At 36.7% G+C, this 144,179-nt stretch overlaps 8 protein-coding genes and 3 long non-coding RNA genes across 21 annotated transcripts; 7 read left to right on the top strand and 4 right to left on the bottom strand.

Annotated features, from left to right (window-relative positions):
• Window positions 1–44,774: 44,774 nt before the first annotated feature.
• Window positions 44,775–47,670, top strand: LOC113700921 (scarecrow-like protein 14). The gene is made up of 2 exons (XM_027221351.2): window positions 44,775–44,907; window positions 45,108–47,670. The coding sequence occupies exon 2, from the start codon at window positions 45,132–45,134 to the stop codon at window positions 47,379–47,381; it is 2,250 nt and encodes a 749-aa protein (XP_027077152.1). The 5' UTR covers window positions 44,775–44,907; window positions 45,108–45,131; the 3' UTR covers window positions 47,382–47,670.
• A 1,745-nt stretch (window positions 47,671–49,415) lies between these two features.
• On the bottom strand, window positions 49,416–53,499 carry LOC140008654 (uncharacterized). Of its 3 annotated transcripts, none has more exons than XR_011816123.1 (3): window positions 53,084–53,499; window positions 51,213–52,583; window positions 49,416–49,690 (listed from the first exon to the last, which is right to left on the bottom strand). It is a non-coding gene; the product is annotated as an uncharacterized lncRNA (long non-coding RNA). The 3 variants fall into 3 exon arrangements; XR_011816122.1 differs by having other exon boundaries at window positions 51,131–52,583; XR_011816121.1 differs by lacking the exon at window positions 49,416–49,690 and having other exon boundaries at window positions 50,924–52,583.
• A 234-nt stretch (window positions 53,500–53,733) lies between these two features.
• LOC113691766 (replication protein A 70 kDa DNA-binding subunit B) lies at window positions 53,734–67,693 on the bottom strand. Of its 2 annotated transcripts, XM_072053504.1 has the most exons (14): window positions 67,139–67,693; window positions 66,844–67,007; window positions 66,700–66,743; window positions 65,024–65,158; window positions 64,390–64,456; window positions 58,115–58,270; window positions 57,031–57,301; window positions 56,840–56,927; window positions 56,622–56,746; window positions 56,415–56,493; window positions 56,197–56,329; window positions 55,937–56,094; window positions 55,744–55,864; window positions 53,734–54,441 (listed from the first exon to the last, which is right to left on the bottom strand). In XM_072053504.1, the coding sequence occupies exons 6-14, from the start codon at window positions 58,262–58,264 to the stop codon at window positions 53,986–53,988; spliced, it is 1,581 nt and encodes a 526-aa protein (XP_071909605.1). In that variant the 5' UTR covers window positions 58,265–58,270; window positions 64,390–64,456; window positions 65,024–65,158; window positions 66,700–66,743; window positions 66,844–67,007; window positions 67,139–67,693; the 3' UTR covers window positions 53,734–53,985. The 2 variants fall into 2 exon arrangements, with proteins under 2 accessions (XP_071909605.1, XP_027065865.2); XM_027210064.2 differs by lacking the exon at window positions 65,024–65,158.
• Window positions 58,367–59,443, bottom strand: LOC113691776 (uncharacterized). Its single transcript, XM_027210076.1, has 2 exons — window positions 58,951–59,443; window positions 58,367–58,884 (listed from the first exon to the last, which is right to left on the bottom strand). Exons 1-2 carry the CDS (start codon window positions 59,441–59,443, stop codon window positions 58,367–58,369), a joined length of 1,011 nt encoding a protein of 336 aa, XP_027065877.1.
• Window positions 59,630–61,702, bottom strand: LOC113691786 (uncharacterized). Its single transcript, XM_027210086.1, has one exon. The coding sequence runs from the start codon at window positions 61,700–61,702 to the stop codon at window positions 59,630–59,632; it is 2,073 nt and encodes a 690-aa protein (XP_027065887.1).
• A 163-nt stretch (window positions 67,694–67,856) lies between the features above and the next one.
• LOC113700933 (scarecrow-like protein 14) lies at window positions 67,857–72,992 on the top strand. Of its 3 annotated transcripts, XR_011816124.1 has the most exons (3): window positions 67,857–68,633; window positions 71,712–71,827; window positions 71,964–72,992. XR_011816124.1 is itself a non-coding variant. In XM_027221365.2 (2 exons), the coding sequence occupies exon 2, from the start codon at window positions 69,128–69,130 to the stop codon at window positions 71,345–71,347; it is 2,220 nt and encodes a 739-aa protein (XP_027077166.1). In that variant the 5' UTR covers window positions 67,962–68,633; window positions 69,107–69,127; the 3' UTR covers window positions 71,348–71,634. The 3 variants fall into 3 exon arrangements, 2 of the variants coding, with proteins under 2 accessions (XP_027077166.1, XP_027077175.1); XM_027221365.2 differs by lacking the exons at window positions 71,712–71,827; window positions 71,964–72,992 and adding an exon at window positions 69,107–71,634 and having other exon boundaries at window positions 67,962–68,633; XM_027221374.2 differs by lacking the exons at window positions 71,712–71,827; window positions 71,964–72,992 and adding an exon at window positions 69,224–71,634 and having other exon boundaries at window positions 67,964–68,633.
• A 4,077-nt stretch (window positions 72,993–77,069) lies between these two features.
• On the top strand, window positions 77,070–80,813 carry LOC113700951 (scarecrow-like protein 14). 2 transcript variants are annotated; one of them, XM_027221382.2, is made up of 2 exons: window positions 77,070–77,308; window positions 77,709–80,813. In XM_027221382.2, the coding sequence occupies exons 1-2, from the start codon at window positions 77,296–77,298 to the stop codon at window positions 79,964–79,966; spliced, it is 2,271 nt and encodes a 756-aa protein (XP_027077183.1). In that variant the 5' UTR covers window positions 77,070–77,295; the 3' UTR covers window positions 79,967–80,813. The 2 variants fall into 2 exon arrangements, with proteins under 2 accessions (XP_027077183.1, XP_027077196.1); XM_027221395.2 differs by having other exon boundaries at window positions 77,726–80,813.
• Window positions 80,814–85,044: 4,231 nt separating this feature from the next.
• Window positions 85,045–90,748, top strand: LOC140008673 (uncharacterized). 2 transcript variants are annotated; one of them, XR_011816126.1, is made up of 2 exons: window positions 85,045–89,012; window positions 90,474–90,748. It is a non-coding gene; the product is annotated as an uncharacterized lncRNA (long non-coding RNA). The 2 variants fall into 2 exon arrangements; XR_011816127.1 differs by having other exon boundaries at window positions 85,045–88,930.
• An 11,316-nt stretch (window positions 90,749–102,064) lies between these two features.
• Window positions 102,065–103,416, top strand: LOC113691804 (uncharacterized). Its single transcript, XM_027210107.1, has 3 exons — window positions 102,065–102,128; window positions 102,713–102,799; window positions 102,953–103,416. The coding sequence occupies exons 1-3, from the start codon at window positions 102,065–102,067 to the stop codon at window positions 103,414–103,416; spliced, it is 615 nt and encodes a 204-aa protein (XP_027065908.1).
• Window positions 103,417–106,019: 2,603 nt separating this feature from the next.
• Window positions 106,020–111,044, top strand: LOC113700972 (scarecrow-like protein 30). 4 transcript variants are annotated; one of them, XM_072053525.1, is made up of 4 exons: window positions 106,020–106,124; window positions 106,343–106,459; window positions 108,862–109,026; window positions 109,374–111,044. In XM_072053525.1, exons 3-4 carry the CDS (start codon window positions 108,930–108,932, stop codon window positions 110,834–110,836), a joined length of 1,560 nt encoding a protein of 519 aa, XP_071909626.1. In that variant the 5' UTR covers window positions 106,020–106,124; window positions 106,343–106,459; window positions 108,862–108,929; the 3' UTR covers window positions 110,837–111,044. The 4 variants fall into 4 exon arrangements, with proteins under 4 accessions (XP_071909626.1, XP_071909629.1, XP_071909622.1 ...); XM_072053528.1 differs by lacking the exon at window positions 106,343–106,459; XM_072053521.1 differs by lacking the exon at window positions 106,020–106,124 and having other exon boundaries at window positions 106,164–106,459.
• A 5,862-nt stretch (window positions 111,045–116,906) lies between these two features.
• LOC113688888 (uncharacterized) lies at window positions 116,907–119,491 on the top strand. The gene is made up of 3 exons (XR_003448139.2): window positions 116,907–117,120; window positions 119,057–119,181; window positions 119,264–119,491. It is a non-coding gene; the product is annotated as an uncharacterized lncRNA (long non-coding RNA).
• Window positions 119,492–144,179: the final 24,688 nt, after the last annotated feature.

Here is a 144,179-nt window from a genome sequence, read left to right on the forward strand (position 1 = left end):
GATTGGTGGACGGAGATCGACGTTTAGTGGTGATCTACGGACATTATAATTCCATGTTTGACAGAGAGTCAACGGACCCTGAACAAGCTACCATAGAACCTGATCCTGCGAGCAGACTATATCCTTTAAAATGAATGTGTTTCTTATCATACACTATTGCATGATCTATCTGGTTATCTGCTTTACTATACATTAGGTCATGATCTATTCGGCTTTGACTTGTTGTTTTTTTTATTCCCTGTGAATAGTGCCATGGCTGCCAATTTACTTGTCTGTTTACTTTGAACCTCATTGGGCTTCTAACTCATTCCATGAAATTTGTTTTCCTTACAGGGGTAAGAACGTGAGAGTGAGACCCGGAGAAAACATAGACTTTGTCTAACGTTTCGCTTCCTTTTGTCCTTTCTTACCATAGAGTAGTCCATTTTTTGTCTACTCGTATGTAGACTTGAACAAAAGGACAACAATGAAAATTCGAGATTGGAATTCTAGTACTCTACATTGACAACCAAAAGATACATTAAAGTAGAGGAAAAGTTCAATGCACTGTAGCAATAAAACCCAGAAGGGTCACAACCACCAAAAAAAAAAATTTAAGGCACTTCCAGATCACAGGATTTACATTTATTGAGGCGCGTAATGAAGTTTAAATTATATTTGCTTATTAGGGCTTTGAAACCTAACCAACAGCAAATATCCAACTCTGGCTTCCTTAATTCCATGACAAGATTTATTTTCATTCTTGCAGAAGAAACAAAACTGTAATTAAAGTTCAATATGATGCAATAGAATAAGAAAACATGTAAGTTATTAAACTTACAAAGCCAGGGAGACTACCTTACTTACCTTCATCATAGCTAATACCAAGGTTTGAAATATTTATACTTTGTAATAGGAACTAAATTTTTAATAGTCAAAGTTCAATGCACTGCACAAATTAGATTTTAATTTCAATCAATAGAACATTATGAGGATTGCTGTCATCTGTTTGTCATGCCAGATATTGCTGAATATAAAGTCAATATTGCCATTAACTAATAACTTTTAGTTTCAATTATGGAATTCAATCTATCTATGGAAATTTTTACATGCTGAAAGACCTTTTGCAGGATATAATTCCCACGATCGCATTAGATATTGAACATTTTTTAGATTTAAAGACAGGAAAAAATAGAGTTAACAGGTACACACCTGAACTTGTGCAGCTGGCAATCCTAAATCTTTCCACTTAAAAGGACCTGAAAGTCAAGCCTATTATCCATGACTTTGTCCTACAGCACAGAATGGAAAATAATAAATTATCATTTAAAATTGCAGCCTTTGAAGATGAGGACCTCAAAACACCCATTACAGTTCTTTATAATCACAAAAACCCAATCCCTTTCTCATAAATTTCAATAAATATGAAGATGTCCAAGATCTGCATATGCCACCTTAATTCAAGAACTAAAGGAAAAATGAGCTTTTATTTTGTTATTAAGAAAAAGGAGACATCTAATAAATAGTATATAAGCAAATTTATTTGCCTAGAAGATTCTTCTAAATAAGAAAAAAATTATTATTTACCTATCCAAAGATGAATAATGCTAAAAGCTCAGACCAATTGGAGAAACCTAATTCTCTTGGCTGCCTGTCTACACAAAATGAGAGTATGGAGAAAAAATTAGGAATAGTATAAGCAAAATTTTTTTGTGTTAAGCAAAAGAAAATTTTGGGAAAAATACCCGAAATAAATATCAAAGGAGACAAAAATCAAGAGGCAGCAAAGAACTGGAATATTCTGGAGATAGATTCTTCAAACTTTCTTGCATTTATATTTAATTCTTTCAACTTTCTTATACTCTTTGTCAGTGGAGGGAGGAGGGGTTGAAACGGTGAGAGATATGAGTTAAAGTCTATAATCAAATTAATAATTTATTTACTGTTTCAAGCCAATGGTTAAAATCTAATTGAGACTTCCTTTGACCACCTATAAACACAAAAAATCATTTATGATTGCTACCATAACCAAGAAAAAAAATGCAGAAAGTACTTGGGTCATTTATCCACTTGAGATTTAATATATAAAGAGTCAAAAGATTTTACCAAGAGACTTACAATTCTGAACTATAAGAATATACATTAACAAATAGCCATAAAAAAAATAGCATCACAAAATACCTTTTGTAACTCAAAGTTTTGGCCCATGATGAACTACACATGTGAGTCCATGATTTCCAAAAAAAAATACATGAAAATTGTATATGGTTAGCAAAAGATATGCAAACATGAACTACAATAGAGATGCAAGTATGCACTATTACTCTAACTTAGTCAAGCAAATTGATTAAAATACCAAAAATTCAAAAAATGCCAACTAAGAAACCAGAAAAATGGAAAAGAAAAACAAATTCAGATTTTTTTATCAAAGAAAACCATCAAATTTAACATATGATCAACTCCAACCTGGTAAATCTCATCTTTCTTTTGCAATGGAAAACATAAAGAAATACCAAGATTACAACCCGAAACGTTAAATTCCCCCAACAATCAAATTATATAATGTTGATGCATGTTTTTTTTTATTTATTTTTTTTATATATAATGTTGATGCATGTTGAATACATATACTGAAGCAAATAATATGATTTTTTGCAGGCAAAAATTTACTTCCTCTAGGCAAATCATGTCCATTTCACGTTTGTGCTATTACCATAATAAAAAATTCTTCCATATAATCATAAAGTACACAAATTTCCAAAAAAAAATACAAAGTAAATCTTGATGAATATATCTATATAAATAAGTGTTTTTTTTTACATCTCGCAGTCATCAAGACAATTAGAAAAGGCTTATTTTTAAAGCCAAATGACATGAAATTGACCATATCTAGGAGTAGTAGAGGGGAAAGTACAAAAAAAAAGAAGAGTAATTTACATATATACAAAAAGTTCAGACACAAAAAGGAGAAAGCAAGTTTGCAAAAAGTGAATATAAAATATCACTAAGGATCTTATTTTTTTTTTATTTTTTTTTTGACAAACGATAACTTCATATATATATATATATATATCTATCACCCCTTGAAAATTCAAGAGTTAATTACAAAAAGGGGTAACTACCCCCATATCTTTCCTAACTAGACTTGAGAGCCAAACTGGGAAAGAACCTTCCCATTCAAAATCTCTAGTTGCCTTAACTGCAAACTGTGCTAATGCATGGCTACATTGATTCACCATTCTAGGTACAAAAGTGAACGTGCAGCTTTCAAAGTTTCCTTTCTGAACGTCAATGTCATCCAGGATTGTTTGGAGACTACAATCCTGTCCATTGTCCATGTTAATGAGGCTCACTACATGCTTGCAGTCAGATTGGACTTCTATAGTTGTCCATCCTGCAATCTGAGCCATTTCAAGCGCCCCCCTGATTGCTAGAGCTTCTTCAGTGGCTGCAATTCCTTTCCTCCTCGCAGTAATTCCTTTTGCTCTCACTACTTCTCCGCGCCAGTTCCTTGCAATGATTCCAAGACCTGATCTGACCATTTTAGCCGAGATGGCAGCGTCCGTATTGATCCTTATAGTTCCTTCCTTTGGAGGTTCCCAACGCTGCTGGATTAGTGTTGCCTTTTCTAAATCAGGATTTGAACCCCTGTCTGACTCCATTGCTGCCTCATACTCGATCCATTCCTGTTGTGCCTTTTCAACAATATTTTTTGCATCAGTTATCTCCTGCTGGAAAGTAACCTTGTTTCTTGCTTTCCAGATTTGCCATAATATGTTTGCTGTAAGTTGGATTCTGCCCACACCTTCAGACTTTTTTGCTGCTTGCAACACCGCCTCCCACCATCTCCACAGGTTGCCTTGAAGATTAGCTAGCCCTTCCCACCGAACAGGTGCAATCTTCCATATTACTTGCGCTGTTGGGCAGGTAAAGAAGATATGCTCGATAGTTTCCATGTCCTCCCCACAACATTGACAAACTTTGTTCCCTATGCCAAACCTTTTATAGAGAGCATCTTTAGTGGCCAAACCATTTTGTAGACATCTCCATAGGAAATGTTTCAATTTCAGCTTAATGTTTAGGCTCCACAAGGTTTTCCAAACTGTATGCTTTCTTATTTCCCAACTGGTTTCCGGATCAGGTGCTGGCCTTTGATTTGTTACCTCCATTTCCTCCTTGGCAATCACATATCCAGTCTTCACCGTGTAGATTCCAGACTTACTGTGTTTCCAGAATAATCTATCCTTCCTGTTATACAAACTAAGAGGGATATTAGAAATCTGGTTTACTACATCATCATTAAACCAAAGCTGCAAACGACCAATGTTCCACTTCCCTCCCTCTATAAGCTCATTAACAAACTCTAGATGACAACCTACTGGTCTAGCCGTGGGAACTCTTCCATCCACCAACCCAGGTATCCACTTATCCTGCCAAATCCTCACTGACCTCCCATCCCCCACCCTTTTCCATAACCCCTTTTGAAGCAATTCCCCCCCCTTAAGCATACTTTTCCAGCACCATGAAGCATTATTAGGGGGTTGCTGTCCTAACCACTCCTCCTCCTTCATGTACCTGGCCTTCAGGACTTTGCTTACTAACAAATTTGGATTAATCACAATTCTCCAAATTTGTTTTGCAAGCATAGCCAAATTAGAAGCTTCCAGGTCTCTAAACCCCATACCCCCTTTCCCTTTCACCTCAGACAACTTACTCCATCTAACCCAATGCACCTTATTTTCCTGTTCCCCACCACCCCACCAGAAACTCGCAATCTTAGCACTAACAGCCTTACACAGACCCTTGGGTAATTTGAAGCAGGACATAATGTACGTTGGCATAGCCATGATAACTGCTTTGATTAAAACTTCCTTACCCCCTTGACTGAGCAATTTCTGTTTCCAACTCTGGAGCTTACTGGTAATGTTGTTCATCAGGAAGCCAAAAACCTGGTTTTTATTTCTCCCAATTGTCATCGGAAGGCCTAGATATTTACCACTATTCGCCTCCTTCATATTATCCAGCACTTTACTGACTTCCCCTCTAATCCTCTTGGGAGAATTTCTACTGAAGAACATAGCAGATTTATCAAAATTAACAACCTGCCCGGATGCTTGTCCATATATCCTGAGAACCTCCTTAAGCTTTTGGGCTTCTTTTTTGCTTGCTTTGCAGCACAAAAGGGAGTCATCTGCAAAAAACAAATGAGATACCATAGGACTATCCCTGCAAATTTTGATTCCAGTTAGATGCTTGTTATCCACAGCTTTCTTGATCAGGTTTGAAAGCCCTTCCGTACAAATGATAAATAAGTAAGGAGATAAGGGATCTCCTTGTCTAATCCCTCTAGACGGTTTCACACTACCCACTTTCTGCCCATTTAAATTAAAAGAGTAAGCAACCGTGGAAATGCAGGTCATGATCCAACGAACAAAAGTGGGACAGAAACCCATTTGCATCATGATTCTACCAAGAAACTTCCACTCCACTCTATCATAGGCTTTAGACATATCAAGTTTTAGGGTCATGAAACCTACCCTACCAGCTCTCTTACTTTTAAGGAAATGCAAAAGTTCATGCGCAATAATAACATTGTCTAAGATTTGCCGGCCAGGAATGAAAGCAGACTGTGAAGGACTGATACAATGCTTAAGGACCCTTTTCAGTCTATCGGCCAAAATCTTGGAAATGATTTTATATAAGACATTACAAAGACTAATAGGCCTGAAATTAGCAAGCATCACAGGATTATCAACCTTTGGAATTAAGGAAATGATGGTCTCATTAATGGTCTTAAGCAAATTACCCGTATGAAAGAAAGTAGAAATGGCATGGACAATGTCAGCATTTATAATGTTCCAGTAAGATTGAAAAAAACACGGGGACATACCATCAACACCTGGAGCTTTGTTGGGGAACATAGAGAAAATGGCCTTTTTAATCTCCCCCTCGTCCACAGGTTTGATCAACTGAGCATTCATGAGATCGGAAATAGTGCACGGTATGCCTTGTAAAACCTCCTCAAATTCTGTGGGATTAGTGGACATGAAAAGTTCATTGTAGTGGTTACACATTTCCTCCTCAATTTCCTTGTCGCTCCTACACCAATTCCCATCAGATTTTTGGAGCACACTGATTCTGTTACGTTTCCTTTTAGCTAAAACACATTGATGGAAAAAAGCCGTATTTTTGTCTCCCTCCTTGAGCCATCTGTTTCTGGACTTCTGACTCCAATATAGCTCCTCTTCCTTGTAAGCTTTACTTAGTTGAAGTTTTAAAGTTGCAATGACTCCTTTGTTACACAGCTCACCTGCTTCTCTTGCAACCTTCAATTGTTCCTTAATTTCCTGGATTTTCAGCTTTGCGTTACCTTTTGTTGTTCTGTTCCACTCGATCAAGGCTACTCTACACTCCCTAATTTTTCTTGTAACTTTATACATCCTGGATCCCTCTTGTTCCTTTCCCCACGCTGTGCGAATCACAGGCACAGTTGCTTTGTCCTTTGCCCACCTTTGGTCGAAAAAGAAACGTCTCCTCCCAATCCTTTGTTGCGGTTTTGTGTCCACCATTAGTAGGCAGTGGTCTGAAGCCTCCATTCCAATATGCTCACAGGTTACCTTTTCATAGACTTGCACCCAACCCACACTCCCTAAACATCTATCCAACCTCTCCTTAACCTCCCCTTCCCCTTCCCATGTATTGCACCAAGTCCATGGAACCCCCACAAAACCAATATCTACTAGCTCGTTCTCAGAGATGAAACCTTTAAAGTCCTTAAGACTTCCCTCAGATCTTTCATTCCCACCCCATTTCTCTCCATTCGAACAAATGTCATTGAAATCTCCCATCACAGCCCATTTCTCACCCCATTCTCTTTTTTTCTCCTCAATGAAATCCCACTGATGTTTCCTAACTCTACCTTCCGTACTAGCATACACCCCTACAAACCACCAGCTGTCATTTGTTTCATTATCCACTACTTTCGCAGCAATATACCAATCCGAACCCTGCACTTCCAGTAACACCACTCCCTCCTTCCAGAAAAGAGCTAAACCACCAGCTCTGCCCTTAGAATTCACTATAAAGCTATGATCAAAATTTACTTTTTTTTGCATTTGTTTCATGAAAAACTCCTGGTTTTTTGTTTCACACAGGAATAAAATACTAGGAGAGTGGAGGTGAATTACCTCCTTCAGTTGGGGAATTGTCAAGGGGCCTCCTGCACCTCGACAATTCCATACCGCCATCTTCATTGCACTGGTGGAGGCATTGCGGGGCTAGCCTCCATTTCCCCTCCCTGTTGATCAGTGCTATCATCCCTTTTTGCCAGCTTCAAACGCGAACCTTCTTCCACATCTTCTTCCATGATATCCAGACCTTGATTATCCAGCATCCCTTTCCTTTTCTCTCCAGACGAGCGAGTTTGCTCTCTGCCAGTGATGTCCCGTAATGGAGCTCTCTTATTCCGTGAGCTTCTTCGCCATTTACCCTTCCCTTGGATGCTCTGGTTAACTGGTAGTCTGCTACCTTTACTTCCACTCTCATTTGTTTGACAAAATGTGCCCCCATATTCCAAACTGTCCAAAACCTCCTGCCCTGGCCCCAGCTCCATCATCAAATCCACTGGAGCAAGACCAGGTGTACTGCACTTCCTATTCCCCAAATCCACAACCACCTTACTGATTTCTATCTTTTCCTTCTCCACCAGCTCTGTTTTTTTTCCCGGATTTTCCCCTTTCCCCTCTACTTGCTCCACACTCTTGTCCAACTCCTTTTTATCACTCAAAAACTCCTTCCACTTCTTCTCCATAGCTTCCTTTTTCTGTTCTCTAATATTAATCTCCTTCTCAAATTGGTTAATGCTCGTCCCAGTTATACCCCTAACCCCCATCTCCCTCAAAGAATCTACATGGATCCCTGGGTCTTCGTTACTCGTAGCTACTACCATGCCTCTTTGTTTCACCTCAGTCTCGACCCCTCTGAAAGCTCTCAAAGGGGAGGTCATGATATTCCCTGCCCTCATCCACGCTCCATATTGACTTTCCCTACCTGACTGTCCTTCCTTCCCTCCTTCATTACAAGATTTGTCACCGTGACCAACTATCCCACAGTTATAACAGAAATCCGGACATCGCTCATATTTAAAATCCACCCATGTATTCACTCCCTCAAGTTTCACCAAGGTGCCCCTGAGGAGGGGTTTTTGCACATCCACCTCTACCAGAATCTTCATATGTCTACCCTCTTTTCCTCCCCCTGGCGGAACTATAACCTCCCTCACTGACTTAAAAAGTTTACCAACCTTTATCCCCACTGTCCTACACAGCCAGTGGACAGGAAGATTCCATACCTGTACCCATAAGTATGTATATCTAAAAAACTGGGGCTTTCTTTCACAACCCATTTCCCAATTTTTAATCACCAATACCTGATTATCCAAAACCCACGGGCCTCCCATCAACACTTTTTCCCGTTCCTCATCAACATCAAACTGGAATTGAAAAATGTTAGGGCCAAGTTCAGTTACCACTAAATTCCTGGGATAACCCCACGCATGATTGGTGAAATTTTTGACCCCCGTGTAATTTGCCACTTTTGTTCCTATCAACCTGCCTACCAGGCTCCTTCTGCAATCTTTGACTCCCTCGCTGACATCCTCCGAGCAAAGATCCACCCCCCCCAGTTCCGTTGAAGAGAGCTCAAACTTGCTGAATGCACGAGTTAGCTCCTCTTCCATCCTCTACAAACCAGTTGCTTGACACCACTGTGCACTATTTCCTTCCTTAGAAAACCCGTTGTTCAAACCTGCAAAACAGAGTAGAGAAACAGAGAGCAGAAAAAAGACGCCTAAAACAAGCTGAAAGACACAGAAACCTAACCAAATCCCCCTCTAACTATGTACACACTACCACGATCTAGACAGGCAGACCCCATCTCGCGTTCCTCGGATCATGACCTCGAACGCACCAGAACACAGACGTTGAATCGCAAAAGAGGTTAAGGTTTCTAGAAAGGGGGTTTGTAGTACAACAGAATGTGGAAGGTCACTGCGTCACAAAGCCAAACTCAGAGATCTTTCCTTCTGTTAGAGGTTGCCGAAACCTTTTGAAATTTTGAAAGCTCCTATTCTAGGAGGGAAGCTCTCAACGTAGAGAGAGAAGCTCTCAAAGTAGAGAGATCTTGTTTACCATATCACTAAGGATCTTATAGCTAAGAGATAAATGTTAAAAAAAGAACAATGTTCTAATTAGAAAAAAAAAATTAGAGCAGTACATACCTATGGAGAAGCAAAAGAATGGTGCTGATTTGTATCCACTCGAGCCTCAGCCTCACGAAAAATCAAATAAAAGATGGGTATTCTCTTTATATTTCTTTCTGCAAACTCAGATAAAAAAAAGAGAGGGAGGAAAAAAAAACACTTGATAGACAAATGAGAACAGGAAGAAAGATTAAAAGAATAAAGTTCCTATAAGAAGTAAAAAATGAAACAAAAAGGGAAAAAAAGGAGAAAACCTGGAGCAATAGAGACATCCTGAGAACGAGAAAGAAAAGAAAAAAAAAAGAGCAGATCTGTGATGTGGAAGTGTATATACTCCTATTTTTCAAAATACAAATAGAAGAGGAATGGAGGAAATGAGCTTGTCGGCGGTGAAATTGATGAGAGAGGAGATGGAGAGGAAACAATGATTGATGAAGGAGATGAGTGTTTAGTTGGAGCCCCATCACATCGGATAGAAAGCAGAGCAATTTACAAAGATAAAAGGCTAACATTAGGTAAAATGGGAAGGAAAAATAGACCCAAACACACAATAGAGAAGGGGAAAAAAATTAATAGTTAAAGGCAACTATCATTATTATGAGCATCATCACTTTCTTTTCTCGGTTATATGCAAACAAAACAGCCGTTGGCTCACCAATGCACATTTGTCAGGACACATCAATTAATTGTAAAGAGTTCGATTGATTTTTCCCCATTATTAGTACGTTGTCGTTTTGTTTCAAGTCAGTAGCGTTAGTAATTAGTAGGACGACGTCGCACTAAGCAGGAATAAGTAGCACGACATCGTGCTGAGTCCCTAACAGAATTAGTTGCTAGAATTCATATGTCGGTTATGCAATCCTATTTGTACAGCTCTGATTGGAGGGAAGGGTATCAGAAAACATAACAGAATTCTTTCACTCGTCGCTTTCTCTCTCTAGTTTCCCTCCTTCTCTCAATTCTCTCTTCTCTGTCTCTCGATTCCTCACCCCCAATTCTCTCAATCTTCCCCAAAACTCTGGATTATCTCACGAACTAGGAACTAAAATGGATCTAGAGGCCTGACAAGTGGTATCAGAGCAGGCTAAATCCTTGGAACGAGTTCAGGATCCATGGCAGAAAGTACCAGGTTCAAAACTTTGGAAGAACAAATCAAGAAGCAGGAAATCAGACTCCAAGAAGTAATGGAAGGTCTGCAGGCCTCGCGAGTACAACAACAGCAAATGCAGATGGAATTTCGCACAGGGTTGGAAGACAACAGTAAAAGAATGGAGAATTTGGTAGCTGAGATGAAGCAGGAACTTAGCGGCTTCATGAGAGCTGTAATAGGCAAGGAAAGAGCTGCCTCAGATGATGACAGGCAGAGAATGGATCAAGCACCTCTACTACCAACTCCACCACTGAATCAGAGACTACAGATTGGAACAGACAACAACAGAACTGCGAGGAGAGAAACAAGTAAGATTCCGGTACCAAATCCTCCTAGAATTGATTTACCTATGTTCAGTGGTGAGAATCCGAGAGAATGGATTCGGAAATGCAATAAATACTGTCTAAATTACCAAATTCCTGAGGATCAAAAAGTAGAAGTGATAGAAATGTATTTGGAGGGAAAGGCAGATAACTGGTTCCAGGGGATTAAGTTGGAGAAACCAGATCTGACTTGGAAAATGTTTGAAGAATGGTTGTATAGAAGATTTGATAATAGAAATGGAAGAGATGTGGTAGAGGAATTCAATAAACTTAGGCAATCAGACAAGGTGGAAGATTACCAGGAAAAGTTTGAGGAGCTAAAAACCATGATGATGATTAGAAATCCACATCTAAATGAGGAGTATTTTGTATCCAGTTTTATTAGTGAACTTAAGGATGAAATCAAAACTATGATCAGAATGTTAAAACCTACGAATCTGTCAGAAGCATTTGAACTAGCTGCACTGCAGGAAGAGGCACTTTGATACGAACGGCACCATCTAGCGCGGTTCTAGATTGATAAGTCAATTGAATACCTAAGATATAAATCTAAGATATTCAAGGTGCTTCAACGAACGGCACCATTTTGCGAGACCCCCGTACCGTCTCAGCGTAGGGACTAACTACGTGGCTCACTAAAGTGCTATTGGTCCTAAGGCCCACATGGCCTAGCCCCTTGCCCCAAGAACTAAAACGACTAAGGTCCAAACCACAAGCTAGTTTGACCTCTTTATTATACTCTACTAAACTAATAATGGCCCATGGCCCAGGCGAATCATGGGCAGCTAATCCTCATGGATGGCCGATAGTAGGACAACATCTCTAGCTTTGTTAAGGCCTTCAATGGCTCTTGGCTCTCCACTTGACTCACGGGCCGCATGAACCAATGTTTGTAGTATCTCATTCAACCTTTTCGCACGAGCTCGTGTCATAGGCTCCAATGGCACCTTCACTTGCTCCACTTGGATAGCTCCCTCGACCTCCTCATCACACTTAGACTTCAAACCAGGACCTTCAAGGAGGGGGAAAAAGCTGTCTTTGAGGATAGATTGGGAATTTCCAGGAATTCGTCCCCACACCAGATCCACAGCTCTCAATATAGGGTGCCTTCCACCAGTACCTTTAGAAATACCCCATTCAGAGGCAAACCAGTGTCCATGGCAGGATCTGAAACTAGGAAACTCTCAGTAGAAGAATTACAATACAGAAAGAACAATGGACTTTGTTTTAAGTGTGGAGAGAAGTTTGGACAGGGCCATCAGTGCAAGCCTGGCCACCTGAACCTTCTAATTACTGATGAAGAAGAGGAAAATGAGTTTGAGGATGCAGTGGGGGAGCAGGATGAGTCCACAGGGAATCCAGGGCAAGTCATGGAAATGTCCTTACATGCACTTTCAGAAGCTTTGAAAAGGAAAACAATCACATTAGTAGGAGAGTGGGATGGAGAGGAAATGCTTATACTAGTTGACACAGGGAGCTCAGATAGCTACATCAGCAGTGAGAAGGTGATTGCATTTGACATTCCCTATCAACTAGTGGAACCATTCTCTGTGATTGTGGGAAATGGAGCTTGTGTGACTAGTAAGGCTATCTGCCCCAGAGTGACTTGGGGAATTAACCAGTATAAATTCTGCTTTGATCTTAAGGTAATGGACTTAAGTGGCTGGAACATGATATTAGGGGTGGATTGGATGACTCACTTTAGTCCTATTATGTTTGACTTCCATCAGTTGACAATATCCCTGCATAATCAGGGAGAAGTATTGCAACTGAGGGGGCAGGCTGAAAACTGTGATCTGGATCTTATCAGGGGAAGTGATCTGAGAAACTTCATTGAATATAAGAAGCAAATGTGTTTAGCTCTAAGGATGGGACAGGATAAAGCTCCAGAGCAGTCTGAAATGCCCACTGAGGTACAGCAAGTCCTTGAAGACTTCACTGATGTGTTCCAGTCCCCCACTGAGTTACCTCCAACTAGGGAGATAGATCATGAGATCCCCTTGAAACAAGGATCCCAGGCCTTCAAGATGAGGCCGTATAGATATCCTTATTCTCAGAAAGGGGAGATTGAAAAGCAGGTAGAGGAGATGCTGCAACATGGAATAATCATTCACAGCAACAGTCCATTTGCCTCACCAGTGTTATTGGTTAAGAAAAATGAAGGAACCTGGCGCTTTTGTGTAGATTACAGGTGTCTGAATGAGATGACTATAAAGGACAGGTACCCCATTCCAAACATTGCTGAACTGATCAATGAGTTGGCAGGTTCCAAGTATAAAAGCAAGTTGGATCTCACCTCTGGTTATCACCAAATCAGGGTCAAACCCAAGGACACTCACAAGACTGTTTTTCAAACTCATTGTGGTCACTATGAGTTTCTGGTCATGCCATTTGGGCTGACTAATGCCCCTGCTACATTCCAGTCCCTTATGAACCAGATATTCCAACCATACTTAAGGAAATTTGTTTTGGTCTTTTTTGATGACATTTTGATTTACAGTGCTACACTTGAATTGCATCTGGAACATCTGAAAATAGTCCTATCTGTCTTGAGAAAACATAGGCTATTTGCGAAGAGATCCAAGTGCTCCTTTGCACAACAGAAGGTGGATTATCTGGGCCATACTATTACTGAAAAGGAGGTATCCATGGACCAGTCAAAGATAGAAAGCATCTTGAACTGGCCAACCCCCAAAGCTGTTAAGGAGTTAAGGGGTTTTTTAGGGCTAACTGGGTACTATAGGAGATTCATCAAACACTATGGAATCATATGCAGGCCACTTACAGAATTACTCAGAAAGGACAACTTTGTTTGGAATGAAGGTGCACAGCAGGCCTTTGATTCACTAAAACACATTATGTGTAAAGCTCCTGTACTTAGCCTACCAGATTTTCAGAAGACTTTCACTATTGAAACTGATGCTAGTGGAGGGGGGATAGGAGCAGTATTGATGCAGGAAGGCCACCCTATAGCTTTTCTCAATAAGGCTTTGTCACCTAGGAATCTGGGACTGTCAGCTTATGAAAAGGAGTTACTGGCATTGGTGATGGCAGTGACAAAGTGGAGACACTTTCTGTTAGGGTATCATTTTGTTATCAGAACAGATCATCAATCTCTAAAATACTTGTTAGACCAGAAACTCACTACCACATTGCAGCACAAATGGTTGGCTAAACTGTTGGGCTTAGATTATGAGATCCAGTATAAAAGAGGGGCAACAAACAAAGTGGCTGATGCACTATCTAGATTGTATAGCAAGAGCACAGAGGGAGTGACACAACAGGGACACTGCTTAGCCATTTCTTCGGTTACTCCCTTGTGGATTCAAGAACTCCAAGATAGCTATGAGGCTGATCCTCAGTGCCAGAGTATTATCTCCCAATTGTTGATAGATCCTACTACTCAGTCACAGTATGAGTGGGATCATGGCTTACTAAAATACAATGGCAAGCTATATGTGGGATCTAACAGTGGGTTAAGGAGTAAACTGATCCAGGCTCTCCATGCTTCTGCTATTGGGGGGCATTCTGGACAGAGAGGGTGCTGGCAGAGGTTAAAAGCTTTGTTCTACTGGCCTAATATGAAACAGGATGTCATCAGCTACATTCAAGCTTGTGACACATGTCAGAGGTTTAAGTCTGAGCATGTACCTTATCCTGGCCTGTTGCAGCCACTGCCTGTGCCTCGCTTGGCTTGGACTCACCTGACTATGGACTTCATAGAAAGCTTACCAGATTCTCAGGGGTTTGATACTGTGATGGTCATCATTGATAGGTTGACTAAGATAGGACATTTCCTGGTGTTAGCTCACCCCTTCACAGCCAAGCAGGTGGCTCAGCTTTTCCTGGATAATGTCTTCAAATTGCATGGCCTTCCAGAGTCTATTGTGACTGACAGGGACAGAATTTTTACTAGTACAATCTGGCAAGAACTCTTCAAGTTGTTGGGGACAGAGTTGAGGTATAGCTCAGCTTACCACCCTCAATCAGATGGGCAGAGTGAAAGGCTTAACCAGTGTGTGGAAACTTACCTCAGGTGCATGACTGGGGAATTCCCTCACAACTGGAGCAAGTGGCTACCCTTGGCAGAATGGTGGTACAACTCATCCTACCATTCCAGCTTGCAACCGACTCCCTTTGAAGCATTGTATGGCTACAAACCTCCTCCCTTGCCCCTTGGTCCTTATCTGGACACCATTATACCAGCAGCCTCTCAGCTCCTCCAGGAGAGATTGAGGATCTCCAGTAGCATCAAGAAGCATCTTGCCAAAGCTCAGCAAAGGATGAAGCATTTTGCTGATCAAAAACGCACAGAGAGATCCTTTGAAGTTGGGGATTGGGTTTTCTTAAAACTGCAACCTTATAGGCAGCAGTCAGTTGCCATAAGAAAATGCCTTAAGCTGTTTGCCAGATTTTATGGGCCTTTCCAGATAAAGGCTAAGATTGGACCTGTGGCTTATCGACTCAAATTGCCTGCTGGAGCGCGCATTCATCCAGTCTTCCATGTCTCGCTACTCAAAAAGAAAATAGGTCCCCTGCAGTCTGTTGCATCCACACTGCCTGAACCTGATCTGGATGATCAGTGTCCCTTACTGCCGGAATTAGTGTTGAAGAGGAGAGTGATCTTGAGGAATGGACAATCCGTGATTCAGTACCTGATCAAGTGGTGTCATCTTGGCGAGGAAGAAGCTTCGTGGGAAGACAAGGACTTTATCCAAGCTCAGTTTCCTCAGTTCAAGTCTTGAGGACAAGACTGTTGCAAAGGTGGTGGCAATGTCAGGACACAGCAATTAATTGTAAAGAGTTCAATTGATTTTTCCCCATTATTAGTACGTTGTCGTTTTGTTTCAAGTCAGTAGCGTTAGTAATTAGTAGGACGACGTCGCACTAAGCAGGAATAAGTAGCACGACGTCGTGCTGAGTCCCTAACAGAATTAGTTGCTAGAATTCATATGTCGGTTATGCAATCCTATTTGTACAGCTCTGATTGAAGGGAAGTGTATCAGAAAACATAATAGAATTCTTTCACTCGTCGCTTTCTCTCTCTAGTTTCCCTCATTCTCTCAATCTTCCCCAAAACTCTGGATTATCTCACGAACTGGGAACTAAAATGGATCTAGAGGCCTGACAACATTTCATCCCATTTTACAACCATAGCATCACGTGCTCAGCGCATGCAGGACGACAACTTTTCACCCTATCAAAGAGCGACACATCAGCAGAACCACACACCCTTTAGAGAGTTTCCTAAGCACTTAGTCTATATGTGGTTAATAAAAATTTTGGTGGCTTCAGACTCTTATCACTCTTACGGATCAACGTATGTGTCCGGACCATAAGTCGCTTATAGGATTCTTACTGATCGTCCATTAACACAATCCTCACATCAATAGTGAATTCGAATAGACGATTGTTTATGAGAAAGTGATCTGTTCTTACCAATTGAACATGACTACAGAATCTAATGTGATTTTGAATAAAAAAAAGGAAGTGTAGCAAAGATGATCCGATGGGATAGATGGAAATTGATTTGAAACTAGACAAATGGGAATAATTGTGTGACAGAATCATGTAATTGACGGTTCAGATAGGATTAATTTAAAATTTGATGAATAAGATTGATTGTAAGACATAATTATTGATGAGTGACAAAATTATTTATGTTTTTGCACCTTGTTGTCATGATTTTTTACATTAATTATTAAGATATCAAGGCACATTCAATATGCATGAATCTCATCAAGAACCATGATTAATTTTTGAAAGCGAATATAAAGATTCTAAGCAAAAGTCACTGACGCAACAGTGAGAAAATATAATTCATTGTAGTTTGTGATTGAACTTCAATATTTTTCAGTTGCAACTCATAATTCTCGTTGGACCTATGATTCTTCTATTATTTTATATCTTTACGAACTTAGATTGTTGACCACATAAGGAAAGTAAAGAATAGGACAAGTCAAAGAACATTTAATAAAAGCATGGTTTGCATCGCAGTATCAGTCAATCAAGGTTGTTTCACATCAATAGTGGCATGTTGATTACAAATATGGTATTACACACATTATAGTATATAAGACTTTCCAAAACTTTGAAAGAATTATTTTAAATAAAAACTACCACAATAAACACATCTATAGAATTAGATTTGCTGAATATCTATATTTAGTCATTGATATCACAACATTAAAAGCAAATAATTTTAGCGTCAAATACTTTTTGTATTCTTTTATGTGACATCAAAGTTCAAATATAAGAATGAAATCTTCACCTCCATAATAACACAACAAGAATCCCAGTACATGAAAGAAGTAATAGTTTTCAATTCAATACAACTAAAGAAATAAGTAATTATTAATTAATATTATAAACTAAAAAGGCATAATGAAAGAAGCATTTCTACCATATTTTGATCAACTCCACTTGTCATATGATTGATTTCAACTTCATAAAACCAAAAAAGACAAATTAAATACCATTTAAATAGTAAAATTTATAAAATATGTATAACTCTTAAACTCTAATAGGTATAATAAGTAAACATTTGTACTTTTTTACATACCTACTAATACCATAAAGTGCATCGTATTTTATTTCAACTACTCTTGAATTTTTTCTTTATTTTAGTTTTACTCCCCATAAAAATTGTATTTTACTTGATGAACTTTAAGAAAAGTGGAGAAAATTAGGAGGCACTTCGACTTAGCAGAAAATTACTTGTCTAAGTTGACCTTAATTATTTATTGTATTATAAAGTCCTACTTAAAGTTTTAATTATGCAATATTGACCCCATTATTTTCTTTAATACGGCAAAGATTCAAACTACTATATAACTATATATCAAAAGTTTAGTGGGGTCAATTGACTTTAAGTGGAAGGTCTAGAACACAAGGTCATCTACTTATAATTCCTCCTATCGTACCATCCAATCTAACCCTCTCCCTTGAAGCAACATAGCTCCACCCAATCTTGCTTACCTACTCATAGGTATCGATATTAGATTGAATAATACCATATTAACTATGCACTCTTGATATGCAATATACTTACAAATTATTTGATATCATAAATATTATATAGGGAATTAAAGTGCAAGCAATTGTCACTGATGATATTACTTCACTTGTTAATGGACTTTTACTACCATTCAAAAAATATTCAATCTTAAATGCATCAATCCATCTCAACTAGCACGCACAGGAGACTATCCATATTATTGGATAATCACTACCCAAACTATCATTGAAGAAATCAATGAACTTGAAGATCCAAAAATTCCATATTTTCGTCATCTAGATAGTTTTATTAATATCCAGGATCATGCAGACACTAAAGGATATATGAGCATTTTGATTATTATTTCACTTTTACCATATGGCTATTTTACTTACATTTCAACTTAAATCTAATCGTCAAATATCACAAAAATACTTGAAATAATTATATATGCTCTACAAATAAGAGAGATTCACATTCAAGAGTTGTGTATTCCAGCAAGAGACTACGTCATCAGCAATCAAGAGTAAGCATCTTGCCATACAAAAAAAAAAAAAAAGATAAATAGACATTTTATTTATGACAGAATAGTTGTCCATTAACCACCATATTTCCTTCTTCATATGAAACAAAGAAGTGATCATGACATTATACAATGAGTTCCAAACAATTAAAGGAGTACAAATCATACAAAGACAAGAACTATCTACTATCTTGGGCATAAGATTGAAAGCGACTACACAAAATTGTACTATTTAAAATTTTTACATATTCTTATTACATACTTGAATAAAATTTCATTCATAAAAACTATTTTCTCTATTGCACTATGTATAGATCTTTCTTTCACAGCATAATCATCATCTATCATTATAATTGAATCAGAGTTCAAGAAGCAGTTGAGCTGAACCACTTATGCAAAATAAAGCTAGCTTTCTGTTTTGATTATATAAGAATCAAATTGCCACTATATAAATGTGAAACATATCTAACAATAAAACTTATATTTAGTTTCATTACAATTTAGCATAGTTTGGTCAAATTATTCCTGATTGAACATCCACAAATACAAGAGCACTACTATCTCTAGTGTATAAACATGAACCATAATAATTTAGACAGTTCTACACCCAAGAGATTAGTAAGCCTTACACAACCTAATCTTTAAATTCATTACTAATTATGACTTAATCAATGACATCTAACCATACTGTGCAATGATAATAACAGAAATGAATAGCCTCGATTAAAGGATAGGTTGAAATAGAGTATAAATAATCAAAATTCTAGTATCAGCATGTCCTCATTGTCATGAGCCAAATGATTTCACAACAACTTGAGAAATGAAATGCCAATCTTGCCAAACAAGAATAAACCCCATCCCAAGACGAATTAAAATTATACTTCTAAGTTGATAAGTATAACAACTCCATTAATATATAGCACATGTATTATATTAAAAATTGAAATAATAATTAAAATCCACATAGTTCGCATTTCACTATGCATAATTGATCGCGATGGATGAATGAATGCTACTACTTTAGGACTAGAAGTAGAAAGTCTAATGTCTACCACTGAACACCAGCTTCAAGAAGCTGATAATAAGATATCTTTCATATTTCAATACACCATACCTATGGATGCTCCAATCTACTTATACTTTCTTACACCACTTAAACAACACATGAATCTGTTGTATCACATAACTCAAGTTGTTTAGGGAAAGACACTCTTCTGCCATGTGAAGAAATCATACTCACAAGTTAAAGTAATCAGAAAAGCAAGTCATGCTATAGTGACAAGTTATCCTGCTAAAGAGGTCACAAGTATCCATAATCCTTGAAATATATTTCCTACATATTGAAAACTACAGAAGTAAACAAAAGTGAACAAACCAAGTTGAAATGACAATCAATTTTAGCATTTCAAATAAACAGCCTCTTTTGTCAAATAGTTTAAGATTGTGATGCTTAATATGTTAAGTACTTCAATACCAATTATGGCTACAAGCTGTTCAACTAGCCATGCAATCAACTTCAGAAGATGTGTACTGCCTAAACACTACATATCACTTGACAATTTGACTTGTAATGAATTATTTAATTATGCTTATATACAGCTTTTAAATATGTATTGAACCGTATGCACTCATTTGATGGTTTATATTTTCAAACAAGTATGCATCAATATATAAACCTATATATTGTGGGCAATGGTGCCTTACACGGTTAGCACCATCTAGTTCTATTTATAAATTTCCATTCTTCTCATTTCTATATTCCTTGTTCTCCAACTTTTTTTGACACCATTTGTTTAACTATATTCCTTGTTCTTCAACTTTCGTTTGATAGCTTTTTTTTAGCGACCAAAGTCTGTGGTTAGTTTTCTAATACAAAAATATTATAGAATGGTTTTTAAATCATGGAAACTTTTGCTCAACTTATATCTCTTTGTCCTTCTTTTCCCTTTTTCCCCACTTCTGTCATATTCTATTATTGTTTCTTAATTTTATTTATTTTTATACGTGATAGTTTGTTTCTTTATCTATGTACTTTCCCTAGGAACAATTCTAGTTGTTCTTTTATGTATTTTTCTAGTAAGTGTTCGGTGAAAACTTGCAAATACTTCTAAATTATACCTAATTACTACGTGAATAGAAAATCTCTTCTTAACTAGAACCAACAACAGCCACTAACCTAACATTTTTTATGATAATTCCAATTTGATTAGTATTAGGATTTTAGTTAGACCTAAGAAAAAGTGAAGAGAGAGAAAGAGACGAGAGGTGGCTATTTAAATTTTGGATGAAAAAGATAACAAAAAAGAAGGGTGCGTTTGGTTCACAAATTGGATGAGAGGGGATTACTTATCTTTGGTCTACTTATCTTGAATTACGTCATTCTCAAATGAGTACTCTTCTTATCAATTGTTTTGTTAGTTTTGCATTAGATGGGATGTCCAATACATATATAAAAAGCACTTCACAGCTAACTTTTGGGAAAATTTCATCTGATATTTGGAGGGGTAAATATGGAAGAGGAAAAGTGTAATAGAAATGCTGAAGCGCAAAGTATAGCATGGTCATGCGTGCTTTAGAATATTGTTCCCATAGTGCCCTTTTAAATGTAGGTGCGGTAGATAGGGATGGCAATGGGGGCCACTCGCCCGCGGGGGGCTAATGGGGAGGGGGATAGGACTGGGCAGGGGGAATTTTTTCCCCCGGTTTAGAAACGGGGCGGGGGCGGGGGAGTATACCCCACTCCATCCCCCGCCCCGCCACCCACTAAAAATATATATTTATTTATGTATATAATTATATATATAATATTTAATTTAATTAGTTACAAACTTATGATAATAATATTATTAGTTATATGTATTATATAATGTATATTAGAATATGTAATATAATTGATATTATCAATTATACTAATAATTATATTATCAATTAATAATAATAATAATAATTATATATTATCAATTATTAATTAGTTATACTAAATTTACTATTACATTTATACTAAATTCCTAATTACACTTAATACAATAACACTTTTTTTCTTAAAAAAAAAAACACAAGCACAATAATGAATTAGTGATTGTATTTGTGCCTAAAGTGAAAATTTGACTACTTTAGTTGTATTTATTTCATCATGTTGGATTGTATTCAAATAACTTTTGTTTGATTGTTTTTATGAGTTTTAATTGTGAAATTATAATGAATAATAACTTGGTGATGTGTTGATCTTTTAGTATTTGATTATTTGCTAAAATTTAACTATAATAAAATTATACAACAAATTTTTATTAGTTTCGCGGGAGAAGTGGGGTGGGGCGGGGGGAACGGGGGGCGGGGCATGGGGAGGGGGTGGGGGGAATTAGGACCCCTCCCTCGCTCCCCGTCCCGCTGCCGTCCTTAGTGGTAGACTATTGGAGACTTGTCAGAAGAGAGTGTAATTAATACAAATAGAAAATTGCCATCGAGATAGAGCAAAAATGCTATTGACGGCTTAAATGCTGCTTATGTATAGGAAGTGATCAATTTACACTCTAAACTATCCATTATCCAAACAGAAAAGTTGTTTATCCGATTGCAAACTAGAGGAAACCTTAATTCAATTAAGTAATTGAGGCATGTTTGAGACGGTATTAATCTGTGAGACCTATTAAGTATTATTATCTTATGGAACTTACTCTATTGCCCATAAAGTTTTTTTTTTTACTATGATAATACTAATAGAGTTACTGGAAATTATTTTTCTGGTAGGAAGATTATATTGTATCTAGGCGTATTTGAGTATTGATATTGAAAAAGTTCGATTTGATAAGGCAAAAAATCCTGGTAGGAAGACAATTGATGGCTTAGGTTTGGGTGGATTACAAGCACTCTAGGATTAGCCTCACCATTTCCATGTCAGCAAATACAATTAAAGGACAGAAAGTGCTGATCAACTGGTACCCGGAATCATTAGCAAAATAAAGGATGATGATTTTTTTGTTGTTATGAAGGTTGTAAACAAGATAAATAGGGAATTGGTCTCTTTAGATTTATTGATAATACAAATATTCCTATTTATTACTACTTGTGATGAGTGGATTATCTCTTTTTATTTTCTTTTGCTTTGTTGCACTTTCTTCTCAATTAAATGTTCAAAATTGTTAAGCATTACTTCAATATCTCTTTCATGAGTGGATTACCCCCTTGTATACTCTTTTGTTTTGCTTTCTTCAACTTTCTTCTTAGAAATTTGTTAATTGCAACCTTAATAACTCTTTCACCATTTAGGTACTAACCACACAGGTACTAATTCCCGCGCATTGCGCGGAAGCTCCCCCTAGTATTATGAAATAACGTCCTCCTATGTTTGGTTAGAGATAAGATGAGATGAAATTATGTAATTATAGACCAAAATACCTTTTTATCAGACCAACAATTTGGAGTGTTAATTGGGTCTGATAAACCCAAACTCGCTTTGTTAAAAGTAGAAAGTTTGGATTTTGGGTTTCGGGCTAACACTATGAGTCCATACTTGGATCATAAATATATTGGGTTTTCAAGCTAAGTTCAGATTTGGACCAAACTCACAATTCTCAATTGATATATATAATCTTTTATGAACTAAATTTGACCAAGCAAATATGGTTTTGCATTTTGTAGAGGCAAATTGGTCTAAAATTTTTAGTAAGGGCAAATTAGTTAAAATATTATTAATAGTATGGGCAAATTAGTCCAAAATTTAGTTATTTCACTAACATCAGCAAATTAGTTCAAAACATAAATTTTTGATTAGTAGGAACATATTTATCCAAAATTTTAGTTATCTCATTAATTTTTTTTGTATAAATGGGAGGTTTCGAATTGCGGACCTTTCGCTTATATTTCCCTCCCTGTACCACCTAATCCATCCCTCCCCCAAGTTATTTCATTAATATGGACAAATGAATAAAAAAATAGTTTTGTTAATAGTATAGGCAAATCAGTCCAACATTAAGTTATTTTATTAATATGAGTAAATTAGTCCAAGATTTAATTTTTTATAAGTAGAGCAAATTTGTACAAAACTTATTATGTCATTAATAGGGACAAATTAGTCCAAAATTTAGATTATATTATAGCAAGGAAGTACGGTTATATAATTTTTAGAATAAAGTATTATGCTATTGGTAAGGATAAATAAGTCCAATTGCTATTGTCCTACCTCTTCTTCATCCTAGAATAAGTTATACCATCTCCCCACATGGGCTTATTTTATCCCCCATATGAGGGATTAATTTGGTTAAGTGGGATGTATTATCCCATACAAAAAAAAGCAACCAAATATCGGATGATACAGGATTAGTGATATCTCATGAACCAAATGGACCTGAAGAGTGAGTAGGGATGTATTTTTATTTCATGGTACATAGGCACCAAACGGCTAGAAAAATTTGCATTTCAACATTTTAGATAAAAAAAAATTGACTTTTTTTTTTGTTTAGGAAAACATTTTAACAATACTTGTTGTCAAAACTTAGTCGATAGAATCAATAAACAAATAAGACATTATCGAAAATAAAACTCCTTTGGAAATTGGAATTACATACTACTATATTCCTTTTTCTTCTTCTGTGTTTCAGGTTGATTTTATGTACAAGAAAGAAAGGAAAAAGGAAAGGATTATTATCACTTTATCTCTTTAAACTATATCACTACTATCATTTTACCTCATAACGTTATCTTTTAATCATTTCACCCTCATAAGTAATTCAATTCAGCATGTTAAAAAATTTTGGACAAAAATACCCTTTATTTTATAGCATTACTACATTATTATTATCATTTTATCCCTTTAAATTATAGTAATATAGTGGTTTACCCCATTGTTAACCTAACTAGTATGTTCAAAAAAATTTTAAAGTATTTGTAGACAATGAAATTTTAATTAAATTCTAAAAAATTACCATTGGTCCCTAAATTATTTTTGTGGCTTATTTCTATCCAATCGGGTATTGCCACATGTCATGTACACTTGGAGAAATTGGTTATTAAATGGCCAATTATGTTTCGCCACGTGTCAAGTTGAGGTGTTCCGAATCAATTCAAATTGCAGGGATATCTCCACCAGCCAAATCATATCGTGTCACATGTCTATTGGATAAATATCTAAATATTTATTTCTTATTAAAGGGATAATATTTAGAGTTATTTAATCCAAGTATATCTCTTATATACTGCAATAGCTTGGCCAGTCAAACGGCGCCACGTCACGCGTCCCCACGGGTTTGGCCAATCGAGGAATTGTTTATCTCTTTATTAATAAAAATAAAATGAAGAGATAATATTTGACTGGCACAGTCCTAATATGACTGCACGTCTTGCAAGACAAGTAAGGTAGTACACAGATTCTCAACCTCTACCTCTTGCTACAGCTATAAATAGGGGTCTCTCAACCAAATCAAGGGACACACGGACAGAGACACAGAGATATCAAGAGGCATCTCATACACTCAAGTATTGAAACTCCAAGCTACGAAGGTCTGGGTCTCAAAGCTCCTCAAGTCTTCCGCATATCAAAACTTGAGCCTTCAAATATTCTCAAGTTCTTCAAATCTTCCATATCAAGATTTGAAAGAATCGGTGGTTGATCCGAGAACAAGCTGCGAAGCCCTTGGATTGGGGTTCGAGGAGAAGAATCGAAGGAAACTCTCCATAAGTTCGAGAAACTTCCAGAGATTGTACCCACATATTTTTCTAAATTTATATATTACATATTTGTCGTGTATTTCTTTTTCTTGTCGTTTTGCAGACTTGAAATTTTTATCGCGTACAAATTTTTGGCACGCCCGGTGGGACCTTCTCTGCCTTCCATTTCTTCTCCTCGAATATTCAACTACGTATATCACCAATGGCACCCAAGAGCAACAAAATCGTGATTGCACGTTCCAAGGCTATTGATGCTAAGCCTGTTCAGGAAGCTGCACATGTTGCCACCAATACCGGCGCTATTGGTCCCGTGACAAGGAGTATGACGAGAGCCTCCACCCAAAGTAGCATGGAAGCTTCATCGGCGCTGACTCCCGTCTTCGGTTCAATATCACCAATGAACTATTCTTCCACGATGGGGATCCAAGACGTTCCTGCCTCGATTGAGAAGGCTCTTGCCATGCTCGAATTTGGATCCGAATCCAAGTTTTCTAAGTATGACGATGATTCATCAAGCACTGGATCAGCCTCTTCACACGAAACTCTTCATTCAAGATTTTCTATTGAAGATTCTGCTCCTTCTTCTGCTGCCATGATGACAAATACTTTAAATCTCGAAGAGCAAGTTTCGAACATGTCCAAGATGATGGAAACCATGATGAAACACATCAAGGACCAAGATGCTCTCATTGCTCAACTGCTCACCCAGAAAGATCACGCTCCTGAAGGAAGCCATGCGAACCAAGAGCGTGAAATTCCCTCATCTAAAGGCAAAGATAAGGTGAATGAAGTATATGTGACCGCCGATGGAACTATCCCCGTGGAACAACTGAAGGAACTTGTTGAAGGCGTGATCAAAGATAAAAAGGAGGGTGGTTCAAAGTCAAGCTTTACCTACTGCAAGCCTTACACTGCTAGAATCGACAATCTCGCAATGTCTGCTGGATATCAACCGCCAAAATTTCAACAGTTCGATGGGAAGGGTAGTCCAAAACAACATGTGGCCCATTTTGTCGAAACCTGCAATAACGCTGGAACCTATGGTGACCTGCTAGTCAAACAGTTCGTCCGATCCTTGAAGGGCAACGCGTTTGATTGGTACACTGATCTCACTCCGAGGTCCATCGACAGTTGGGAACAGTTGGAACAAGAGTTCTTGAATTGCTTCTACAGCACTAGAAGAACCGTCAGTATGCTGAAGTTGACTAACACTCGTCAATGGAAGGATGAACCTGTGGTCAACTACATTGATAGGTGGAGAAGTCTGAGTCTCAATTGCAAGGACAGACTGTCTGAACCCTTTGCCATAGAAATGTGCATTCGAGGAATGCATTGGAGCCTAAGCTACATTCTGCAGGGTATACGCCCAAACACATTTGAAGAATTAGCTACTCGTGCTCATGACATGGAGTTAAGCATCACGGCCAATGCAACTGATGGGCTTCCTATTCAAGTTCCGCGAGTGCAGCCGTCTCGTCAAAACAATGAAAGGCAAGAAAATAAAAAAGGGGGCAAGCCTCCTTCAAGACTCAGTAATAAGGAGTTCATGGCAATAAATACAGCCCCCATGAAAATTGCTACCAAAGTGAGCCAAAAGGTCACTGAGAAGTTGGATCCATCTCAAAATAGGTCAGTAAGAAGACTCACGTTAAAAGAGATGCAAGAAAAAGAATATACATTTCTTGAATCTGATTTACAAGGGATGTTTGATGACCTTTTCAAGGAGAAACTCCTTGAAATTCCCGAAATGAAGCGCCCAGAGGAAGCCGGTCAAGTCAATGATCCGAACTATTGCTGTTATGATCGCTTGATTGGCCACCCTCTCACCAAATGCTTTGTCTTTGAAGACAAAATTATGGAATTGGCCCGTCAAGGAAAAATCCTTCTCGAGGAAGATAAAGTATCGGCAAACTAAACGACAATAATGTTTGGGTCCATGTATTGTCCGATAGAAGTTTTATCTACATCAAGTAGTACTTTGTCTAAGGAGCTTGAAAAATCCTCAATTGAAAATATTATTGAAGATGACAACGAAAGATGGACTTTAGTCACTCGAAAGAGGACTTGCAAGCCAAAAATAAAGAAGTACATCCTTTCGAAAAGCATTCGTTCGACAAGGCTAAAGTGACAATGAAACAACGAAATGCAACAAAGAAACAAAAAGGAGTGGCCACAACGCCAATTCCTTCAGATTTTCAGCCCCTTCAAGAGGTTCGACAGCCCGTGACACTGAAAGAATTTATAGCCAATGGGTATTTAAGTGACAATGCTGATGATTTCACTTTTTGTAATGTCGTCAAATTTGAAAATCCTCAAATCACACAAATTGGCACTAAATTTGAGGAAAAACTCAAAATCGATGATAAGCCACCAGTGAATTGTGCAACGACTATTATTTTTGATGATGATGATTTAATTGTTGAGTTTAAAACCCACAATCGACCTTTGTTTGTTAGTGCGTATGTCCAAGAACAGAAGATGAATCGGATACTCATTGATGGGGGATCTGCTGTCAATATTATGTCCGTACGTGCTATGAAAGAACTAGGAATCTCAAGCGATGAACTCTCCCAGAGCCGCCTCATGATCCAAGGATTTAACCAAGGGGGGCAAAGAGCAGTTGGTCTCATAAGGCTTGAATTGCTCATTGGTGAGTTATCTTCAAGTGCGTTATTTCATATCATTGAAGCCAAAACCTCTTATAATATGCTCTTGGGACGACCCTAGATTCACGAGAATGAAATTATACTGTCAACTCTACATCAATGTTTCAAATATTATCGAAATGGTATAGTTAAAAAAGTTACTGCCGATGACAAACCTTTCACTGAGGCTGAAACTCACTTTGCGGACGCCAAATTTTACCTTCAGAAAGAAGCAAAAAGAAAAGAATCAGTGAAGGAAGAAAGTCAAGATTTCAAAGTACCCATTTTGTGATATATTTCAAGATCAAAGAGAGAAGAAGGTCAGTCCTATTTTATCAGGAATGATACATTAAATGTTCCGCTCATCAAAATAGAGCCTATTAAAAGTGAGAAAGTGAGCTTGCAAGAATTTGTTCGTCCCAAAGAAGAACCGGCAGTAGAACATTACTCACTACCAACTAATCGGACTCAAGAATGTTTTGATCCAAACACATACAGACTTCTTGCTAAGGTCGGTTATAACCCAAATGAGAAGCATGCATTGGGCAAACTCCCTCCTGAGGTGACTGGTGAGAAGACTCATGGATTAACACCTACGCAGAAAATGTTGAAAGAAAAAGGCTATAATGTTGAAAATTCATCGATGGGTCTTGGTTATCAACTGCCTTCTCCAGTGCGTATAATGACCAAAAGGGCAAGTTGTAACTACGTGAACGAGGAAATGGAGGTAACAAGCCGAAGGAGATCTGTGTTCGATAGGTTGGGAAATAAGTCAAAACGTACATCTATGTTTGACAGACTTTGCCCGTAGCCGAAATATTTGAAACCGCCCGTCTATGAAAGATTAGGCAATAAAAAACAAGAGTACCAAATTGGCCAAGAAAGAAAGTCTTACTCTAATAAAGAAGAACGGACCAAGAAAGCGAGTCTCCAATTTCTTCATGCACTATGGAGACTTATTCAATGTAAGAATTGAAACCATTTTTTAAGAACAGGGTCAAGAAAGTATGGGTTCCTATCACCATATTACGATCAGTGATCCCGAAAAAGAAGAAGAAGATGCGGATGACGCTCCCCCTGAACTTGAATAAGAGGTAAAAAATACAGTCGATGCGCTAAAAGAGATTAACCTTGGCACAAGTGACGATCCCCGCCCAATTTACGTAAACTCTTGTATGACTCCTGAAGAAGAGAAAGAATATGTTGATTTGCTGCTCGAGTTCAGGGACGTCTTTGCCTGAAATTACTCAGAAATACCTGGTTTGGATCCAAGGATCGCCGTTCATAATTTGCCTGTCAAGCGAGGAACAAAACCTGTCAAACAAGCTCAAAGGCGCTTTCGGCCCGAATTGATTCCTCTGATAGAAAATGAGATAAATAGATTGATTGAAGCTGGGTTCATACGGGAAGTGAAATATCCAACATGGATTTCAAGCATTGTCCTTGTAAGGAAAAAGAATGGGCAAATCCAGATTTGTGTTGATTTTCGAGATTTAAATGAGGCTTGCCCCAAAGATGATTTTCCACTCCCCATCACAGAATTGACGGTAGATGCTACAATCGGGCATAAAGCACTATCTTTTCTCGATAGATCGTCTGGTTACAATCAAATACGCATGGCGCCTGAGGATGAGGAGCTCACGGCCTTCCGCACCCCCAAGGGAATTTATTACTATAAAGTAATGCCATTTGGCTTAAAAAATGCTGGAGCGACATATTAAAGGGCAATGCAAAGAATATTTGATGATATGCTCCATAGAAATGTGGAGTGCTACGTTGATGACCTTGTGGTGAAATCAAAGAAGCGAGAGGATCATATTCAAGACCTTCGAAGAGTTTTTTAACGCCTTTGGAGATACCAACTGAAGATGAATCCTTTGAAGTGCGCATTCGGAGTCACTTCTGGTAAGTTTCTCGATTTCATCGTTCATCAACGGGGAATAGAGATCGATCGATCTAAAATTGATGCCATTGTGAACATGCCTGAATCGCGAAATATTCATGAATTGAAGAGCCTTCAAGGGAAGTTGGCATATATCCGGAGGTTTATCTCTAATTTGGTCGGACGATGCCAACCCTTTAGTCGACTGATGAAGAAAGGGGTACCCTTCGAGTGGGATGAATCGTGTAGGAATACTTTTACAAGCATCAAAGCGTACCTCATGAATCCCCCAGTGCTGGCTGCGCCCATTCCAGGAAAACCATTGATTCTCTATATTTTCGCTCAAGAACGGTCTGTTGGGGCCTTACTTGCTCAAGAAAATGATGAAAGTAAGGAGAATGCGCTGTATTACTTGAGTCGGATGATGACATCTAATGAGTTGAACTACTCACCCATCGAGAAGTTGTGTTTGGCACTTATATTTGTCATCCAGAAGTTGAAACATTACTTTCAATCACACACTATTCGACTCATATCTAAGTCTAATCCCATTAAATATGTCATGGCAAAACCTGTACTGTCTGATCGACTCGCGAGATGGTACCTCCAGTTTCAATAGTTTGAAATTATTTATGTACCTGCGAAGGCTATCAAAGGACAAATATTGGCGGACTTTTTAGCCGATCATCCCATACCTGCCGAGTGGGAGTTGACTGATGAACTCCCCGATGAGGAAGTGTTTATGATCGAATCCCCATGGTCGATGTATTTCGATGGAGCCGCGCACCGTGACGGAGCTGGTGCAGGAGTTATCTTTTATACTCCTGAAATAGATATATTGCCGTACTCTTTCACTTTAACACGCCGATGTTCGAACAATGTGGCCGAATATCAGGCATTAATTCTCGGTCTTGAAACGGCTGTAGACATGAAACAGTTACATCTTAGAGTCTCTGGTGATTCAAAATTGGTGGTAAATCAACTTCTTGGTGTTTATGATGTCAAGAAACCTGAATTGATCCCATATTACAAGTACGCAAGGCAACTCATAGGATATTTAGATAATGTCACTATAGAACATATCTCTAGAAATTTCAACCAACAAGCTGACTCTTTGGCAAGGGTGGCGTCCATGATCACTCTACCTTCTCATCGAAATCAAATTTCAATATGTCAAAATTGGGTCATACCTCCGATGTTTGATGAAGATGATGATAGTGAGAAAGAAAATATTTATCATATTTTTGTCCATGAGATCGAAAAGGAGGATTGGCGTCATCTCATCGTAGATTACCTTAATCATGGGAAGTTACCAGAAGATCCCAGGAAAAGAGTTGATATACGTCGTCGAGCGCCACGTTACATTTACTATAAAGGGACGCTTTACCGAAAATCATTCGATGGGGTGTTTCTACGATGTCTTGGAGAAGATGAGGCCATGCAAGCAATGGAGGAGGCTCACTCTGGGATATGTGGTGCTCACCAATTTGGCCCGAAATTACACTTTCGCATTAAAAGAATGGGATACTACTGGCCAACAATGGTGAAAGACTGTATTGATTTTGCTAGAAGATGTCAAGCTTGTTAATTCCATGGCAATTTCATCTGTCAACCTCCTGAACCGTTGCATCCAACTGTAGCTTCTTGGTCGTTCGATGCTTGGGGTTTGGATATAGTTGGACCGCTTCAAAAATCTTCTGGAGGGCACATTTTCATTTTGGCGGCAACAAATTATTTCTCAAAATGGGCCGAAACGGTTCCTCTAAGAGAGGTCAAAAAGGAGAATGTAGTAGATTTCATTCGCTCGCACATCATTTATCGATATGGGGTCCCGCGTTATATCATTACCGATAATGGTAAACCTTTTTGCAATGTAGCAATGAACAAGATTTGCGAAAAGTTTCATTTCAAACAATACAATTCGTCCATGTACTACGCTGCCGCAAATGGATTCGCGGAGGCATTCAACAAGACCTTATGTAATCTGTTGAAGAAAATCGTGAATAAATCGAAAAGGGATTGGCATCTTCGAATTGGAGAAGCACTTTGGGCATACCGAACTACTTTTCGAACTCCCACGCAAGCGACCCCATACGCGCTTGTTTACGGTGTTGAAGCTGTTCTTCCACTTGAGTGTCAAATACCTTCGCTAAGAATTGCAATTCAAAAAGAACTCAGTGAAGAAGATAATGTTCGTCTTCGCCTTGAGGAGTTAGAAGCACTCGACGAAAAGAGATTGGAAGCTCAGCAACGGATTGAGTGCTATCAGGCTCGCCTTTCGAAAGCATTCAATAAGCACGTTCGACCTTGCTCTTTCCAAATTGGAGAATTAGTGCTCGCCGTTAGGAAACCAATCATTCTCACTCATGGCGGACAAAGAAAGTTTACTCCTAAGTGGGATGGTCCATATATTGTTCGAAAAGTGTATACAAATGGTTCATACAAGTTGGTTGCTGAGGATGGATTAAGGGTTGGCCCCATCAATGGCAAGTACCTAAAAAGATACTATGTATAATCGGAACCACGGGATGCTCTTGGCCCGCATGATCTAAAACTGTGGATGGCAACCAGCAATAGTGTAGTATGTGGTTAAACTGCTGAAACACTCCACCAAATCTAAGGTGGTAAACAAATAGATACTCCTGACCCGCATGAGGTTAAAGTGCGAATGGCAGGAACTACGTGTGACTTGATTCCCTTGTTGGGATACGTAAGCAGTTTGAAGGGCAACTTCTAAGTTCAGTTACACCACTCCAAATCAAATCCCTGTTCCTTGCAAAAATAATCTTCTCTTTCAAAAAAAAATATAAAATAAATAAAATGCTCCATTTGAGTTCTTGTATCTTAAAAAAAAAAAAAAAGATAAGGAACGGAAAGCATTTTATTATTTAAAAAAAAAGGGAGAAATTCATTACATGAAAAAAAAATTGAACAAATTCAGAAAAAGACATGGTGAAAAATCTAAATGTCAAATTTGTAATCCACTACAGCTATTTTGCATGATTCAAGTGCAGATTTCATGTTTTCAAGTTCCTTCACTGCGTCATCGGTCAAGATGCCGGTACTTTCAATAGAAGATAACTCATCATGTGCCCGGGTTACTTCAATCCGGATCTCCTCAAAAGTCTCATGCTTTTGATCGATGGTTGAGCTGATTTCCATTCTTTGTTTCTCCAAATCAATAAATTCCTGTTGCAAAGCTTTCTTCCTGTCTTCAATGGACTGCAACTTTTCTTCAAGACTTTGCAAGTGACAAGTTAGTTCTTCTTCCTTTGCCTTAACTCTCTCGAGTTGGACGGTCGCTTTGGAAAGGAGTTCTGTATATGTTTCTTTGCTCATCCTTTCCCACGATGAAGATGCCAGAGCATCATACGCTTCAGCCTTGGCAAACAATTCCATCAAGCGGTCTTTTAAAGGGAGACCATTGGTAGGATCCGTTCTTGTGATTTTCGCAATGATTTCCTCTGCACATTCTTTTAAAGAAGAGATCTGCTCAATTGGAGTGTCAAGAATCTGTCTGCGAAAATCCATCCACAAACTCTGCAAGTACTTTCTTCGATGTGCCTGGATCAACTTTTGGCCATGAAATTCTGAAACCAGTACTACCTTAGGTCTTTTTCGAATTTCGTGTGAACTAGTCAGCTCCTTCTTATGCAGTGACGAGGTATCTCCAATGGGGGCAGATTGTCTTGGAGTACTGATAGCTATTTCGTCACTTTTGTTGTTTGAGATTATATCATCAGCTTCGAGTTCGGGTGGTGAATTGTTACCAACACCTTCTTGACAAAATTCAAGAAACGGGGGCTGAAAAGGAAAAAGTTACAACAAAAAAAAATTATTATTAAAAAAAGGAAAAAAAAAAGGATGGAGAGATGATTACCTTAAGTGGCGACACTCCAACCAACGATGGTGTAAAGAAAATCTCCTCCAAATCAGAAGATGTCCTCTTCTTTGATCGGTTCCAATGACGGTCTTGACTATTACTACCGCTCGCCTACGAATGAGTTGCTCCTCGGGTAGATCCGATACCCTGAACTTGAGTCCCTTTCTTTTCTATAACCTTAATAGAATCACGATCGTCCACCGTTTCAATTTCGACATCTTCTTCTATGTGAGTCACGGATACGGATTTTGAAATTTTGGACGGCGTCTTCTTTGTTGTAATCACTGGTTGCGCCTCTTTGATGGCCTGTCGAGAGTCCTTGGAAGACTTACTTTTTGTGGCAATATTTTTCGAGGGACTGTTAGTAATTTTGTTCTTCAGCAAGGTGGATGAGGTAAGACCCGTTACAATCTTTATAGCTCCATTATGATGCACTGACTCGTTGGCGGAGGTAACCCTACCCTTTTTCGATGATTGCTGAGGGATCTTAACAGTGAATTTTAAAGAAGTTGAAGAGACACTATTTGACCGAGTCGACCACCAGGCATCATAGTCTTTTGTGATCAATGGATGCTTCCTATGTGTGAGTATAGTCATCCGAGATCGCGTCTGCGTGCGAACTGAAGAATCTCATAGTTGAATAGTCTCACCCAAAGTATAAGTGTGAGTGATCTCTTTCAAGTTGTTGGGGATGTCCTGACAGAAACCGAATTGTCTGCTGAACCAGCAAGGATTATATTTTTCAATAATGAAAATATTGTCCTTACGTAGAGTTAAATGGCAAGAGCGTTGACTAACGAAGTAACTCGTGAGTCTTGATGATAAGGATCCGTCATCGAACAAAGCCTTTTCTTCATTCTCAGTCCAGCACAATTTAGGAAGCATCAAAGGATTCGTTTCTTTGAAGATCTCCTCAGCTTCCAATTGGCCATAAAATATTGCCATTTCCTCACCACTAAATCTTGTCATGCGCGCGTGGTGGCTACTCACTTGATGATTTTCGTAATATACATCGAAGTATTGATCAATCCAAGCATAAACGTAATGGATTGGAAAAGTTACCCCACATTCTCCAAAGTTAGGGGCGTGGACGATCTCCCTTAACCCATGATATATGCTCGCAAGGACGGGAATTGCAAGACAAAATCTTATCCCTGTAGCCATTAAGCATGCAACCTTGAAGACACTTGGGCGAATACGATCGACCTTTTTGCTTGGCAAAAGGAACTTGCAAATCCAACACGCTATGAATGCCGCAATATAGGTTTCCTTTCTTAGAGACCCTGGGATACCCAGGGTGTCAAAAGGGACATTGAAGTCATTCGTATCGGCAAGGTCGTAAGGCTCCACGCTTCCAGAAGGGTTGTAAGTCATTTTTGCTTTAGATGTGGTATTCCTTCTATTCGCTCTACTCGGAGGAGCCCTATACCTAGCCTCTCCTTTGAACCAGAAGCGAATCCAGTCCTTCATCCATACCTCTTGGTCATTCGTCAAAAGGTGGTAGTAGGTGGAAAAGAGGTGCCTGCAACTCTCGAGGAGAAGTGGCTTCCCTTCTTTGTCACGAGTGAGGAGCTCCCGCGCCGAAGGAACAACTTCAATTAAAAAACGTGCCATTGATCGAAAGGCCACCAAGTCGATAAAGGTCCCAAAGTGTGATGAACAACTCCCCAACGGGCGTATGGAGTGTGTTCGTCGAGGGACACCAATATTTGAAGAAGACTCACAAGATATTTTCACAGCGGTCGTAGGAGTATCTCGACGCGTAGACGGCTTCAAATATGCCAGCGCGTGTGAGTACGTTTTTATACCTTCCAAGCATGTCCTCAACCCACTCCCAATAATGGGAGGTGAAGCACGCCTCACCGAAAAAGGACGAAGGGGTTTTCCATGTAGCTTTGTCAATATTGAATCCCACGAACGGAAGCGTGAATTTGGCTATTTCTGGATCTCCATTGTGAAGAGACGAGTTTAACACGACCACTTCTTCTTCCCTCGACGTAGTGGAGAAAGTCGACGGTGCCACCACTTCCTTAGTCCACTTGCTAGTCCAATTTTCGAGATGAAAGCATCCTTCGAGGGGTATGAAGGATTCAGCGAGCGGGCCGATTACTGGTTTGTAAACATGTAGTGACAAACTCTTTGATTGAGTTCCTCCCCGTTCATCCGTCAGTGAAATATGCGGCAGTGGCACGGCGTAGTCCTTAATTTGCATGATTGCTGGAATTTTGAAAAAGAAAGTATTAAACAATGAAGGGAATTTCTTACAAAATTTTAGTAATTAAATTATCTAATCGGTGGCTCTCTTCAAATCCTCAAAATTGTTTCAAGCTCCTTTTCAGGCACGAGATGAGGTATCTACAAAAGAGCAAGTTAGTAAAGTTGAGATATTGACATGGACTGGGGCAACAAAAAAAAAAAAAAAGATGGAGGTCAGAGTTCTAGCAAAAAGAAGGGAAATTTCTGCTCAAATATCATATTTAATATTGTCCCAATAGATGAGCAAAAAAAAATAAAAAAAGGGCTCAAATACTATATTTGGTATTACCCTTATAGATGGAAAAAAAAGGGCTCAAATACCATATTTGGTATTAAAAAAAAAAAGAAGCTCAAATACCATATTTGGTATTAAAAAAAAAAAAGGGCTCAAATACCATATTTGGTATTACCCTCATAGATGAGCCAAAAAAAAAAACAAAACAAAACAAAAAGAGGCTCAAATATCATAGTGGGTGTTATCCTAGTGGTTGAAAAAAAAAAAAAAAGGGTATCGGGCAGGTGGCATCAACTTGGTAGAATCAGCCGTCAAATATTCCTACTCTGATGCAAGAAAAAGGGGTGCCATCGATATGAAAGGGTACGAATATTTATGAGCAAGAATTGGAGGTAATTACCTTTGTTGACCTTGGTTCCTAACTTTTGATGATTACAAAACAAATGGATGTTGCTAACATCTCCTCAAAGGCTTTTTCAGAAATAAAACAAATCAGGTTCAAAGATTAAGCACATTTGAAAAAGACAGAGTATGCTGAACCTATCGGACGCTCAAGAAGACAGTACCGAACGTTCGATAATCATTGCACAACTTCGGACGAATGCTTCGGACGGCCAATAGGATCCTTCGAAGTCGACGAATCTATCGGACGCTGAATATGTCTCTACCGGACGTCCGATAGAAACAAGATAATTTCTCAAATCTCTTTGTTTGCTGTCGGACGCACAAAAAGCTTGCATCGGATGTCCGAAAGAATTGAAGAAAATCTCTTAAACTCACTGCCTGCTGTCGGACGCATAAAACAGGGCTATCGGACGTCCGACACTCCAACGGCTAGTTGACTCTTCAGCTACTTTCTATCCGTTGAAAACATTAATAAGGCACTTTCTTGATCCTATATAAATAGTGTTTGGTCAGATATTTCAAACAACTTTGGCACACTGAAGATACAAAAAATCTAGAGTGATTTTAGTGAGAAAATACTCTTCAAAGAATATTTGTAGTCTTAGTGGTGTGAGGTTCATTGTAAGTTTTTCATTTGTGAGTGAATACTTCATGAGTGTAACTCTGTGAGGGTTATCCTGAGGGATAGTAAAACGTCCTGACTTGACCGAGTGGAGTTCGGGGCAAGGAGGAGGTGAACCTTCCTTTGTACACAAGAGTGATTGTAATTCATCAACTTGAAATAACTTGTTTAAATTAACCTACAAGCTCAAGAGGAGCTGCGTAATTAATTGGTTTGCTATTCTTTCCTTTTTATTTACTTATTGTTACGTTTGTGTTCTTTAAATTGATTATCTCTTCTACTCCCAAACAGTCTTGCTTTCTTGTTAATTGTCTCATTGGTTGTCTTCGGACCTTACAATTGGTATCAGAGTTTGGTCTCCTAGAGATTAAGCTCAAGCGGTTTAGGAGTAAAGATGACAACCAACAATGCTATATTTTTTGAAGGACATTCTGTCATTAGACCACCTATGTTTAATGGGTCAAATTATGTGAGTTGGAAAGAAAGAATGATTATTTTTTTACAATCTATTGATATTGAATTGTGGTTTATTATTAGTGAAGGTGCATATGATGTCTCTTTAATAGATGAAAATACTCATAGATCTAGACCAAAAACAAGGAGTGAACTGACTGTTATGGATAGAGCTCATCTCACCTTAAATGCAAAAGTCATGAATGTGTTACATTGTACTTTAGACTCAAATGAATCTATTAGAGTCAAAGGTTGCAAGTCAGCCAAGAAAATTTGGGATAAATTGAGAGAAATTCATGAAGGTAGTGAGAATGTTAGAGAACAAAAGAAATCCATTCTAGTTACCAAGTATGAATCGTTCAAGATGGAACCTCATGAAAACATTGATGAGATGTACTGTAGATTCAATGACCTCATTAAAGATTTAGAGGTGCTGGAAAAAGAATATTCTCTAGGTGAGAAAAATAGAAAAATCCTGAATGCCTTGTCCAATGATTGGGAAAATAAAGTGACTGCTATTGAGGAGGCTAAAGATTTGAATACTATGCCTATTGAATCTCTTATTAATTTTCTAATCTCTTATGAGTTGAAATTTAAATCCAAAGTGCAAGAGGAGGAGGATACGAAAGTAAGAAGGAGTATTGCTTTAAAAGCATCTCAAGATGAAGATGATTCTGCCTCCCTAGATGAAGAAGATGTGGAAGTTGATGATAATGATCTTGCTCTCATCACAAGAAGTTTCAAGAGGATTCTCAACAAAAAGAGATTTAGAAGAGGAGGATCTAGCAATTCAGATTCTAATCAATTCAACAATGCAAGAAATAAAGGAAGATATGAGGCCAACAAAAAGCAAGGTGACAAGTGCTTTGAATGCGGCCAACCTGGACATTATGCAAGTGAGTGTCCAGTGAAGAAGATAAAAGGTGAAAGAAAATCCAGATTCAATAACTTCCAGTTCACATGGAATGAATGCAACTCCAATGGTGAAATTGAAGAGGAAGAAGAATCTGCTCAATTGGCTTTCATGACCATTGGAAATGATGAGATAACAACTTGTAACTCTCAATTTGAAAGTGATGATGAAACTGATGATGATCTTGAATCTTTTATTATAAAATTGCATGATAGTTTGAAAGAATCTTATGCTAGAAACAAGGAGTTAAAACAGAAAATTAGTTTTTTGCTTCGAGATAATGCAAATTTTTTTCAACAAAATAAAAAGTTGAATGCTGAAAATGATTTCTTCAAAAAGAGTGAGACTGCTTTACACTTTGAGTTTGATAGAAAAATAAAGTTTTGTGAATTGTTTAAAAGGGAACAAGGTGATTTGAAAAGAAAAATGGATGGTTTAAATGAGTTGCTCCAATATAAAAAACAAGACTGTTTTCAAAGTAATAAATCAAAACCTCATTTTGGCACTCATCAGATAAGACTGAATCAAAATGCAAATGAATTTGCTATCCATAGGAAAAGGCAAGTCAGATTTATTAAACCCGTTCATGTGAATAACTCTTTGGTTATGTGTAATTTTTGTTGTCAAAAAGGTCACATGAAAAGTGATTGTTATGTGAGGAAAAACATGAGAAGAGGTATGAAATACATGTGGATAGTTAAACATGATGCTAACTCTAACAAGTTGGGGATATTGGTAAAATTGATGAGATTCTTGTTCATAATGCTTTTCTGTAATTCTTTTTTGAAGTTTCTGATGCTTAGAACTATTTTTTTTCTTGATATTTTTGAATATTACTGAATTTATATGATGTCAAAAAGAGAGAAAAAAGAATAATGCTGATCTTATGATGATTTGCTGTGATTGCTGTCATTTCTCTGTTTTTTATTTGGATTATTGGATTCTCTGTTATTGTTGCTGGTTTTTGGTAGCTGGTTTTTACTCTCATCTTATGATGACAAAAAGGGGGAGAAATGGATGCTATGTGTAAAGGGGAGTTATTCTGAATTCATAAGTTTAGATGCATTGTGTGAGGGGGAGCTTATGCTTATATGCTCAATTTTTTTTTCTTCCATCCATTGTTTTGTCATCATCAAAAAGGGGGAGAATGTTGACCTTGATTCCTAACTTTTGATGATTACAAAACAAATGGATGTTGCTAACATCTCCTCAAAGGCTTTTTCAGAAATAAAACAAATCAAGTTCAAAGATTAAGCACATTTGAAAACGACAGAGTATGCTGAACCTATCGGACGCTCAAGAAGACAGTACCGGACGTCCGATAATCATTGCACAACTTCGGACGAATGCTTCGGACGTCCAATAGGATCCTTCGAAGTCGACGAATCTATCGGACGCTGAATATATCTCTACCGGACGTCCGATAGAAACAAGATAATTTCTCAAATCTCTTTGTTTGCTGTCGGACGCACAAAAAGCTTGCATCGGACGTCCGAAAGAATTGAAGAAAATTTCTTAAACTCACTGCCTGCTGTCGGACGCATAAAACAGGGCTATCGAACGTCCGACACTCCAACGGCTAGTTGACTCTTCAGCTACTTTCTATCCGTTGAAAACATTAATAAGGCACTTTCTTGATCCTATATAAATAGTGTTTGGTCAGATATTTCAAACAACTTTGGCACACTGAAGATACAAAAAATCTAGAGTGATTTTAGTGAGAAAATACTCTTCAAAGAATATTTGTAGTCTTAGTGGTGTGAGGTTCATTGTAAGTTTTTCATTTGTGAGTGAATACTTCATGAGTGTAGCTCTGTGAGGGTTGTCCTGAGGGATAGTAAAACGTCCTGACTTGACCGAGTGGAGTTCGGGGTAAGGAGGAGGTGAACCTTCCTTTGTACACAAGAGTGAATGTAATTCATCAACTTGAAGTAGCTTGTTTAAATTAACCTACAAGCTCACGAGGAGCTGCGTAGTTAATTGGTTTGCTATTCTTTCCTTTTTATTTACTTATTGTTACGTTTGTATTCTTTAAATTGATTATCTCTTCTACTCCCAAACAGTCTTGTTTTCTTGTTAATTGTCTCATTGATTGTCTTCGGGCCTTACAACCTTCAAAATTGTGGTAGAAGCAGAGACCAGATTTTGCAGACGGCTTGCACGAGGTCAATGCAGTAGAAACAAGTCACGAGGAACGAGCAGTAGCCTGATAACACTAGCAGAAAAATAAGAGGCGGTTCACCTTTGGAGTGTGGGTAAATTAATGCCTCAAACCATCGGGTATATATAGCAGATATGCGGTCCATATTCAAGGAGGATTCTGGTAAAAGGTGTTTCAATTTGAGGTGGCAAAGGGCTCGTTATTTGCGGCTCAGCAAGTTAATATGTCAAAGCCGAGAGAGTTGACTCACAAAAGAAATTGGTTTCTTCCTGTTTAGTGCAGTGGGACAAGGAGAAAGAAAGGGACGTACAGTTCCGACTCAAAAGGGCTTTGGAGAAGAATTGTTTTTGCAATAAACTTCCTCTGCGAGTTGGGTTTCTGAATAATTGTGTCAAACGGTTCCTCGGGTTTCGAATGTGTTCAGTGGGGAAGTTAATTGGTTATTCCATCAATGATTAAGTACCACAAAAGTATGGAATTGGTCTAAGATAGCAAATGTGAAGCTACTACGTAAATTGATTCGGCCTCGGGAAATTGAAATCACTGGAGCATGCAATCATCATTCTATGTTATCAATTAAGGGCCATGACTAGTAGCTTCATACGTTTATGGATTTGAATTGAAGATTAATGTTGTCTTGCCCCTAGGCCAATCGAATTAAGTTAGAAAAAAAATGTCGAAACTCGTTCACTCAAATCCCGCTTTAATTTTATTCATGAACAAGTTTCGAGGAGGCATTTGTAGACAATGAAATTTTAATTAAATTCTAAAAAATTACCATTGGTCCATAAATTATTTTTGTGGCTTATTTCTATCCAATCGGGTATTGCCACATGTCATGTACACTTGGAGAAATTGGTTATTAAATGGCCAATTATGTTTCGCCACGTGTCAAATTGAGGTGTTCCGAATCAATTCAAATTGTAGGGATATCTCCACCAGCCAAATCATATCGTGTCACATGTCTATTGGATAAATATCTAAATATTTATTTCTTATTAAAGGGATAATATTTAGAGTTATTTAATCCAAGTATATCTCTTATATACTGCAATAGCTTGGCCAGTCAAACGGCGCCACGTCACGCGTCCCCACGGGTTTGGTCAATCGAGGAATTGTTTATCTCTTTATTAATAAAAATAAAATGAAGAGATAATATTTGACTGGCACAGTCCTAATATGACTGCACGTCTTGCAAGACAAGTAAAGTAGTACACAGATTCTCAACCTCTACCTCTTGCTATAGCTATAAATAGGGGTCTCTCAACCAAATCAAGGGACACACGGACAGAGACACAGAGATATCAAGAGGCATCTCATACACTCAAGTATTGAAGCTCCAAGCTACGAAGGTCTGGGTCTCAAAACTCCTCAAGTCTTCCGCATATCAAGACTTGAGCCTTCAAATATTCTCAAGTTCTTCAAATCTTCCATATCAAGATTTGAAAGAATCGGTGGTTGATCCGAGAACAAGCTGCGAAGCCCTTGGATTGGGGTTCGAGGAGAAGAATCGAAGGAAACTCTCCATAAGTTCGAGAAACTTCCAGAGATTGTACCCACATATTTTTCTAAATTTATATATTACATATTTGTCGTGTATTTCTTTTTCTTGTTGTTTTGCAGACTTGAAATTTTTATCGCATACAGTATTTACCCTTTGTATATATAATTAAAATAAAAAAGTTGGAATTCTTCTTTTTATTCACTTTAAGAGTTCCAAAAACATAAAAATACAAGGGATTTCTCAAATTTCTTTTTTCACACTTATTAATACTAGGAAAAGAAAAAGAGATAGAAAAGAAGGAGACAAAAAATTAGATTTTACAAAGAAAAAAAAAAAAGAAAGATTCCAACATTATCATATTTACTTTAACGTCATCGGGATTAGGATTGGAATTGGGTGATAAATGAAAAAGTAAAGTAATTTTAAATTAATAAAAATATTGAATTATTTCTTATTTGTATTTTTTTTAAAAAGAATTGACCTCTCTCTCTCTCTCTCCCTCCTTACCTTTCTATTCTTTTTTCAATATTAATAAGATTGACAAGAAAAAAGAGATTAATACTTTGGCTTTTTTTCTTGATACTAAAAATGGAGAACGGCCACTTTAAATTTTTTTATTATTTTTATTATACAAAGAGGAGGGTACTTTCTTCTAAAGTTTTTTAACTTACTAAATTCGTTTAATGGTGGAATAAATCACCTAAAACATAACTCTAGTAGTAAATTGATAATAAGGTTATAGTTTATGGGAGGTAAAGTGATAATAATTTTAAGGGATAACCATATCTTTTCACTTGAATTAACAAACTTTATTAAGTTTGACTATTAGCTTTATGGATAAAGTGACTAAAAAGTAACGTTAATGGAGAAATTGATAATGATATCAAAAGCCAAGAGGGTAAAGTAATAATAACCCAAAAGGAAAAGCTCTGAAAGTTTACAAGTTGAATTGTCATATACTTCATAGTTTAAGGCAGGAAGTGTAAATTTAAAAAAAGTATTATGGAAAAGTAACAAATAAATAATTACTAGATAGATATTATTTATATAAACAAACACTACGTTGTTTGAATTGCGAGTTTTCAAAGAAAATTTCCTTTTAGAGAAAATTCTATAGGTATCATAATTTGCCATTGCAGTCTTAGTGGCAGTCACAAATACAATTGATTCTCATAGGTCGGAATATCGATCGTGCATCAAGTGATATGATATCTTCACATATAAAGATTTTAAAAATTTTACCAGACTATTAAAATAGAAAATACACTGATAAGTAAAATGAACAGATTAAATTTGTTAACTATCTACATATATCCACCTAAATATGGATAATAACTAATTTTATGAAAATAGTAATACTGTTTTAGATGAACTTGGACCAAAACATGGAACTTCATTTGGGCCAAAATTACATCCTCATAGGCTATATATCCATACAGCCTGCTTATTCAAAGACTTTCTTGTTATCTACCAACAAGGACTTTCTCTTTGGATTCAAATGGGCTAACTTTTTTGTTTCTTAAACAAATTTAGCCCATAACTCGGTTCCCTCCACGGCTCCACCACCAAATTCATCGTTCTCCTTCCCCGACCAGTCTTCCATTCCCTTTTCCTGTTCCTCTTTAGCCATTCCCCTGTCCTCTGTATGTAATTTGAACGGAAACACTTCTGAAAACTCAATTATTTAATGATTAAAGCTTCCTCTTTCGTCTCTAATTTGAATAGAAACACTTCTGAAATTAGAGCTTCCTCTTTTGTCTCACAAATTACATCCTCAATCCACGCAAGTGTTGTATTATTAAGTGGGCAGATGTGAGCTGGATTGCTTGATTAATATCTTTCCAAGTTGTGTGTTTCCATTTTCTAAATCTGCGTCATCTTGTCTGCTTCCGGATTGTGCCATGGTACTTTGTCGCGAAGTTTTTTTTTTTTTTTTTTTTTTAAGTTTCAAATTCGGATAACCGAGTTGACTCAGTGAGACTCGCCCGAGATCACTGATTTCCTTTGCAACAGAGCAAATCGAGGCATATCGGCTGAGTTCTCGGTGTCATGATTCTTTATCTGTGAATTGAATCAATGCATCAGGTGTCGTTTTCGTACCGGCATAAACTGTTCCGGCTACAGTCCCTCGGACGAGTTGCAAACCGTACTCCGTCGATGCTAATTTGTTTATTATGTTTAGGAAACTCTTTAAGAATAATGGACTGTTTGGCAAATGAGTGTTTTTGGTATTTATTTAAAACTTTACTGTAACTTAATTGATGATTAAAGTTGGAGGAAAAATTTTTAAAGTATGTAAATTTTTAAATATATAATTTAAAAATTTTTAAAAATTACTATAGTTAAAATTATAGCAGATAAATTTGACTAAAAATTTGTTTACCAAACAGGTCATATAGTTTGATTGTAATATGTATATATTTTTTTTCAATCTTACTCTTATAATTTTAAAATTTGAGTTTGATTAATAACATGTATATGATTAAAGAAAAAAAGGAAAGAGTAGAAGGTGCTTTGATTTTGTTAATATAAAAATATTTTGAAATATTGTAAAATAAAAAGTATGATATTTTAATGGGACGAGAGAGTATTATGGATTAAAATTACTCAAACGGAGGGGCTACTCAACCATAATATTATTGTAGCAAACCATCGCTTTCTTTCTTTTTATTTTATTGGTTAGCCGTTCTAAGTCAGTTTGAATATTATCTGGGACAAAATCTGGTACCAAAAATTGGTCCGGAGTTGTATCCGTTTCTTCATGCCAGTTCAGTGAACCATTTACTAATTTATATTCACTTTTTGACCAGACTGAATAGTGTGACTTTTTGTTTTATCTAATGACCTGGTTGATTTGAGAAATGTGCCCCTATGTAGTAGCTAACAAATATGATAATACTAGGCTCTATATTTAAAACAGGGGATAATGATTGACCTCTTGATCCCACTTGTACAGGAGACAATATATTCAATTCCCAGAGATGATAGTTGCTTCCTCAAGGAAAGCAGAGGAATCACATTCACTAGCATGAAGAAGAGAACATGATTTTGCCTGTAAGTTTCGCGTACAGACTCTTTTTGCATAGCAGCTCCAGTGACTTTTTTTTTCCCTTCATAAAATTATTGCAAGTTGGGATTATGATTGATGATAACTTTGATTATTTTGTGGAGCTTAGTCTATAGATATGAAAAGCTTATCATTTCAGGTCGTGTTATTCGAGGTCAATGACTCCATTGTTGAACTTTGATAATAGGTTGAATGAAAAGCATAGATAGTTATGGATCACCAGTTCCTGAATTTGAATGGCTCTGGATCTGATGGGACTGTAGTATCCTCTTTGGAGCAATCTGAGTTAAATTTCCAATTACAGAAAGTGTGGGATCCTGTAAAGCGCTTTGGTTTCAATGATGGTATTGTTTTTGGAAGTCTTGATTCGGAACCTCTGGATCCTAGCAGTTTTGCTCCCTTTTTTAACGTGAGCACTGAGGTTGACTTTCCTGATGAACATGAGTGCTATCCTGTGCTCAAACACATTAACCAGATGCTCATGGAGGAGAATCTGGAAGAGCAACAACGCATGTCCACTGATCCATTAGCTCTCCAAGCTGCCGAGAAATCCTTGTACGAAATTCTTGGCAAGAACTATCCTCATTCGCCTCGTGCAACATTTGTAACAGCCCTTGAAAATAATGCACATACCCCAGATGTCTTCAGCGAAAGTTCAAGTAACCATGTCGCGAACTGCAGCGATAGTGGTAGCAATTCTGCTGCCTCATGGCCAATTCCTGAGGTCAGTGAGTTGTCTGGGAAACAAGGTCATCATCTGGTTAACTCTTGCAAGTCATCCTTCCACACCAATTCAGTCCAGTGCCTTCATATGCTGAAGAATTCGACTCTCTGTGGAAATGGGCAGGTGGCATCTCTCACAGATGAAAATCTTATTCCGAGTTTCTACAGTAATCATGAAACCATGATGCTATTTAAGAGAGGGCTAGAGGAAGGTAAAAAATTCCTTCCTTCAGGGAATCAATTAGTTGTTGATTTAGACAAGCACACGCTATCATTAAAACTGGAGCTTCTGGCCGAAAAAAAGAAAGATGAGGTGGAAAAATTGGATGAAATATCAGGAGGAAGGAAGCATCAAAATCAGGATGATGATGATTCACTCAGGGGAAGAAGCAACAAGCAATCTGCAACCAGTGAGGAAGAGGTGGAATTATCAGAACTACTTGACAGAGTACTGCTTCATGCTGATTCCAAAGGCCTAGAAGCGTATTCTGATGTTGATGTCGAACAACCAAATGGATCATTCAAGACCTTGTCTAGGAGTAAATTTCTTCATAGATCTCGTGTCGGAATGAGTCCAGAGAAAAGGCTGGGCGCCGAGGGTGAAGCTCTAGATCTCTTTGGATTGTTAATTAGTTGTGCACAGTTTGTTGCTGCTGATGATCACAGGACTGCAACTGAGAAATTGAAGCAAATTAGGCAGCATGCTTCTTGTCTTGGCGACCCACACCAGAGGCTAGCTTTTATACTTGTCAATGCTCTCGAGGCAAGGTTGGCAGGCACTGGAAGAGACCTGCATGTTGCCTTAACTTCCAAGCGAATTTCAACTGCCGACCAGTTGAAAGCCTACAGGGTGTATCTTTGTTCTCCATTACGGCCGACATTTTCATTCTTTGCAAATGAAATGATTCTGGAAGCAGCATCAAGAGCCACAATACTTCATATAGTTGATTTTGGCATCACATTTGGCTTCCAGTGGCCTACTCTCATTCAACAGTTATCTAACAGAGATGGCGGGCCTCCCATGCTCCGCATTACAGGAATAGACTTCCCCCAACCTGGTTTTAGGCCAGCAGAAAGCATACAGCAGACAGGTCACCGCTTGGCAAAATACTGTGAAAGGTTTAATGTACCGTTCGAGTACCAAGCAATAGCAACAAGAAATTGGGACAAAATCACAATTGAGGAGTTGAAACTTACAAGAAATGAAGTACTTGCAGTGGCCTGTCAGTTTGGCTTAAAGAACATATCTGATGACATGGTGGAGGGTGAATGTCCAAGGGATGCAGTTTTAAGCTTAATCAGGGCGATGAATCCAGATATTCTTGTAACAGATGTTCTTAGTGCACAACTCTCTGGTCCTTTCTTTCTCACTCGATTCCGGGATGCCCTTTCCTTTTTCTTCACCATGTTTGACGCTATTGATAACAATCTACCACGAAAAGATGCACAGCGGATGAAATTTGAACAAGAATTTCTAGGAACTCAATTGTTGAACATCGTTGCATGTGAGGGCTTAGCGCGGGTTGAGAGGTGCGAGACTTACAGAAAGTGGCATGCTCGTTATAACAGGGCTGGCTTCAGGCAACTTCCCTTGAATCAGGATCTGTTGAAGGAACTAAGAGGCAAAGTCAAAAAAGCCTACCACAAAGACTTCATGTTGGATGAAGACGGTTGTTGGATGCTTCAGGGATGGAAAGGGAAGATTATCAGTGCTTGCTCTTGCTGGATTCCTGCATAGAGTCTATCTGTTCCATGAACTTCCAGGTGCTTCTGTGGATGTATGGTAAAAACTTGAGTGGTAAAAGCTCTCAAGGTGTTTAGTGGTACAGGCCTGAGACTACCCTGTGATAATGAAATTTAGTTTTTTATTGTGACTTTTTCTTGATGAACTTGTCAATTGTAAATGTAAATGCCATGGAGCCACTGCTTAGTACTTTTAGAGGGCCTGTTGTGGACAGGATGTACAAGTGCATCATCTCACAATCACAAGCATGTTGTAAAAATTAAGAATATTTTGGCAAGAAAAATATTGTAAAGAAGAATAAGGAAAGAAATCTCCTTGCAAAGACAAAATTTCTATGGAAAAGAAATAGTATTTTCTTTTTCAAATAAGAAATATTTTGTTTTTTGTTCATCTTTACCCATTCACCTACACAATATTTCCTTGAGGGTTTCGTCTTGACTCTTTTTTTTTTTTTGGTAGTTTTTTTTCTTGGTTTTTATGAAATGTAAATCCAGTTATTTTCTTGTTAAAGTACTTCTATTATTTTTTCAAACGGCTCAAAAACACAAGGATTGTTTGTGCTACTAACTTTTTCTAAGTATTTCTTTCTATTCTTAGAAAGAATAGAACACTGATGTTTCACTTCTTATGTGGGATGTACATGTCGGACATGCCACATGAAAATAATCTTTTTTTTTTCAAGTTTTGAGAATGCAATTATTAATTCTAAATTTTGAACTTAGGAAAATTTCTATCTCGATAAATTTCCTTATGCACATATGGAATGTGCCTGTAAAAGAAGATTTACACTCCAATAATATTTTATTTATTCACGTATATTCCCTCAAAAATGTTTAGTCTCTACAACTCCATCTTGTTCCTTGAATTCCAGCTACGACTTTGACAATTTGAATTAAAATTTTGCAAGTTATGGTATATTGTTTATGCAAAATAAATGGAAATCAATCGGAACACTTTTTGGAGAGGAGATAAAAGATTCGGAATTGAGGAACATTCTTTGGTGAAAATTAAAGCTTCACAAGCAATGTCATTGGCTTAGAAAAATGGAGAAGGGAAAAAAATATGGACTTGACTTCTTGTAGAAGGACTTGGAGATTCTTTGTCAATGGCTTCGAGAGTTAGAAATGGATATCAAAATAATGATATGCTAATGATTCTGACCTTGATTTCCATTTGTATTCTAGAATGTCAACCTAAAACATCCTCGGAAAAATAATACCCTCATGAACACAATTCACTTCTAGCACATAAAAAATAATTAAATGGACGAAAAATTGGGTTATGAACGTTTGTACGTTATGGACTCTATAGGGTGTAGAAAAGCCGAAGTACATTGCATTTATATCGTTGATTAGTCCATTCGAGTTTTGTTTTGTTGTATTAAATTATGGGTATAATGAACTTTGACTCTGCAGCAATGTTATTGTGTTGGATTTAGAAACTTGCTATAAAAAATTGTGGAGTTGTTAGAGTAGAGCATTTTAGCCTACATAGGATTTTGAATTAGTCGGTTTGGTGTCAATTTGGGATAGTAAATTATTTGTGACAATTTTGTGAAAAAAATACTATAATATATATATTTTTTTATGTGATGTATATGAGATAAAAAAAGTAATTAAAAAATATATTGATGATACAAGCAAATCAGTGTATGTAAATAAGATGAAAATAATATGTAATTCAAACACAACATTTTTTCGAGTGTATTTTGTCTTTTGTGAGACAAGCTTTCAGTTCAAACTTTATGAAAACTTGTCTAAGTCAAGTTAGTGTGAAAGCATTAAATTAGTCATTGGCAAATGTCAAATCTTAGTCGAATTTTCATGGTAAATTTTTTTTTTTTTTTGAGAAATCTTGAAAATTATATAAAATGTATAGACATAACTAGGAGGTTATCGGCTGTGCTAAGCACAGCCTAGGCCCCCTATAATCTATTGTCATATAAAATAAGATTAACAGTAATGTTTGCGAAATAGCATTCTTAAAATTATAAATTACCAATCAAGTATGCAGCTAACAATATGAGACTAAACAAAACAAAAAAATCATTAGCATTGCAAAAGAGAAGAGAAGATGACAAAAGATTGGCAAGTAGTTTGACAAATAGCTTAACATCTTCAAGTGCAAGTTAGTCTTACAGAGACAAGAGATGACTTGCTAAATACTTAATATAAAGTGCAATCATAGGCTGCAATTACAAAAGATCACATATTGAGATCCATTAAGGTGCACAAAAGAACAAGTGGTTAATTGATCACAGCCAATGCCCATTGAGATTAATTGATTGCTGTCAAGAAGTAACCCTACGCACAAAAAAAAAACACAAAAGGGACATCCTCATGAAATACACAAAAATGAGTCCAACATCTAGTGAGGATTTATAAATTTTCAATATAAAAGGTTCAAGAAAACATGTCAGAAAACTAAACTTTCCAAGACACAACTAAGAGGATAAACACTTCATGATAACCAAAATTGAAACTTACATCTAATAGGCCATAAAAACAGATAAATAAATGAAAAAAAATCCAAAGCAGAGTATAAACTGTAATAATACATCTTCCCTAGCACACAGATGTAGTCTTATTGCAAAAAATCATTTTTTCATATTCCTTTTTAAATATCAATTAGAGATATGATTTATACATCTTAATATTTTTTCCCACACTGTAAAAATATAAGTTTTAACATATTTTTTCCAATAAGTCCTAGACAAATAAAAACCTAAGAAATTACTTTCTAAACACATAAGGCTCATAACTGGCATATTTGTTTTTATTTTTGTGCCATCAATTAAATCATCTCTTATCCAATCTCTATGTATTGTGAAAAATTTATCAATTTTTCATATCTCTTCCTGTCACTAATCCAAGGAATAAGGAGAGTGTTTATAAAATTAAATAAAGGCGATGCACTTATATATGCTTTGTAAATAATTAACCTAGCATTTAAACCCCTTCTCATTATGTTTATACTCTCATTAGACAAAAAATATCAATTTTGGTATTTATTTTCCCTTAAAGTATAAATAATTTTAAAAATTTATAAAAAGAATAAATAAGGTTGCATTCTAAATATTAACCTTGCATTTTAACGCTCAGGTAAGGACAAAAATATTAACCTTGCATTTGAATGCTCGGGTAAGGACAAAGTGTCTAGGTAGAGAATCTAATGACTTAGAACTTAGAATAATAATCATTTCCCAACTTTATTTTCACAAGAAAATGCTCAGTTTTTCAGTAGATTAAATTTGCTCATATTTAGCATTGTCATTATTTAAAAATTATTGGCAACTTAAGCATGCTAATTTCAAAACTCTAGCTTCAAAATAGAGTTTTAACATCTACAGGAGTACAAGGAAGAAAAGAGCAGGGACAAAAAATTATTAGAAGTACCGAGAATTTTTTGTCAGTATCATAGAGTAGGCAATTAAATAGCAAGAAAAATAGTCAAATAGTCAAAGCTACAGAAGTAAAGCTAAAATTGAATCACAAGCTCAAGACATACAAATTATTAAATATAATTCAACAATTGAATTTGACAATCAAAATTAAGGCTCAGATTATTAGTTAATAAAAGCTTTGCTAAAAGAAGAGCACAAGCATTTGAACTCAACAAATAGCCCTATAGATTCCAAATAAGAAAAATTACTCTTCTGTGACTCACTTATTTCTCCAATTAGCAGCAAGAATAAAACAAAACATTTTTGAATAACCTAACAGCTAAAAAGAAGCAAGAAATACCTATTACTCAATTGATGGTAGCAAGATTTGTTTTAATTTGTTGCCTCCTACAATAACAACAAAAATTCATTCAGATACTCACCAAATAAATGAAAAAGCATTCTTCTTTTGCATCGTTTATAGTTTAACGTAACCCATAGGCAGTAGTGGAGTTGTGGAAGCATGCACATTTTACGTGAGCAACAAGTGCCCATTTCCCATATGGCCTGCCACTGCCCCGAACCAAGGCTTTCCAGTCGTAGCAAACGGTGGCTTCTATCTTCCATCCGGGAGACTCCGGAAATTCCAGGCACCAGGAGATTCGAGTGGCCGCATCTGGGCCAGAACAGGCTGCAATTTCGACTACTCCAACGACGGACGAGCCTGTGAAACAGGCGACTGCAACGGGCGACTCGAATGCGCCGGGGTGATCGGCGTTCCTCCTGTGACGCTAGTAGAGTTTACGTTGCAGGTTGACAAGAGGCAGCCGAGTTTCTACGACGTAAGTATAGTGGATGGCTACAACCTCCCTGTTTCAGTGACCCCATATCCTACAGCACCAAAATGCTACATCGGAGGGTGCTTCTCAGATATAAAAAAGGAGTGCCCTGGGGAGCTAGCGGTCCTGAATGAGCTCGGAACTTTTTCTTAAGAGTTTGATATTATCAAGCCACCAAAAAAGAAGCAAAAAACAATCATGTTACGCTACACTCAGTTTTCAAAAAATAGGAAAAAATTGGAAAAGACCTTTAAGTTAACATAAGTTTTGAAACTTACCAGTGAATTCAATGCAGAGAAGAAGAAGAATCTGGACAGCAAGTTGAGTGACAATGTTGAACCACTTAGATTACTCTAAAATCCATCAAATGGCCAACATTTGATTCAAAATAAAGCTAATTTATTAGTTTTAGATATCAATAGAAACACAAATGAAGCAATTCTTTTGTTTAAAGAACCTTCTCAAGAGATCCAAAAAACACCATCTAGATTTATTGTTGCATTTGCAATCAACCTAAGAACCAATTATCCCAAGTTTCAGACAGACATTTCATCAAACATTTGATAGCCATGCCTATGAGATTTCACATATTCACTTGAAGGCAGTGTCATACTAAAACCATGTTTTGAGTTAATGAAGCAAATATAACATAAGCAATCATTGTAAGGGATCATAACATACCTGAGATAAGTGATAAGAAAGCATCAAAACAGGGAGTAATAATACTTGAAGTAGAACTGAATTTGTACGAGAATTTCGGAAGAACAAACTAAGCTACCGTTGGACTAATAAATGAAAAAAACAATGAACTTTGACAATTAAAAGTAAAGCTCCAATTTGTTTGTCAATGGCAGGCGAAGAAGAAGAGCACAACCATGGCTGCAAACTCAGTTGCAGTTCTGGAATAATATATACTCCAAAATGCCATCTGAGTTGCCTCGCCAAGATACAGCTTAAATCCAGTTAGTATCAAGCCTGAAATACAACTCACGGCAACAATATTGTATCATCACAGCCGAAAATGAGAACAAAATAAATTCACCTATTTCTGATCTTCATCTGTTGTGAAAATCCAACAAAAAAATCAACACTATATTCGAACAAAATTTAGATCCATTAAACCCTGGTAAGGAAATAAAAAGAAGAAAAAACAAATGTTCAAACCAAAAAGGAAATAACAAAAAATTGTACTTCCATATGAAATAGCACATACCGAATCAAGAGGGAAAAAAGCCAAAACCAGAGTGAACGAAGGTTAGAATGAGAGTGTGATTAGAGAAAGAGACGTGCAAATACAGATAAAAGGTACAGGCTAAGTGAATAGGATCCTACTTCTCAGCAGAACTGGAATAAGGGAAAAATCACATCCAAGCAGATATTTGTAATCGTAATCATACGGATGATGAAGGTTGAATAGAAAGCATAATTTGGGTGGAAAATTGAATACCAAAGCTGATCAGAATAGAATGGCATACCTAAAAAAAAATTCCCCATTTCACTCCTTTGAAGTACAACTATCACGTGAGGCTCCAACAATTCGGCAACATGAGACGAAATCGATACAGAAACGGGTTAATTGGATATCAGAGAAAGAGGGAAAAACGGCTAGTGTAAGCAAAGTAGTTCACCTGCACCCAATTCTCCTGCTCTGAAGTACAAAGGCCATGTGAATGATCAGCAAATCAAGCGGCTGCAGGAGTAGCAGCTGACCTGTTGGCTTAAAGAAGGAAGTCACAAAGAGATGAGATGGTGGGTTTGGTAGCATAGCCGGTTGGGATGGGACTTGCTCAGAATAGGTGTGCTGAATTTTGCTCAGAATAGGCGCGTGGTAGAGAGAGCAGGAAAAGGCTTCAATGCAATTTGAGGGGAAGACGGTGGAATGGCAAAAGAAGGAAAATAAATAGAAGACTTCGGTCGGTCAAGAGAAGCTTTGTAAGAAACACTTTACTTGCCATTTGTCAGATAATTAAGGAACCACGTGGCAAGAGGAAAGGAAAGCATTAAATCTGGCTGTTTTCTTATATACAAGACTAGGGGGTTATCGGCTGTGCTAAGCACAGCCTAGGCCCCCTATAATCTGTTAGCAAATAATAACCAATCAAGTATGTAGCTAAGAATATGAGACTAAACAAAACATCACCAATCATTAGTATTGCAACAGATAAAAGAAGATGACAAAAGGTTGACAAGTAGTTTCATAAATAGCTTAACATCTTCAAATATAAAGTGCAATCATAGGCTGCAATTACAAAAGATCACATATTGAGATCCATTAAGGTGCACAAAAGAACAATTTCTTAATGGATGTCAATATTAATGCAGCTGTAAAGTGTTTTAACATTAGCAAAATGAAGAATTCAAAAGGCTTCAAGGAAGTTCAGAGTTCATCGTCACGCTGCTTCTTCAATGGACTTCCAGGTGCATTGATGGACAGCAAGGTAGGTGTATTAGCTTCAGCAGAATCCAAACCAATTCCAGGAGGCACAGTTCCAAAAACCAAGGCCCTCTTTGCTGTTGTCACTGCAGGCGGCAGTTCATTTGCAGCAGTAGATGATTCAGCAATGGCATCAAGGATCTTTTTGGTTGATGGACTGAAAAATTCAGTCTTCTTGGTAGGCTGCAGGACAGTAGCTTGCTGGTCTGGAATTATTTCATTGGCTTCTGCAGTTGTGATGGCCATTGGAATGTGAGCTGATTCCTCAGCAGTGTATGCCTTGACAATATTATACTTGCCTTCCTTTTGGCCTTGATAATCTGACTCATAGTAGCGAATGAAACACACAATTGCATGCTTTCCAAGTGCAGATGCTAGTTCAGCAGAAAAGTTAAGCTCCTGAATTTTTTTTGTTTTAAAGTATAAATAATTAGCAATGATATTTAAATTCTGAGTAACTTCATGCTGTATAAATAGAACTGGATCCAGGCATAAGTTATGGAAGGAAACAAAACATATTATACCCAAGAGATTATGTTACTATCATAACACTTTTACGTGGAAAGAGCAGCATTGATACCAAAGAAAAGAAGCGTAAGAATCAGATTATTCGATAGTTATTACCATTAGAGCTCAATGAACTAAATAAGACTCTTTTTTTTTTTTTTTGTATTCGGGTAAAGGCCTAAGAAGGCTGAATTTTTTTGAGTTCATTTGGCGCATTAATATAGACCAGGAAAAACAACAAAGGAGAGATGTTCCAGGTGTTGTATGAACAGAAAGTCACTTGGTGAGAAGAAGGCAGAACTATTTGACTGATTATCTGGATGAAAACGAAATCTACCAAAGTGTGGTTTATTTTTAGCAGGGGTGGATGATCAGACAGCTGAGAAGCTATAAAATACTTGGGAGCTGGGACTGCCATTGATCTCCACTAAGTTCAAATTCGAGTGCAGTTGTTATAATCAGTTTTGAGTGGCATATATGTTAATTGGGCAAGCGTGTTCATACTCCTTAGTAGTTTTTTTTTTTTTCCTATGGTCTGGAGAGATTTAGGATAATTTTATAGCTAGATAAAAATGGTCAGATATTTAGGGGTGAGATGGATCCGCTCTGTCATGGTAAACAAATGTAGCTTCTGGGACCTTAGAATCTCTACCTAGTGCTTCTGGATATGGAGGAATATTCTTTAGCTCAGACATTTGTACAACTCCTGATTAGTTTCGATATTGGTGACGGGAAGAGCATCTCATTCTGGTTTGATAACTGGTTTCCTTGGTAAAGGCTATCTAGAAAATTAAGGCTATCTAAGCTATCCAGAGTGGTTGATTTGATACAAGAATTGGACTACTGGGAGAAGGTTTTGAGCTCAGGTGTGAGAGTGCAAACAGTGTTCCAACTCTAACTGCATTCTCATGTATAGGCAGGACTTTGTAAGGTGGAATGTGTTAAATTAGCCTCACACAACAGTAAGTATTTGACAGTTTGTGGCTTCAGTAACTAATAGAAAAGGCTACAAGCATGAAAGTTCAAATTAGCAGGCAAACCAACTGGCTGAGCATCACAGACAAAAAACAACCAAAAAAATGGAAAACAAAGATGAAAGTGGCAATTCCATATAGGAAATTATAATTGACAGCAGAAATATAGGCACATGAAGTTCATTGCAGCAGAAATATAGGCAGAAGATTGTTAGCTCACCTCAGTATGAGCTTCCCAGAATTGAAGTGCTGTAAATGGGATAAACTTTTCAGCATCAAGGCCAAAGATAACGGTATTTATGGAGCCCGTACCATCATCAACAGCAATCCCAACTCGGGTCCTATTACATATTGGAAATAAAATATTATATTCTAATTCATTACAAGAGAGGGAAAGTTAATTCGGTAATTACCTTGCTATAACTTTGCTCTCTTCTTTGCAAGATGAGCATCTCATAACCCATCCTACGTCAACATTGATAGACTTTTGGCAGTTCTCACATGCTTCAAACCAGAATTTTTGTTGTCCAGGGGACAAGCTGATTTTGCCGGTTATCCAAGCTGTTTTCACCTAATAGATGTTTTTGTGAACAGAAAGAAGAACATATGAGTTTTGCATTATTTTGGATGGGTAGAAGATATAAATCAGGTCATAAACGAAAAAAGAAGATACATCTTTGAGTGTGTTGAGTGCATTGGCTACACTGATGATGTCTTTAGAACTTGGAGGTGGCAGCAGCTTAGATGAATCTTTGTATGCCATTTGTTGTATCAATTCTGCAATTTCTTCTTTATTTGCATTATACCTATCCAAGAAATGAATGCAACGGACAATAATTTATCAAAAGGATCTAGAAAAGTTTAAGTAAAATGATCAAAGAACATGCGTACCAATCTTTGAGTGCATTTGCTTCAGAAGTGGGAGGATTAATCAGAAGGCCACTCCCAGGCTTGGTTGTCAGGGATAAGTCTAAGAGTAAAAGCAATAATTTTCATCAAGTAATAGAGCAATTTAAAAGACAGTGATAGGCTGAGTTATTGTAACTGGATGACTATCATTGAAGTATAAGCTGTTAAAAGTATATTAACTTCGCTTACAATTAAAAGTTGTGATTTTCAGCTTCATGCCAATGATAACGTTGGCATTCCCAATACTATTTGCAAGCTGTGTTCCCTGATTTTGTTCGAACTCATTCCAAAGAGTAAGAAGCATTGGCTTTTTCCTTTACAAAGAAGAGGAAAAACAGGGGAAAATGTGAATGGAACAATTTTATGCATTGAATAGGAATATGAAAAGTAAGGTCTATATAACTAACTCTTCATTCACAACAATGAAGTCTCTTGTTGTACACCCGTTATTCTGTTCCTTTGTCGCAAATGCAGTGACAACAACAGCTTGTAAATCTTAGTACAAACCAAAAGAGAAGAGGTTAGATGTGTTTGAATAGCTAAAGAAAATATGAAAATGAATTTATATTTCAATTAGTAAAGCATAGATATAACTTACTCTGAACATTCTCTGTGTCTGTGAACCTAAAAAGGTCTTCAAATTTGGTGAATTCAAAAGTGCATGGTAGCAGTGGTGGATTTGGTTCGACATACTCTTCAACTAATGTCTTGTTATGAAGCACCCATGAGAACTGATAGTCACTAACTTTATACTTTGCATCCTGTTTTTTGACAGTCCCACCAGTAATATAGTATCGCTTGAATGGTTGAAGCAGATTAGAAAAATAGCGAATGTCATTTCCATAAATGACAGCTGAAACCAGAGTCCCCTGTTCGTAGAAAGAACCAAGATGAGCAATATTAACCAAAAGGCTGAAGTAGAACACTTAAGGTAAGAAACATACAACAGCAAGTATCCAGGGGTTTTTTTTTTTTAAGGAGGAAGAGGGGGAAGAAAACATATAACAGCAATGTTTGAGTTGGAAGAAGCAAACCACTAAGAATAACCAGAGACATTTATGAAGCAAAATGGTAGAAAAATGAGAACAGAATTTGACAAGAGACTGCTATCAATTAATGTTATCAACAGACTGCCATGCTTTGCCTCAATTCTCTATAAAGGGAAAGAAAGTATTTCAGATACAGGGATATGTAACAGGAGAAAACGTGGGACTCTTCGAAAGAATCGAAGCAGAAAAAATCTAAACGCTTTCTGTATAGATACTTTAGCAGCTATTGGTCACGTTAGTAGCAGGATTTTTTTGAGATTCTTTTCCTTCTTGAAAATTTCAAGAAGTTCTCTGTACTTCGTAAGTCCAGAGGAGTAAAATTGGGAACAGGTAAACTTCTGTATTTTGTTTTAGTCATTGAACGCACATTGAGGCACTCAAATGCATCCAAGCTGTAACATTTTCAAATCACTATATATGATCTCCCATAGAGAAAGTTATACTGATTAGGCATATATCATTGGTTAATAACAAGTCTTGGAATATTATAGGGTAGAATCATGTAAGTTAAATCAGAATTTTACTATAGTCAATTGGCCTGAAATGAAATTGCACAGAGGATGATTAATGATCTGGACATGTTGATGATTTAGGAAATGTTAAATTGCCAAGATTAGTTTGAGCTTATATTACCTCAGAATCTGTTAACACGAGATGCTGAAATCTGATAGGCGGCGATCTGTTACTGGTTAACACGTGCGATTTCTCCACAACTTGCACAAGCACTGTCCACCTTCTCATCTTGTCGTTGACTTCATGCACTGATAGACATCTCCTTGCCATTGTTATCTATAATAATGAGAGAGACACATAATCAGTTTGTAAGTTAAAAGAGAAATTCTGGAACATTCAGGAAAATTGAAACTGAATCCTAAAACAACATATTTACTTGGCAGCTATGCGAGAAGTTTCAAGAACTTCTCTAAATACAATATTTTTTGTCTGGTCTGTTCTAGGCTTGTCAAAAAAGGGAGGTTTAATGAGCACTTTGACTTGAGAAGCAGTTCTTGCTCGTGATAATGCAACATAGAGCTGGCCATGGGAAAACACCGGTTCCTTCAAATAGATACCAACATAATCAAGTGTTTGTCCTTGAGCTTTGTTTATTGTCATGGCAAAGCACAAGCGAATTGGAAATTGAGTCCTTGTATATGGAATAGGATATTGTTCATCAGTTGGAGGTTGTAAGGGAATTCTATGGATGAAGACATCTTTTCCAGCAAAATCTCCTACAGCTATTTGAGCATGAATGACATATTTGCTCAAACTTTTACAAATTAATCTTGTTCCATTGCAAAGACCCTCAGTAGGGTCCAGGTTCCTAAGTAATATCACAGGAACACCAGGTTTCAAGATTAGCTTATAGGGTGGAAGGCCACTGGGAGATAAGGAGTTTAAAAAATCTTCATATTAAACTTGGTTATTTGGATTCAAAGCTCGGTCGAAACTCAGATATTCTACTGCTGTACCTGGAAATTTATCAATTAAGATATCATTCACTTCATCCACAAAATGATTCTTTGTAGTGAGGATTGCTCGATTTAATGGCAAGGCAGGATTTTCTGATCTATAATGGATGTGGGGATAAACCACATCTATCAGGTCATGAAGTGATGCATTTTGTGAACCGTTGCTAACCAAAATAGAAGAAGGCAGGTGTATGAGACTGTCATCTTCAGTTTGGTCAGTGCCATCACCAACCCTTAATAAGTAATCAGTGAATGAGGGATCAAATCGAGCCCTCATGTTTTGTGTGAGCTCTAATTTTTCAAGAGCTGGCCAGATAGGGGAATTAATCAAAGAAACAGCAATGGTTTCAGGTTGGCTTCCCTTACGAACTACTGGTAAGGTTTGCCTGAAATCACCCCCAAGAACAATTACTTTCCCACCAAAAATCTTATCTGAATTCATAAGATCTCTAAGAAAATCATTTAAAGCTTCAATCGCAGATCTCTTGCACATTGGAGCCTCATCCCAAATAATTAATTTGCATTCCTTAATCATACTTGCCAAACTGCTTTGCTTACTAATTTTGCATGCTCTACCCTGTGAGGTATCAATTGGTATTTTAAACCGAGAATGAGCAGTTCTACCTCCAGGTAGTATTGATGCAGCGATACCTGATGTGGCTGTCGCTAATGCTATATATCACTTTGATTTAATATCAGCTAACAACGCTCTATAAAGAAAAGATTTTCCAGTTCCACCAGGGCCATCAACAAAAAATGCACCACTCTTATTTTCATAAACTCTTTTAGATATAACTTCAAATGCATGCGTTTGGTTCAGATTAAGCAAAGAAATTGCATTTAAGTCCTCTTCAAGAACTTTTATGTTTTTTTCAGCCAATACATCTCTTGTTTGGTTGTCTACATCTGAGAATGAGAAATTATTAGGAAGTAAGCCAAACGAAGCTATATTTTTTCCCATTGACTGTAGAAAACCATTTATTTGCTCTAAAACTTTTCGTTTGATTTCTGTAGGAGACAAAGAAGTATTTCTCATGAAATCTTCGGACATGACAGCCTCAAATTTTGTCCATAGCTGTTTGGGGTCATTAGGACAGGAATAAACTAATAGCGTAGCAAAAAGGCGTCTCATTTCATAAGGCATATGAAAAAGAGACGCTTCTTGTAGGCAAATTTCCTGGCTATTATCATTCTCAAGAAGGCCACGTAAGAGAGCTGCTTCACGAAAGGTGGTAACTTGCACTCCATTGTGAGTCATTAAGTCTTCAAAAGACTTTGGAGCACGAACTTTAGACAAAAGAAGTCTAAGGTAATATCTTTCTCCCTCAGATGGATGAGCTGTATTTATTCGGCCTATAGAATCTCCCCTGTCTCTAATTTTCCAGCGTTTTTCTTTAGCTAACCAGACAAAATGGTCTGGAAATTGAGCGTATGTGCAATTTAGTTCTTGTGCAACTGAATCTGTTCTATTCATATAGAAAAATTCAGTCAACATTGTCTTCCTATTTCTTGGATTTTTGACTATGTTATTTAAATTCTCATGCTTCTTGAAGTGAATTGGCTGAAAATTTGGAAGATGCAATTGAAGGTGAATGATAGCTGGTTTAATTACTCCCATGGAAAAGCGAAATAGTCTCCAAACAGCTTCAGGCGGGGAAACCCACCGAGCTGCCTGGTATTGCTGAATTTCATCAATCTGATTGTTTGGATTATCAGAATTGATATGGAAACTGATTCGATCATGGCCTTTGCAGATATACTTGTAAATATATTTGACAGCCTGAATTGTTGAGCAGATCTCAACATTAATGTGGCAATTGAACTTAGCAAGTAAATATGCATTATGAGGAACAACCCATGTATTATCAAGTTTTTGTTTTCTGACTTTAATCTTAACACCATTGTTTCTTCTTCGGTATTGTGGATAGGAATCTAGTGTCTGAATTGTATGCTCAGAGTACTCTTTTGGATAAGAATTTTTACAGCAGCCATGCTTAGTCATGCAAACATTTGATGGGTTCAACACACCACAAGGACCGTGCATCATGTGTTTTTTAACCATTCTGTACAGGTGCGGATATTTTGTTTTATCTGGAATTTCTGCACTCACAATTTTATCATATTCATCAAGGATGAACATTTTGTGCTGAGGCTTTAAGATTAAAAGAAAATGAACATGTGGCAGGCCTCTTTTTTGAAATTCTATCACATATGTATAGGCTGCCACTTCTCCAAAAATATTTTTCTTCAAAAGTTCATTCTTTAATTCTTCTAGTTTAGCACGAAAGACCCTTACAACCAAATCTGGTCGATTTTGGGCTTCCTCTGTTGGCAATAAATGTTCTTTTATTTCCGGCCAATTGGGATTGCAAGTCATGGTCAAGAATATATCCGGCTTACCAAATTTTTGGACCAAAGTCATTGCATCTATGTATTTTCTTCTCATATTTCTTGGTCCTCCAATAAAGCTAGCTGGTAAAAATACTCTTTGACCGACATTTGCTGCCCGGACTTCACCAGTACCTATTGAGTCTACTATACCTTGTAAGAATTCTTTTCTAAATTCTTCTTGCTGGGTTCTCAAATAATCTAATCTTTGTGATTCAAGTTTAACATACATATCAACAACATATTGCTGAAATAGCCTACCAAAGTGCAGTAAGAAAGATTCATCATCATTTCTCATTTGCAATTTATAGGCATAGTATTCACGGATGGAAACGAAATCAGGATCGCCGTCTATTCCTGCCATTACTGGTTGAAGGAATTTAGAAAAAAGGTTAATGAGGCTGGTATGCTAAAATTAATAGAATACAGGTGGAAAAGATTTATTCTACTTACAGTCTTGTTCCATTTGTATTAACTCTTCAGCAGTAGAAGCATTCATTGGAGAAATAGAAATTTGAGCATCCCTTTTCCTAGTCTTTTTTTTGTGCACCTTTTTCCCGTGTTTTTTAATCCCTTGATGCCAACCAGCTTCACCAAAAGGAAGCAAAAGAGGGTACTGGAGAGGGTCATAACAGCCATAGTAATATTGGATATTGTGTGAATGGCCACCATGGGTGTACACTCGAATATCTCGACGGCTTGTTTCTCCATTTTCTTCTCCTTCTACCCATAAAGCAGCAACTTGGGACACTGTAGGCTTATTGAATACTCTTTGGTCTAAACCAGGGTGTGTTCGTAAAACAATGCGATAAGTATCAAGGTTATGAACTTCTCTCAAGCCGCGAAAGAATCTAGCATAGGGATTTTGCTGCATGAGATTCATGGTTTTTTGGAGAATACTCTCAGTTAATCTTGGGTAGGCATCTAATCGATTTGCTAATTCATTTTCACTGTCATGAAAATAGAATTGCAAATTTTTTGAGGTCTCTAAATCATTGATGAAATGATAGACCTGACCTTGCACTTTAAAAGTATAAATGCCCTTATTTCTCTTAGCCAAATCTTTATCACATTTTACTCCAAAGGAAGTGAAAGCAAATGTGTTATTAATTGTTCTAATACAGGTTCTAAACAGTTGAGCTTCCTCAGATGTTGACATCAGAAGTTCTTTTAGAACAGTTGGGATTGAATTGCTAGCTAAAATAACATCCCCATTAGAACAACAAAAATTTGCTGTTTCATGAGCAAATTTTTTTGCACTACAATGGGGACAGTTGCGTTGGCGAGGAAGCAGATCAGCAGCAGTAGGAATGTGGTTTAAGACCTCCCGACCTATTTTTGGCGTTCTTGCTATAATCGACAAGGAAAAGATATCTAGTTATTCATTTTGTGTAATGCAGGGAAGTAGAAATTAGCAAACTGAAGCTAGTAAGACATTGAAAAGTTCACAAAACCTGCACGCTTTCTCTTAGGCTTTACTTGGTTTGATTGGAGTATGGCTCTATCTATTCCTTCAGTGTTTGCTACTGAAACTGGATAGAATATGGTATAAGTTAAACAAAAGCGCTAAGGGGTGTAGTGGGTTAAAAGTCTATGTTTATGGGAAAGGTTTATCTAAGGTTAAAGTTTTTTCATGGTAGACTAAAGGGTTGGAAAACACTGTTTGTAAAAGTATGATGATTCCAGTAGCTAAGTGAATTGTTCTAAATGTGAAAAGGTCATGAAAATTGTATAAAATTAATTTTATAGTTTAGAGAATGATAAGTTAGAGTAATTGATTTAATTTTAAGATTGAAGGCATAGGAAGCTGGAATTTATAAAAAAGGCTTTAAAAGACAAAACGAGTTTAAAATAAAATCACATAATATTTTTAATGTTACAGACCTATTTTGGTTGACAGTGAATAGAAGGCATATACTTTTTACAAAAGCTTAAAATGGCTAACTTGGAAAATATGCAGAAATTAGTGAAAATAATGATATGAAAAGAATACTGGTATGAAACTGTATGAGCTTAACTGTTCGATGACCTGTTAAAATACGGGCATGAAAAAAGTACTGGTATGAAACTGTTCGGTGAGCTTAACTGTATGAAAGTTCAGTTAAAATAGGGATTCAGGCAAGCACCTGTGGATTCATATTGAATTGATTTTGATTGCACAGTATCCACTGCAATATATCAAGTTCTAATGTAGGATGATCCTCTTTGTTATAGGCTATACTGGAAGGCTCAAGTGGTGCAAATATAAATGGCATATTCATGGATGCTTCTGTGTCATTTGAATTGGTTGGCAGGATAGAATGGACATTCGGGCGGCTAAGAAGAAACGGCTGATTTGATTCCAACGATATGGAGTGAAGCAAGCCATCTTTCTGGGTTTTTTTGCTTCTATATCCCATATTTTTTTCGCTTCCATTATTTCTTATAGCAAGAAATTGATTGTGTAGAAATGGAAGTGATCTACTCATAGATAGTTGGCTGTCATTGGGACCTATAGGAAGCAAGTGAGGAACATTAATTACATTTGAGGGTCCCGAGGCACGAAGCCGCGACAGCCTATCTAATCGTTTTTGCCTCCATCTTTGAATAGCTTGTTTTCTATAACTAACTTTATCCATATTTTTGAGTCACCTCAAATGGAGGAATACCGGTAGCATTCTCAGAAGGCTCGTTTGTGACAAAATATATAAGAAAAGAAGGATGCTAGTCCATCAAGGCAGACAGGATAAAATAGCTAATGGAACTTCTCTAATGTAATGGCTGATTATCAGATATCTCGATGACAATTTAGTCAATCATATAATTGTTCTATATTATATGATTGTTTATATACTCTTGTGCAAACAATATCAGACAATCAAATAAACAGAAAGCAACCACAGAATAAATGTAAAACCAACTGGACATACGACTAAGCAGAGGTGAAAGGCACTGAGTATATAGAGGCATCAAAGTCTAATAGCAAAAGTATAAAAAAACATGAGCTAAGGAGACAATACAGCTAAGAACAGGTTTTTTTGTGTAAAAGTCAGGCTGAAGCATTAGGCATACCTGGTAACAGCAACGATAAATCAGATAGGGAAATGCAAAAAGCTTTGCGCCTAGGATGAGGTGTAGACTATCCAAGCAACAAAACACAGGGAAAAAGAAATATCAGGGAAAGAGCATAGACAAAAGGGGGGGAAAGAAAAACAGTAAATGATAATGCTTGCATTAGTTTGCTATATGAGCTGTTGACCTATAAAGTTGTAATCAATTTAGATACATTAAGATGTTCCAAGTATGGGTTATAAGTTCATGATGCCTGGGAATTGGGATTAGCATCCATTACTGTAATCTATTTAAATTGCTGATAAAATGATAATTGTCCATGGCCTATATTAAGTGGTAATTCTGGAGAGGAGAAAAAAGATAAGTTACTAAAGGAATATGGAAAATAAGAACAGAAAACAAATACAGAGCTGCTTCAAAGTTAAATAAGGTATCAATTAATGAAGTTCAGTTATAAAGATAAGAAAATGTACTCTACTCTCCAAGGCACAGAATCAAGTTTGAAAAGGACATTAAAGTATGTTCATTATACCAAAGGACATCAAAATCAGAAATGAGTATTGCAGCTTTATGACCTTAAGAAATCCATTTAGTCCACAAAAACAAGACCGACTCTCATAAATGGCACTTTCACCTTTGTCAAATACATGAATGATTAAAAGCAGCCAACTCCTCAATCCAAGAACTACATCCTACTGGAATTTGTTGCCTTCCTGATTCAGCTCGAATGGTAGTCAAATTAATGCTATTAGGGGACCCAATGATACACCTAGATAAGATTAGCATATAAATTTACACATACTTCTGCAATTTCAAGCCAAAAAATAGTCTGTATATACTTGGGATAAAACAGGCATAATAACCTAAGGTGTTCAACTGATAGCCATATAAATGAGTGAATGAGCTTTGAGTAAAAAGACTACAATGAATAACAGACGAAGAATGGGCTACATACAATATCCTTAAAAAATAACCATTGAGCTTTTCATTGAACCAGACAAGTGTAGCTTAAACGAAACAGCAAGCAAGGAACACACTAAGTAAGCAATTAGAAACAAGAAGTACAAAGTCTTAAGCTGCTTAACCAATAGGCATTTAGATCAGTAATAAAAAAAGGCTGGTCAGCTTAATGTTATCTTAAAAATAGATAAGCACTCCCATTCCTGATTTAGAACAACAACAGGTCACATATATCAGACATGTATATTGTAAGAAAAACTAACTTAGAGTCTGTATAGCTTCATTGTGATTAAAGACCAAAGCATCAGTACCAGGAGGTTCGAAATGACTTTGGTGGATAAAATCTGTTATTGATGTCCATCACTACAATCTTTTTTCTAGTGTGTATATAGCAATTTGACTATTTGATAGAACACCCATTATATGCAAACCAATAGGACAGCTCAGTTACTTAGAATAACATCAGCAAATGGGTGAACAGCTTTTAATTCTGAGCAAAAAATTGTTATTTAGTCTATCCTAGGCATGAGATACCAACCAAAAAAAAAATCTAAGCTTGAGATAATCAAGCTGTCATAGACATATTGAATGCCTATTGTCTAATATGACTTGACATTTTCGAGAGCTTTTGCTTACTTTAGCTACCTGAAGATCATACATTAGAGTCAAGCTGAAATCTTAGCTAAAATTTTAGTAACAGGCATTCAATATGTCTATGACAGCTTCATTTGGTAAAATTTTAATGGCACTAATTTCTGCATAATTTCCAAGTTAACCATTTTAAGCTTTTGTAAAAGTATATGCCTTCTATTCACTGTCAACCAAAATAGGTCTGTAACATTAAAAAGATTATGCGATTTTATTTTAAACTCGTTTTGTCTTTTAAAGCCTTTCTTATAAATTCCAGCTTCCTATGGCTTCAATCTTAAAATTAAATAAATTACTCTAACTTATCATCCTTTAAACTATATGCCATTCACAGTTTAAGGCCAGAATATGATAAAGATAGCATAGAATCAACTATTCCACACACCCTATAATGCATCCTTTACAACCCAATATTCATTGTTTAAACTGGTACTCAGCAATAATTTTGTTAGGCCATGTCTATAAGAAAGTTTTTTAATCAAATATTTCAAATTAACAAAATCACCTGCTCAAATAAGCAATCGTTTGTTTCATAAAGGATAAGACAAAACAAATAGCACCAATAAACTTAAAATAAATGAAGCAGAAACTGAAGAAAAACTACAAAAAAAGAAAAGGGAAAGGTGAAATTTCACTTATGAAAATATAGGCACTCAAAAAAAGAAAAGCTGTGGATAGATTGAAGGAAGACAGCAAACTGACCTTCAAGTTAAAAGGTTGGTCGAAGGAACCGCAGCAAAAGGAACCTATCAATTGAAACATATATCTGTATATTAGAATTTATTAATCTGAGAACCATTCATAAGAGGAAAATTTGGGGGGAAAAAGGGGGAGTTTTTTTCTCACCAGAGAGGCTCCAAAGAACAAGGTGTAAAGGCTCGGAGGATTTTGATTGCAGCTCACAAAGCAGAGGAGGCAGCACGATGCACTGTTAAATACGTGCATCCCATTTCGTCAGCCGCTGGAAAAGGCACAGGCTAAGTGGATAGGAACGCTACTTCGCAGCATAACTGGAATAAGGGAAAAATCACATCCAAGCAGATAATTGTAATCGTAATCATACGGATGATGAAGGTTGAATAGAAAGCATAATTTAGGCGGAAAATTGAACACCAAAGCTGATCAAAATAGAATGGCATACCTAACAAAAAGTTCCCCATTTCACTCCTCGGAAGTACAACTATCACGTGGGGCTCCAAGAATTCGGCAACATGAGACGGAATTGATACAGAAATGGGTTAATTGGATATCAGAGAAAGAGGGAAAAACAGCTAGTGTAAGCAAAGCAGTTGACCTGCACCCAATTCTTTTGCTCTGAAGTACAAAGACCATGTGAACGGTCAGCAAATGAAGCGGCTGCAGGAGTAGCAGCTGACCTGCTGGCTTAAAGAAGGAAGCCACAAAACCCATCGCTCAAATCATGGAAAATCCAAACTTTTTGCGGCTGGAATTGGGGATTGCTCAGGACAGATGCGCCGAATTTGTGCTAAGAATAGCCGTGCGGCAGAGGAAAGGGAGGAAATGGGTTCAACGGCAATTTGGGAAAGAGATGCTGGGTTTGGTAGCATAGCTGGTTGGGACTGGAGTTGCTCAGAATAGGTAGGCTGAATTTTGCACAGAATAGGCTTCGATGCAATTCGAGGGGTCTTCAATGCAATTTGAGGGGAATGCAATTTGACGGGAAAACGGGGCAATAGCAAAAGAAGGAAAACAAATAGAAGACTAAACAACTTGCCACTTGTCAGATACATAACAAACCACGTGGCAAGAGGAAAGCAAAGCATTAAATCTGGCTCTTTTCTTATATACTAGGTAGATAGATATGATTGGGCATTTTGAAATAACTTTCCGCCTTCACGGTTCACCTCGACAGCCAATTTTGTAGGCAATGTACTGATTATGGAATGTTGTGGAAGTCTTCATGCCGTACCTTACTTTTATTGGAAACTCATTGAACGACAGCATAAAATAAAGTCCACCACTGGGCCACCAAAAGATGTGCCCTTTTGAAGTGGAAAATTCAAATTACATCTACTTTAAAATAAATTTAAAGAAGTTGTTAAAACATATTTTTAATCTAGTCATATTTATTTGTCTGTTGATTCTTTATACAATTTCTATAGTTTTAATTTTATCGGATTTGTTTATCCATCGATCCCTTATACAATCCCTTTAGTCTTAATTTAGTTGGATCTATTTATCTGTTAATCCCTTACACGTCTTCTTTAATATATCATTTCTTGTAGAATAGCATAAATCACATATTATCGTTAGATAAAAAACATAAAATAATTGTGTACCATAAACATAAACTAAGGGCGGCTTTTGCCCTCACAAGGCAGTGTCGTAACGAAACCGTCAGTCATACCAACGGCGTTAGTCTTCTGAGGATGTTCTATGAAACTTCCTCGAATTGGGTTATCTTTCAGAATTTTAAGAGTATATTTATGCACTTGCTCGTGACGATGATAGTTTAAACCGATCGATTTTGTTAGAAAGTCGACTTTATGATAATAACTCCGTTTAGAACTGAAATTCTCTGAAGTTAGAAAATAATTGCTTGCCGTCCAAATGAAATGAAACCAGTGGAGTCAAAGACTAGTCTGAATTCTGACGGAGAAAACATGACTTCACCTGTAAGGCTTATGTGCTTTGCTTGATTTCCTTCCAAAGCTTACATCTTATTTATTGTTTTAACTGTCGCATAAATAGCTTTTTTTTTTGTTGCAATTTTTCTGAATTTTTTTGGGTAGTTTTTACTGTTCTTAAAATAATAAAAGATTCTTCTGGGATTCTTCACAGGAACTATTGTTTCAAAAAATTGCCTCTCATACAGCAGTGGTTTTTTTTTTTTGTAATTTAGGGGAAAAATTGAATAAAAAATTCCCAATAAACACATACATCTTGTATCTTTTGGAATGGTTGAAACTTGGAACTTATGTGTGTGACAAGAATCAAAAGAAAGTGTCCACTTAGGAGGTTGCTAGTTTGGGATTATGATGTAAACCAGCTTGATTGTTTCGTTGGTTTAGGGAATATGTGGGAAAAGTTGATTGTTACAGGTCTTGTTTTACGAGGGTAATGACTCGATTCTTGAACTCTGATCTAGGTTATAAAAGCTTAGATAATTATGGACCACCAGTTTCCTGATGTGAATGGCTCTGGAATTGACGAAGGGAATGTTTTTTCAAGATTGAAGCAGTCTAATTTTAATTTCCAATTCCAGGAATCGTTGGATCCCGTAAATGGCTTTGGATTCGATGGTGATACTGTTTATGCAAGTCTTCGTTCGGAGGATCCTAGTACTTATTCTCTTTTTTATAACATGAGCTCGGAATTTGACTTTCTTGATGAGTATGAGTTCTACCCTGTGCTCAAATACATTAACCAGATGCTCATGGAGGAGAATGTGGATGAGCAGCCAAGTATGTCCCATGATCCATTAGCTATCCAAGCTGCAGAAAAATCTTTCTACGAAATTCTTGGCGAGAACTACTCTCCTTCACCTCTTGAAACATCTGTTGCAGCCCTTGAAAGAAATGCACAAACCCCAGAGGGCTTTAGTGAAAGTTCCACTAAGGATTCTAGGAACAGCAGCAGAAGTAGCATTTCTGCTGCCCCCTCGCCAGTTCTTGATCCTAATGAGTGGCCTGCAAAACAGCATTGTCCTCTGGGTAACTCTTTGGAGTCATCTTTCCAGACAAATTCAATCGAGTCTCCTCCTCAGCTGAAGAATTTGACTATCTGTGGAGATGGGCAGGTCGGATCTCTAACTGATAAGAATCTTGTTTCCAGTTTCTACAGTGATAGTAGAACCATGTTGCAATTCAAGAAAGGGTTGGAGGAAGGCAACAAATTTCTTCCAACTGGGAATCAATTGGTTATTGATTTAGACAAGTACACATTCCCATCAGAAATGAAGAATGCGGAGCTTGTGCCCAAGGGAAATAAAGATAAGGAGGAGAAATTGAATAATGGATTGCGAGGAAGGAAGCATCAATACCTGGATGATAGTGATTCATACATTAGAAGAAGCAACAAGCAGTCTGCACTCTATGAGGAAGACGTTGAATTGTCAGAAACAATTGAAAGAGCACTGCTTTATGGTGATGTCAAACCGTCCCATGGATTCTCTGAGACCTTACACAATGATCAATTGCTTCACAGATCTCATGTTGGAAAGAGTCAAACTGAAAGGCAGGTTACTGATGGTGGACCTTTTGATCTCATTGCAATGTTAATTAGTTGTGCACAGTTTGTTGCCAGTGATGATCATAGCACTGCAAATGAACAACTTAAGCTGCTTAGGCAGCATGCTTCCAGTAGTGGCGACCCACATCAGAGGCTGGCCTTCATATTTGTCAATGCTCTTGAGGCACGGCTGGCAGGCAATGGACATGACCTGCATGCTGCCTTGACTTCCAAGCCAATTGCAACTTCTGAGGAGTTGAAAGCCTTAAGGGTTTTTTTTTGTGCTCCATTCAGGCAGATTTATGCTTTCTTTGCAAACAAAATGATTCTGGAAGCAGCATCAAATGCTACAACACTTCACATTGTTGATTTTGGAATCACATTTGGCTTCCAGTGGCCTAATCTCATCCAACGGCTATCTAACAAAGATGGTGGGCCTCCCAAGTTACGCATTACAGGAATAAACTTTCCCCAACCTGGACTTAGGCCAGCAGCAAAAATAGAGCAGACAGGTCACCGCTTGGCAAAATACTGCAAAAGGTTTAATGTGCCGTTTGAGTACCAAGCAATAGCAACAAGAAACTGGGAGAAAATCACAATTGAGGAGCTGAAACTTAAAAGGAATGAAGTGCTTGCAGTGGCCTTTCAGTTTGATTCAAAGAACATTTTGGATGAGTTAGTGGGGAATGAATGTCCGAGGGATGCAATTTTAAGCTTGATCAGGACTATGAATCCCGATATTCTTGTAACTGAAGTTCTTAGTGCACAACTTTCTGGTCCTTTCTTTCTCTCCCGTTTCCGAGAAGCCCTTTTCTTCTTTTCCACTATTTTTGATGTTCTTGATAACAATTTACCGAGAAAAGATGGGCAGAGGATGAAATTTGAACAAGAATTTCTAGGAACTGAAATTTTCAATATTGTTGCATGTGAGGGCTTGGCTAGGGTTGAGAGGTGTGAGACATACAAACAGTGGCAAGCTCGTTATAAGAGGGCTGGCTTCAGGCAACTTCCCTTAAATCAAGATCTTATGAAGGAACTAAGAAGCAAAGTTAAAGAAGGCTACCACAAAGATTTCATGTTTGATGAGGATGGTTGTTGGTTGCTTCAGGGATGGAAAGGGAAGGTCATATGCGCTTGCTCTCCCTGGGTGCCTGCATAGACCTCTCTCTCTCTACCCCCCATTAACTTGCAGGTGCATCTCTGGTGGATGTGTGAGAACATGAGACCAATAGTTCAAGCTCTGCAAGTTTTTTTTTTTTTTTGGTACTGGCCTGAAACTACATTGTGATCATGAAATTTGCTATGCACATATATCCTTTTGTTGGTGAAATTGTTAATATGTTGATGCAATTTTCCATAGAGCTGGCTTGTGCAGATTTTATGTTGGATGGTTAATATGGTTTATTTTTGTGACTTTTACGAGGCTACTGTGTTTTGTTCTTTCAAGTATCTGTCTCTGGAATTTATCGAGGTTACGGGGTCCAACAGTTGTTCTTGCTGTATATTGATTTTATACTTGATAGAGATTATGCAAGAGTCTGCAGAAGATGCTAAAAGAGATTTTTGAGTGGACCAAGACAAAAAAGTGGGCTGGCTTCAGGCAACTCAATGACAAACATAAACACAGGAGACTAAATAGGTATAGTTGTTGAATTCCCTTGTGCTTTAGTATTCTGTCATCGAAAATGTAGCATTTTGCTCCATTCACACTACAGAATCCAGAAATTTTTCTTGTATTATTAACTGAAGTACTATTTAACGCAACTGCTAATCAGATTCACTTGGGAATTGGGGAACATCACCTGTAGACGCGGATATAATGATCTGATTGCAAGTTCAGATTAACATTAATTGAGCGAGGTCCCGAATAGGTCAATGTTTACCATGGCAAATCAGAAAAGATGTCAAGGAAGAAATATCAAGCGAAAAATCCTTGTTCCTACATGAATTTTACCAGAAGTTCATGGCAACTTATCGTTGAACAGAATCTGGCAATTCTCGGAGCATTTCTTGAAGGATAATATCCTATTGCAAACTTATTGTTGGGGCTCTGAAGGTTTTGTAAGTCCACCAAGAGTCATTTTCTTTAAGCATTTCACATTCTGCAAAAGCTACTCTTATCACCTTGAATTCATATTCCTCATTGTTGATTTTTAGGATTAAAATCTGCTTGAGATGTTCAGTGGAGTGTAATGGGATAGCGTCAGGCATTAGATCCACAAATTCCTTATCGTCACAGAAGTCCTTCCTAAATACCTGCCCATCTGACCAAAATTAAGGGCAGAAACACATAAATGACTGAATCAGGATCTTATAAAGGAACTAAGAATCTTATAAAGGGATCTAGGTTTATTTGCGTAACTCTTACTTTCTGTAAGAAAATGTAAGAAAGGATCTTATAAAGGAACTAAGAAGCAAAGCTAAAGAAGGCTACCACAAGAGTTTCATGTTTGATGAAGATGGTTTTTGGATGCTTTGGAAAGGGAAGATTATCTGTGCTTCCTCTTGCTGGATACCTGCATAGAACTCTCTTGTTGCAGGTGCTTCAATGGTGGCTACAAAAATAGATCATGCTCTTGAAGTTTTTGGCGGTATTGGCCGGAAACTACATTGTGATCAAGAAATTTACGCTAAACGTGTAATTTTTTGTTGATGAACTTTCTAATTTGTCGATGTAAATTGCTACAGAGCTGAGTTGTGCAGATTTAGTGTTGGATGGGCATTATTGTTTACTTTATTCTTTCAAGCATCTGTCCTCTGGAACTTTTTGAAATTACAGGGTCTGAAGAGTCGTTCGTGCTGTATATTGGTGTTATACAGATTATACAAGATTTTGCAAAAGATGTAAAAATAGACACTTTGCATATGAAATAGATCCAAGAGAATTATGTGGCAGTAGCAGACATGAACATTTGAATGTAATTTTTTTTTTTGAAGCAAGACATTTGAATGTACAAAGACAAATAAGTTCCCAAATCACATCAAAAACTGGATATGAGAAATAATAAATAGCTTACTAAAGCACAAAGCTTTCAGCTTAACACAAATTGGGGGGGGGGGGGGGGGGGGGGGGGGTTTAATATGCTTGAAATCGTCTGTCCTCAATTTTGTCTCTGTACCGTCTCTGTTTAACTACCACGTGTATTGATTAATAACTCTTAACATTTCATTGTGGATGGATCACAAAGCTTCCAGTTCAACAGAAATTGTGGGTGTTTTAATACGCTTGAAATCGTCTGTTCTGAATTTTTTCTCTATATCGTCTCTGTTTAACTATCACGTGTATTGATTAATAACTCTTAGCATTCCATTATGGATGACCCTTCTCTGTTTAATTATCACGTGTATTGATTAATAATTCATGACTCATTTACAATGAAATGCTAAGAGTTATTAATCAATACAAGTAATAGTTAAACAAATCATCCACAATCGAATGCTAAGAGTTATTAATCAATACACGTGATAATTAAACAGAGACGATACAGAGATAAAATTCGAGACAGATGATTTTAAACGTATTATTCAAGGGTGGGGCAAGAGAAGGAATGACAATTGACAAGCTTTAGAATTATCCAAAATCAATTTATATTGGAAGCATCTTGAATTGGTTTCTTGGTATCACAAAGGCTCGAGAAATGCAAGGAGAAAAGTGGGAAATGATTTTATGGTCAAATGGTACCTAAAGTCCTCTTGAACTTGAATAATAAATGCTGCACCCTCACCCTCAAAAAAAAAAAAAAAAAAAAAGTGCTGCCGAAATCATTTCCTTTTGACCAATTGGATAGTAATAAAATCTAAAAAGTTCATCTCTTGTCCTCTAGCTGTTAAGCGCCTCACTGTACCATTGCCGATGTGGTATTCTTTTTTACTTTTTGCCGAGGTGGTATTCAAGTTGGCCAAAAGGAGATATTTTGAAGTTGGCTTCTTAGCGTCCCATACTTTTTAGCAGAAGAGAATTTCAATATGCAATTTTGGATATAGCTCTTTCAGAATCCTCTGGGTTTCATGGAATTGAAATTATATGCACACTTGATTTGGCTTAGGGAAGAATATCTAAGGCTTGAGCCCCATAAAACTGGAAAAAGAAAATAAAAAGACGAAAAATCAAGGAGGTATTCCTACCAATTAAAAAACAATTAAGGAAGTATTCTTGCTTTATATTTAAATCCGCCTTAATTGTTTTGGGCAGGAGCGGTTGTGGTTTTGTCCGACTTTTTTACGATTATTGTATTTGCTACATTATTAGAGCACAATCACATTGTAATGTTGAATTCGTGAATATGTTGGTGCATATAAATAAAATATTTTGAATTTATATGGTACAAGAATATAATTTGATTAATACCAACTATTATTCTAAGGTTAGCTATCGTGTGCTACCTTATAGTTTTGCCTATTATCACATGATATTTTTAACATTTCAAAATATCCACAATAGCTCCATGTAGTTTTATGTAAATTGGAAATTTGAGGAAAAGAAACCACCGTAGCATTATTAGTAGGAATGTTAATGTTGCTCTTATTTAAGTACTAAATATAACAGGATCTAACCACTTTGCATAAAACTATAAGGAGATTATGCGGATATATGTGAAAGAACAAGAGGATTAAATGGAAATTATAATCCTATTATATGCATTTTGGAGCACTAGGCCAATCACGATAACTAGACTTGCTTTCGCCCATTTCTCTACTTCACATAAAATCATAGGAGTTTATAAGGATATTTTAAAATGTTAGGAATGTCATGTCATAATGTACAAAATCAAAAGAAGTAAATTATAATTTAAAACTAATAAGTACAATAATTAGATCAAATTGGACGTAATATAGAAGTGAGATTGAATGGAAGGTAGTGGAGATAAGAAAAAAGAAATTGTGGGAAATTGATTAATGTCCTTTGTTTGGTAGTTTAAAATGGAAAGCAAAGAAAAGAAAAGAAAGAGAGAGAAATGAAAATGTTTGTTACTTTTTTTTTTTTTTTATGTGGGAGGTTTCGAATTCCGAATCTCTCACTTGCACTCCCTACCCCTGTACCATTCAAACCATTCTGTCCAGTAGAAGTGGTGAGAGATGGAAGGAGAGTGAATTGTATCACAAAAGTTTATAAGTATCTGCACATCAAACAAACTTGAAAATTTTAAGTTTGAAGTCAAATATATAAAATACACGTATTATTAAGCTTTTCTTTTTCATTTAAGGAGAGAAGTTTATAAGTACTTACACATCAAACAAACTCCAAAATTTTAAGTTTGAAGTCAAATGTATAAAATACATGTATTATTAAGTTTTTCTTTTTGATTTAAGAAAAGACTTCAAACCTTACAAAAAAGAGAAATAGAAAGGCTTGAAGTCGAATTACACTATCACCTGGAGAATGTCTCTCCCACTATTCTCCAACATTTTCGAAGAGTATTAGGTTACACAAAAAAAGAATGGTCAAATACCAAAGACCCCCTATAATTTAGGTATTGTTTAACTTAGCTTCATATAGTTTAGAAACATGTGATTTAATTTGGTTTGTAAATTTTGAACTATCAACAAAAATCATTTAAGCTAACGTTGGCAAGCAAAAGTCACAATTTCCCCCGTATAGATACATTGAGTAAATACCAAAATATCTTCTATATTCTATCAAATATTTGATACCCCACAAGTTAGCCTCTCATAATTCATAAGTTTTTGAAATCGTGACAAAAATCATCCAGTGTCTAACTAGGCTCCCAAGAAACACGTGCCTTGTGCGGTTTTTCCTTTTTTTTTTTTTTTCTTTTGTGTAAAAAGGTTTTTAATAAAAAAAGTATAATTTTGCCTATTATACCCCTTGATCTACACCGACACACCTAAATTGTAGTACATCATGGGTCCAAAACTTGAAGAAGACAAAGCAGTAGTTTTGGATAGAAATCAGTGTGTTTGAATTGGAAAAAGACGCAAAAAATTTAAATCCTGAAATTGAATGTATTACTTAGTTTATACAATCTAAATTATCTACTTTGTTATAGTGAAAGGAAAAATTACAAAACCTATTTCTAGCGCCCTCGAAAATACCTTGGTCAGTCTATTGAGGGGTGGTGGAATTAGAGATTTGAGATATCAATACAAATATTTGTGATTGTTGAATAAAAGCCATGGTGAAGATTATTGATTCATAAAATGTCATTGGTTTTTCAAAAAACTTACAAATCACGAAGTACTAAATTGTAAGTATATAAACCATAGGGAGAGTTGAATATTCCCTAAAAATAGGGTTTTTTTTTGGTATTTAACCTCTTTGTTTATATAGGGTAATTGTGATGTTTTTCTTGTTAATGTTAGTTTTAACAATTTTTTTTTTTTTATCTTCCTTCCTTTTCTAATCTAAATTTTCTCTTCTTTTCTTTTGTATCCTAAACTCTCACAGTAAGTGTACTTACCCCAAGTACCACACTAACGTAATATCAATGTACTAATTACGTGTGGACATTAAAGTTTATTTATATTTATTAATTTTTCTAACAAAAGTTAGCATATTTGAGAAATTACATTTTACAGTTTAGAAAATATGACTCTAAAATCTTAGATATAGCTTAACATTTAACGCTTTAACACAATACTAATGTAAAAATGTCTTTAATGTTGTCATTATACACAAGATGTTAAAATTAATTAACGGTTTTGACATAAAAGTGAGAATAGAATATTATTAGGCGGTAAAATGTAAAACTGACAATACCTTGGGGGGTAGTTTATGTAATTAATCTTTTTCTTTTTCCTTTTGGGACCAAAGTTGGAAAGTTCAGCCCAATTACCCTTTAAAGTTCACGAGAGATTACAAAAAGGTAACTGCTGGGGACTGTCCAATGGTCGGCGGGAGGCTATTAAAGTTGCCGTTATGTTCGGGTTGGGAAGGGGTGGAAGGGTTGAAAAAAAAAAAAAAGGATGGCGCTAGCGCCTCAGACGTAACTATCTACGGAGAAAGAAGAGCACTAGCCAAGTAAACGCAGAAATGTGAAAACTATAAAAAGTAAATTTCTGAAAGACAAGTAAACGCAGAACAAATGAGTGTTGTTGGTAGAAAACTGGAAAGGTAGAATTCTAGAAGACTTGTATGCAGGGGAAGGCATGACTATTAATCGTAAGTTTGATGTGCTTTTCACGAATTTACTTTCTATTGTGCATAATTCATTCATCTGATGCTTCTGCTTTCCAGTACATTTGCTGGTTGTCTTCTTCATTTGATTAATATTATTGCAGCAGTTTTATGCTTTCTTTAAATTTTGGTTAAAGTTATTACTGGGAAACTTGTTTGGCTTACTGGGTTTCTGCCCTTTAGGTTACAGGACAAGTTGATTAATTCTGCTTTTCTTATTCATTTGTTGCTGCAGTTGTGTGCGTTCTTGCATTTGGTTAATTTATTACTGGCAAAGGTGCCAATTTCTTGATTGTTTTCCTGGGTTTGGGCCCTTTTGGGTATAGAAGAAGTTGATTAATTCTGGTATTCCTGTTAGTGTTTTGATTCTTCAATTTTGGCGTAGGTGTTATGGATCATCAGTTCCCCAATTTGGTGAATTCTGTGAATGACTCTGAGTTTGGTAATGGGATTAATTTAGCAAGTTCAGAGCAATCTAATTTGGATATCGAATTTGAGAAGTTCTGGAATTCTGTGAACGGCTTTGAATTCAATAGTAGCGTTGTTTTTCCAAGTCTTGAGCAGCAACCTTTGAGTTCTTGTACTTTTGCTCCTCTGTATAACGTGAGCTCAGAGGTTGATTTTCCTGGTGATTATGAATCCTATCCTATGCTCAAGTATATCAACCAGATGCTCATGGAGGACTTTTCGGAAGAGCAGCCAAACATATCCCCTGATCCTCTAGCTCTAAAAGCTGCCGAGAAATCATTATACCATGTTCTTGGCAAGAGCTACCCTCCTTCGCCTCATGAACCAGTGGCAGCCTTAGATCAGATTGCAGAAAGCTCACAGGAATCCACTGATAGTTGTAGTCAGCATCATACAGATGGCTGTGACACTGATACCAGTACTATTGACAGCCGACCAATTCTTGATCCTGTTGAGTCATCTGGGAAAGGACATCAACCTTGGGATAAGTATTTCAAGTCATCCTTTCAGACCAGCTCACTCGACTCTGTTCATTCTCTGAGCAGTTCGAGCAATAGTGGCGATGGGCTAGTAGGTTTTTTAACAAATGAGAATATGATTTCCAGCTCTGTGAGTGATAGTGATACCATTTTGCAGTTCAAGAAGGGGCTAGAGGAAGGTAACAAATTCCTTCCAGCTGGGAAACTAATGAATATTGATTTAGATAAGTACACGTTACCCTCAAAGTTGGAGAATGCGGGTCTCGTGACCACGGGAAAGAAGGATGAGGAGTATTTGCGCACTGGAATGAGAGGAAGGAAGCACCAACACCAGGATGATGGTGATGCACATCTAGGAAGAAAGTACAAACAGTCTGCTGTTTCTATGGAAGAGGTTGAGTTGTCAGAGGCATTTGATAGAATATTGCTTTTTGGTGATTCCAGAGGGCAAGATTTATGTTGTAATGTTGATGTTGAGCAGCCAACTCAATTATCTGAGGCCTTGGATCATGAATCTGATGTTAGTAAAAGTACAGAAGAAAGGCTGGGTACTGATAATGAAGCTCTTGACCTAAGTGCATTATTGCTTAACTGTGCACATTCTGTTGTAGCTGATGATCGTAGGACTGCAAATGATCAACTAAAGCTAATTAAACAACATGCTTGTTCCACTGGTGACCCACAGCAGCGGTTGGCCATTTTATTTGCCAATGCTCTTGAGGCACGCTTGGCAGGCAATGGACCTGAGCTTTATGCCACGGTAAAGTCCAAGAGGAGGTCAGCCGCTGAGGAGTTAAAAGCCTTCAGGGTTTATCTTTGTGCTCCTTTCAGGCAGATTGCTTCTTGCTTTGCAAACAAAATGATCCTTAAAGCAGCATCAAGGGCTAAAACACTTCACATTGTTGATTTTGGCATTGGCTACGGCTTTCAGTGGCCCAGCCTCATACAACAGCTTTCTAATAGAGATGGTGGTCCTCCCAAGCTACGCATTACTGGAATAGAATATCCCAAACCTGGATTTCGGCCAGCAGAAAGAATAGAAGAGACGGGCCGTCGCTTGGCAAAATACTGTGAAAGGTTTAATGTACCTTTTGTGTACCAAGCAATTCCAATAAAGAATTGGGAGAAAATTAGACTTGAAGAGCTAAAGCTTACAAGAGATGAGGTAATTGTGGTGAACTGCCAGCTTCGTTTCAAAAACATGCTTGATCAGGTAGTGGATGGTGATTGTCCAAGGGATGCAGTTTTAAGATTAATCAGAGAGATTAATCCTGCTATTTTTGTGAGTGACGTTCTTAGTGGACAACTTTGTGCTCCCTTTTTCCTCACTCGGTGCAGAGAAGCACTCTTTTTTTTCTCTGCAGTGTTTGATTTTCTTCACCATAATCTGCCACCCGATGATAAGCAGAGGTTGAAATTTGAACAAGAATTTATGGGAACGGAAGTGATGAATACCATTGCATGTGAGGGCTCGGAGAGGGTTGAGAGGGCTGAGACATACAAGCAGTGGCAAATCCGTTATAAGAGGGCTGGTTTCAAAATGCTGCCTCTGAATCAGGATCTTAAGAAAGAATTAAGAAGCAAAGTTAAAGAAGGGTACCACAAAGATTTTTTATTTGATGAAGAAGGTGGTTGGATACTCCAGGGGTGGAAAGGCAAGATTATCACAGCTTGCTCTTGTTGGGTCCCTGCTTAGACCCTTTTTTTTAAGTTTTTTTTTTTTTTTTTTTTACATTAGAATCCTGGTGCTGCCATGGATGGTGTGCGGGATATGCAAATTGATGTGCTGTAGTTGATGCTGCCTGTTATAGGCTTGGTTTGGACGGGCTAGAGTAGTGAAATTGCAGTACTGATGTCCTTTTCCGGTGTTGCTGAAAATTGGATTTGTCAAGATGTGATGTTAATCAGTCATGGGCTATCTGATCGTAAAATTATCTTATAGATACCACTATATATTCTAGTCTAAACTCATGCATCAGTTATCTTAGGCTTCTAGGATGACAATGAATGACCATTGAGATTTCCAAAAGAACTCAGGAATCTTCAGAACTTGTAATATGGAGTCGATGCCATTGACAGGTTTCTTGTGTACTTCTGGTTCAGGATGGAAAAGATGCTAGTGTTTCCAATGGCAATTGAAAATCTGAAATCCATTTATCCAAGACCTTGTGCAGAGACTGTAGTGCTGGTCAGAGAGTAGGATCTGCATCTTGGATGCATCCTATTTTTACCAATGTATGGAGCTCAAATGTTCTAATAAATACTTTCTGAGATGAGAAGTGCTCCCTGAATGCTGATCTTACCAGGTCTGGTTCACCTTCCAACTTTCAATATGTATTCACCTCTTTCTTTTTTTGCATTTTTTTTAATTCTTAATTTCCGGAGCAAACTGCAGTTTCCATTTTCCAAGTCATTTGTTGTAGGAGTACATTACTATCTATCATTATATACACTCGTTCAGATAAACATATTGATTTATGATATAGGAGTATGAGATGTATGAAAGTTATGAACATCAATGGATAGACTACTGTCTCTTGTCATTGAGGAAGGTAAAAGTACTAAGCATTTCTGATGTATTCTCTACATTGACATTTTAAAGGTCTACCAATTCTATTATCAAAAAAAAAATAAAAAATAAAGGTCTACCAATTCTTTGTGTGTTTCTCACCTTTTGTTTTAGAAGATAGTAGTGCACTTGAGACTCTGGTTAACATTAGAATTTCAATTATGAAACGGAAATAGTATGAAGGCAATAAGATTCATTCTTTCCTATCTGGATTGTTTTAACTTGCATAGCATGTCCTCATCCTCAAGCAATTATTAGTTGACCAAAAAAAAAAAATCCTCTTTTGTTTATATAGATTTGTCTATTTTTAATGACATAATACTCCCTTTTCAACATAAATGCTTCCAAAAGCAACACTATCTATGATGCATCGCCACTGTCCCGCTATCAATTGTTATCTTTTTTAAAATGGGACGTGCAATTACATCACTTTTTGATAGTGCATGCAAAGCGCATTTTTCATTTCGTATAAATTCCTGTAAAATGCACCTTTCTCCCTGTGGTTTAGCAATTAGGCACCTGACCCTCTTGTGCTTTCCAAACGTACTTAATTCCGGTAGCAAAGCCACATGAAAGTTCATAAATTTTCAAAATTATTCATTATTTGGCCCCCCAACCCTCCCTAAAATTTTTAGAATTCTCTTTTCTATCATGCATTGCTCTCCTGAATAATTGAAAGTTCATAATTATTACCTTTCACAAGAGTGTTAGACCTGACAAAAGTCAAATATGGATATGTTAATTTAAAGGTAATTTTCACTGCAAATTTTAAGCACAATTTGGATTTGAAAGCATATTTAACATAGGAAAAAATGAATGTTTAAGATAAACATATTTATTGGTTTTAAATTCTACTGTTACTACAGTTCTTGTGACATAGGAGTTTAACCCCCTACCTTTAGAGTACTTGTTCCGCCATTGCTTAATTCTATCTTGTGCTTGGGTAAAAGTTTATGACGAACGGAAAAATGTGTTTTGAGGTTATGCACCCAATGTGAGGGATTTTTCTTTTGAGGGAAAATGGCCTGTTTTGTCCTTCACGTTTTGCGAAATTTTTTTTCGTACTTCACTTTAAAACAAAACAAATTAGTTTCTCATGTTCCAATAACCAAGAAGATTAGTCCAAAAACGACTTGATATAGATTTCGGGACTAAAATTAGAAATCACTTTAGTTTCTTTCAAATCTAGCTATATCTAATATGCACATGACATTAAATCAAAATAAAAAAGAAAAAATTAAAAATTTATAACATCGAAAACAAACTCTTCTCTCTAAAAAAAATTTAAAAATTTTTGAGTTATAAAATTTCGTTAATCAGGGATAAAATTGGAACATCACTTCATTTTTAATTCCTTATTTTTAACTTAATTTTTAGTTTTAAAACAAACCCCACTTCGAGTACTGCTTTCCCATACATGCTCTTTAATCTTTCCTTCAATCCCAGTCTTTATGGTGTCTTTCTTATTTTTTCCTTGCCTTTGCCTCTTGGAACCTGTGTGCCTGTCACTAAATTTTTAATTCCTTATTTTGTAACTTCAAAAATTTTAATTTTGTTATACAGAATGGTTTCTTTTTGATGTTATAATTTTTAATTTTTTCCTTTTTATGTTGACTTAATATCATGTGTATATCAAGTGTAGTTAGATTTGGAAGAAACTAAAGCGATATTTCAATTTTACCCTTAAAATTTATATCAAGTTATCATTATAGGACTAGTTTGCTTCATTTTTAGAATGTGAAGGACTAATTTGTTTTATTTTAAAAGTAAGGGACAAATTTTTTCCTCAAAATATGGGGGATGAAACAGTTTATTTTTCCTTTTTAAATTGATTTAACCTTTGTTATTTTTTCTACCAAAAATATCCTCAAGTGGGTTAAAGTAGCGTTAGTGTTGTATGTCCTAAACCCAATCGAATTTGCAGTTGTATTTACAATTCTATGTCTGTGCAACTTTAATCATGGCATCTTTATCGTTTTTTATTACATATATTGTTCTAAACAATGCAAATGATAAAGTCTTTAGAACAGTTAACCATGTAGAGGAAATTATAAAGAGGTATGATGACAAGATTCTTACTACACGTGTTATTATTCTTAAATATCTCTGGTCATAGAATTAGTAATAAAGGTCATTGCTAATTTGGATAGATTAGAATGTACTACTAGAGGTGTGCAAAATCGAAAAATTCCGATTTACTGATCGAATTCAAATTGAATTCGGAATTTTCGAAATCGGTAAATCGGAAATCGGAATCGAATTCGGGTTTTCCGAATTCATATATTTCGAATTTGGTCCGAATTCGGTAATAGAGTTTTTCAAATCGGAATTCTAATTCCGATTTCGATTTCAAATTCGTTTTTAATATATATATGTATATTTTATACATGTAATATAAAATTTATATAATATAATATAATATAATATAATATAATATTATAAATTATAAATTATATAATAAATTATATATTATATAATAATATATAAATTTTTCCAAATTTGGTGAAATCAGAATTTACCGAATTCCGAATTGAATTCGGTACGAATTCGAATTCGGAATTAGTGAATTCGAAATCGAATTCGATCGAATTATCAGATTCCAAAATTCCGAATTCAAACTTCCGAATTACCAATTTCGAATTCGATGCACAAGCCTATGTACTACTGCTTCCTTATGAAGGGAGTAGTTGATTTCATCGACTATAATATACAGACACCTACACTAATATAAGTGATTCTTAGATTTGAAATCATCATTATATCTTGAATGTCAATGAACAGAGTCAATTTGACTCTGTTCATTGACATTCTTAACTAAGTGACTTATATGGTAGAGATTATGTATATTCTGAAGCATGGAAGGGTTGTGAGTGATCAATAAAGAATTTATCCTCCTAATAGTAGGAGCGCATATCCCTTGTGCCTTTTTGTTGAAATATACTTTGAAATGTAGAGTGGAAGTGAAATTTGAAGAATTTCAAATTTCAACTTCGCAGAGAGTTATATTTCAGGAACAAGAAAAATTATTATTATTTATGGAAGTGGACACAAATTCTTTACTTCTATACTGGTTTGGATATAGTAAAGTAAAGAAATAGTAATTACATGGCAACCATTCATAAGATAGATGAAGCCAAACCACTTGATTTTTCTAATTATTTGGGCGATCACGGTGCATTATTAGATGCCAATCTTGATTTATAGAAATGAATTTGATTAATTGGTTGAATTTAAAGGAGTTTAATTTTCTAATATTTATCAAGGATTATAATTTATATTTATTATCAACGTGTCATGAGAATCTAATAGATCACACATAAAATAGAGACTTAATAAGATAAGGAGCGGAGGGAGTTGTTGGGGGCAAGTAGGGGTGGCAATTCGGGTCCAAATCAGGTTGGCGGGTCGGGTTCGGGTCAACCCGTCAGAAAATCTGTTGACCCGAACCCGACCCGCCAACCCGTGACGGGTCAGGTATGCTGACCCGAACCCGAAAATTTCAGGTTGACGGGTTGGCGGGTCGACCCGAAATGACCCGAAACTTAATTTTAATTTATTAATTTATCACTGTAATTTCTAATAAAATCAATTTCTCACAAAACTAATTACATAATCAAGTAATAAAAATTTAAATAAATAATTCCAAACCAAATCTAAAATAAATTAAACACCGTAAAAGTGTTTTATCCCAAACAAAATATAAAATAAATTAAAACAATATAAAAGTAAAAAATAATATAATATATTATTTGTCCAAATATAATAATTTCAACTTCACACAAATTAAATAAATTCATTTAGGATTAAGTAATTAATGCCTTTGAAAAAAAGAATAACTTAGTTTAGTTAGATAAAATTATTTTTATGTTTATTAAATTATTTTTAATTCGTAAACGGGTCATATCGGGTCATATAAGGTCACCACGGGTTGACCCGAAATCGACCTTTTTTCTTTTCGGGTTCATCGGGTCCAACCCGATTCTGACCCGAATTCCCGAAACCTCAACCCAAACCCATTAATTTCGTGTTAGGTTCGTGTCGTGTTTTCAGGTCGTGTCGAAAATTGCCACCCCTAGGGGCAAGGAAAAGGAGGGTAGAGAAGGGAAGGAGGGAGGGGAAGGAAGGAAGGAAGAAAGAAAAGAAAGAGGGAGAGGGAGGAGGAGAAAGAAGGAAGGAGGGGGAGGAAGAGGGAGGAGGGGGGAGGAAGAGGGTGATTGCGATGAAGGAGGAAGGACGAGTAGGTGGCGGTGGTGGTAAAAAATAATAAATGTTTAAAAATATCCCATAAAATTTTAAATTTTAAAAATATCTCAAAATACATCATGAAAAACACTTTATCTCTATGGATCATCGATAGTTAGAAGTTTTTCAAATACAATGCTACATTATAACTATTCAAAAACACTTCTAAAAATACTTAATCGATATAGATCCATCATTTGAGGCTAAACATTTGGGTGGCTTGGTAGTTTCCATCTACAACCTTTTCAAAGTGATGAAAATTGCACCTTTGAGTTATTCTTCTAAAACCCACTTTGTTTATCCATAAGATCTACAAAGAGATTCATCGCGTAGAAACAAAATTTAAAATTTTTTTTGCTACCTTTTCGAGTTGTTTCCTTCAAATAGAAACAGGAAAAAGTTTAGTCGTCAAAATCAAAACTTTATAATTTCCTTTTATTCTTCCTTAACAATAAATATAGTGATAAATTCCAATCTATAAATGCATAAATTGGTGAGGTTGAACAAGAAAACTGAAAAAGGGAAAGGGATTTAGTGAATTTGATATCTTAGTATAAGATAGAGAAGTGAATTTGGCAACTGACAAGTTTTTGAACTAGCGCTGAGGTTGAAACTCCTAGAATTAGATGTTTTAGTTTCAAGTTCTCCCTTCTCCCTCCCCACTTCTTAAATCTTACCCATTCTCTGTTAAAAATGGTTTTGACAACGGGTGTTTGTTTGACTAGTTTAATGTTTTAAATCCACTTTGCAATTTTATCCAAAGCACAAGTGGTTTTTAAGTAGGTTTGAAAAGCATAGGAGAGTATTATGTCTAATTACTAAATCACAAGGTTGTGTGGTGCATTTTATCTTTTATTCTTTTATGGGGGCAAAACATCTATTTACCTTTCAAACTTCAACATTCTTACCGTTTTAGCCATTCAATTATTATTTGTATTTTTTGGCCCCTTACGAAACATACCACAAAACAAGCAACTCCTACGACTATTCCTCTCCAGCCAATGACCATGGACTGAGGGTAGACCACTGCTTTACCATTGTTGAATTTTGATGGAATTATACTCTTGAACTTTATTGTAACATAAATTTCAAATATAGGCTTGCTTTTTTTTTGTTTTTTTTGTTTTGTGAATCTTTGCTAGATGAGTCTAGATATGAAGTCAAAGATTCATTTTACCACTATTTTACAAAATCTTCACCAAATATTTTCAACTTTATAACAAAATGTTCCATATAGCAAGGAGAGTTCAAATCGAGAAACAAAGAAATTGGCATGAAATAATTCAAATCTCCATAATATACCTTTGCACTATTTCAACCTTTTCCAGTTACTTCAAGGAAAATAAAAAAGAAAGGATGCCAAATTTTCAATATCTTATAATAATGAACTCCACATGTCGTGGAGATTCCAAATATATCTACCTTGTATATAAGAAAACAACCAGATTTAGTGCTTTCCTTTCCTCTTGCCACGTGGTTCCTTAATTATCTGACAAGTGGCAAGTAAAGTGTTTCTTACAAAGCTTCTCTTGACCGACCGAAGTCTTCTATTTCTTTTCCTTCTTTTGCCATTCCACCGTCTTCCCCTCAAATTGCATTGAAGCCTTTTCCTGCTCTCTCTACCACGCGCCTATTCTGAGCAAAATTCAGCACACCTATTCTGAGCAAGTCCCATCCCAACCGGCTATGCTACCAAACCCACCATCTCATCTCTTTGTGACTTCCTTCTTTAAGCCAACAGGTCAGCTGCTACTCCTGCAGCCGCTTGATTTGCTGATCATTCACATGGCCTTTGTACTTCAGAGCAGGAGAATTGGGTGCAGGTGAACTACTTTGCTTACACTAGCCGTTTTTCCCTCTTTCTCTGATATCCAATTAACCCGTTTCTGTATCGATTTCGTCTCATGTTGCCGAATTGTTGGAGCCTCACGTGATAGTTGTACTTCAAAGGAGTGAAATGGGGAATTTTTTTTTAGATATGCCATTCTATTCTGATCAGCTTTGGTATTCAATTTTCCACCCAAATTATGCTTTCTATTCAACCTTCATCATCCGTATGATTACGATTAAAAATATCTGCTTGGATGTGATTTTTCCCTTATTCCAGTTCTGCTGAGAAGTAGGATTCCTATTCACTTAGCCTGTACCTTTTATCTGTATTTGCACGTCTCTTTCTCTAATCATACTCTCATTCTAACCTTCGTTCACTCTGGTTTTGGCTTTTTTCCCTCTTGATTCGGTATGTGCTATTTCATATGGAAGTACAATTTTTTGTTATTTCCTTTTTGGTTTGAACATTTGTTTTTTCTTCTTTTTATTTCCTTACCAGGGTTTAATGAATCTAAATTTTGTTCGAATATAGTGTTGATTTTTTTGTTGGATTTTCACAACAGATGAAGATCAGAAATAGGTGAATTTATTTTGTTCTCATTTTCGGCTGTGATGATACAATATTGTTGCCGTGAGTTGTGTTTCAGGCTTGATACTAACTGGATTTAAGCTGTATCTTGGCGAGGCAACTCAGATGGCATTTTGGAGTATATATTATTCCAGAACTGCAACTGAGTTTGCAGCCATGGTTGTGCTCTTCTTCTTCGCCTGCCATTGACAAACAAATTGGAGCTTTACTTTTAATTGTCAAAGTTCATTGTTTTTTTCATTTATTAGTCCAACGGTAGCTTAGTTTGTTCTTCCGAAATTCTCGTACAAATTCAGTTCTACTTCAAGTATTATTACTCCCTGTTTTGATGCTTTCTTATCACTTATCTCAGGTATGTTATGATCCCTTACAATGATTGCTTATGTTATATTTGCTTCATTAACTCAAAACATGGTTTTAGTATGACACTGCCTTCAAGTGAATATGTGAAATCTCATAGGCATGGCTATCAAATGTTTGATGAAATGTCTGTCTGAAACTTGGGATAATTGGTTCTTAGGTTGATTGCAAATGCAACAATAAATCTAGATGGTGTTTTTTGGATCTCTTGAGAAGGTTCTTTAAACAAAAGAATTGCTTCATTTGTGTTTCTATTGATATCTAAAACTAATAAATTAGCTTTATTTTGAATCAAATGTTGGCCATTTGATGGATTTTAGAGTAATCTAAGTGGTTCAACATTGTCACTCAACTTGCTGTCCAGATTCTTCTTCTTCTCTGCATTGAATTCACTGGTAAGTTTCAAAACTTATGTTAACTTAAAGGTCTTTTCCAATTTTTTCCTATTTTTTGAAAACTGAGTGTAGCGTAACATGATTGTTTTTTGCTTCTTTTTTGGTGGCTTGATAATATCAAACTCTTAAGAAAAAGTTCCGAGCTCATTCAGGACCGCCAGCTCCCCAGGGCACTCCTTTTTTATATCTGAGAAGCACCCTCCGATGTAGTATTTTGGTGCTGTAGGATATGGGGTCACTGAAACAGGGAGGTTGTAGCCATCCACTATACTTACGTCGTAGAAACTCGGCTGCCTCTTGTCAACCTGCAACGTAAACTCTACTAGCGTCACAGGAGGAACGCCGATCACCCCGGCGCATTCGAGTCGCCCGTTGCAGTCGCCTGTTTCACAGGCTCGTCCGTCGTTGAAGTAGTCGAAATTGCAGCCTGTTCTGGCCCAGATGCGGCCACTCGAATCTCCTGGTGCCTGGAATTTCCGGAGTCTCCCGGATGGAAGATAGAAGCCACCGTTTGCTACGACTGGAAAGCCTTGGTTCGGGGCAGTGGCAGGCCATATGGGAAATGGGCACTTGTTGCTCACGTAAAAATGTGCATGCTTCCACAACTCCACTACTGCCTATGGGTTACGTTAAACTATAAACGATGCAAAAGAAGAATGCTTTTTCATTTATTTGGTGAGTATCTGAATGAATTTTTGTTGTTATTGTAGGAGGCAACAAATTAAAACAAATCTTGCTACCATCAATTGAGTAATAGGTATTTCTTGCTTCTTTTTAGCTGTTAGGTTATTCAAAATGTTTTGTTTTATTCTTGCTGCTAATTGGAGAAATAAGTGAGTCACAGAAGAGTAATTTTTCTTATTTGGAATCTATAGGGCTATTTGTTGAGTTCAAATGCTTGTGCTCTTCTTTTAGCAAAGCTTTTATTAACTAATAATCTGAGCCTTAATTTTGATTGTCAAATTCAATTGTTGAATTATATTTAATAATTTGTATGTCTTGAGCTTGTGATTCAATTTTAGCTTTACTTCTGTAGCTTTGACTATTTTACTATTTTTCTTGCTATTTAATTGCCTACTCTATGATACTGACAAAAAATTCTCGGTACTTCTAATAATTTTTTGTCCCTGCTCTTTTCTTCCTTGTACTCCTGTAGATGTTAAAACTCTATTTTGAAGCTAGAGTTTTGAAATTAGCATGCTTAAGTTGCCAATAATTTTTAAATAATGACAATGCTAAATATGAGCAAATTTAATCTACTGAAAAACTGAGCATTTTCTTGTGAAAATAAAGTTGGGAAATGATTATTATTCTAAGGAAATGATTATTATTCTAAGTTCTAAGTCATTAGATTCTCTACCTAGACACTTTGTCCTTACCCGAGCATTCAAATGCAAGGTTAATATTTTTGTCCTTACCTGAGCGTTAAAATGCAAGGTTAATATTTAGAATGCAACCTTATTTATTCTTTTTATAAATTTTTAAAATTATTTATACTTTAAGGGAAAATAAATACCAAAATTGATATTTTTTGTCTAATGAGAGTATAAACATAATGAGAAGGGGTTTAAATGCTAGGTTAATTATTTACAAAGCATATATAAGTGCATCGCCTTTATTTAATTTTATAAACACTCTCCTTATTCCTTGGATTAGTGACAGGAAGAGATATGAAAAATTGATAAATTTTTCATAATACATAGAGATTGGATAAGAGATGATTTAATTGATGGCACAAAAATAAAAACAAATATGCCAGTTATGAGCCTTATGTGTTTAGAAAGTAATTTCTTAGGTTTTTATTTGTCTAGGACTTATTGGAAAAAATATGTTAAAACTTATATTTTTACAGTGTGGGAAAAAATATTAAGATGTATAAATCATATCTCTAATTGATATTTAAAAAGGAATATGAAAAAATGATTTTTTGCAATAAGACTACATGTGTGTGCTAGGGAAGATGTATTATTACAGTTTATACTCTGCTTTGGATTTTTTTCATTTATTTATCTGTTTTTATGGCCTATTAGATGTAAGTTTCAATTTTGGTTATCATGAAGTGTTTATCCTCTTAGTTGTGTCTTGGAAAGTTTAGTTTTCTGACATGTTTTCTTGAACCTTTTATATTGAAAATTTATAAATCCTCACTAGATGTTGGACTCATTTTTGTGTATTTCATGAGGATGTCCCTTTTGTGTTTTTTTTTTTTTGTGCGTAGGGTTACTTCTTGACAGCAATCAATTAATCTCAATGGGCATTGGCTGTGATCAATTAACCACTTGTTCTTTTGTGCACCTTAATGGATCTCAATATGTGATCTTTTGTAATTGCAGCCTATGATTGCACTTTATATTAAGTATTTAGCAAGTCATCTCTTGTCTCTGTAAGACTAACTTGCACTTGAAGATGTTAAGCTATTTGTCAAACTACTTGCCAATCTTTTGTCATCTTCTCTTCTCTTTTGCAATGCTAATGATTTTTTTGTTTTGTTTAGTCTCATATTGTTAGCTGCATACTTGATTGGTAATTTATAATTTTAAGAATGCTATTTCGCAAACATTACTGTTAATCCTATTTTATATGACAATAGATTATAGGGGGCCTAGGCTGTGCTTAGCACAGCCGATAACCTCCTAGTCTTACTATAAGATAAACAAAAGGCCAATGTTACTGTAGCAACTCCTTTTGCTGACACGTGGCACTAAGGATGAATTTTGAGCTTTTTCTTTTGCTTTGTCTATAGACTTGACATTGTCTTGTGAAGTTGGCATTGTTTTAGATGTGCTCAATGACCTAAATTAGATTGCATTTAACATTTCTTTATAATGTTGCATTATTTTGAGCACACTTTTTAACCTCTTTATAAGATTGCATTATTTTGAGCACACTTTTTAACCTGTACATTCTGAACAGATATAATATAATTCAATTATACAATTTATATAATTATTATATGTACATTAACATTTCAACTTATATTTGATAGATTAACTTAAGATTTAATTATTTCTATTCCAGTTTTAAAGAAAAGGCCAATGTTACTATAGCAGCTCCTTTTGCTAACGCGTGGCACTATGGATGAATTTTGAGCTTTTTCTTTAGTTTTGTCTATGGACTTGACATTGTCTTGTGAAGTTGGCATTGCATTAGATGTGCTCAATGACCCAAATTAGACTGGATTTAACATTTCTTTATAAGGTTGCATTATTTTGAGCACACTTTTTAATGTGTACATTCTGAACAGATATAATATAATTCAATTATACAATTTATATAATTATTATATGTAGATTAACATTTCAACTTATATTTGATAGATTAACTTAAGATTTAATTATTTCTATTCCAATTTTCAACCTTATCATTTAAATCATTTAAAATTATATTTGTTAAAATAAGTTATCATTCAAAGTTAATGTAAAGCAAAAGATTATTTAAAATTTATTCTATCCTATCATAAAGAAACTTTTCAATCTCTACATTTTGAACATGTATAATTCAATTATAATTTATATTTATTACTATTTACATTAACATTTCAACTTATATTTGACAAATTAATTCAAGATTTAATTATTTGTATTCGAGTTTTCAACCTTCATAAGTTATCATTCAAAGTTAATGTAAAGCAAAGGATTATTTAAAATTTATTCTATCCTATCATAAAGAAACTTTTCAATCTCTACATTTCGAACAGGTATAATTCAATTAGAATTTATATTTATTTCTATTTACATTAACATTTCAACTTATGTTTGACAAATTAATTCAAGATTTAATTATTTGTATTCAAGTTTTCAACCTTCACATTTATAATTGTACTAGTTTTTTTGGCCCTCGTGCTGTGCACGAGAGTGCCCAAGATCTACTTAAATCAGTTTAAATCAAAAGTTAACCAAAGCATGTAATTTTAGCGAAACAATGGTTATAAACTCATTCAAATGATTATATTCAAAATTTGTTAAGCAAATCTAACTAAAATTATTATTAGGAAGTACATGAGTAGTCATCTTATCAACCACTTGGTCAAGGTTCAAACTTGAATACTAATCAATTCCTGCAGTCAAGTGATTAAGTATCAAATTAACCCTACACGAGGACATGCAACAAAGGCATTCAGATGAATCAACAAATCATCTTAAATCTCCTAAACTAAGTACACATAATATAGCAATGAAGTCTTCCAATGAAAATTTGGGTAAAAAAGCAAACTTCAAGTGATACTTCATCATCATTCCACCAATCATGCTCCACACATCAGAGGATAATTAGCAAGTATATAATCCTGGGATAACCACATAGAAATGCTGTCTATCAGTGCCAATTATGGTTGGTGGACATTGGTGCTGCAGCAATGCAGAATTGCTTAGCTTGACTGTTTTGTAGTGGTTCAAACTTCTGTGTGGTACTTGGCATTCATAGAATTGCCGGGAAAGTACCATACTCCATATGTGGTTATCAATGTACATGTGAAATAGTCAAGAGTAAAATGACCAGGAAGGGAGTAAGCAAGCTTCTAGCCTAGGGAAGCAGAAATGTAGAACAATTTGGTATACTGGTCTTGGCTTATAGATAATAACATTGATGATGAACAAAGCACCAAATGCTTGATTTGTTGTCTAAATATGTTAAGTGATTCAGCTTTCTTCATTTTTTGTTAGACAAGAAACTGTTTGAATAACTGTCAAGAAAGGCACTTATATTTTTCTTGTTACTTGCTTTTGGATAGATAAATTAGTTGTAATGCCCGTGGAATACAAGCATCTAGTCACATGTTTCTTTTTGCTCCAGGACTGTGGAAAGTAGTTTTTATACTATAACTGAAGTAGACTTTAGGCAAAAGGAGCAATCAGGCATTTAACTATAACAGCTACATTTACTATTACCTTCGCACCAGTTATGAACAAAAGCTTATCCTCCACTTCAGGCAAACAAATCCAGCTGCTTTTCTAAAGACAGGTCAAGAAATTTAACACTAATAGTTTATAATCAACCTCGCACACAGAATCTAATTATAGACCAACAAATTTAACAGCCAGAGACAACTGACAAGCAGCAAGAAAACAACAGTACAACAGACAAAATAAAATCAAGGCAAAGGTAGAGCAAGGAGTTCACCTTGCAAAAGTACCAAAACTAAGCTTTTATCAATATTTCTTACAATCGTAACTGAGCAAAAATCAGTAACCTCAATTATTTATGTTAAATACAGCCCTTAATTATAAAGGGAGAAACATGAAGAGCAGAACAAGCAAATCATGTCTTGTGACAAGAAAGTAACAGTGCAGCAAAGAAAATATGATCAAGGCAGAAATGGAGCGAAGGACTCAGCCTGCAAAACCACCAAAAGGCAGAAATAAAGCGAAGAGTTCACCCTGCAAAATTAGGGAACTGAAGCTTTCAATTGAAAAAAGAAGTTGCTTTTGAGATGGTTTGCACAGAGTATTAGCGAGGCAAAAGAGTGAAGAATTCACATTGCAAAACCGCCAAACCCAAGCCTTCAATTGAAGAAAGAAACAAATCCAATGTGCTGCTTTTGAGATGGCTTGCTCACAAGATTACCTAGGCAAGAGAGCATTGTGCGGCTCCCACAGACCGCTTCGTACACCGCCCACTTACCAATAGAGCTGAAGCAACGACAATTACAAACAAGATGGACGGTCTTAGTTGGAGAAATCAAACACACACCTAAAGCACAAATACAAAAGCCACCAAAAATTGCCCATAATTACTGGATAACCGGTCCATGGGCACTGTAGCAATTCCAACTCTCGCTTTTAGTATAGTAAAGATTTGTCAAAATAAGTTATCATTTAAAGTTAATGTAGAGCAAAGATTATTTAAAATTTATCCTATCCTATTATTAAGAATAAGATTATTATTTCTGCTTAGTGCAATGTACATTATTCTTCCTATTATAAAGAAACTTTTGAATCTCTACATTTTGAACAAATATAATGCAATTGGAATTTATAGTTATTACTATTTACATTAACATTTCAACTTATATTTGACAAATTAACTTAAGATTTAATTATTTCTATTGAAGTTTTCAACGTTATCATTTAAAATTAAAACTTTCAAATTAAGTTATCATTTAAAGTTAATGTAAAGCAGAAGATTATTTAAAATTTATCCTATCAATAAGATTATTATTTCTGTTCAGTGCAGTCTACATTTTTCTATATTTTCATTTGTTTTATTGTCATCTAAAGTTATACAATTGGACTAACATTGCCACTTAATATATAATATATTTTTATTATCAATTCTATTTTAATTCATTTATACGTTTGGTTCTTAAAGTTGTCAATTCCAGTTAAAAGTTGAATACTTCCAGTTAAGAGTTGAATATACTTCCAACTTATTTCTATTCAAGAAGCTCTCAAAGTTATGGATTCCAGTTAAGAGTATTCCAGAAAGCAACTTAGAGATTGTTTGGTTGTCCAGTTTTTACTCTGGTTTGTTTGTAACAAAGTCAAAAAAATCAAGCATTCTTCAACCACTACATTCTTCACCTAATCAGATTAGACAATTGCTTTCTTTGTAAGAGTTAGGTTGTACTTCATAGAAATGTCAATTTTTTGATAAGTTATCAGTTGTACTTCATCTTTTCATAACCATTAGATTCAAATACAAAGTACTAGATTAGTTGAGATTGAATAGTGCAGTCCACGCTACTATATACATTCATAGCTGCTGTTCTGCTTTATTTCTCTTCCATTCACACATAGCAGAAACAAATCTTCCTTCACTTTCTTGCTCTGTGATCGTTTGGTAATACCATTTTTCTTAGCTTTTCCTTCATCATATATATGCATTTATATCTTATTGTAGTAACATATAGTTTCTTTTACATGTTTTCTGTTTTTACGTTGCAGCATTGCTTTCAGCATTGAAGATTTTGGCTTGCACCATTACTTTACTTCAGGTTAGTCATGTTACTCATAACTAGCCTACCTAATGTTTGATAAAATGCTTGTTAAGGTTTCTTGATGCTTCATATTTACAAATTTCATAAGTATTGGTAGTTGCTTATTATTGAATTATATACACTGTGTGCTTATGATTGTGAACTCTGGTAATGAATTTTCAAACTGCTTAGTCTAAGCTATTTGTTCATCTGCAAGATGTTTGCTTATTTCTTTAATGCATAACGAAGATAATTGAATGTCTGTTTCATCATGAGTTAAATTTTGACAGTCACAAGAAAGGAAAAAATTAATTAGACAAGCTAACATAATTGTTGACTCAGCTGATAAAGGATGTAATAACAAATTTTATGTCAATCAATATCAGGAAATTGTAACATGCAAGTCGAAGACCAAAATTTCAAAAGTTCAGTGTCTAGATCATCCGCTGTTGTTCCTGTTCTACATGGCAAAGAGGCTACTACACACAGCTATGCCATGATGTCTAATTTACAACACATTCCTTTTATAAGCTTGCCACATTTAGGTAACCATTTAGAGAAGAAAAACTATAGAAGGCAGGCTTACCTTAGATGGAAATGAAAAAGATTGCGCTTATATCATTTTCAAATGAAGAAGCAATCTTCTACTGAACCAGTCAACATTCCTCTATCGAATATTGATAGAGAACATCTGCAAGATGCCTGTGAAGCTCAAAACAATGAGAATCTTAAGCTTGCTAAAAATAGGCAACAAGCATGTATTAGATGGAAGTCTAAAAAGTGTCGCAATGAAACTGTCCAGCCTACTCAGGCTGTTTGTACTAGATGCATAACCACATGTGACAGTATAATCCAGCCATCAAGAAATTCTGAAAACATTACTACACCTATGAACCATAATAAAGGTAAGTCCTTTTATGACTCATCAAACTTTTAGTGTATCATCTACTTGGTATTATATTTACTAAAATTATGATCTTGTGATCTCATGTGTCAAATCAATCATTGCAAGATGAAGCAATGCAACCGTCATATCAACGGCAAAGCCATGTGCCAAAGAAAAGAAAACGTTCAGGTTACAGTCAACATTTTTTACTTTATCTTGATAAAAAAAAAACACCTTACTATAAAAGTTTCTAATATAGTCAGTTATTATATTTTGTTTTACTTTAAGAAGCACTCCTAAGAAAGGAAGATAGTTGTTAGACTATATAGTTGACACTCCTGATATTCTGCCAAAACAAAAAGACTGTTCGCATTGTGGAGCTAAAAAGTTTTACTCAGAAACGACAAACTTTTGCTGTGCTAACGGTGATATAGTCCTCACGCAGAATAAGATTCCAGATATTTTGAGAGAACTCTTAACTTCATCTTCTGAGGAAGCGAAAACATTTAGGCAATTGATTAGAACTTACAATAATCATTTTGGATTCACGTCTTTTGGCATTAAATGTGATAAGAATCTTTCTGAATGCAACAAAGGAGTGTATACATTTAAAGTACAAGGACAAGTGTATCATTTTCTGAACAACTTGACACCTGAGAGCAATCCAGGCAGTAACATGCAATTGTACATTCATGACGTTGAAAATGAGCTTTCTAACCGTAAAGCTGCCTGTCCAAGACTATCAAAAAATGTAATAAAAAAAATCATGCCTGTTCTTGCGAACAATCCATATGCAAAATTTTTTAAGAGCTTAAGCAATGTTCCTAATTTAGCCAGCTATAAGATGATTCTGCGTACTCTGCCTGGTGTTGACCAGAGAGTATACAATAAGCCAACTGAATCGTAGGTGGCTGCTTTATGGGTAGAAGGCGAAGAAAATGGTGAAAACAGTTGGCGTAATATTCAAGTATATACTCATGGTGGACAGCCACGAAACATTGAGTATTACTATGCATGTTACGATCCATTACAATACCCATAAATGTTTCCCTTTGGAGAACTGGGATGGCACCAAGGCATTCCAAAGAAAGGAAAAAAAAACAAAGAAAAAGAAAGATAAGACAAAGAGGAAACTATCAGATGTGGTCTCTCCAGCAAATGCTTTTACTGTTGATCAATTACTTCACAATGAAGAAGCTGGTGAGTACACTAGAAAGTTATAAATATCATACCACATTATAACTTACATACATAGCTATTCTAAATAGTTTATTAATTTTTATATTGCAATAATGGGTACACTAGAAGACGATCCAAATTTTGTTTCTCTCAGAGAATATTATGCTTATAAACTTCAAATCAGAGATTTAGATGAATCTTTTCTGTTGCATTTTGGTCGATTATTACAACAATATGTAGTTGATGGCTATGTCAGAGTTGAAACACAGAGACTTGACTTTTTCAGATCACAACAAGAAGAAATCAGAAAAGAATTTTTGAATGGCATAATTGATGCAGTGGCATCTAGAGAAACTCGAGGATCAAATGTTGGTCAGTGAGTTATTTTGCCACCAAGCTTTATAGGAGGACCAAGAAATATAGGCCAAAGTATATGGATGCAATGACGTTAGTCCAAAAATTTGGCAAGCCAGATCTTTTTTTGACTATTACTTGCAATCCTAATTGGCTAGAAATAAAAGACTATGTAATTGGAAAAGATGAAACAGAAAACCGACCAGATTTGATTTCTAGAATTTTCCATGCTAAAGTAGAGCAATCGAAAAATGAACTCTTCAAAAAATTTTTTTTTTTGGCTAGATAGCAGCCTATACATATGTTATAGTGTAAGACTCCGGTCAGTTCTTAAGTTTGATATTAGGTGATATTCATTATTTGTGCGATAAAATTTGGGGTTTTAGGGTTAATTAGAAAACCCTGAGTTGGGGTTAGGATTGAAACCCTAGTTTTTGTATTAATCATAAGTTCGAGTGGTGATTAAAGCTAGTTATGCTAGTGTGTGTTTTAGTATAGGTAAGTATAGGATTTGATCCATTTTATATAGGTTAAATAAGTTTAAGAAGGTTAGAAAACCTAAATGAGTAAAACCTCTAGTGTTATGATTTATTAGAAGTTTTAAGTTGGGTTTAAACCCTAATTTTGCCCTTGACAAAAAGGTTATTGTTTACTTGCTTTTATGTGGGATAAAGTGTGTTTAAGTATAGGTGATTAATATAGGAGGGTGATTAGTGAAGTAATTAAGTGTGGTTAAGTGTTTTAGATTAGATTAAGTTGGTAACCTATGGAGTAAATTGAAAGCTTTTCAAATGTTTAAGGGCAAGAGTTGATCAAATGCAAAGTTGAAGTTGTGAGGGCTTGAGAGCAAAAATGAAGTTTTTGTGTGATTGGTGGAAGTAGAAATATCTTCCAAGGCTTTGACCATCTTATACATATAATAGGATTTCCATAAAAAACAAAACAAAATAAGAAAGAAGAGAGAGAGAGAGGTGGCCGAGAGCAAGAGCAAAGAGCGAAAGGAAAAATTCTTCAAAGTTCTTCTTCATCTAGCTTCCATCCTGATCTTGGGGTTTAAGGGAAACAACTTGGGCCTTGTTTGTGGTAGCTTTCTTCATTTACAAAGCTTTCTTGAAGGTAAAATTATCTCTCTCTTGGAAGTTAAAGTTGGGGAATTAATTTTGAAGCCATGAAAGTGAAGTTTTGTTGTGATTATGAACTTGTATGATTCATGTGGTGTTTATGGTGTTGATTGATGGTTTATTTTAGTGGTTTATTGCTGCCCAAATTTCGGTTAAGCTTATGAAAGAATTAGGGTTTCTTGCTTCATAGTTATTCAAGTTGATTTGGATGATTGTTTGGCTTGTATATGGAGCCTATGATGTGTTAATTTCACTTGTGTGGTTAATTGTTAGTAAAATCAGATTTTGACCATGAAACTCTAGACTCCATTAGGTTAGTTTAGCTTGGCTAGAGTTTAGTTGGTTAGGGTTGGTTAGTAGATTGTTGGAATAAGTTCAATGGTGCCAATGAGTGAGGATAGGGATTTTGGTTAGTGTTTGGTAATTTTATGGTCTTAGAGGGAAAGTTTTGGCCCATTAGTAGGCCATGTAGAAGTTAGTATATGTGTGCTTATTTGGTAGGAATTGGGTTAGAAAGCTTGCATAAGAACCATAGAATGGACCGCGCGGTTGCGGCGCGCAAAAAAAAACAGGCAAACTGGAAACCAGGGCAGTTCAGCATCTGAACTTTGGCTCCATTTTTCTTGATGTTACATACGGATTCAGGTTTGCCCAAAACATGAAAGTTGTAGCACATTAAGTCCTTGTTGTGCCTGCAAAATTTCAGCCCAATCCGATTAGTAGATCCTGAGTTATGGCCAAAACCTTCACTTCTGTTCTAAACCCAGGATTTTGCTACGTTTCTGGATTTTGCCTCTGACCGTATTTAGTTCACTTTGATAACGTGCGAACTGGGTATTGATACCTTCATAAGAATGTAGATCTTGGTCTTAGCTTCGAAATGGTATAAAGTGCATCCGAATCCGAGTTCCGTAGCTTCAGTTATGACCAAAACAAGATCAGTTGTCAGAACTGCCTTCGAATTTGGACCGTTCTGACAGGAACTTTGAACCCCTTTTTCCCTATGCTCCATACTGATTCAACTTTTGGTCAAAACACAAAAGTTATAGCCTTATAAATAAACTTTCTAACGCCTCTGGAATTTCTTGATTCCGATTTTTGAGTCGTGAGTTATGGTCTTTCAAACAGGGCCTGTTTGGTAACCCGAAATGAAATGGCTGGAACTGTTTTGCAGATTTTTGTCCTAGTTCCATTGAGATCTGGCTTGAAGTGCCTTTACGAAAGTTGTAGCCCTTCTTCTTAGTTTCGTAACAGAACCTCATGTACTTCGATCCGATAACCGTAGCCTGAAATTTGATCAAAACGGTTTTAGGTGCCAAATCTGCCGTTTCCGTTGCCGGCCGTTTACGTTTTCGTTTGCCGTTTCCGCACTTGCATGTGCCAATTTTGCCGTTTTGCTTGTTTTAGGCATGTTAGTAGCCGTTTGTGATATTATGTGATGCAATCTTTTATTTCAGACGGTGGTGAGTTAGGCGGAGCCGGTGGGGCCTACTACTAGCTACTCTACGTGACATAAATTGAACACCTTTTGATATCTTTGTTTTGAAGTAAGTATTCGGGCCGTTTTGTATATATAACTTGCTTATGTGTTTTGAGGTGAATGAAAGGGTACCTAGGCGAGGGTGTACTTTATCGCATTCGACCTAAACCCTAATTTACATGCATATTTATACATGACATGTCTAAATGAATTATTTTTGGTTTGAACCCCTTGAGCTTGTAACTCGGGGTGACGTTTGTGAGTTGGGGTCGATCTTCCGACCTAGATGGACTATTCGAGCCAGTCGGGGTTTGGTCGAAACCAGTCCAACTTAGTCTGAGGTCACCAAGTTTGTGAATCTGGTTCACCGAGAATATGAACCAAGTTTGTGAATCGAGCTTGTGAACCAAACTCAATTTCGTTCGCTCGAGCAAGTTTGTGAGGTGACTGGCCAGTGAGGGTGATAAGGTGTTAGGTGGGAGTACAAGTGGAGTTCTACGGACCTTATTTGTGGTCGACGGAGTGTCGACAGGAGGTCACGCATGGCAAACGACTTGGCTTTGGAGCCAACCTGTATCCTTCATTTGTATTGTTACTTTTGCACTTGATTTGACATTTTGTGAAATAGTTGTTTATCTAAATGTGTAATTTATGATTTTACCCCTATTTACTTACTAAGCACATAACTTACCCCGTTTCCTTTGTTTTCCTTAGCAGGGGACGACACGGGGAACTCCTTCGCACATTCACTAGTATAGTTAGGTTTGCTTGTAATAGTTGGACAATTAAGATGGTTATTTTTGTTTTGGTGGTTTGTATAAGGACCCTCCTTAGGGTCTACTTTCTGCTGGTTGTTATCATAATGTAATGTAGTAGTTTGACTAGCTGCTTTTGGGGATGTAAATAGAACTCTTTTGGAGTTGGCTATATTGTGAATAGTACGCTTTTGGTTTATCTAGTTTTTATTGTTTTGAAATTTCGAGTCCTGGCGCGAGCTAAGCAGGCGTCCTGCCGATACCCTAGGGTTCACCCTTGGGAGAAGCGGGGGCGTCACATATAGAGTATCAGAAAAGAGGCTTACCTCATGCACATTTTCTTCTTCTCTTAAAATCAGAGCATAAGCTTTATAACCCCGAAGAATATGACAAAATTGTTGGTGCTGATATACTAGCTAAAAAACAAAATAAGCACTTGTATAGAATGGTTGTCAAGCATATGCTTCATGGTCCTTGTGGAGTAGCAAATCCAGAAAATGTTTGTATGAGAAAAAATGGAACTTGTAAGAACTCTTATCCAAAAGACTTTTGTGAATCAACCAATCAAACAGATGATGCATATCCAAAATATCGAAGAAGAAATAATGGTGTCAAAGTGCAAGTAAGAAATGCATTACTTGACAATCGCTGGGTTGTACCTTATAACCCTTATCTTCTTGCTAAATTTGATTGCCATATTAATGTTGAGATATGTTCAACAATCAAGGCAGTCAAAATATATTTATAAATATATCTGTAAAGGTCATGATAGAACTTCTTTCCGAGTTATTGCTGATTGTTGAAATCCATCCATTGATGAAATCCAACAATATCTATCAGCCCGATAGATATCACCTCCAGAGGCTACATGAAGAATTTTTAAGTTTCCTGTCAGTGAAATCAAACCAACTGTTATTCACCTTTAGCTCCACTTAGAAAATCAGCAGCCACTAAACTTCAAGAAAAACACCGATCTACGTAACATCGTAAGTAATACACATTTAAGACGAACCATGCTTACTGAATTTTTTTACATGGACCGAACAAACAAAGAGGCACAAAATCTCAAGTGCACCTATTCAGAGTTTTCACAATTTTTTGTTTGGAAAGTAGACAAAAGAATGTGGAAAATACGTGAGCAAGGAGACTCTATAGGAAGAATAGTAACTGCTCACCCTGCTGAAGGTGAGAGGTACTATTTAAGATTGCTACTAACAAAAGTTCGGTGTCCAACTTCTTTTTCTGACTTAAGAACATTTAATAGAGTACAAGTAGCAACTTTTCTAGAGGCGGCACTTTTGAGAGGGTATTTGCAACATGATGATAGCCAACAGCTTTGTTTACAAGAAACTTCTCTTTTTCATATGCCATATGAAATGGGGCGCTTATTTGCTACATTATTAGTTTATTCATGTTCAAATGATCCAACGGCTTTATGGCTTAAATTTGAAGATGTCATGTCTGAAGATTATGCTAGATTGAATATATTAACAGCCAGCCAAATTAGACTAAAAGTCCTTGAACAATTAAATGCCTTCTTAGAATCTATGGGAAAAAATATTTCTTCATATAATTTAGTTCCTCCTAGCGTTTCATTTACAGATGTTGAAAATGAAACAAGAGAGTTAAGAGTAGAACGTACTATAGCTATTTCAGCAGATGACTTAAATGCAATTGCGATGTTAAATACCAAGCAAAAAGAAGTATTTAAAATCATTCTGAAAGAGTCTACACAAACAAAAGAGGTGCATTTTTTATTGATGGTCTAGGTGACACCGGAAAAACATTCTTGTATCGTGCATTGTTAGCAGATGTAAGATCAAAAGGATTTACTGCATTAGCAGCTGCTACATCAGGTATTGCAGCTTCAATTTTACCAGGAGGTCGAACGGCTCATTCTTGATTTAAGATACCAATAGATATTTCACCTGGTGCAACTCGTCGAATTAGCAAACAAAGTTCACTAGCAACTTTGATAATAGACTGCAAATTAATAATTTGGGATGAAGCCCCTATGTCTAAAAGAGGAGCAATTGAGGCATTGGACGATTTGCTGCAAGATTTAATGAGTTCAGATGAAATTTTTGGTGGAAAGGTAGTAGTTTTAGGCAGAGATTTTAGGCAAACACTTCCAGTTGTATGCAATGGAAGTAAATCTGAGACAGTAAATGCATATTTCGTTAATTTGTCCTTGTGGCCTCATCTAGAAAAATTTCAATTAACTGACAACATGCGAGCTAGGTTGGATCAATCATTCACTCAGTTTCTTTTGAAAGCAGGAGAAGGTTTAGAAAAATCAGAAATTCAAGATTCTATTAAAATTCCTCCTTCAATTTTAATTAAATATAATAATGAGACTGATGCACTACAGGCATTGATGGATGCTGTATATCCAGACTTGAATCAACTGTCTCAAAATGCAGAATCATCTTTAAATAGAGCAATACTAACTACAAAAAAATCACTTTGTTGACGAAATTAATGACTTAATGATTGAAAAATTCCCTGGAAATAGCGTTGAATATATGAGTTTTGATGAAACAATCAATCTGAATTATCAAACTGAGTATATTGATTTGCTTAATACTCTAGCTCCCAGTGGTTTACCTCCTCACAGATTGATATTGAAACCAAATTCGCCTATTATTTTATTACGGAATCTTGATCCTACAAAAGGATTATGCAATGGAACTAGACTAATATGCAAAACACTGCACAAAAATGTGATCCATGCACAAATAGCAGTTGGTGAATTTGATGGCAAGCAAGTGTTTATACATAGGATTCCTTTACAGCCATCAAATGATGAACAATATCCACTTTCTTACATATTAAATCTTTTTGCTTCTTAACATGTTTCTATGTAACTAAAGCAGGATATGAATTTACTCCATCGTATAACACAAGCAATCCAAGGAAAGAGACTCATGTGTTTTGTTAAGAAAGCGACTCCAAGAGAAAAAGCAATCAAAGGAACAGCTTTCACCATTGTCACAAGCTATGAAGCTAAACAAGTCGTAGTTGGCCTACAGACTTCAATGAACCTTCACAATGGTTATGCATAACATTAATTTCCAACAATATAATGCTGATCTATTTATCGTTTGTGTTAATGTACTTCAACTTAGACTCCTTTGACTTACTAACTCCGTATGTTTTAATTCTGTTATCTTGTATTTGTCGATACTTTATGTTAATGTACTTCAATTTAGTCTCTTTTGCCTTGAAAAATAAATTTACTGATAAGCTATAAATCGAATTCTAATATAGATGTCCACCTATGAAACACAAAAAACTTCTGTAAAAATGCTAACCATCATTAATCCAATCTTACTCCCACCATTTTTCAATTTTTCTGCTTATGTTTGCTAATCAAATTATAGATATAATTTTAAAACACACATATATATATATAAGTATAAAATTTGAAATATAAATATAATAAAGACATATATTTTTTCATACAAATGTTAATGCATTACTTTGATTAATAAAGGCAAAAAATTTGTTGTGATAAAAACCAAATATCAACGTATAAATGAATAAAAATAAAATTGATAACAAAATTGCATGCTATACTTGGTCGTAATTTTAGTTAGGATTAATGACTCATATGTTAACTAAATATTAATGTATTATGACTCAAAAGAAAATTGACAAAAAAATGACTAAGTTCATCTATTCAAATTCAAATACTAATAATGCAATTGCTTTCCATTTCACAAACATTCCATCAAATTTTGCTAACCTTAAACACTTCAAGGTGTATATATATATATGTATATATATGATTATTGGGCCTAATTTGTATTGAGTGAAAAATTCTAAAATGGGGCTATTTCCTTCACTGTTCTAACTAAAATGCTTGTAATTTTCGTTCGTGCCTTGAACATGATGCTCTTTCAATTACCCGTAATGTCTCAAATTGTTGGAAGAGCTATAACTATGCGTTTTTAAGAGTTCAGAGGACAAAAAGATAAATCTGTTACTTAAAAGGTTAAAAGTGTAAAAGCATGAAAGTGTGAAGGTGATTTAGGTCTTTTGCCCTTCTTTTATTCATATCTTCATCAAATTTTTGTTCTTCTTTGACTTGGAATCTGCATTGTGGAATGAGCTACGGAACTAGGCAACGAAGGCAGGAGGAAACGTGCATTTGCCAACCGCGACTTCTATTTTGTCTAGGAGGACTTTGGAGCATCAAAAAACAATCATGCAAAATTTCTTTCAGGGGAAAAAAAGCGCAGGATCTTGTTACATTTGCAAGTATATAGTTTTTTCTTTTATCTCTAGCTTTCCGGTTTTTTAAACATTCATCGTCATTTGTAATTATGACCCATTTTTGTTCTAATTATTGATAATCAAGGAAGATTTATTGTCCAAAATCATACAATTTAATGAATTAAATACATATCTTTTGAATGGACGGAAAATCGTTAGCTCTTATTAAATTACAACAACCTTATTTTAACTTTTTTAATGGTTATTGCATTTTCCTTCTGTGTGTTAAACTTACGGAAGATAATTTTCAAAACAAATATTTGATAACATGCATAGAATGTTGAAAAAGCTGAATTAAGCCAAATACGCCAATTACCCCCAACAAAGGAAAATGGAAAAAAAAAAAAGAGAAAAAAAAAATACTATGAGAAGGGCTAGGCATTTTTGTATTGGGCTTCTTTGCAATCACATCTATGCTTGCATAGAACAATTTATTGTATGAGATGAACGAATTTAAATTTGGATGGTTAGGATTACATTTTGGGCCCAATTTTCTTAAAGTTATAAAAATTGTTCGGTTTTTGCCTATTGTTGTATTTAGGGGTGGGCAAAAATACCCGCCGACCCGAAAACCCGAGAGATCCGATCCGATCCGATCCGAAAAATAGGATACCCGATCCGATTTCTCTCAGCGGATCAGATAGGGTCGGGTACCCGGAATATTCGGATACGGATACGGATCGTAAAAGCAAAAACCCGCGGGTACCCGACCCGGGGTATATTATGTAATTATTAAAAATATAGGGGCAATTTTATAATTTTATAAGTTATTAACCCACCTAAAGAGTTCAGCCGACATTCTGATCGAGTGCAACATAATTTGCCTGTGTTCATCCTCTGTCTAGGCAATCCCTTTGCGCCGCTCCTGATCTGATCTTGAAGCCTTGCCTCCATCACTCCATGGTTAGACTCGCTGCTAAAGCCTTCCCTCATTTTTCCCCGCTGAAAATCCTCCCTCCGCGGCTCCGCCCTTTTGTTTATGTTCTTTACTCCGGGAAAATTGCATGATTTTATATATAATGTATTATCATTTGATTTTTTGTTGATTAGTATTGTTTTTTTTCTCAAATTTTCTGTTGCCCAATGATGGAAAAAATTGTTAATATTGAGGGGATTGACAGGGTTTAAAATTCAACTGCTGCCTTTGCACTTCACCGGAAAAATTAGCCGCCACCCACCTCTGTCCAGGCAATCCCTTTGCGCCGCTCCTGATCTGATCTTGAAGCCTTGCCTCCATGGTTAGACTCGCTGCTAAAGCCTTCCCTCATTTTCCCCTGCTGAAAATCCTCCCTCGGCGGCTCCGCCCTTTTGTTTATGTTCTTTACTCCGGGAAAATTGCTTGATTTTATACACACACACACACACACTGGTGCGTAGCTTGGCTGGGTTTTTTGTCGGTGATCTGTAAAAGGCATCTGTTGAATTACCCGTCAAATTCCGTCTATGATTCATTGAAGCTATGAGATCTGAGGGCTTCTTATGAAATATGTTTGAAATTTTTTGCGTTTTTGGGATATTTATTGCTTTAGTTTCTTATTTAGTTGTGGTGGCTTTCAACCATTTGATTCTTTTTGGTTTTTTATATAATTGAGATTATTTATTCTTTTCATGTATATCTATTAAATAATTCTTGATTTTTGCCCAGTGACAAAAATTTTGTGGCAAAAGAGCAGTTCTTTTGGTTGCTATTTATTGTTAGCCTTTTGTGGTGCCATTGCCTGATTTCCTCAGGGGAGCAAAGCATAATTAACCCTTTTTATTTATTCATTCATTTATCCATTCATCCATCCATTGATCCAGATGATCTTCTATCTATCTATCTATCTAGCTGTGATGATAAATCATATCAGAGTTGCCATACAGATGGTACCAAAAGTGCTTGATAAATGTCACTGCTAGTAACCTTAAACTGCAAATGATGGTTTTTGATTAAATATAGTCCTAAAATAGCTATCAAATCTGAGGACTTTTGATTTTATATCTTGTTGTTCAACATCTATTCAGTTGAACTTTCAGGCTTTGGCTCGTAGGTTTTGTGCATAGTATTCATTTATGGGGGATTTAACTAAGTTGTTGTTTTGGAATTTTTGCCCAGTGATGTTACTCAAGCAACAACAATAGAAAGGTTGCTTTTGATTTTCACAATAATTCTCCCCAGCATCTGGACGTACAGGCTACAGCAGGTTCATCTTATGAATGCAGAATTTGCATTCTTTAAATAGGGGCGGGTACCCGATGACCCGCCCCTATTTTTCGGGTATCCGAGGATCGGGTACCCGAGGACAATCGGAGCGGATTAGGGTCAAAAAAATAGTGACCCGACATCTTAGGGTCGGGTCAGCCATTTGCCGTTCGGGGCGGGTACCCGACCCGTGCCCACCCCTAGTTGTATTAGTGTCTAAATATGTTGTGCTAGTATTTATATTTATTGCGCTAATGTCTACATCAATGGCAGCAAAGCCACACATTATGTTGAGAGTGGGCAATTGTACCCCCATCAACTTTGCAAAATTTAAAAAATAGCCTTAGAATTATTACAAATATTTATGTTTTTTTTATCATAATTGTATCCTCCCCCCCTAATTTTTTTTTAAAAATACATATTTTTGTTTATATTACCCCTTATATTTTGAGAAATCTTCATTCACCACGCATTATTTCTTTGAACAATCAATTTTTAGAACACCTCTCGTACAATACAAATGTTTCAAAGCTATTAAAAGACAAAATCAACTTCTACTTGAATAAGAAATAACTTCAATCATTTCATAACACAAAAAATTGATAATTAAAACATAATCTTTAATTAAATTTTTCTTCACATAATAGTTATATCATTTTAGATCGATAATTGATTTGTTTGGATTGTAAGTTATTTGAAATATTTTTACTGTAACACTTTTTGTGATGTGATGTATGTGAGATGAAAAAGTAATTGAGAAGGTAAAAAGGTGTATTGAAAATTGTAATGATGATGTAAGTAAATATATTTGGGGAAATAAAGGCCAATCCAAACAAACCATTATCACCACTGCCTGTAGGTTCGGATTCCGCCATTGCTCTAGGTTCGGATTCCGCCATTGCTCTAAAGACTGTACATTGTAATGTGTAGTTAAAACTAGTTTGATTCGAATTTTTAAGTGTAAACTAATCTTGAGAAGTCACGCCAACAAGTGGCCGCCTTTTCTGACCTCTATGTTTTTATCAAAAGAATCTGGATAGTTTGTAGGGGAACCAGAAGGGAAACTCGGCGATGGCAGCGCCCAGGCGGCGATGCTCCATCCATCACTCCATATCTATATTTAGCTGAGACTTCAGACCCCCATTTTTGCATCTTTCTTGTGCTGCAACATTTTACTGTTTCAAGCCTTCCAGATAAATTAACTCAAATGTTTGATCATTTCCGAACAGCAGGGAACTGAAAAGCTTCTCTTATTTAATATTCAGCCCTTTCAAGGATCATCTTTTTGACTTTCCAGAAGCTGTTAAAACGAGAATTGTCTATTCTAGTTTACATTTATACATCTGACAATTCTTGCGAGGTTGTAAGAAGTCATGGCGGGATTCGAGTGTGATTTCCCTTCAATTACATCGTCTGGCCCTCTAAATCTGTCAAATTACCATGTTGATGCACTTCCAGGTGAGCATGACGGGGATTCTTCACTGCCGGGGGACACCTTTGGTGCTGTACTCCAGTACCTGAATCAAATGCTGATGGGGGAAGACTTGGAGCAGAGGCCTTGCATGTATCAAGAGCTTTCGGCTTTACAAGCTGCTGAGAAATCCTTCTATGATGCCCTCACTGGTAAGGAACTTTAAATGAACCAACCCTTTCTTCTAGTGATTGAGCTTTCTGGCGATATTTATTCTAGTATTTCTGGAATTGGAAACAACCTGATTGCATAAAAATCTCTACTTTTTCAAACACAAGGCTCACTTAATTACCAATTTGTTCACATTTCTTTGCTCTATTGTGGTTCTTTATTTGTATTTACTCAAAAAATTAGTTGTGGTTTAGTCACTCTTTAACAAGCAGGTATTTATTCTTGTTCTAGATTGCTGTAGCATTAATAAGAACGATATTGTGTAGCTGTTCGAGTAGAGAAAAGAGCAAAATCAACAAACAAATGACTGTCTCCCTTGTTGTTTTAGGAGTGGAGATTATTAAGGTGGCTGACGAAAAGGAGAAAGAGAGGGACAACTTTACAAATGGATCAGCGAGAAAAAGAAATCATTATAGACAAGATGATGAGCATGTAGAGGCAGGGAGGGCTACAAAGCAATTTGCCAGTTATGCTGAAGAGCCAACTGAGATTTTCGATGAGGTGCTGCTTTCCTCGAGCTCGAACGCTGGTTCTTGGGATTTGTCTTACTGTGATGCAAAACCAGGAAGATGGAATAACCAGCAGATTGGCCTAACCCAAGAGCCCAAACGAGGGAGGCCTCGTGCTAGTGAGAAGAAACTGACTATAAGGGAAGTGGTTGATATGAGAAGCCTCCTTACTCAATGTGCACAATCCATATCAGACTTTGATAATCGAACTGCCAACCAATTGCTGAATCAGATTAGGCAACACTCTTCTCCTCATGGTGATGGTAATGAAAGGCTGGCTCATTACTTTGCTGATGCCCTTGAGGCACGCGTTTCTGGTATGGGAACAACTATGTATACAGCCTTTTCTACGAGAGTGTCAGCAGCAGATACATTGAAAGCCTATCAGGCATATATCTTGGCATCCCCCTTCCGGAAAATGTCAAACATTCTTACTGGGAAGTCAATTTTAAAACTGACTACAGAAGCAAGCCAAATTCACATAATTGATTTTGGTATTCTGTATGGATTTCACTGGCCCTGCTTTATCCAGGCTTTATCGAAGAGGCCCGGAGGGCCCCCAAAGCTTAGCATTACAGGTATAGATCTTCCCCAACCGGGCCTTCGGCCAGCAGAAAGAGTTGAGGAAACTGGACGTAGGCTTGCCCATTATTGCAAGAAATTCAATGTTCCGTTTGAATATCATGCTATTGCAAGGAAATGGGAAACCATTAGCCTGGAAGAACTGAAGATTGACAGAAGTGAAACAGTCATAGCAACTTGTTTGTACAGGCTGAGGAATGTTCCTGATGAGACATCAGTTACAAGCAGTGCAAGAGACACCGTTCTCCACTTGATCAAGAAAATAAATCCTGATCTTTTCGTACATGGAATCCTTAATGGAACATATAATGCTCCCTTTTTTGTCACGCGGTTTAGAGAGGCACTACATCATTTCTCCTCTCTGTTTGATATGTTTGATAAGACCTTACCACGCCAAGATCAAGATAGGTTGGTGTTTGAGAAAGAAGTCCTTGGGAGGCAGTCTATCAATGTCATAGCATGTGAAGGTACTGCGAGGATTGAGAGGCCAGAGACATACAAGCAATGGCAAGCGAGAAATGAAAGAGCTGGATTCAGGCAGATTCCATTGAACAAGGACATTGTCAAAGAAGTTAGGGCCAAGGTGAAACTGCAGTATCACAAGGATTTTCTGGTGGATGAGGATGGCAAGTGGATACTGCAGGGCTGGAAGGGGCGAGTTATCTATGCACTCTCATATTGGAAGCCAGCTCACGAGTAATGAGGAATCCTTCCTGTTTATCACATAAGCATGAATGCTGGTTAAAATGTTTGGCAATTGATAAATAAATACCTCCTTAGCAATCTACATGTATTCTATAAAATTATGCAAGGAATTGGTATGTCTAAGTTTTACTGTTCAAATTTATTCAGTGCCACAGAAAATTGGTATTAACCTGTGAATAAATCAAGGTGAAATCCAGGACTAATAGTCTGTGTGAATATCACATTAGAAATTCTTATACTCTTGTGTCAATATCACATCATGAACAATGTATTTTCTCCATATAGCCATTGTTGCAATATCCATCATCATATGAAAGATGTTTGGAAGAAAGGCAGCCATCTGAATTCAACTGGCTTACAGCTAATGTTTTCAACTTGCACCTGTAATTACCACGGTGTTTCCTTTACATTGTGGAGTTTTAAATTACAAATTTATTTTAATGGGGACTAGATTATGGTTTTCCAATTTTAGTCTGATAAAGTTTATTAAGTCCATGCAGGTTTAGGGCTGGATGGCAGTATCGCTGTGTGCCATTTCAGGATGAAGCCTTGTTAATTGCGTCCATTTTTTTTTTCAATAAGCTGACCTTTCCTCTTGCAATTTTGTTGAAGCTGTGAATGATTACTTCCTGCTGTTTGCCTCCAGCCTGTAGATGTTTTCTTGAAGTTCAGACTAGCACACCAGAACGCCTAAGCATTGAGAGCAAGTACTTTGCTGCTGCTCAAATAAACATTTCTTGCTAATGTTTTTTAAGAACCGGAACAAATATAAGAACTTCTGAAGATTGATTTGACTTACTTTTTCTTGCTAGTATTTCCATTGCTCTCTCTCTCTCTCTCTTTGCCCCTTACATTCCTGTTTCACAAACCGTCTTCAAGGTATTAAGTTAACAGAGAGGATTCTGTAATCAGGCTGGGAACTCGCTGCCTTCTCGGGAAAGACACTTGAGTGATGATCGGAGGACTTGGAATGATATCATTTCATATGGACAAGGGGCACGGACGGTTGCAGGTGCAACTGTCTCGGACGGTTTTGGCCATTTTTAACTGCGCGTAACTTTCTTTGCACATCGCGTAACTTTTTTTGCACATCGCGTAATTTTAGAGCAAATTTTTGTGAAACTCACACATGGCGTGAAAATCGAGTTATAACTTATAATCTCAACCGCACAAATTTTTGAGACCAGATCATGGCCATTAGCCGTTCAGGGACGGTCTTACTGATGACCGTCCCTGCCCCATTTCCCATTTGATATATACTAGCTAGGTATTTCCTAGTCTTCTAGATTCATGAAGTGCTAGTGTTGTTAGTGGTTTTCTGTGGCTTTAGTCATCTAAACGTAGGGCCATTCTGTCTAATCATGACACTGCCAGGACACTCAGTTCATATGAAACAAAAACAGAAACTACTAACAGATGAGCTTTTGTTGATGCATCTGTTAATAGTTTGCTGCAAACTGATTTGTCAATTGATCATAATCGTCGTTTCATGAATTGCAGAGAGGCGGATTGGTGTCTATGTTGTTCTACAGTGTTCTCATTAGAAAACATAAATACATGCGCCAAAGTCAATTTGGAACTGTCGGGCTCAGATTTGCTGTTGTTTTGTATGAATTCATCCATTAAAGAACAAAAGGACAAATTTCACAGCTCAGAAACCTTGACGGCTGGGATTTCAAGTCAAAGACTCTTCAGTCAGAGGAGCAGATATGAGTTTGTTCATTGAATTCTCTTCATACAGAGATTTTCTTCACTGACGTGAGAATTGTTCATTATTGTAAATTTGACTTTTTACCTTCAACATTTTGAGTTTGTCATTGCTTGCCTCTCTAGTCAGAGCAGCAGACATGAGTTTGTTCATTGAATTCTCTTCAAATTTTAGATTTTCTTCTGTGACGTGAGAATTGTTCATGTTTGTAAATCTGACTTTTTAACTTCAAGATTTTGAGTTTATCATTGCTTGCTTTTTTAATTCAAGAAACTTAAATCTTAGTACTCTTTTCTTAGAAGGCTAAACGTACTTCAATCATCCAGTCCTTGTATAGGACAATCCTTAGAACAAGCTTCAACTTTGACAGTAACAAATTCAGGAAGATTGATGCCTTACTGTAACCAAAACATAAAATCCAGTAAGCTCAATTGTCACCTGGAGGATATCAGAGACCTTAGCTCAATGTTTAGGAAATGCTCATTTGATAGTTTACCTGTTGAAGTGAATAGGCTCATTGAAAAACTGAGCAAGCTAGCTATGCGGATGCTTTAATGAGGACCTTTAGGTTCCTCTGTGGCTTAGTCCACTTTTGTAAAGCCTATGCTTGAGCCTTGCTCATATAATGTGTATGTTCTCATTAATTTTATGAATAAAATCGTTATCGTTTCTGGAAAAAAAAAAAAAAAATTTGTCACATGTGCATCAGTCACCATAATACGTACTAATATAATAAATGTACATGCCAGCACAACAAATATAGACAGTAGAGGAAATTATCGGGTAGTCACTAAACTTTTTCAATAGTCAAGATTTGGCTACTCAATTATTAGTAGCATGTTTTTACCCATTAAACTATCAAAAGTGTAAATTTTGAGCCATTTTGTCTGATTTCACCGTTAACTCTGTTAGATATAAGGGTCTACATAATTTATGAGATATACTATTAATGGTTAAATTTGGTAGTGTTAACGGTAAAATCAGATGGAATGATCCAAAATTTATACTTTTAATAGTTTAGTGAGTAAAAACATACTATTAATAGTTGAATGGCTAAAACTCAACTAGTTGAAAAGTTTAATAGCTATTGGGATAATTTGCTCTAGATAGTAATGTACGAAAAATACAACAAAATTTGTCGCAAAATCAATGTTTCAAATTAGATACACCTAGACATGAGCTGCATGATATCTATTGCTTTGACAATTACAAAATTACTCAATGCAGTCTGGAGCAGCAAAAGATCTTGGGTTGTATCTTGTGAAATTCATGTAATTTACTCATATAAATATGTTTTTGAATGCGATTGGGTTGCTATCCTTAACTAAAATAAGTATGCTAGAAGATAAAACATTTTTTTTTTTTGTATATCCATATTGCCTATTTTAAGTTCAAAAATAAATTTTGTTTTCCCTCTTCTAGAAAATCAGTTTACATGTGTTTTTCAGAGGAACTCATTTTTTCTATTCGGCAAACCCCATAAAGGGATGGATACTAGCCCAGATTTTATTAATTATTGAAATGAAATATTATATGGACTGGTGGAACGGTTTGTAGACCAAATCTCTAAAAATAACTAATGAACATAATGGCACGAAGGAAATAAGGAGTACTACTCCCCTCATCATTTTCTTTTTAATCGTAGAAGTAGAAAGAACAAAAAAAAAAAAAAAACCTTTTTGCCATCCTCAAAAACATTTAATTTTTTTTCAAAAATCAAGAAAAGCTGATAGTTTGTTCGTGCATCAAGCTATTTACTATTAAGGAATTAATGTTAGACTAAAATCCATGAGCTATCAAAACAGTTTCAAGGATTTGAATATTTTTTCCAACCATCTTGAATCCTTCTTAAATGGAGGTGAAAGATGATTTGGGATTCGGGCTCTGACCTCCAGATGCACAAGTAATCTTGATAGTTACGATTGAACCACATTAACTTGGTCTAATCTGGCCTGTTTATTTCAAGCTTTTTGAAGTTTGTAACGAGTACATTTTACTTTAGACCTTTCAACTATAAATGAGCTCCCATTGCAATCCTTAAACTTTAACTTTAAACATTTTATCTCCTAAAATATGAAATCTATCCACTTTAGTTCTTAAACTTCAATTTTGGACACTTTAATCCCTAAAGTATGAAATCTATTTCACTTTAATCCTGAAACTTTTAGTCACTTGCCTATTGCTTAGTTAGTTTTGACAATTTTGTGGGATAGATTTTTTGCTTTATAGGATAAAATGTCCAAAATGAAAGTACTAAAGTAGGATGGATTTCATATCTTAGGGGGAAAAGTGTCCAATATTAAAATTTAAGGACTGAAATGAGAGTGTGTTTATAGTTTAAGTGTCTAAAATAGAATTTAGCCTTTTGTAATTAACAAATCAAAGAGAATAGAGGCCTGTCCAGTTAATTTTGTCCAATTCTGTCCAATTATTGTAATTCGTAAAACTTTTGCATAAATTCATACAACTATGATACATTCCGGGATTAGTCGTATGAGTTCACCAAATACTGTAAGATTTACACAATTAGATAGACTGGATAAAAAAGTACAACGGAAGAGGTTCCACATCCTGAATAAGAGGTAAAAAGGACTACCCTACCAGGCGGGCCTCTACGAAATTGGAAACCAGGTGGCTGTAAGCCTATTCACTTTCTAGAAAGAAAGACAGGGTATTCTGTACACGGTAATCTAAGGAAAAAAAAAAACTGTGGTTTGTTAAGCATATCTGTTGGTTTCAGTGTCTCCAATTTCTTTGGGATCCGTAGCCATTTCCTGTACTCGCCACCTTTTGACTTCTTTCAATGGTGCATTACTGCAAGAAATTCAATGTTCCATTTGAGGCCATAGCAAAGAAATGGGAAACCATCCTATGGAGGATCTGAAGATTGACAGAAGCGAAACAATTATAGTTAATTGCTTGTGTAGGCTAAGACATGTTCCCGACGAGACAACAGAAGACAGCAGTGCGACGGACGATGTTCTGACGTTGATCATGAAAATGAATCCTATTTTTTTGTCCATGGAGTCATTAGTGGGACATAGAAAGCCCCATTTTTCATCACCCGCTTCCAAAAAGCGCTGCATCTTTTCTCTTCTTTGTTTGACATGTTTAAGAAAACTTTAGCACATATTGATCAGGACAGAATGATGTTTAAGAAAGAAGTTCTTCGAAGGGATCCCATGAATGTCGTAGCATGTGAAGTAGGAGTGACAATTTCTTACACAACATAAATCTAATACGAAATTAATGGGGTTTAGATTGAATCTTGTAGATTCGAATCGAAATTGGATCAGATCCGTTAGACTCGAAAAAATCAGGTTGAGTCAAGGTCAATCGCGGGATGATCTGGTTAATCTATTTATGAATTAAAAATAATTTAATAAATATAAAATATTTTATCTAACTTATTAACTATTTTCTATTTTTCTTGAACAAATCCTGAAATATCCTTATACCATTAACCTCAATTCGATCGTTTTCACTTTTCATTTTTCACAACTTTACTCTTTGTCTTCCGCACTTCACCTCTCACTGCTCACTAGCAGAGCCGGTCGGCAAGGCAGGACGTCGAAACCCCTGAGCAAGGCTGACTATTCTAATCCTTCTCCGAGCTTAACTTTTGCCTTCTGATTTCTAAACTTGTGTTGTGTGGCTTCTCTTTGAAGTCTAAACGACTGGCGATGGGCCCTTCTACTCTCTCTTAAGTGTCAAACATTGATGGACTCCAGAAGAATTCGGATTTCAGATCGATTATCGAAGAAGCTTAAATATTTATGTGCTTTTCATCTTTTTTTTTTTCTTTTCAGTGATGTAGGAGTCGATGAAGTCATAGCAGGCATATTTATATTGTAATGGCTTAAGCTAAACATTCTTGATTTCCTTCACCTCATGCATTGTTTTGAAAATCACATAAAATTGGACTGAAAATTTTTCTTGTTTTGATCTTTTGCTAGAGATTTTGAAGAGGTTTTTTGGAATCATAAATAACAAAAGACTCCGGACTATGTCCCATAATTCATGATTGTTTATAAACATACAATGTGATTCAATATTTACCTTCTTAATTTGTTGGGCTATACACAGCCTTGTTTGATTAAGATTTGTAAAGATGGATCTGCTACTGAAGTCAATAGTTACTTAGAGAATCAAATGATGCCATTATCTCATTGTTTAGTGGTTGTCTAACAACCCAAAGTGAGTAGTCTGATTATTGTGGTTGCAAGCATTATTCATAGGCTATTAAGCTGTCAAATTATTTGTGAATGCACCATCTTTCAAAATTTTTGTTTGTATTAAGAGAAAATTAACTTGAATTGACAATGACATGTATGTCTATTTATTGGTTAACAGATGAATGAAAGTAATCCAAATGCAAATCCAATTGAGGTTGATGATGATAGTGGTAGTGACAATAGCATTGAAGAGACAATGGAAATGAATCAATCTCAATGTCCTGACCCTGCTTTCAAAGGGAACAAAAAAGAGGAAGCTAACTTCTGAAGTTTGGGATTACTTTACCATCTTGGCTCCAAAACCGACTGAGGAATTGAAGTGCAAATGCAAAAAATGTAAGCACATCTATTCTGCAGAGAGTAAAAATGGGACAAGTAACCTTCTTCGACAAATAAAAAAATGTCAGAAAATGACAACTAAAGATATTGGTCAATATCTTCTTTCTCCTGATCAAGGAGCTTTGGCCACAAGCAATTCCAGTTTAGTCAGGAGAAATTTAAAGATTTAATGATGCATGCAATCATCAGATACGAGTTGCCATTTTCATTTGTTAAATATGAGGGAATTAGAAATGTTTGTTCATAGTTGGAACCACAAGTTAAACATGTTACTAGGAACATTGCGAAGGCAGATATAAAAAAATTTCATGCTAAAGAAATTGATAGGCTTGGGGCTAAATTATAGTTATGTCCTAGTTGAATTTCTTTGATTTCTAATGCATGAAGCTCCAGTTATTGATGGGTACTTGAGTTTGATAGCACACTTTGTTGATAATAATTGGGTGCTGCAAACCAAAAAAATCTGATTTTTTCTTACGAGCTTTCTCCTCATAGTGGAGTTGCTCTAGTAGAAAAAATTTATAGTTTGGTTAGTGATTGAGGCATTGAAAAGAAATTGTTCACCATCACTTTGGATAATGCTTTTGCAAATGATTCTTGTGTACAAATACTTAAGAATCAGTTTAGGTTGAAAGGTGCTTTGATGCATGATGGCATTTTATTTCATGTGAGGTGTTGTGTTCATAGTCTAAATCTGATTGTGCAAGATGGTTTGAAAGAAATTGATGTCCCAGTAGATAGAATAATGGAATGTGTAAAATATGTGAAGAGCTCTCAAGTGAGAAAAGTAAAGTCTACTAAATGTGTAGTACAAACATCCCTTGATTCTAAAAAAGACTCAGTTCAGAATGTCCAACTACATTGGAGTTCCACTCATAAGATATTCTCAAGTGGTCTTTATTATTATCTTGCCTTTTGTCACTTGCAATTAAGTGATTCCAATTTTCGATGTTGTCCATCTTTAGAACAGTGGGAAAGAGTTGAAAAGATTTGCAGTTTTTTAGAAATTTTTTATGATGCAACCATTGCCTTCTCAAGATCTGAGTACCCAACTGCTAACTTATACTTTCCACAAGTTTTTCTGATTCAATTAAAGTTGTTTGAGGACTGTAGGAGTTCTGATGGTTTTATGAAGAAAATTGCAGAATAGATGGTTGTGAAATTCAAAAAATATTGGTCTGAGTTCAATATTGTGAGATTTGATCCTAGATACAAATTTCAGCTTCCTGAGTTTAGCTATCAAAAGTTATATGGTCAGGGATACACTTTTTAGTCTTTTCAATGAATATGTTAGAGCTTGTAAGACATTTCAGCCATCATCTTCCCATTATTGGGGTAGCAATGAGATGAATGAGATATTCTTTGATGTAGCAGAAGCACAAGAAAAAAAAATTAGTGAATGTTTTCAAGGTGTGATGATAATATTTTTTAGTATTATTGATTTATTAGTTTATATACTCCCATCTAGTTTTAAAAATGTTATGTTCTCATTTTCATGTCTGTTATATCTCTCTTTCAATGTCATGATCATAGGAAGTTGATGAATTTGATAGTTTTGAATTTACCATTGGTGCACAAAAAACTCAATTGGAATGTATCTAGATGAGACAAGAAGTAAAAGAAAATCTAAGATTCATGTTCTTGACTATTGGAAGGTTCGACAGTATCAATTTCCAGATCTAGCAAAATTAGCTGGAGATATCTTATGTGTTCTTGTATCAACCGTTGTATCAGAATCTGCTTTTAGCCTTGGTGGTAGGAATCTAGATCAATTCCTAGTTCATTGTCACCACTAATAGTTGAAGCTTTAGTATGCACTAAAGACTGGTTGTTTGGGGACAAAGGTATAATTAGTAAATTAATGTTTCCTAATATCCACTTTGTTTCTTTAGTATTTTATACTTATTTTATTTTTCTCATCTTATTTATGTAGAGATGACAGATTTGAGGTTGGAGGATATAATTCAAGACATCATGTCTTTAAAGATATTAAAAGATGATGCACAATTTGTTGGAAATTTAAACTCTAATGTGGTCAACCTCTAAGTCATTGAGCTGGTGAGTTAAAGTTATAGCATAATATGTTTTATTGCACTTATATGTAACAACATTAATACTTTGATATCCGTACCTATTGCAGGTAGCTTAAAAAGGTGCTTGCATCCCTTGATTTAGTGAAGGTGGAAGTTGGAAGAGGAATATCAATTTGACCGCTTGAGCTTGGAACCTTGGACCAGTGATTCTATTTTAGTTTCATGTCTATTTTGTTGCTATTTAGTGTTTATGGCTTGTAGCAATTGGGATTCAATGATGAAGTGATGATATTGCGACTTGCTATTATCTTATGTCTTTTTAGTATTTATTATAGTTTGTAGCCATTTGGATTTGATGATGATATTAGGAGTTGGGACTTGAGCTTATCAGCATATGCTATGTCTTTTTATGGCTTGTAGTCATTTGGATTTGGATTACATTTGGTGAATGCCTTTTGTGTATGATTGCTTGAATGGATTTTTTTATTTCCACTGGGCAATTGACATTGCTGATTATTATAGGTAATTAAACTGATTTGTAGTTCTATGCTTCTATTTTAGATGATCAACTAATCATTTATAAGGCAGGTTGAAACAGGTTAGGTTCAAGTGACCAGCGAAAATTGCGATTTGTGTTCAGGTCAAGGGACCTGACCTGATAAAATAAATGGGTTGTGTCCGGGTTGACGACTTTTCTAGAATACCCGTGTCTTAACCTATCCTGTCAACCCGTGACCCGACCTGATTACCACCCCTGTGAAGGTGTTGAAAGGATTGAAAGGCCAGAAACATACAAGTGGTTCGTGCTGATTTTTAGTGGCCAACAAACCAACGCCAATGTCATGATTGCTGCGACCATGGCATTTAGTTAACACCACGAAAATGATAGAAATGAATTGATATCAGTAAAAGAGAGTGCTCACCGATATTCTATGACTTCTAGACCAAAGTTATTTGTTCTACCTTGAACAACCTCAAGAACTTAAAATCTATGACAAAGTAACCGATCAAAGAAGAAATGAGAAGGAAAGACTGATTTGCAACTGAAGCTAACAAATTGTTTAATATGAAAGTAACAACTGCTTGGAATGATACAGAGTGCATGAGAATTATATAGATTGCTTGAGAATAAGAAACTTGCTTGGAATTCAAAGGAAACTGATTCTGAATTCATATCAAATATAAAGAAATTTATAGAACTTAATATTGATTGAAAGCATGAAAATGACGAGTTGCTAGAAAAGGAAATGTTTGTAAGAAAATTGGAAATCCTAAACCTAGCCTAAAAGCTTCTAAGAAAGCTTGCTAAAAGAAAGAGCATTTTTCTAAAGATATTGTCTTTGATTTGGATGTTGTTGGAGAAGTCCTCAATCTGGTCTCTCTTCTAATAGTTGTAGTATTAACGATCACTTTGCCATCTACTGATAAACTCACTTCTACTTTTAACACCTTACTATCAAGTGCAACTACCTATCATGTCAGCTTTATCAGCCGATCATGAGTAGTGATAACTGCCCACTCCCATGTATTTAGGATAATGTAACTGTCATATCCCTACTTTGTAAGGCCAGAATCTAATCCTCATATCTTTCTTCGCCAACCACTGTCATTGACTCTATCTCGCATCGACACTTGATCAATCTCTCATGACCTGGTCAAACTTTCAAAAAGGAAGGGCTAATGTAAAGAAGAGATTAGATAGGGCAATATGTAATGAATGATGGAGGATTCACTTCCCTGAAACCTATATTCGCTACCTCCCACGCACCCACTTTGACCACCACCCAGTGTTGGTAACTCTAGATAAGGGTAATAGTGGGGGAAGGCCAAGGCAATTTTGCATAGAGATGGCATGGACTACTTATCCTACCATTTAGAGTATGATTAAGTCCGTATGGAAATCAGATAAGAAGATGTGGGATAATATATCTAACTTCCTGGAAAAAACTCAACACTAGAACATAGAGGTTTTTGGGAACATATTTCAAAGGAAGAGGAGATGTTTAGCAAGGATTGAAGGCATCCAAAAGTCACTGACAATAAAACATAACCCTTACTTGGAGAAATTGTAGATGGATCATGTTAAGGAGTATAACCAGATTCTGGAACAAGAAGAACTTTTGTGTTTTCAAAAATCAAGAGTGAATTGGCTGAACTATTGTGAGAGAAATACATGTTACTTCCACAGCTCAATAGTGATAAGAAGAAGGAGAAACCATGTGGATTGTCGGAAGGATGATCAAGTGAAGTGGCAACAAGTCCAAAAAAGCACTTAAAGCCATGGTGGTGAAATTTTATAAAGACTTATATTGTACGGAAGGGGATACCATGAATGATTTTAGTTGCTCAGTCAAATTTCCAAGAGCTGAGGAAAGAGATTTGAGATGTGATTAGACAAGTATGCTCAGAAGAAGTTAAACAAGCCTTGTTTAGTATCAAGGATATATAAGCACCTGGCCACAACGGAATTAGTGCCTTCATCTTCCAAAAGGGATTGGAGATCGTTATGGAGAGCCTTGTAAAATTTGTCAAAGATGCTTTCTTCAAAAAGGCAGTGCCATCCCAAGTGAATGACACCATCATATCCCTTATTCCCAAAGTTGGGAACCCAGAGAGGGTAACCCACTTTAGACCTATTTCCCTATGTAGCGTTTCATATAAGGTGATCACTAAAATTCTAGTCCGGAGGATCAGGCTGCTAATGACTCAAATAGTTGGCTAGGAACAATGTAGGTTCATCGCAGGACAACAGTCCTCAGATAATGTGATAATCCTACAGGAGATAGTCCACTCAGCTAAGAGGAAGGAGAAAACAGGAGTGATAATCGTCAAAGTGGATTTAGAGAAAGCATATGACCGAATAAGCTAGAAATTCTTTCATAACACACTAGAAAATATGGGTTTTTCAGAGGAGGCAATGAAACTAATTATGAGTTGCATGCAAGTAAATAGAGCAATCACTCCCAGAAGAGGACTTAGACAAGGAGATCCCCTTTCACCATATTTATTATCCTGTGCATGGAGAGGCTGAGTCACCTGATAGCTGAAGCAGTTCACCAAGGGAAATGGAAACTAGTGAGGGCATCAAGAAATGGACCAAGAATTTTTCATCTTATGTTTGCTAATGACTTGATTCTTTTTGCTGAAGCATCAGAGGAACAAGCAATGGTAATTAGGAAGGTGTTGGAGAACTTCTGTGCAATCTCAGGCCAAAAAGTCAACATGGCGAAATCCAAAATATTTTGCTTAGGGAATACTCCTAGAGAGTTGGCTAGGAGAATAAGTAAAATGACGAAAGTTTCCTTAACGACTAATCTAGGGAAGTAATTAGGTGTGCTAGTCTTACATGAGCGGGGAACTCAGGCCACTTAAATAGAGATGCTGGATAAAATGCATGCAAGGTTAGCAGGGTAGAAGAGAAATTGTCTAGCCTATGTAGCCAGAGTCACTCTTATTAAGTCGGCATTAACTGCTATCCCAAATTATATGATGCCGACTATTAAATTACCAAACCTAGTGGTTGATAAAATAGAGAAATGTATCACGGGATTCCTCTAGGATGATTCTGAGGAGGATGGTAGGAAAATGAACCATTTGGGTTGGGATAAAGTTGCACAGCCCAGGCTATTTGGAGGTCTGGGAAAATGAAGAATTAATGCGAAAAATAAAGCTTCACTTGCCAAGCTAAGTTGGAGATATCACAGGAACAAAAATGAATTATGGACAAGGGTGCTACAGTCAAAGTGTAGAAGTAGAATAGAAGATATTTTATTACTGAAGAAGGTAGGGGAGTCCCAAGTTTGGAGGGGTATTAAATTAGGGAGCGAATTAGTAGCTTTAGAGGAAAAATAGACACTAGGGAATGGACAAATCATTAGTTTCTAGATAGATAAATGGGTAGGAGATAGCAATTTGGAGGAGGAAGTTGTTGTTGAAATACCTAAAGAGGAAAGAAAGAAAAAGGTGACGGAGTATTGGGAGAAAGAGAGAGGATGGAAATTCAATATTATCTCTAAATTTCTATTAACCGAGACTATACTAAAGTTGTTACCTATTAGGGTTGATGAGAAAGGGAATAACATGGATATAGTAAGCTAGGGAGAAGAAAATAATGGAGATTTCACCACGACATCAGCATATGATTATGGAGGAAAATGAAGACAGAAACTAGAATAAACTATGGAAGCTCAAGGGACCTGAAAGATGGCAATTCCTACTTTGGCTAGTTAGGCATGAGAGGCTTATCACCAATGGCGAAAAGTATAGAAGACACCTCTATCCCTTTGGTAGGTGTCCAATTTGCGAAATCAGCATTTGAGTCCATATTGCATATGTGACAGCTCCACCTCCCCCTAAGGCGAATCAAAGGGTTTGGCGGACCGCCTGCCCATCTCTCGCCGGGACTCACTCACTCTCTACAGTCCTCCAATCAATTACAATACACATATCAAATAATACATCAAATTCTCCATGAATTACATATCACAAGCGAAGTAAAAACTAGTTCCCAAGCGTGGAACGTATACATACATTCGTTCAATTCCAAACATTCACACAAACCCAACTATTACACAAGATGAATCTAAAACTCAAACTATACAGGAGATAATCCATCCAGTCACACGGAGAACTTAATACAAGTACTTCCTTTGTCTCGAGCCCTATGGGGAGAAAATAAATATTTTGGGTGAGCTAGAAGCTCAGCTAGTGTCCAGTAAAATCAATAATCAACCAGTTTCACAATAATGCGTTGAAATCACCTTTTGGCATTTTAATCACAATTGAAGCTACACTTATCCGATTGAAACGAATCTTATGGCGTTACGAAGCTAAGACATATACCCACATTTCTTATGAAGACCTCCAAAACCAAATTATACATTTTCATGGTCAAAAATCGAAATCTTAGAGAAAAATGGAAACTGTCCGTGAAACAGGGCTTAAGGGCAGTCAAGGGTATTTCAGTCATTTCACATGCTACAGTACTCCAATCCATCTGAAATTTTGCAGGTAGATAGCTAACTCAAATCTCTACAACTTTCATGTTTTGTCCAACACCTGGTTCTGTAACGGCCCCACTTCTCCCTAGGGCGTACCCCAGGGTATCAGCGGGCCGCCTGCCCAGCTCTCGCCGGGACTCAGTCAGTCACTATAAGAAAAGAGAATAAAATCCACACAACCATCGAAATAACAATAATTCCAAACTTAAACGTCAACTTATATACATTACTGTCTCAATGGAAGTACACCTGTCAAAATATAGGTTCTCATTTCCCCATACAACTAGCCCGTGCCAAGCAGTAGGGCGAGAACCTTTACAAAAGAAACCGAAGTGCTAAAACGGCTAATCTATTCGTAGCTTCCATCCTCGCACGTCTTCCCCTGCTAAGGAAAACAAAACTAAAGGGATGAGCTGGAAAGCTCAGTGAGGTTCCGTACACATAGGCAACAAGAGAAACAAATGCATGTAAACAACAATTCACGATACAAGTACAATAAAGCGATAAACACATTCATTAAAAGGATACGTGCTCACAAGGAGCCATTCGTGCATTCATTCATTCTCCTTCCATTCTCCTTCCTTCAATCATTTGAAAATACATTTTGTATAAGTAAAACCCCTCATTCATTCATTCATTTCATTCACCCCGTCCCTGGCTTTTGGCCAGGCTCCACCAACCTACAGGGTAATACTCGAGTATACCGAATCGTTCACCCAAGTTCCTAATCGCTCGACCGAGTCCGACTGGCTCGAGACGACCGGTAACAAGGGGCTATGGCCAGTTCAGCCCGAAGGCCTACATTCATGCACAATTAACATTTCAATCGCTCAATCATTAAAATTCACAATCATTTAGGCTAAGTGCGGTAAAGTACACACTCGCCTCGAAAATCGTTTTAGCAATCATTGAAAGCGTTTAACATGTTATCAATCATTCAAACAAGCCATATAATCAGGAAGTATAACAAATAAGGAACACTCACCTATACACGCAAAATAACGCCCACTTCTCAATCACCACGGAAACCTAAAAGGCCACAAAGACCACATTACAATCCATCTAACATGATTTAGATGAAAACAACCAAAACCCGACTACTCGCGAGTAAACGTATAAAAGGACTTTCAAAGTGTAAAGAGGGCGTTTGGATCCGTGAATAAGAAAGGGACTTCCAAACCAAAAGGGTTATCAAATCTCTAACGAAAAACATTTAACCATAACAAATCAAAATCCCAATAGATAGGCTAAGGAAATATTCTCTTGGAATTGTAAAGAATCATTCGTGCAGCTACAAGCCACTATATATTCAAGTAGTGGTTATATAATAAGGGTTTTGATGAGAATCATATGGAAAAGAGGACTCGTAAAACTTTACTTGAAAGTAGTTCACTTGTGGCCGAGAAAACCCTAACTTGGCCGATAAAACCCCTAATTCAAACCTCTTTATTTTGAATACGGGGTAAGTAAACATTTGGTGGTTCAAATCGAAGAGGTAACATGTTTTCGAACGGTAAAATGGTCACATTAGTTGCCTTGCGGAAATATACAAGTTTAACTAGAACTTAGCCCTCGAATCAATATTTGAAAAACCCAAATGAAATTCTCAAGGAAATACACCCAATTTGATACAAGATACATTTCCAAAGCCACTTTAACTTATTCAATTTCCAAGAAAACAAACGGACGGCATGTCCCTTGTGTTTACCTATTTTCCAGCCATTAATGGCTTCATTATTTTTCTCAAATCAGTCCCAACGTGTCATATAGAATAATCCCATCCAAAAGCCATTCACTAGGCTTACAAGTCATATAAATACACAATAAATACAAAGAGCAAGCTAGAAACATTTCCGGATAAAAACAGTTTTGACATCATTTTTGCGGTTTTGGCACCAATGGTGCTACGATTATCGGATGAGGGTGCAAGACCCACCATCTCGAAGCTAAAAGACAGGGCTACAACAATGTAGAAGGCTACTCAGTCCAAATCCTAGCACAACTAGGTCAAACGTGCCAAATACTAAACCAGAATTACCAAAACAGGTTTGCAAAACACACAAAACTGTAATGAACACAACTCAGTCTATACAAGTCCAAATGCCGAAATTCCAAAGGCATAAGTTAGCTAAGACATCCAGCTACATTTCATCAGAAGACACCAACTTCAAAATCCAAACCAATGCCAGTCAAAACAACCAAATACAAACGCAGTTTTCACAGTCTGAGCAACCCAGATCAGCAATAGTAAAATCGACATATCTCTCTCTACACTAATCCAAATGACCTGAAATTTTGCAGGCACTTTAACCTCATCAATACCTACAACTTTCATGTTTTGAGTAAAGTCCAATTGGGCCTCTATCTATGAGATATAAATTCGGACAGAATGAAGAACATTGAAACCTAGTCTTCCCAATTTTCCTTCCAAACCAAACTTGCTTGCAAATAACCATCATACACACCTCCTAGCCTCATTCTATAACATTTCCATTCATCATACTTGGCCACATAGACAAAATCATATGCAAACAGAAAAATCATAATTAAATAGAAAACTTCACCATAATCAACCCCAAATCAAGATATAACTCACAAAATAACATATCCAACCCTTACAATTCACAATTTAACCATTAGCAATGCAAGAGAGAACTTTCTTAATCATCTTACCTCACAACTCAAGAAGACTAGCAATTCCAAGCTTCCCCTTTAAAATCACTCCACCCAAAAGCTTTAACCTTCCAAGAAGCTCACTTGTACGGAGGGGATTTAAATTCTATCGGTGAAGTTCCAAGATTGAAGCAAAAATCAAAGATGAAGATTGAAGAGTTTTTTCTCTCTTTGCTCTCAAAGCTCACGGCTGAACAAGAAGAGAAATGAGATATTTTGGTGATCAAAAGTGATAAGAAGGAAGAAAAAACGCTGGTCAAACCAGCTGTCCTGTCACAATCCGGCCGGTTTCTGGCCGGATTTCAGGCCGGATTCCTGGCCGGATATGAGGCAGAGACGAAACTCATTTTTTTTTCAAAACTTCTCCACAATCCGGCCAACAATCCGGCCAAGAACTGGCCGGATTTCCGGCCGGATTCGGTCCTTCAGCATTTTCGCAAAATTTTTCCTCTTTTCCAAGTTTGATTGCCACGCTCAATTGTACTTCTAACACGTACACATACATACATAGCTCATACATAATTGCACATAACAACAAAGCCTTCCCGTTTTTAAAACGATTAGTGAACAATACTTCAATTAAACGGGAACAAGAGTAAACCAAAACACTTAGAAAATATGCAAGGTTTAGGGTTCTCACACTCTCCCCCCCTTAGGAAATTTCGTCCTCGAAATTTTTCTCACCTTCATTAGCCTCAGGCGAGTCAGGAATCGTTCGGTTGTCTAATGCATATGCTTTGGCCGGTACATTTGTTCGGTTCACTTTTTCTTTCGTCGGTTTTGCTTTAGTCCCATCCAGTGACTGAGTACTACCCTCACGTAGATGCCTCCTCGGACAAGTGCTCACTTGATGCTCACTGCTTCCACAAATTAGACATTTCCCCCCTTTTCGCCAACAAGCATCCTCGGTGTGGTTGGCCTTTCCACAGTAACCACAAATCAAGGGAGGGGTCACCTTTTGACTATCTTGAGAAATCTCCTTAGATCCAATTTGACTTCCTTTAGTAGACCTCTCTTCCATCGCCCTTATTGTCCATGGCGGATAGGATAACTGGCTCCCCTTTTGAACTTTAGACGGCGCCATTGTTTCACTAAACTCTTCTAATCCACTGCCCGATGCACCTCTTTTCCGAGTTTGGGAGGCCTTTATTTGTGCCTTGGCTCTCTCGATTCGTTGAGTCTTCTCAAGGGCCTCCGTAAAGGTATTCACTTGCGCGGCTGCCAACGCCTCTTGGATGTCCAGGTTCAATCCTTGTATGAACCGCCTCACTCTTCTCGGTTCCGTAGCTACTAATTCGGAGGCAAACTTGGATAGTTTGGTGAATTTTGTTTCGTATTCAGCCACACTTAATGTCCCTTGGCGTAGTCCAATAAATTCGTCCTCCCTCCTTTCTTGAACTAAAGGTGGGAGGTACTTCTCGTGAAATTCTCTGGTAAAGTTCGCCCAAGTCCATATGGTTCGTTCCCTTTCCCATTTTGCTCTAATTACGTTCCACCATGATCGAGCCGGTCCTTCAAATTGGAACACTGCGAAGTTCACTTGCCTTTGCTCGGTATAGTTTAAGGCTGTGAATATATTCACCATGGCCTCTAACCATTGCTCAGCGATATCCGGATCAGGCCCTCCAGCGAATTTTGGAGGTGCAAACTTCTGAAACCTCTCCAGAGCCTTATCTTCGCCCATCTCAGGGTTCTGGGGTTGATTCACAGGTATTTGGCCCTGTTGCTCTACTAATCTCGCCAAAATATCCATCATTTGCTGCATTGCCGTCGCCATTTGGTCTCCGGCCTCAACTCTAGGTTCTTGTTCTTGTTCGGCGGATGTTTCCCTTTCTACTCTAGGTTCTGGGGTCCGTTTAGTTCCACGGCCTCGACCACGTCCCTGACTACGTCTCCCGTCCATATTTTTTTCCTTCCCCTTTTTTTTTTCCAAAAGTAATGTAATAAATAAAGGCGATAAGATGACTAAAACAACAACATCGATGTACCAAGTACACAAGTAACATTTACGCACATAACACTCCATATATCAAGTCAATTACACAAGTACGTATCAGGTCAGGAAAACATTCATACGTACGAACACATCAATAGACGTCGTTTAATAAGAATATGCGGGCGAATTAAACGAGGAGGTAATGGTCGTCCCAGTCTCAGCTAAGGTAGCCCCGTCCGGTCTCTCACGTCACTTACTGTTCACACTGGATATCCCTTAACCTCTGGTACTCATTCTAGTTGGACAAAGCCTGTTCATGGCCTCAAAATATAAATCTCATATACTTAACATCGTCTCAACTCTCGAGTACTCGGGTACGAGAATCCGAGATAAGATAATTCACCTCTCGAGCTGGCCAGTCCCAAGAGTAAACCATCTACAATCGGAATTCCTCCCAGACGTACCTATCTATTGTCCTTAGATACCACGAGAAAGATTTAAGGCCTATAACATTCACAGTTCAAAGCTTATGCTCCAACGAGCACTTAATCCATCATACCTATTTATCACTCAGTCCAGGCTCACTCCGCGCAGAGACCACGCGAAGCAGGCTCTGATACCAACTGTAACGGCCCCACTTCTCCCTAGGGCGTACCCCAGGGTATCAGCGGGCCGCCTGCCCAGCTCTCGCCGGGACTCAGTCAGTCACTATAAGAAAAGAGAATAAAATCCACACAACCATCGAAATAACAATAATTCCAAACTTAAACGTCAACTTATATACATTACTGTCTCAATGGAAGTACACCTGTCAAAATATAGGTTCTCATTTCCCCATACAACTAGCCCGTGCCAAGCACTAGGGCGAGAACCTTTACAAAAGAAACCGAAGTGCTAAAACGGCTAATCTATTCGTAGCTTCCATCCTCGCACGTCTTCCCCTGCTAAGGAAAACAAAACTAAAGGGATGAGCTGGAAAGCTCAGTGAGGTTCCGTACACATAGGCAACAAGAGAAACAAATGCATGTAAACAACAATTCACGATACAAGTACAATAAAGCGATAAACACATTCATTAAAAGGATACGTGCTCACAAGGAGCCATTCGTGCATTCATTCATTCTCCTTCCATTCTCCTTCCTTCAATCATTTGAAAATACATTTTGTATAAGTAAAACCCCTCATTCATTCATTCATTTCATTCACCCCGTCCCTGGCTTTTGGCCAGGCTCCACCAACCTACAGGGTAATACTCGAGTATACCGAATCGTTCACCCAAGTTCCTAATCGCTCGACCGAGTCCGACTGGCTCGAGACGACCGGTAACAAGGGGCTATGGCCAGTTCAGCCCGAAGGCCTACATTCATGCACAATTAACATTTCAATCGCTCAATCATTAAAATTCACAATCATTTAGGCTAAGTGCGGTAAAGTACACACTCGCCTCGAAAATCGTTTTAGCAATCATTGAAAGCGTTTAACATGTTATCAATCATTCAAACAAGCCATATAATCAGGAAGTATAACAAATAAGGAACACTCACCTATACACGCAAAATAACGCCCACTTCTCAATCACCACGGAAACCTAAAAGGCCACAAAGACCACATTACAATCCATCTAACATGATTTAGATGAAAACAACCAAAACCCGACTACTCGCGAGTAAACGTATAAAAGGACTTTCAAAGTGTAAAGAGGGCGTTTGGATCCGTGAATAAGAAAGGGACTTCCAAACCAAAAGGGTTATCAAATCTCTAACGAAAAACATTTAACCATAACAAATCAAAATCCCAATAGATAGGCTAAGGAAATATTCTCTTGGAATTGTAAAGAATCATTCGTGCAGCTACAAGCCACTATATATTCAAGTAGTGGTTATATAATAAGGGTTTTGATGAGAATCATATGGAAAAGAGGACTCGTAAAACTTTACTTGAAAGTAGTTCACTTGTGGCCGAGAAAACCCTAACTTGGCCGATAAAACCCCTAATTCAAACCTCTTTATTTTGAATACGGGGTAAGTAAACATTTGGTGGTTCAAATCGAAGAGGTAACATGTTTTCGAACGGTAAAATGGTCACATTAGTTGCCTTGCGGAAATATACAAGTTTAACTAGAACTTAGCCCTCGAATCAATATTTGAAAAACCCAAATGAAATTCTCAAGGAAATACACCCAATTTGATACAAGATACATTTCCAAAGCCACTTTAACTTATTCAATTTCCAAGAAAACAAACGGACGGCATGTCCCTTGTGTTTACCTATTTTCCAGCCATTAATGGCTTCATTATTTTTCTCAAATCAGTCCCAACGTGTCATATAGAATAATCCCATCCAAAAGCCATTCACTAGGCTTACAAGTCATATAAATACACAATAAATACAAAGAGCAAGCTAGAAACATTTCCGGATAAAAACAGTTTTGACATCATTTTTGCGGTTTTGGCACCAATGGTGCTACGATTATCGGATGAGGGTGCAAGACCCACCATCTCGAAGCTAAAAGACAGGGCTACAACAATGTAGAAGGCTACTCAGTCCAAATCCTAGCACAACTAGGTCAAACGTGCCAAATACTAAACCAGAATTACCAAAACAGGTTTGCAAAACACACAAAACTGTAATGAACACAACTCAGTCTATACAAGTCCAAATGCCGAAATTCCAAAGGCATAAGTTAGCTAAGACATCCAGCTACATTTCATCAGAAGACACCAACTTCAAAATCCAAACCAATGCCAGTCAAAACAACCAAATACAAACGCAGTTTTCACAGTCTGAGCAACCCAGATCAGCAATAGTAAAATCGACATATCTCTCTCTACACTAATCCAAATGACCTGAAATTTTGCAGGCACTTTAACCTCATCAATACCTACAACTTTCATGTTTTGAGTAAAGTCCAATTGGGCCTCTATCTATGAGATATAAATTCGGACAGAATGAAGAACATTGAAACCTAGTCTTCCCAATTTTCCTTCCAAACCAAACTTGCTTGCAAATAACCATCATACACACCTCCTAGCCTCATTCTATAACATTTCCATTCATCATACTTGGCCACATAGACAAAATCATATGCAAACAGAAAAATCATAATTAAATAGAAAACTTCACCATAATCAACCCCAAATCAAGATATAACTCACAAAATAACATATCCAACCCTTACAATTCACAATTTAACCATTAGCAATGCAAGAGAGAACTTTCTTAATCATCTTACCTCACAACTCAAGAAGACTAGCAATTCCAAGCTTCCCCTTTAAAATCACTCCACCCAAAAGCTTTAACCTTCCAAGAAGCTCACTTGTACGGAGGGAATTTAAATTCTATCGGTGAAGTTCCAAGATTGAAGCAAAAATCAAAGATGAAGATTGAAGAGTTTTTTCTCTCTTTGCTCTCAAAGCTCACGGCTGAACAAGAAGAGAAATGAGATATTTTGGTGATCAAAAGTGATAAGAAGGAAGAAAAAACGCTGGTCAAACCAGCTGTCCTGTCACAATCCGGCCGGTTTCTGGCCGGATTTCAGGCCGGATTCCTGGCCGGATATGAGGCAGAGACGAAACTCATTTTTTTTTCAAAACTTCTCCACAATCCGGCCAACAATCCGGCCAAGAACTGGCCGGATTTCCGGCCGGATTCGGTCCTTCAGCATTTTCGCAAAATTTTTCCTCTTTTCCAAGTTTGATTGCCACGCTCAATTGTACTTCTAACACGTACACATACATACATAGCTCATACATAATTGCACATAACAACAAAGCCTTCCCGTTTTTAAAACGATTAGTGAACAATACTTCAATTAAACGGGAACAAGAGTAAACCAAAACACTTAGAAAATATGCAAGGTTTAGGGTTCTCACAGGTTCAGTCTAAAACATGGATAAATTTGCAGTCCAAGATGAGTCCAGAAACAAGGTAAAGCTGAAATTACACTTCTAAACTAACCTTTGTATATAACCACAATTACACATACGAAACATAAGATATTCCACATATCTAATTAGGCCACAATGCCCCTTCAATATGCCCCAATTGATAACTCCAAAACCAATCACAATTAATCCCTAATTCGAAACTCTAAAACTGAAATTTTCGCACAAATCTGAAATTTTTCGCAAACAACCACAACTAACACACAAAGGCGCCATTTGACACCATATCAAGCTATCATTCCATGACCAACCAACAATTATCATCTAAAATCAGAAAATTCACTAACAAATGAGAAATTTGTCAAACTCTACTTAAAATCATGAAATCATCCACAAACTAGCATATCTAAGCTCTACAAACCACTAATTTCTGATTATGAGGAAGAAAGAGAGGATTTCTTGGCCACTTACCTTACAACACAAGAAACAAGGTAGCTTAGAGCTTTCCCTTCACCAAAGACTCCACCAAAGCCTTTATTCTTCCTTGGTACACACTTGTATGGAGTAATTTCCAAAACTAACGGTTGAAACTCAAGATTTAAGCAAAAATGGAAGTTGAAGTTGAGGAAACTCTCTTGGTTTTTTCTCAAAGTGGCCGGCCAAGCAAAGGGAAGAAATGAAGAAATATCAGCCAAGGAACAAGATAAGAATGAAGGAAAACAGCCGGTCAAACTTGGCTGCCGAAGGTGCCACGTCACAATCCGGCCCAGATCTGGCCAGATTGCTGGCCGGATTTGGGGCAGTGGCGAAATCCAATTTTTTCAAAACCCCAAACCAATCCGACTAGGTATCCGGCCAAGAACTGGCCGAATTTCCGGCCGGATTCACCAAAAATCACTGTTCACCAGAATTTTTTTCCTTTTCTTCTTCTTTCAGGCATCACAGCATATGTTTCGGGACTGTAGTTGGACAAACAAGATTTGGGATTAGCTGGTGGATAGTTTAATGAGTTAAATCTACTAGAATGGATGGACTAGAATATCAAAGAAATGGAGACTGGGAGGAATAAGGAAATGAATTGGCAGCTGACTTTCCAACAGATGGTGTACCATATTTGGTCTGGAAGAAATGAGGCGAACATCGAAGGGAAGGAGAAGCGAATTAAAATGCCAACAACACATCTATTGGCTCAAATTCAAGGAACGCAAGAAGTGCTGCTAATTGATTGAAAAATTAAGAGAATGGAATTGATGTGCATTAACTGGGTGAAACCACCACCCAAGTGGATAAAAGTCAATGTGGACGAAACAGGTGAATGGAACCCGGGCACAGTAGGAGCAGGTGAACTTATCAAAGACGAGTTTAGAAAATGGAAGCAAGGATTTTGTATAAACCTGTGAAATGCCACAAATGTGAATGTCGAGTTTTGGGATATGTTAATTGGGTTGGAAAAGGCATGAGAAACAGGCTATTGGAAAGTGTTCCTTGAATCAAATTCTCTAACAAGCCTCTAACTGGTAAGAGATGGAAATAGTAATAGTCCTCAATTCAATCTTATCAAAGCAGATTAGAAACTGGAGGGATAAGGATTAGAAGTGTAAGATCCAACATGTTTGGAGGGAAGGAAATACATGTGCAGATTGCTTGGCCAAGCTCAACCTGAAAAGCACCCCAGGAGTGTAATATTATGAGGAACCTCCATAAATAGTTAGGAGACTTTTGAGTAATGATGCAGCAGGGGTTGCAACCCCTTATTTAGTTCCTATGTAAAGGGCTTGTGGCCCTCTATAGAACCAAAAAAAAAAAAACCACTACCTCATCAGCCTATTTCATATCAGTGCTTACATACATGAGTGGACATGTATTGACACACCTTTGCATAAGTTCAGTTATCACTGCCAATTTTTAGTGTACCCTTCACTAATCGGCCCTGTTCTAATGCCACTGCCAATAAAACCCTAGGTTGCCAATTTATAAAGACTAGTTGCTAATTGCACCATCCAATGACCTCCGTCTATTGCAATTGATACTCTCCTCGATATAAAGCCAATTGTTCACTTATCAATGATTTGTACATAGTACACGAACACAAGCAATGGCAAGCTAGGATACAGAGGGTTAGTTTTTCTTAGCTCCTACTGAACCAAGATATTTTGAGACAAGTAAGGGCCAAGGTGAGGTTGCAATACCATAAAGATTTTCTAGTTGATAAAGATTCCAACTGGATACCACAAGGTTGGAAGGGAAGAGTTTTTTATGCATTCTCGTGTTGGAATTTTGTTCAAGAGTGGCAAAAAAGGGTTCTTGTTACTGTAGAGAAATGAACTACTATACAATTTTGTTGTCAGAGCAAAAAGTAATTTTTTCCTATTAGTTAAGGATGATTGACACAAGATAAATGTCCTTTTATTCTCTACTAATTTTTGAAATTTGTTTTCGATCTATACCACAAATTGAAACTAATTTTTCGGTGGTTGATTTGAAAACCTAGGTGCTCATAACAATACGCCAACTTCATATATCATTGGCAACACTCAATTCGTTCACTTCTTGGCGTAATTATTCCATTATCTACATAACCTGCGTAGCAAAAAAACAAACGCATTAAGCTATGTAGCTAATTGCACACGGTATTAGTTGGTATGAAACAACGGTTGCATTGTGACAGCCCCACCTCCCCCTAGGGCATATCCTAAGGGTTACCGAACTGCCTGCCCAACTCTCGTCAGGACTACTAAACTGAACACACGAAGGCCAAACCATTCCGAACGATAGTACTGCGATCAAACGTTTCAATGAAAACGAAGAGCGAAAACGAAAATGAAAACGAAAAGCCGTGGCGTCACAATCCGGCCAAATTCTCGGCCGGGTTCAAGAAAGTGAGCAACTTTTTTTTTTTCGATCCCCTACTAATCCAGCCATGTATCTGGCCAAGAACTAGCCGGATATACGGCGGGATTCACTGAACAGTGTTCTTGCCAAAAATTTTTCTTTTCCGTTCAAACTCCGTACCCAACCGATTCCCAAATAGATGCAAGTAAACTTTATATAAATCCAGAGAATGTACATTCCCAACAAATATGTCGAAGAAACATGATTAACAAGTTATATACAAACATTGGTAATTTTACAAGTCAAAATGTGACATTTGATTAAAATACAATTAGGGTTTTCCATTATAGAGAAGCTATACAAAAGAATATTTATACTAGCTCGACTCTTTCTTCAAAAACATCACAGTTCCAACATATTGTTCTCTGTAAGGAAAACAAAGGCAACGGGGTGAGTTTTCACCGAATGAGATACCAACACGCCAAGTATTCAAGAATCACAAAAGTACAATTGTACTCAATCCAAATATAGCCATCAAAAAATAGGAATGACACCACACATAAACAGGGAGTAAAAGGATGCAGGCGGCTTTCAGTAGTTCATTTTCTCTTTTGCAGTACTTGATCCCAACTCGTTGACTTTCTGTCAATGCTTAAAGAACAAACATGACTGTAAACCCCACTTTACCCCAAATTCTGTCCACCACACATACCCCTTATCGGGCCCGAGCCCCAAACAGAATAGAGGTGATAATACTTCAGTATACCTGAAATCCAGAGTTTCCAATACCCAAAGATTCCCTAGAAACAGTCCCCATGGCTTGTCAATTTTTCCTCGACCAAGCCCTTGCTGGCTCGATTCAATTGACTACCAATGAGGTTGAGTTCAGATTTAACAGAAAAGGTCGTTGGATACACGTCCAAACGAGATCAGATTAGGCACAACCAAGAGATTTCAGTTATACAGTAAACAATCAAATAAGCAAGAGAGAGCGAGCGTGATAAAGTACACCCTCGTTTCAACCAAAATAAACAGAAATCACAGTCATTCAAGTCACAGATTTCAAGTACAAGTAAAGCAAGGAAGCAACAATCATGTAAGTGGTACACTCACCAGTTCAAATAAAATTAACTTCAAACGTTTTCTCCCGAGGTACACCTTGAATCACCGGCACGTCCTACGAACAACCAAGAAGAACAATTGAGACTCGATTACGAGTCGTATACCTATTCAATAAACTACTAATGCAAGGCAAAATATAGCTTGGGAGTGAAAATAAGTAATGATTGGTGCTAAAGGTATAAACGACCCCAAAACCTTTCATTTCTACCCAAAATCCACCTAAACTCAAAGGAACTAAATGGCCTCCACATTTGGACAGCATTTCCCCTAAATTCTTTACTTTTTTCACCCTACACTCAACACCAAAACTTATATCAATCCTACCTCAATAGCAACCACAAATCAAAAGCTATTACATACACTTTATTAGGGCCACAACACCCTTCACATACAACCATTTGATAGCTCCATAACCAATCACAATAACTCTCAAATTAGAAACCCTAAACTAAAATTTAGGTACACAAGCTGAAATTTTTCGTAGGCAAGCAAAACAAGCATAAAAAAACTCAACATTACACATAACAAAACTATCAATCCATGACCAATGTTCATACATCGAATAAGAGCAGAAAATTTCACCATAAAACTGAATTTTCCCATTTCACCACTTTCTTTATGAAATTTTCCATAAAACTACAACAATTGAAACCCTAAACCACTAGTTGGAAATTAATTGAAGTAGAGGGAAGATTCTTGTCAAAATTACCTTGTTCCTCCAAGAAAGGTGGAAGTTTAGTACTTTCTCCTCCAATGTCACTCCACCAACACCTTTAATCCTTCTTAACACTTTTATGGAGTGGTTTGCAAAGTGGTTGGCTAAAACTCAAGATTCAAGCAAGTTTAGTAGTGAAACAATGAAGCTTTCTCTCTTGTTTTTCCTCTCAAAAGGGCTGGCCAAGATAGAAGAAAAGTGAAGGAAATTTGGTCAAATTTTAGTTTAGTAAAGGTGAAGAAGGTTAGGTCAAAGTCTATCATCCATTGATTTCATGACACTTGGCTTTCCTAGGCTTATTCTTATCCTTTTGTCTACCAATGGTTAATCTATCTAGCTAATATCTAATTGCCCCTTAACACCTTATAAAATAACATCCTTTCCCACCAAGCTCCAACTAATCGTCAAAATTTAATCGCACTAATCGCACTAGTAGGTCCCACGTCCATAATGCACTTCAAAATTAACATGAACTAACTTATACTAGAAAAATGATTTAAAAACTATTCTCACTTATAAAAATATCTAGGAAATTAATCTAGTAAAGGAAAATATAGAAAATATATGTAAGGAAATAAAATAATGACTAGAAAATAAGAAAATTTTCAGGTCCTCACATGCATGCCCTATAGAAATTTGGAGTATCAACCTAACCCTCTGATACTATCATGGTTTTGATTCTTCGTTCAGTTGGCATGGCTGATATGATAAAGTTGGTTTTGCTTTAGAGCAAACACTTTCTTTAAATGTGCTCATTGACCTGACTTAAGGATTAAAGGCTATACACACACACACACACTCACTCATATGTATCTATATAATATCAAAAAATAGAGAAATAGAGTTAATCAACACTCACGTTCTGTGAGCACTCGTACTTTTATTCTTAATTTTACCTATTTTAAAATTATTTGCATTGGTGTTATTTAATTTTATTATTTTAGTATGAATTTTATTTAAATTATATTTTTATCGCTTACACGTTAAATTTTTCAAAAGTCGCACCAGCACGACTAATTGAGGATTTGGAGAATTTATCTTAGACTAGTAAGAATAAGTATTAGTGGTACAAGAGAAACTATCTTGGAAGATTAGTATTTAAGTGTAGCAAACAAGAAGGAAACTAGTAGTGCATGACACTATTTAGGCTACTATTCCTAATTGACCTTTTAACCACCAAAAGCTAGTTTTCTTCTCACCTTCACATCACAATTCAAAGCTTCATCTTCTCTTATTTTTCTCTCTTATTGGCCAAACCTCCAAGCTCCAAAAGAAGAGGAGAAAAACTCCAACTTCATCCACAAATCTTGCTCCAAGAATTCATCCAACACCTTCAAACCTCTAGAAGTTGATCTAGTTAGAAGAAAGCTCTTACCTTGTGGTGATTTCTTGGTGGTTTGGTGGTGCAAATCTTGGCTCTATCTAGGGTTGAAGAAGTTTTGGAGAAGTAACAAGCTTCACTTCCCTTGATCTTTAGTTTTATACAAGAGTTAGTAATGGTTTTGGGTTGTTATGCAAGGGTATTTGAAACCCTTACCAAAGCTTAGTTAAATGATTTGAGGAAACCCTTGTTTTCTTGATTTATACTTAGGTAGATGCCTTGAGGTGGATGATTAAGTAGTGGACTTGAGGATTTCTTGTTTATTTGGTTGTTATTTTTGTGATTTCTAACTTGATTTTTGGCTTGAATGTTGGAGAGAAAATTTGAAGAGAAAGAGAGGAGGTGCTGTCCGAAATTTTGCTAATTTATTTCTCTTGATTTAATTTCAAATTTTGTTGTTAAATTGCTGCAAAAATGCTTGTTATATGTTGGATTGTGTGTGTAAAAATTATCTCTTAAAAATCATTTCTTTTGAGTGGTTGAAAGTTAGGCTAAACAGAGAAAAAATCAAATCTGGAAAATTGATCAGGGCAGTCTGCCTGTCCGCACTCAACAGCCTATAAATTTTCTTCCAAGAGTCAAAATCAAGTGCTATTTGTGGCATTTGAAACTGGACACCAAGGTCTTTCCAATGGTATAAAATATCCCTGCTAATTCATTTTCTGTGAGCCGTGGCAAACTGGCAAAATTGACTGATTTTCTCTTACTGTTTTACCCAAGAAACCTGCACAGCTGCATCTTGTAGCTTATTTTCACTCCTCTTGTGAAATGAATTTGAAAACGGTTTCTTCTAATGATTTTTAGTACTTTGAATGTAGTTTTTCAACGCCATAAATCACACTAAATTTGGACTTGTGTAGCCCTAGTTAGGCCCTGATTTCAAAACTGTGTTGATGCTCCAAGGCTGGAAATCCGTGGATCAGGTTTCAAAAATCAGTTTTTGTAAAACTGTTGTAACTTGGTGTAGGGAAATCCAAATTTAGTTCTGCTTGTTGAGTTTGAAACTAGACTTGAAATTCTTTAAGTGTTATAAATTTTAGAGATTAATTCGGTTCCTATGAATTTTGCTAAAATTTCAAATTTCACTAAAAATTGAGTCTGTTTTGCCCTGTTTTAATGAAGCAGCAAGTTGGAGCTGAGATTTGAACGATTTTTTATTCGAATCTGGAAAAAGTTTCTTCTAAAGAGTTTTATTACATTAAATCTAGTTTCCAACGGTGTGAAGTTTCCAATTTTTGGACTTAAGAAACTCAAGATGTGATTTTTCAAGTATTGTCGCACAAAGCTGAAATTTTCTAGTTTCAAACAAAATGCCCTTCTTAAGAATTTTCAACTTTCCTTTGAGATTGTTAATCCATTTTAAGTTTGATTTCATGGATGGATACAAGGTTTCTTGTAACTTTAGGCCTTCATTTTGAATTTTGGTTTCCAAAGGATTAAGCCTCTCTTGATACGTTTTTTGTGGTTGCCTAAACAAATGAATTTTCTCCCTTGTATGCTAAGTGGTTTAGTGTATATGTGAGTGATGGATTAAGGGGGAAATTGGTCTAAAAGTGGTTTGCATTTAGTGATGGCTGGTTGATATTTTCTCAGGTGTTCAAGAGAATTTCGAAAGGAATCCCGGTGCAAACAATTTAAGGACATACTTGCTCGCTTGCTTTTGAATTTGATGAATGTCAATTGCATGACTTGTTGCATAATACTTGGATCGCTTCTTGTTGATTATGCGAATTAAACTTGTCGAGGCGAGTGTATACTTTATCTCACTCGTCCTCTCTTGCTTGACTTGATAATTGACTCGCTCGTACTTGATAATTATACTTGTGATTGTGCTTGACTTGGCGTCGATTTGAGAGCAATCTCATCAACTTATACTTGAACTTGGGGGCCCCAAAACCCAGTTGCTAGCCATTCAACTCAAGCCGGCAAGAGCTTGGTGAACCTTGGGCTTGTGTACTTGACTTGCTTGGATATACTCGAGTAATAACAAAAACTTGTTTGACATTCGGGCCCGGTAGGAGGTGTATCGGTGGACAGAAATTGGTGAAAAGTGGGGTTCTGCGGACTTGTTACTTGCTCGGTTGACGGAATGTCAGCACTTGGAAATGTTGGATCAAGATTTTGACAAAGCAGTGTGGATTTAGCTCCTGAGAGCTTCTGTATTCTTTATTGATTGTGTTTTGTTTTCTTCTGTGAGTTGCATAAATATTGTGGCTGCCCTTCTTTTATAAGTTTTAATGTTCGTTGTACTTGCTTGCTTGTCTGTTTTCTTGGCCTTACTGAGCGTCAGCTTACCCCCCTTAAGTTTGTTTTCCTTAACAGGAACTTGAAGTGGAAAGATTTTGGAGAAACTGGCTTTGATTGTATTTTGGTCTAATTATAGATATACATGAATTAACCGACTTTTGGTGGTGGTATTTTTTTGAAAAATTTGAGGTAACCTTTGAAAATATTATGATGTAGAATTGAATGACTATTGAAGGAAGCGGCTTTTCTTTATATTAGTTTTCTTATTGGTTGACTAGTTCTAAGTTTAAATTGGGCTTGTATCGAGTCCTAGCGAGAGTTAGGCAGGCAGCCTGCCGAAACCCTAGGATTCGCTCTAAGTAAAAGTGGGGTCGTCACGCATTCACTTTAAGAGGTGCTTCAAGGGGTTTATAGGCTTGCATCAATGCATGTTGTTTTTCCCGTCTTTATGTTCCAACTTTTCAAATATGAATTTGGTCACCACCTTCAGCTGCATAGTTGCCACCTTTGCATCTCTAGTGGCATTTGAGTCTTTTGCAGGACATCTGTTATGAAGTTGTATGAGTAACTAAAACTCCATATTTGGAACTTACTATATAGATATTTCATATGGAAAAAGAAAAATAATGCGTAAACTTTTTTTTTCATTTACCTGGCGTTAGACATTGAATACTAAATAAAACCTTGCAAGCCTATTAGTATTGTGAAAAGTATCTGTGACAACTAGCCAACCATAGAAGTATAATTAAAAATAAATATCGTAAGGATTGATATTTAAAAACTGGAAGAAAGGCTCAATTGTTTGTTTTTTTACCAGTAATAGTGAAATCTTTTGCTTAAAAATAAAAAATAAGTTGCATTAAATTGTTGCAATGCTTTTGACACCCAAAGGAATGATGAATATGAGATAATATGTGCCACTAAAGTCTCAAATCAGATTTTCATCAAATTTGATTATTGAGATACCAATCAGATAGATATCACGTTTTGCTCACTTAGAATTGGACATATATGGAAATGTGACTTCAAAATTTTATTATTATTATTATTATTATTATTATTATTATTTTTTAATCCGGCTAACCTCGAACACGAGGGGGGACGCCACTCCCAAATTTATTGAAAAATAGACACAAGAGATGTTCTGTTTTGAGATGTTCGCCAGAAGGGCTAAGACAACCGTACATAAGGCATTCGCATCTTATCTAGGCGGGCTAGCCCCTGTATGTAGTCCGGGAGGGTGGAGGCCCCAAAGCTGTGATCGACACCCGTGGAACTTGCTAGATTTGCCAGGGCGTTAGCCACCCCGTTTGCCTCCCGATAGACATGAGAGAAGGTAACCTGGCGGCCCAGCGCTAAGGCTTGGATGCGTGAGATAGTCTTCCATAGCTTCCAAGGTACTCGTCCATTGTCATTCACCATAGCCATCAGAACCTGAGAGTCCATTTCAACTTGCAGAGAGTGGTAACCTGTGGAGAGCAACATACCCTCCAGTAATGCCGAGGCCTCCGCTTCCATGTTTGTCCTTGAGCCCAAAAAATAGGAGAAACCACGGAGGACATTACCCCCCGAGTCACGAAACACACCTCCCGCACCAGATGAGCCTGGATTCCCTAGAGATGAGCCATCAACATTCAATTTTACAAACCCCTCAGGTGGTGATTCCCAAAGGACCCAGCGTGGGGCCATCCGCTTCGGTGACGTCAGTCGGAGAAACAAGCCCGAGCGGACCAGCTCCCCGTCATCCCGCGTCACTCGAGCGAAAGGCCGGGCCTGGGACAAGTGATGCAGCAGCGTTTGAATATTCCAGCAAACCTGAGTTGGGGTTAAAACAACGCCCTCAAACACCGCCATGTTCCTAGCTTTCCAAAGGCCCCAACAGATTAGCGACGGCAATACCTTGCACAGCTTACCCCGTGCAGAGCCTGGAGGATGACATAGCCACCATTGCTGTAAACGGGAGATAGTGTCGGCCGTAGGCGACTGAGGAACCCACATGGCCCTGGCGAAAAAACTCCAAACCTGAGATGCTAGAACGCATTCCGAGAAGACGTGATCTTGAGACTCTCCATTCAAGCAAAACGAGCACTTTGAGGGGAGTTGGAGGCCAAACCGCTGAAGGGCATCAGGGAAAGGGAGATACCGATTGGGCAGCTTCCACATAAAGACAGCAATCTTGCAAGGAGCACTGGCACTCCATACACACTTCCTAGATCCAAGGCAAGCTCTTTTGGGCCGCAAAGCGTCCCAAGCTGAAGAAATGGTGAAATCGCCAGAAGATGTGAGGGTCCAAGCTGGTCTAGCTCTGTCGTCTAACTCAATTAAGCGGGTGGACTGCGTCACCATATCAGAAACGGACAGCATTCGTCGCCAGACTCTGGATGCTCCACAGACTACCCCATTGTCCTCACTATAACGGGATCGCATGAATAGTGCCCACAAGGAGGAAGAATGGCGGAACTGCCACCACAGTTTGCAGCTGAAAGCCCCTTGTATGCTTTTAAAAGAACGTATGCCAAGGCCATCCTCCTCCACTGGATAACATAGGTTTTTCCAGGAACGCCAATGATGTTTAGGGCCCAGCTCCGTCTGCCCCCAGAAAAAATTGGCCATAAGGCGTTCCAGCTCCTTTAGCACCCCGGATGGCGGGTCCATGACGGCTAACACGTGCGTAGGTATGGCAGAGAGCACATGCTTAATAAGTATGAGTCGCCCCCCCTGGGAGAGGATCTTTTTCTGCCAGCCCGCAAGTTTAGCAATGAATTTATCGATTAGGAATTGGAAGTATTCTTTTTTCCTACGTCCTGCATATAGGTTGCACCCCTTCCTTTGGGTGTCAAAAGCATTGCAACAATTTAATGCAACTTATTTTTTATTTTTAAGCAAAAGATTTCACTATTACTGGTAAAAAAACAAACAATTGAGCCTTTCTTCCAGTTTTTAAATATCAATCCTTACGATATTTTATTTTTAATTATACTTCTATGGTTGGCTAGTTGTCACAGATACTTTTCACAATACTAATAGGCTTGCAAGGTTTTATTTAGTATTCAATGTCTAACGCCAGGTAAATGAAAAAAAAAGTTTACGCATTATTTTTCTTTTTCCATATGAAATATCTATATAGTAGCCTGATCTAATCGAGGTTTATGTTTAAGGGCTAGATTTCTATTACCAAGAATGGAAAAGAGCTTTTAAAATTTTTGAGTAGGATATCAATTCATGTGTTAACA

This window comes from Coffea arabica, chromosome 1e (genome assembly GCF_036785885.1).
Source record: "Coffea arabica cultivar ET-39 chromosome 1e, Coffea Arabica ET-39 HiFi, whole genome shotgun sequence".
Taxonomy (NCBI): Eukaryota; Viridiplantae; Streptophyta; class Magnoliopsida; order Gentianales; family Rubiaceae; genus Coffea; species Coffea arabica.

Excerpts from the sequence above, each read along its gene's own strand:
- LOC113691786 (XM_027210086.1), bottom strand. The coding sequence starts at position 61,702 with ATGGCAGGAATAGACGGCGATCCTGATTTCGTTTCCATCCGTGAATAC.
- LOC113691804 (XM_027210107.1), top strand. The coding sequence starts at position 102,065 with ATGTGGAAAATACGTGAGCAAGGAGACTCTATAGGAAGAATAGTAACT. Across the intron at positions 102,129-102,712 it reads AACTGCTCACCCTGCTGAAG|GTGACACCGGAAAAACATTC; the intron begins GTGAGAGGTACT and ends TTGATGGTCTAG. Across the intron at positions 102,800-102,952 it reads ATTAGCAGCTGCTACATCAG|CCCCTATGTCTAAAAGAGGA; the intron begins GTATTGCAGCTT and ends TTTGGGATGAAG.
- LOC113691766 (XM_027210064.2), bottom strand. The coding sequence starts at position 58,264 with ATGGCAAGGAGATGTCTATCAGTGCATGAAGTCAACGACAAGATGAGA. Across the intron at positions 56,095-56,196 it reads CACTCAACACACTCAAAGAT|GTGAAAACAGCTTGGATAAC; the intron begins GTATCTTCTTTT and ends AACATCTATTAG. Across the intron at positions 55,865-55,936 it reads GAGAGCAAAGTTATAGCAAG|GACCCGAGTTGGGATTGCTG; the intron begins GTAATTACCGAA and ends AATATGTAATAG.
- LOC113700933 (XM_027221365.2), top strand. The coding sequence starts at position 69,128 with ATGGACCACCAGTTTCCTGATGTGAATGGCTCTGGAATTGACGAAGGG.
- LOC113700972 (XM_027221403.2), top strand. The coding sequence starts at position 108,777 with ATGGCGGGATTCGAGTGTGATTTCCCTTCAATTACATCGTCTGGCCCT. Across the intron at positions 109,027-109,373 it reads CTTCTATGATGCCCTCACTG|GAGTGGAGATTATTAAGGTG; the intron begins GTAAGGAACTTT and ends TTGTTGTTTTAG.
- LOC113700921 (XM_027221351.2), top strand. The coding sequence starts at position 45,132 with ATGGATCACCAGTTCCTGAATTTGAATGGCTCTGGATCTGATGGGACT.
- LOC113691776 (XM_027210076.1), bottom strand. The coding sequence starts at position 59,443 with ATGTGCAAGAGATCTGCGATTGAAGCTTTAAATGATTTTCTTAGAGAT. Across the intron at positions 58,885-58,950 it reads CTTAATTGATAAATTTCCAG|ATTTTTTAAACTCCTTATCT; the intron begins GTACAGCAGTAG and ends TTTAATATGAAG.